Source organism: Petromyzon marinus, chromosome 54 (assembly GCF_048934315.1).
Source record: "Petromyzon marinus isolate PM22_M1 ecotype Great Lakes invasive population chromosome 54, UKy_Petmar_22M1.pri1.0, whole genome shotgun sequence".
NCBI classification, from domain to species: domain Eukaryota; kingdom Metazoa; phylum Chordata; class Hyperoartia; order Petromyzontiformes; family Petromyzontidae; genus Petromyzon; species Petromyzon marinus.
Window position 1 is genome coordinate 4389589 of NC_133720.1, and position 121896 is coordinate 4511484.

At 50.1% G+C, this 121896-nt stretch overlaps 2 protein-coding genes across 8 annotated transcripts; one reads left to right on the top strand and one right to left on the bottom strand.

Moving 5' to 3' along the window:
• Nucleotides 1-4035: 4035 nt before the first annotated feature.
• LOC116954052 (uncharacterized) lies at nucleotides 4036-48372 on the bottom strand. 4 transcript variants are annotated; one of them, XM_076052094.1, is made up of 4 exons: nucleotides 37014-37280; nucleotides 34729-34801; nucleotides 16153-18260; nucleotides 4036-4207 (listed from the first exon to the last, which is right to left on the bottom strand). In XM_076052094.1, exon 3 carries the CDS (start codon nucleotides 18031-18033, stop codon nucleotides 16174-16176), a length of 1860 nt encoding a protein of 619 aa, XP_075908209.1. In that variant the 5' UTR covers nucleotides 18034-18260; nucleotides 34729-34801; nucleotides 37014-37280; the 3' UTR covers nucleotides 4036-4207; nucleotides 16153-16173. The 4 variants fall into 4 exon arrangements, 3 of the variants coding, with proteins under 3 accessions (XP_075908209.1, XP_075908210.1, XP_032830352.2); XR_012929606.1 differs by lacking the exon at nucleotides 34729-34801 and having other exon boundaries at nucleotides 18142-18260; nucleotides 37014-37275; XM_076052095.1 differs by lacking the exons at nucleotides 34729-34801; nucleotides 37014-37280 and adding an exon at nucleotides 47957-48372.
• A 5866-nt stretch (nucleotides 48373-54238) lies between these two features.
• VAC14 (VAC14 component of PIKFYVE complex) lies at nucleotides 54239-116568 on the top strand. 4 transcript variants are annotated; one of them, XM_076052097.1, is made up of 20 exons: nucleotides 54239-55438; nucleotides 55525-55653; nucleotides 66972-67122; nucleotides 67488-67655; nucleotides 68653-68715; nucleotides 70041-70148; nucleotides 70602-70711; nucleotides 73651-73757; nucleotides 74518-74655; nucleotides 76608-76757; nucleotides 77777-77837; nucleotides 78791-78920; nucleotides 80221-80286; nucleotides 81070-81247; nucleotides 86649-86790; nucleotides 92986-93160; nucleotides 94754-94872; nucleotides 111680-111759; nucleotides 114005-114155; nucleotides 115288-116568. In XM_076052097.1, exons 2-20 carry the CDS (start codon nucleotides 55550-55552, stop codon nucleotides 115418-115420), a joined length of 2334 nt encoding a protein of 777 aa, XP_075908212.1. In that variant the 5' UTR covers nucleotides 54239-55438; nucleotides 55525-55549; the 3' UTR covers nucleotides 115421-116568. The 4 variants fall into 4 exon arrangements, with proteins under 4 accessions (XP_075908212.1, XP_075908211.1, XP_032830756.2 ...); XM_076052096.1 differs by having other exon boundaries at nucleotides 54240-54385; nucleotides 54466-55653; XM_032974865.2 differs by having other exon boundaries at nucleotides 54240-55653.
• The last annotated feature ends 5328 nt before the right edge of the window (nucleotides 116569-121896 follow it).

Consider the following 121896-nt stretch of genomic DNA (forward strand, 5'->3'; position numbering starts at 1 on the left):
ACACACACTATAGACACACACACTATAGACACATACTACAGACACACTATAGACACACACACTATAGACACACACTATAGACACACACACTATAGACACACACACTATAGACACACACACACACTATAGACACACTATAGACACACACACTATAGACACACACTATAGACACACACACTATAGACATACACTACAGACACACTATAGACACACACACACTATAGACACACACACTATAGACACACACTACAGACACACACTAAAGACACACTATAGACACACTACAGACACACTATAGACACACACACTATAGACACACACTACAGACACACACTATAGACACACACACTACAGACACACACTATAGACACACACTACAGACACACTATAGACACACACACTATAGACACACACTACAGACACACTATAGACACACACACACTATAGACACACACTATAGACACACACTATAGACACACACACACACACTATAGACACACACACACTATAGACACACACACTACAGACACACTACAGACACACACTATAGACACACACTACAGACACACACTATAGACACACACTATAGACACACACTATAGACACACACTACAGACACACTATAGACACACACACACACACTATAGACACACACACTATAGACACACACTACAGACACACACTATAGACACACACACTATAGACACACACACACTATAGACACACACACACTATAGACACACACACTACAGACACACTACAGACACACACTATAGACACACACTATAGACACACACACTATAGACACACACTATAGACACACACACTATAGACACACACTACAGACACACACTATAGACACACACTATAGACACACACTACAGACACACACTATAGACACACACACAATAGACACACACTACAGACACACTATAGACACACACACTATAGACACACACTACAGACACACTATAGACACACACACTATAGACACACACACACTATAGACACACTATAGACACACACTATAGACACACACACTATAGACACACACACTATAGACACACACACTATAGACACACACACTATAGACACATACTACAGACACACTATAGACACACACACTATAGACACACACTATAGACACACACACTATAGACACACACACTATAGACACACACACACACTATAGACACACTATAGACACACACACTATAGACACACACTATAGACACACACACTATAGACATACACTACAGACACACTATAGACACACACACACTATAGACACACACACTATAGACACACACTACAGACACACACTAAAGACACACTATAGACACACTACAGACACACTATAGACACACACACTATAGACACACACTACAGACACACACTATAGACACACACTACAGACACACTATAGACACACACACTATAGACACACACTACAGACACACTATAGACACACACACACTATAGACACACACTATAGACACACACTATAGACACACACACACACACTATAGACACACACACACTATAGACACACACACTACAGACACACTACAGACACACACTATAGACACACACTACAGACACACACTATAGACACACACTATAGACACACACTATAGACACACACTACAGACACACTATAGACACACACACACACACTATAGACACACACACTATAGACACACACTATAGACGCACACACTATAGACACACACACACACTACAGACACACACACTATAGACACACACTATAGACACACACACTATAGACACACACACACACTATAGACACACACTACAGACACACTATAGACACACACACTATAGACACACACTACAGACACACTATAGACATACACACTATAGACACACACACTATAGACACACACACTATAGACACACACACTATAGACACACACACACTATAGACACACTACACACACACTACAGACACACACTATAGACACACAGACACTATAGACACACTACAGACTCACACACACTCTAGTCTCAGTCTGTGGTGTTCATGTAGTCTTGTCCTAGTCGACTAAAGAAGTCAAATGCGAAGTCCGCTCTTAGTTACGTAAATGTTTGTGTTTGGAAGCGCGCAAATTGTATCCCCTACAATATTGAGGTCAGCCAAAAATATAAAAATAAAGTATGCACGTAAATATCCAATCACCATTTTTGGTCTTCTTCAGCGGACTGCAGTCCCTAACTAAAGTCACGACATTACCCGAGTCTGCATCGTCATTCAGATATGTTGATTGCACTCGTCTGTTGAACTTATTTCGCACCGTACGTGGCCAACCGTGATAATCGGAGGTGCAGTGCTGAGTCTATGGGCAGTGTTGAGTTTATGGGTAGTGTTGTCTATGGGTAGTGTTGAGTCTATGGGTAGTGTTGAGTCTATGGGCAGTGTTGAGTCTATGGGCAGTGTTGAGTCTATGGGCAGTGCTGAGTCTATGGGCAGCGTTTAGTTTCTGGGCAGTGTTATTCTATGGGCAGTGTTATTCTATGGGCAGTGTTAGTCTATGGGCAGTGTTAGTCTATGGGCAGTATGTATGTTGAACTTCTTTCGTACCGTACGTAGCCAACCGTGCTAATCGGAGGAGCGGGGGAAGGGTGACCAACTGAGCTGCCCGCGTCACGTCGGAAGACTTTACTTCATGAAACTACATCCCCGCAACACTCTGGGCACAACCAATATTTTTATTGTTGTTAATTATCAAGCTGACGTAACTCTCTAAAATCCCACCATACATTATCAGCAACTACAATTACAAAAAGTTTTGCTGTCTTGGCTGGCTGGCTGGCGTGCGGCGGTGCAAGTGGAGCGTGCGTGGTGGTGGCGGTGGTGGCGATGTGCCACAAACGGGCAGCTGTGCCCGACCCGAAACGAGGACAATTGGGAGCCGCCTGTGAAACACAAACCTCAAGCTGATCAGCGTCTAATGAGTGCCTTCTGGAAAAATGACCGTGCAATTATGGGCCGGTGTAAGACGTACAACACGAAAAAAACGATTCGCGTCAGCTTGACACAGCAGCTGTCCCGAGGCGGCGGGCTCGCTGTGCCGTGAAGAGCCTCCCCCTTTGGCACGGCCGGCTGCGCGAGCGTAACTAGCATAACTAGCATAACTAGCGTAACTAGCGTTAGTAGCGTAACTAGCGTTAGTAGCGTGAGTAGCGTTAGTAGCGTAACTAGCGTTAGCATCGTAACTAGCGTTAGTAGCGCAACTAGCGTTAGTAGCATTAGTAGCGTAACTAGCGTAACTAGCGTTAATAGTGTAACTAGCGTTAGTAACGTAACTAGCGTTAGTAGCGTTAGTAGCATAACTAGCGTTAGTAGCGTTAGTAGCGTAACTAGCATAACTAGCGTAACTAGCGTTAGTAGCGTAACAGGCGTTAGTAGCATAACTAGCGTTAGTAGCGTTAATAGCGTTACTAGCGTTAGTAGCGTAACTAGCGTTAGTAGCGTTAGTAGCGTTAGTAGCGTAACTAGCGTTAGTAGCGTTACAAGCGTAACTAGCGTTAGTAGCGTAACTAGTGTTAGTAGCGTTACGAGCCTAACTAGCGTTATGAGCCTAACTAGCGTTACGAATGTAACTAGCATTACTAAGCGTAACTAGCGTTACGAGTGTTACTAGCGTTACGAGTGTTACTAGCGTTACGAGTGTTACTAGCGTTACGAGTGTTACTAGCGTTACGAGTGTTACTAGCGTTACGAGTGTTACGAGCTATTGGCGAGCACCTAAGAAGTCCGGCATTGCGCACGAGGGAGTGCGTGGCCAGCACCGAGCCCCATGTGTCTTCCCTGGCGATGTTGGGACCCACCACACTCATTTGGGGCAACATCGAACGAGGAGAGGCGGTGTCCAGGACCATTCACAGATAACCGTCGCTGGCGTCGGCCGTGAGCGGGAGCGGAACTCGGGTCGCCGGGTTCGTGGCACAGCGCGCCAACCCGCCAGGCCACCGCTCCGTACGCGCGCACGCACACACGCACACACACACGGGTTTCAAGAGTCCACAAATAATTTATTGGGTTCCTTAAGTAAGTTTTCTCATTCGGACGAGAGTCCGAACGCAGCAGCACGCGTCCCTGTCCACGCTCTCGCGAGCGAGCGGTCCCCGAGCGCGACCGGGCTCAGTCGAGGGTTGGGTGGGAGACGCCGCTTGGCCGGGGTTCCTGCAAACAGCGGAGAGAAGGGCAAGGCTCTGGGTTATGTCGTCACAGAGAAAAAGGATCAGGATCAATCCGATGAGCTATACAGCTCTTTTTCACTGATCTCCAGTTGGGGGCAGTTCAGAAAGGTACAACAACGAGTGCAAAAAAACGCGATAGGAGTGTGAAGTCAAGGAAAGTTGAACACATCACTGCTCCCGACGCTGTTACATCGCTTGACCACCTGGGAGCTCATGGGTTCTGATTCCGACCCGGGCGCCTGCTGTATATTTAGTGTGTGTGTGTGTGTGTGTTTTCTCTCTCTCTCTCCCCGTGGTCGCGTGGATTTTTCTCCGGGTCCTCCGGTGTCTCCCTCCACATTTAGAATGAACATCGCGCTTTCAGAGAATTTGACTGCTATGAATTTCCACGCGATAAGCCGCTTTGTTGAGCGATAATTTGTGACGGCCAGGTCAAATTTTGAAAAGAGCTATGTAGCTCAGTGTACCTTAACCTGGTAACATAAAAATATTTAAATTAGTTTAACCTGCGGCAACGAGCCGATTTAATCGTTCCATCTCCCCGGCGGACGACTTTTCCCGTCGTTCCACCCCTCTCGCGGCTGCTACTTCATCACCACCGTCCGTGATCCCTTCTGTGACCGTGACTCACGCCGCCTGCCTAAACCACCGCCTGCCTAAGCCCCCGCCTCCTCCCCCCCCCCACTGAACAGTTTTAATCAGCGACTTCACCTTTTATCATTGTGGGACTGGCGATTATGCGTGGTATCTTGGTGTGGTCTGGGACTATCTTGATTTGAAGCTTTCGTGACTGCAGGAACCCAGCGGACCACGCTTTCCCACCTGGTGACGGACGCTTGTGTCGCGCCCGAAACGTCGTGATTTATTTTATTTCATACCTACGTGACTTGACCTAAAGAACCAAAGAGCATGGTCTGGGATTGTTTTGCTGTTGTTATATTTTTGCCGTCTTGGCCCGAGCTCGATAAATTGGACGCTTATAAGCAACTTAATTCATATTTAGTGACTTTTTTGCCTTTTTCTCCACTTTGCACCCCTATCGGTTTTTGCTGTTGTATTGTTTGTTGCTGTAACTCGCCGACACGTCCCGACTGGAGACTTCAGCTTCGTCAGCTCATCGGATTCCTCCTCCTGCAGTCGAAATAAAAGATTATTATCCTGAACCCGGCGTGCGCATAGCAACGACAGATTTTACAAATGAACTGCAACTATGCATGGTTACTGAAAGTTAATTTGCCCAAGCCAACTTTCTTGACGGGCTAATAAAGTTTATTTGGCATTGATTTTAGGTTTGTGCAGTTTACGATTTCTTCTATAAGGCCGGTTTGTCTTTCATACAATTTATGTTTGGCTCCGTTGCTCGTGTGTGTGTGTCTGTCTGCGTGTGTCTGTGGGGAGCGGGAGTGTGTAGCGGTTAGCGCGCTGCGCTACGAACCCAGTGACCCGAGTTCGATTCGCGCTCACGGCCAATATCAGCGACGATTATCTGAACCGGTCCTGGGCCTCCCCTAGGTCGACTCAGCCTCAAATGAGTAGCTCGTGCGGTGCGTAAAAACGTCGCCACTAGGGAGAAAAAGGCGGCCGGGCGTGGTGCTGGCCACCCACCCCCTTCGTCTGCCGTTCTGGCCTCCACAGGTGCTACTTGCTAACGGCACTTGCCCCAACAGTCTGTTAAGGTTATACGGGGGATCTTTGTCTTTGTCTGTGGCCTCACCTCCGAAATCAGAACGTGAATGGCTCGTTTTCTTATGCCGTTGCCTTCCGCTAATTTATTTTTTCCAACGGCTGATTTACAAAAAAAAAACTACAGCACCCGTTTTTTTAAATTGTCATGAACAAACCCAATAGTTGGCGTTTTAAGGCCATCTTCACAAACCCACACACAGAGAGAACCTCTCAGTGCAGATTCTGGCACGGTTGAAGTTTGGATGGAGTGGGGGAGGGGGGCACGCATGGAGCGCAACGCACCCCCCCCACCCTGCCCAAACTAGACACCTTTATTAATTTACTTTCAGTAGTGTACAATTAAGATGAAACATACATTCATTCATTCGATGCACCCGCGATTCATGTGAGGGACGAAGCGAACCCCTGCCGCCACCCCGCCCCCCCAAAAAAGTCAAACGCCGCCGATGGGATTCTGGAGTGGGAGATGGCAGCATTCACGAAGCGGCCCAACTCTGTTTGGGTGAAAAATCACGATGGGTGCCCATCGGCGCGGTGATCCACCCCCCTCGAACATCGATCATCGATCGATCTCCCCGCTCTACGGAACGACGACGACAACGCACGCGGTACAGATAAAAAAAAACACAAACTCGGACCACTCTCTGAGCTCCGCGGCCGAGAAGAAAACAAAAACAAAGATCCCCCCGTGTAGCCTTAACAGACTGTTGGGGCAAGTGCTGTTAGCGAGCACCTATGAAGGCCGGCACGGCACGCGAGGGGGTGGGTGGCCAACGCCACGCCCGGCCGCCTTTGTCTCCCCAGTGGCGATGTTTACACACCACACCAGGTACTCATTTAAGGCCGAGTCGACCTAGGGGAGGCCCATGGCCGGTCCAGATAATCGTCATTGGGTGTCTGGCCGTGAGCAAGAATCGAATCCGGGTCGTTGGGTTCGTAGCGCTAACTGCTACACCACCGCTCCCCACAGCGAAGAAAACACACAAACACAGTGTGCACACACACACACACACTCCAATTCACCCCCCCACCACCACCACCCCCCCCCACAAGAAAGATGCCCACCCACTTCTGCCAGGGGCCACCTGAACAGGTTCTGGGCCGAATGAGGTCATTTTCTCTCTCTCTTCAAAAAGTTATTTCGTGAGCAAGTCCGACTCCGGGTACCCGGCACTGAGAGGATACGGAAGGAGGCTGCCACACGCACAGACGCACTGTGGATTGCAGCGCGATGGAGACGCGTCTAAACCGCGCGTTTCAATAAACTCTCCAAGCCCCTTGCGTCTTCCTAAGCTCCGATACCCCTGGAGGAAAAAACAAGGGAGGGGGGTGGGTGAGTGGGGGGGGGGGGTAGTGCCTAAATGCCCTCATGAATGCCCTTGAGAATGAATGCCCACTGGAGGAGGATGTAGGGAAGGGGGTTCCACGTTTGGTGGTCAGCTTCCTCCCTGCACCCTTTAGTTGTGTGACTCGGGTGCTGTGAACGAGGCCGTTTAAAATGAGGAAGCCAAATAAGCCACCAGAGCCAGAGGGAATGCAGTCAACACAAAGGGGGGGGGCACCCCCCTCCCTCCTTCACCCCACACCCCCCAGGGCTAAACCAAAGCACAATTTGTGAAGCGGTGTAAAACGAGAGTTTGACGTATCGAGCTCGCAACTAAAACGGATCAAATGCCCAGCAAGGGAGTGGCTGGCTGTACCAGGGTGGCCCGCAATGTCTTTCTTTGTGTGTCACCATCACGTTTCAGTCTCTCATCCCTAATTATTATTTTCTTTAAAGTAAAGGTTTTATTTCAAACAGGCCAATGAATATGCAAAGGAGAAAAATCATCTTAGGGGTCGATTAATTGGTGGGGGGGGGGGGGGTCACAAGACATCTGGATCACTCTGGATATCAATGAAGTCCACCAGGCGTCTATGCCATGCTCAGAGCAACGTATGGATATTATTATTCACGTCGGCTTTAAAGCATTGCTGAGTGACAATATGTTTTCAGTTTGTTTCAGATGCATCGAGATGTTTGACCAATTTCAATCCATGCAGTGGCTTGCACGGTGGGAGGGAAACCAAAGTGCCTGCGGACCAAAGCTCCCCCGTATAGCCTTAACAGACTGTAGGGGCAAGTGCTGTTAGCGAGCACCTTTGAAGGGCCGGCACGACACACGAGGGGGTGGGGGTGGCCAGCACCACGCCCGGCCGCCTTTGTCTCCCCAGTGGCGATGAGTTTACACACCCCACCAGGTTATTATCATTTGAGGCCGAGTCGACCTAGCAGAGGCCCAGGACGGTTCGGATAATCGTCACCGGGTGTTTGGCCTTGAGTAGCGCAGCGCGCTAACCGCTACACCACCGCTCCCCACCGGAGAACACACGCACACGTACGTACGTGGGGACAACCCTTGAATGGCAACACAGAGGGGACATTCAAGTGAACGGAAGGAGGAAGAGGAAAAGCAAAACTCCCTCTCTCTCCTGAAGCCCTCTCCATCGTGGCCAACAGGCCTTTAACTCCTGAACTGTATCGCCATCACACCGAGGACTAAAACGTACAGGCGACATCGGCTTCTCACGGTTGGACGAATGCTTTGGCCAGCCCCAGCTGCACCAGCCCCTCACTCTGCAGGGTAGACAAGCAGACAATCCTTCATACAATTCCAACAAATCTTTTTTTCAATAGCGGATCTCTCGACTACTTTTGTCCTCGTCCTTAAAAACCTTCACCATCCTCCCCCTTCCCATTCCCATTGCTAACCTCGCCCTCCCATCCCCTACCATCACCCTCCCTTGCTATCCCTTCCCCTCCCAAACACTCAAATCCCATCCCTTTTCCCCACGAGCCAATACTAATGTACCATTCATAATTCTTGGAAAAGCGCTTTGACAAAAAAAAAAAACCCTAGATAGAATTCTAGATAAGATAAGAAATCAAAGTATTTTGTACACAACCCATCAGCCCAACGGCCTTCTGGGAATGCACAATTTCCACAGCATTGATTCGGCACAGGCAGACTCTGGACCGTTTTCGACATTTTCTGCGTCTCATCTCTCTGCAAAGGTCAACTGCTACTACTCATTTTTATTTTACCAGGTAAGGCCCACGGAGCAATGCAGCTCTTTTTCAGAAGCGATCCGGCCACAAATTATAACTCAACGACGTGGCTTATCGCGTGGAAACGTACAGCGGCCAAAAACTATAAACGCGTGATGTTGATTTAAAACGCGGAGGGGAAACCGGAGGACCCGGAGAAAAATCCACGCGACCACGGGGAGAGAGAGAGAGACACGCAGACTCAAAATATACAACAGGCGTCGGGATCGAACCCACGAACTCCTGCATACCTGGCGAAGTAGTTAACATCTCGCCACCGTGGCGCCCCAAACAATAAGCGCAAGGCCTAACCCCTCCACGTTGCAGTAGGCGCTACTACTAATTTGCGGCGACCCGAGTTTCCATTCCAACGGAAGCGGCCGCCGATATCGGAACCGCTCCTGGCCGCCGCCCGGCAGCCCACCAACCCCGCCCCGCGCTCAACCAGCGTGGGGGAAGTATGGTCAAACGTGAGCGGAGCTCGGCGGCTTCCGCTTCATGGGGGGGGGGGCCCGGTGGACGGAAGAGGAACGGCGAGCGGGCGTGCGACAACCCGTGTAAAGAACGGCAACGTCTCGGGGAGAGAGCGAGAGAGCGAGAGAGTGAGACCAACGATGTGTGCGACCCTACTAAACGAAATAAAAAAGTACAAATTCCCCCCCCCCCCCAAAAAAAAACCCGTTGAAAGCCCTATTTGCAATCGCGCACAAACTGCACGTCGGGAATAAATTAAAGGAGGGCCGCTGGCAGGGGGCGCGCGCTGGATGATGTCGCTTTAATAGATTCACAACGGGGCCAGTGTAACATTCACAGTGATTGACATTGGGGGGGCGGGGGGGGTAACCGCACGGCCGTACACAGTGCAAGATGTGGCTGGTGGTGGTGATGAGGGATTTGCCTGCTCCCTCCCCCACCGACCCTCATCACCCCCCCCCCCCCCCCCAGTTTCACCGCAAATTTTACGATTCCTCCCCGAATGCAATCAGCCCCACGCTTCCATCACCACGGGCCAGGCTAGCCCTCCTGCGAGACTCTGACTACGTGGGGGGGGGGGGGGGGGGGAGTTTGTCATTTGCATTTGAGCGGCGGTGAAAGCGTTGGAACGAGCGAGAGGCGAGGGCCTGCAGCTCGCACACAGGGCCAACATCTCAGGACAAAGATCCCGCGAGCAGCCTTAACAGACTGTTGTGGGGCAAGCGCTGTTAGCGAGGAGCACCTACAAAGGCCAGAATGGCACACGAGGGGGTGGGTGGTCAGCACCACGCCTGGCCGCCTTCGTCTCCCCGGTGGCGATGTTTTTACACACCGCACCAGGTACTCATTTGAGGCTGAGACGACCTAGGGGAGGCCCAGGACCAGTTCAGATAATCGTCGCTGATATTGGCCGTGAGCGGGAATCGAACTCGGGTCGCCAGGTTCGTAGCGGAGCGTAGCGCTAACCGCTACACGACCGCACACACACACACGAGTTGGGTCTTGCAGAATGACTCGTGTGACATGAGCCAACAAATCACCGTGAATGTGCCCGCGGACGATCGATGCTAAAGACGTGTTCTCCCATACGTTACAAAACAGATCTCTGCATACCATTTTTTTTTCTTTCTATTCCATCATCTCGAATCAAATTACCCGCGCAGTAATTACAACCCCCCATCAATCGTAAAACGAGTTCGGTCATTCCGCGGTCAACCAGCTGTGCCATGCAACGGGCACCCAGTTAAACGCGAAACATTGCGACAACGTTGGCCCAAAGGGTCCTGCCGCATTCCCGACGTTGGTCCAACGTTTGCCCAACGTTGGGCCAACGTTTGGCAAACGTCGGACCAACGTTGGTCCAACAGTGACACGTTCACTCTCACTGGGACGTCCCTCCGCCGACCCGGCATTCTCACGGCCACCGCCGCACCGAGGGTGCTACTTGGAACGCACCGACTTGAATTTTGAACGCTCTGCTGCGATTTACTGGCTTTGCATTCGAATCGCAGCAGACAATTCTTGTGCCGTTCACCCACAACGTCGCCTCCCATTAGCAACGCGCCGCTCGCTGCGGGCTGCGTGAATTGCAACGCGAATTGCAACGCGAATTGCCACGGAGCTACAAAACAAATCACGACAACAGCGAAGGAGGAGACATTCCATTCTGCTTCCGTGGCCGCTGGTTATCACGGCCATCTGTTGACTGGATTAAGCTTCACAGGTAGGCATTATACAAAAAGCTGTTCCGCAGCTCTGCAACCTGATGGCTCATTGTGCGTCCGCGCCACTGGGTAACAGCCAGCGTTTGTCACGGAACGATGCAACTCATTTAAAACGTGTACACGCGGATTTATACAACAGATACCTGCCGAGGATGGAATGCGGACCGTGCCTAAGCACAAGCGTTAGTGGGCCACTTGCGTTCCACGTATTCGACTTACCGACGTGTCGAGTACATTGTCGGTTTAGTTTCGCCGGGCTAAAAAAAATAACTACTAAATACGAAACCGTTCAGCCGTGGCGACACCACGGAAAGGGGAGGGAGGTGGGGTCAAGGACGGCAACGATTGGGGAGAAGAGAACGGAGCGGGGCAGGGAAGGGGAGTGAGGCCGGGACAGAAGTTTCCCCAAGATGGACAAAGAGGGGCCCACGGCTCAAGATGAGCAGCAGGAAGAGAGAAGTGGGGGGGGGGGGGGGGGGCGGGGGCACCGGGCAGGATGGGGAGGAGGGGGAGAAGGAACGACCGGGTCAAGGTGTCGGGGGTGATAGGGCGATGATCATGATGATGATCATGATGATGATCATGATGATGAGAGGGGAGACGGTAAAAGAGGAAAAGAGAACGAATGAGCTGTGAGCTGCACGAAGCAGCGTCTGTTTTCGCAGGGGGCGGGGTGGTGGAGGTATTCAGACTGGGAGTGGCCAGGCACACAGGTCACATGGTTTACAGTAAGCTTGAGGCGATTTATTTATTTATTATACTGCTTTTCTATTCAATCTGGAATTCACTCTTGTAGGTTTCCCTTAAAAGAAACGTATATACAAAGTTAAACCTTGGATTGCGAGTAACTTGGTCTGCGAGTGTTTTGCAAGACGAGCAGCAATTTTAAATATTAATTTGATAAACGAGCGAGGTCTTGCAATGCGAGTAGTACGTATACGCTTTGTCTGCCGAGCGTCACGTGATCACAACTGATATACGAGTGCTTTGATATACGAGTGCTTTGGATTACAAACACGTTTCCGGAACGAATTATGCTCGCAACCCAAGGTTTTACTGTATTTATATATATTTTTTAAAAATTTTGACTTAAAACTTTCGTGACTGCAGGAATTCATATTCTTGTTTCTTTCGGTAAAGTCACGTAGACAGAAAATAAAAATTAAATATCAATTAAAATAAATTTAATTTAATTTTTATTTAAATTAATTTACTTTTTATTTTCTATCTCCGTGACTTTACCGAAATAACAAAGTATATATATTTTTAGGTGATATGTTTACCATTCCTATAATTTGCACTCCTATCCTGTTTTTTTTCACATCGTTTGTTGTTGTAACGTTCTACTGGGCATCCGTGAAAAATAACTTTATATAGCTCATCGATATTCCTCCAGTGTAAATAGTTGTTCCAATAGTGCTCACTTGCGGTCTCCAAGGGGCTCTCACCTGGCTCTGCATCAAGATTTCACTCACCACGTATATGCTCGTGGCTTCAACGGTTTTTGGCCACGATGACATCTTGATCTTGACTTATTTCCCCGATCAATGAAATCACATTACGCGGAGATCTGTTTTATAATTCCCCAGCAGACGAGAGGTGCACTGCTCACCATTAGGGTTGGGATGGATAGATTCTTAGTCTCATAACACGATGGTCGATAGCTCAAATAGAATACAACCGAGAGAGAGAAATGGAAAATATATATATATATAATATGTAGACGTTTTAAAGGCGATTTAGCGTTGGCACGCGAGTCATCATCACCAGACGTGATCGATCCACTGCTGGATGAAGGCCTCCAAGGTCACCGTCGCTCACAACCCTGCGATTAACTAATCTGCCGAGCGGCTGCACACAAGCGGATTTCGTCGCTCCATCTCATCGACAGTCGCGTTCCCTTGGGACGTAAATGTCGTCAGAGTTATATTCAGCTCCATTCAATATCGAGGGCCTGGAGCCAGGGCCAAGATTGGTTCGGGCTCGAACCCACGCGCCCTCCTGCTGACGGTAAGAAGCCGGAGTTCCGGGCAGTGGCACTTCTCCATACGCACATAAATACATACGCGCTCAATTACGCATTTTCTTTCAAGGCCACACAGTGTTGTTGACTGTTTAAAAAATATATATTTTGAATCGCGTGCGCACGGATGGGTGGGGGGGGAGTGGTGGCGCCACTGGGGAGACAAAGACGGCCTGGCGCGTGGTGTTGGCCTACACCCACCCCCGTCGTGTGTGCCGTGCAGGGCCTTCCTAGGCCACTACAGAAGAACCCCACTTAACGAGCAACCAGGTTCACGACTAATCGCTTAACGACGGGCCTCCAGCACTTGCCCCGAAAAGTCTGTTAAAGCTGTACGGGGGGGGGGGGGCGGGGGATATCTTTGTTGGTGGCGGGCGGTAGTTAATAGCCGCATGGCTCGTTGGCTCTACAAGTCGCTTTTCGTTCCCCCTCCCGCTTGTGGAATGCCACCGATAGTCCCGGAGGGGGTCACTACTTGGCCGTCGGCAGCCGCGCTTCAAAAGCTGCCGCTGGGAATGGGGAAAGGCGGCAGGACGCGTCCGCTCGAGTTTAATTTGCCGTCGCCGTAAACATTTTTTTTTTTGCAACAAGAATAAAAAAAATAAAAACTCGCATTGCGGGCACGGTCGTTTGCAACAACAACAACGACGAAAACGACGAAAAAAGAGAGTCCAACAAATCTCTGGAGGCGCGCTGTTGAAGTCGCAGTTAAGCGTGCCGACGTCCTCCGCACGTTAATAACGTCGCCAGAGGCAATGCCTGACTGTTTGGGTTGAGGGGGGGGGTGCTTTGCTCGGCACGGCGAGATTTTTTTTTTTAAACTTTAAACGCCTCCGTTAATTATTCAGTAGCGCACCTGCCGAAGAGCGCCCGCGGGAGTTCGGCGCCGCGAGCCGACCGTCGCCGACATTCGAGACATTCGCAACTATTCAAACTATTTTGATAAAGTGAACCATTTCTTTATTTCACAGGGGAAGGCCCCACCGAGCTATGTATAGGTAATTTTCAGGAGCGACCTGGCTATCACAAACAATCGCTCAACCAAGTGGCTTCACGCGCGGAAATCTTTAGTCTGCAAGCACTCTTATAAGGCGCCTTGATTCTAAAATTCGAACGGAGAAACCGGAGGGGCCCGGAGAAAAATCCACGCGACCGCTGGGAAAAAGGGTCGGGATCGAACCCACGAACTCCTGCATACCGGGCGAGATAGTTTATTATTTGCTATTCAGGGATAATAGGGGCACGAATGACAGATGGAGACACTTGAAAACGTGGGAAAATGCACGTCCTCTGTTTAATTAGGCGTGAGCCGTCTCCCCCTCCCCCGCCTGAGAATTAATGAACTCGTTCTTGAAAAAGGGACACGGGGAAAAACGTAGTTATTACGTCGAGTTTGCGGCCGTGGTTTAATTTTATGCATCGGCGTATGACGTTAGAAGACAATGGCCTTATCGTGCGAGTGAATGACATCGAAGGAAGAATGTATCGGCATAACCTTCCGGCGGATGGCGGGGTTACTCGCCTCTGCACCGTCAACTCTGGGAGAAATTTTTCTAACAAACTGAAATTACAAGGTCTGCTCCCACGTTTCTGTTGTTGTTGTTATTGTTGCGTTCTTCAAAGCAAATTCCTCTCTCGAATTGCTTTTGGCGTTTGGTTTCTAATGGGGGGGGGGCGTTTGTTGGGTCAGATCGCGTAAATATAAATGGTGTCTCGTTCGTGCACCAACACCACTCCCACCACCTCCCCCCCCCCCCACTACCAACGGCGGCTGCTGCAGCCCTCACCAAATAATTTAAACAAATTCAAGCGGTGAACTTCTGTGTACGACGTTCACCGTTGAAACGTGATAGACCCGCACCTCCGATTCGCGCGGCTGGCTATGTGGGGTGCGAAAGAAATTCAACATACATACATACATCCGGCTCGCTTCCGCCTTCAGAGACACGCACGTATACACACGAGAAAACGCGAGGATAGTGAATGTAAACGTGCCTTTTAATCTCTCATGCTGGCTCCAACGTACAGGTAAAAGAACGTTTCAAATATATACTGGCATTGACCACTCGCGCCGAGAGAAACAAAAGCGACGCAGGATGTCACCCACACAGCTCATTTGCGCCCCAACCTGCCCGGGGCCCGACTTCCACAAAACAACATCCCGTACGTTTCACGTCAAAAATTCATTCTCGCCGTCTCTCAACTCGCACTTCTGCAGCCACGACATCCAAAACGACGAGCGGCACACTGCGGGGGGGGGGGGGGGGGGGGCGGGAACGAGCGGCTTTGCTCACTGCGGCGGTGAGCGGCGGCTGCCGCTGCTTTTGCCGCTCACCCTGTCACAGCGTCTCTCCCCTGCTCGCCGCGCCGTGTGGCAGCGTTTTCGGCTCCGTCCGGTGGCTCCGAGCCAATCGCGGAAGCCTCCTCGTCGCCTGAGCGCCGCGGCTCCCGCTTCCTCTCTCCTCCGCGGCACGACCCTCGACACCCTCCCCCCACGCCCCCACGCCCCCACACCCCCACGCCGAGTCGCCGCTTGCAACGACATCTCTGACAGTCAAACGTTTGCGACAGTTTTGATTTTAAGTCTCGCTGCTGCTGCTGCTGCTGCTCTCCCGATGACCCAGGGCCGGGTTCAGCGAGCCATGCCTCCACCCGCACCGGATCGTCACGTGACTTTCCCCCACACGTCCTGCATCATTGGTGCGCGCGGACATTTTTTTTATTTTTTTTCCTAACTCGATTTGTTCACAGCTGCTGCGCGGTCTCAACGTCGCTCCTCCTCCTCCTCCTCCTCCGGCGAAACCACCGCACAGGTCCGAAAAAACCCCGCCGGAGCCGTCGCGCTCGTGCGCGCCGCGATGGCCTTGCGCCACGCGGCTCGACCCGCACGCACGTTGAGCGGGGGGGGGGGGGGGGGGGGGGCGTGACGCTACCTTGAGCGGTGGCGGCGCCGTTCAGTAGTGCTTCTCCTGCAGGTAGTCCTTCATCTTGTTGGGCAGCGGCAGGCTGCGGACGAGGTCGATGCGCGTGCTCTGGCGGATGACGAAGCGGCACAGGTACTGCAGCGAGCGCACGTGCATGAAGCGCGACACGGGCGTCGTCAGCCGCACGGGGTACGTGGCCGAGCCGGGGAAGCGCGAGCGCGAGTAGCAGAAGGCGCCGATCTCCGAGTCGCGCACCGAGCTCTCGACGAGCTGCACCACCGAAGCGTGGCCCTCCAGCTCGGGCTGCTCGTAGAAGCTGAAGCGCCCGTTGGAGTGCTCGACGCGCGTGTGCAGCGTGCGCCCGCGCGACCGGAAGCTCAGGCTCAGCAGGTAGCGCTCGTCCGAGCTGTCGCGCACCAGGAAGGCGCCGTCGGGCAGCGCCGCCAGCTTCTCCTCCGCCTCCTGCCGCGTCACGGGCCCCCAGTACCAGCCGTGCCGCGCCAGCTTCTTCAGCTCCTCCGTGAGGCTGGTGGCCGCCGCCCTGCCGGCGCCCTCGTACAGGCGGCAAGCGCCCGGCGGCACGGCCCCCGTGTCCAGCGGCGCCGCTCCCGCGCCCGGCCCGGCGCGGCGCTCGCCCGGGGAGCGTCCCGCGCCCGGACGCCGCGTCCCCGTGCCGTCACCGACGCCGCCGTCGCACGGCGCGACGCGCGGCCCCGCCAAGGGGCAGCCGCGCGGCCCCGGCCGCGCGGCGCCGCCGGGCAGATTCACGTTCCGGTCGCGGCGCGCGTCGACGTGCGAGCGGTCCGCGCCGTTGGCACACGCCGCTCCCGTACCGCGGCGCGAGTCTGCCTCCTCCGGCGGTGGCACGGCATCCTCGGTGCCCGTGCCGCCGGCCGACACGTCGCGGTATTCGTCCGGCGCGTGCGTGGGAGGCAAATTGTCGTTCGCCTTGCACAGCGTGCCCCGGTCCTCCAGGTCGGACTCGGACTGCAGCATTGCACAGGACGACGGCGAGCTGCGCTCCTCCTCCTCCTCCTCTTCCTCCTCCTCCTCCTCCATGTCCTCGACGTCGGCCTTGCGCGCCTCGGAAAAGTCCCCCGGGCCCGCGTCGGCCCCGGGGACACACGGCCCCGTCGGGTTGTCGTTGCAGTCGAGGCCGTTTGCCGTCGGCGAGCCGGGCAGCCTCAGCTCCAGGCGGAGGCCGCCACCGCCGCACTCCATCCTGGCGTGCATAGACTCGGGAAAAGGCACTCCGGCGGCGGCGGCGGCGGTTCCGTCGTCCGTCGGCACGTTCTCGTTCAGCCCGTCGCACCGGCGGCCCTCGGAGCGGGCGTGCGGTCGGGGCGCGACATCCGCGCCCGCGGCAGGAGCCCGTGCCGCCAAGCGGCCCGCCTCCCCGGCCCGCCTCGAGCCGTTCGCCTCCGGCGGGGACGCGGAGAAGGGGGGGGACGCGGCGGGGTCGCTGCGGCTGCCCGTCGACAGCGACAGCGACGACGACGCCGACGCCGACGACGCGGGAGACCAGCGGGCCCGGGGCGGCCGCTCGCCGTTGGTCGGCGGCGCGGGGACGGGCGAGGGGACGCCGGCCCACGTGACGGCGGCCGCCCCCGCCGCGGGGGGGGAGGGGGCCGCTCGGTCGCCGTCCTTCCCGCGGCCCCTCTGCCTGGAGGAGAGGCGCCTCCGCAGGGTGCCCATGAAGCCCTCGCCGCCCTTCGCTCGGCCCTTCGCGTCGTCCTCGTCGCCGTCCGCCCCTCCGTCGCCACGGACGACGACGCCAGTCGCGGCCTCCCGCCCCTCGTGCTCGTGGCAGGCTCCCGGCGCCGTCTCCTCCTCCTCTCGGCTCCTCTTCAGGCGGAAGGACTTTCGCAAGGACCGGCTAATTTTTTTCATAACTCGATTTTTTACGCGGTTGTTCGACCCCCGCCCGCCCGCCACCCCCCCCCCCCGCCCCGCCTTAATTTTTTTTATTGCCGGGCGGGGAACGCGCAAGGCATGAACCTTATTGTCGTGAATTAGGTCGGGGCTTTCTCTCTCTCCCTCTCTCTTCTCTTCTCTTCTCGCTATCGGTCATGGAGATCTTGCCGGGGCCATCGCGAGCTTGGGGAGCGCTCGATATCCTGCGAGGGAAACAAAAAGCAAACGGGGGTTGAGCACAGCTTTAAAACGTGCAATTCAGCGTTCAATACGAACGGCTCTCAATCAAGACTCGGGTGCTGAGCAGACCGGACATGCCAGCGTCCATATTCTGTCCGAGACCAATACGCTCAATCTTGAGTTGTTCGCTGTATGAACAGGTTCGGCGGGGGGGGGGGGGGGGGGGGGGGGGGAGTGGTGGCGCAGCGGTTGGCGTACGATGCTACGGGCGCCCTTTCACAAACCTGCATCGACCAGCGTGGCGAAGTATGATCAAGCAGGCCCCACTACCGACACAGCATTGGGAGGCCTTCATCCAGCAGTGGATTGCGACAAACGGCTGCAAGGTCGCAATTTATTATTTTAAAGCACTACAAGCACCGGCATTGCCGAGCGTGTAAATAACACAGCTCGAACACTCACAATATTATTCATGCGGGAAACATTTTATTCCTGGCTGGTGGGCAAAACAATTCTCCCACGGCACACGCGAGCAAGAAACACCAATTCCTCCGACATGTTTATTAACGCGCCGGAACGTTTCGGCACCATGTGCGGACGCTGCCCAAGTGCCGCGGTTTAAAAAGAGACGTTTTACGTCCCCCTTTGTGAATCCACCGCTGGATGAAAGCCTCTCCCCACGCTCTGTCGGTCGTGCAGGCCGCGTGACCATACCTTGACCCACCAAGCCTGGGCCACTTGCCGGTTGGTCGAGGGTGGGGTGGCGGTGGGGTCGTGGGAGGGGGGCCCTGGAGCGGTTGAGAGATCACTCGCCGCTGATGTTATCCGTGCAGGAAAAGCCACGGCCACCTCCGATGGTCCCTTTGGTTTAACGGTCCATCGAGGTGATAGGCCATCAACCCCCTCGGCCCTGACGGCTTGAGGTGAATACCAAAAAATGTCCCCGACACCACCGGGCAAAAGGAGACCTGGGAGAGCCGAGACCGCCTGGCGGAAGACGGTGAAGGACGGAGCTGGTGGCAGCGATCAGCCTCTCTTGGGGCGAGGCTCAACACGTCGCCAAGGACAGGAAGAAGTGGGAGGGAGCTCATTGCGGCCTCATGTTCCATAGGGGCTGAACTAACTAACTGGGTGTCTCAGGCACGCGGCTATCTCATCACTGTTTTTATCCGTGCAAAAAAATAAAGCAATCGAGCGCAGTTAGTCAAGTGCAAAAGTGCTAAGCACTGCGCCCAAAATCATCGGGTGACATTGCCGTCAAAGCACAACGACGAGACGCCCCACGCGGAGGCTGGATCCTGCTCTCGCGTCCGGCAATGCAGAGTTCGTTCCGATTCAAATCAACGGCGGCTTTAAGGCGACGCGAAAAAACACGAACAACGTGTGACAGGTGGGGCGACCGCGAGAAGACAACCGACTCCCACCCCCCCCACATGGGAGATAAACGTTCTCTCTCTATATCTATTTATACGCAGTAGACTCTCGATTATCCGCGCCGATGATGGGGAGGACAGCCGCATGATAATTCAAAATCGCGGATAATCCAAAAATATAAATTTCCACGGATTTCCATGCCAAAAGCTAACGGTCGACCGGTCGATGATGCGCGTGCCTGCTCAGTGATAACACTTTCCTGGCTCCCACCGAGCAGAAGACTCCCGCCCGCAGAGTGGATGATAGCAGAGCCACGCCAATGAACATCAATCAAACTCCGCCCCACTATTGTAAAGATATGCAACTCCTGTACTGTAGATATGCAACTCCTGTACTGTAGAGGCATTTAGGTGGATTTCGGATGAATCGGAGCAACATATGTGTTCAGTTTAAACACTTGATTTGTATTAAACATTTCCAAGAATAACAATGTACAACTGTTTGAATAAACATGAATTTGGGCTCAAGAAAAAAAAAATCCACTAATTATAAATTTAGGTCAAAATCTCAGGTGCGCAATTAATCTGATTTGCGGCAATAACCGCACGCCTGAGATCATGCGAGAGCCCACCATGGTTACACCTGTCAAAAGCTCATGACGAGGTTGTATACAAACCGAAAATAGAACAAACCCCGTCGCCGGGCACGGTCAGCCACGTGTGCAACAGCGGTGCTCCGCCAGCGAGGCCGGAGGCCGACCGTCGGAAACGAGGGGGGGTTTGATGGCCCATCTCCTCGATAGAACTGTTAAACCAAAGGGCCATCATACATGGCAATGGCTTAGGGAGGCCTTCATCCAGCAGTGGATTCATCATAGCCGCTGCTGCTGCTGCTGATGATGATGCTGCTGGTGATGACGGATTCAATCTAGAGTGTTCTTGTACTCTACTCCGAACGGATGACACCGCTGAAAGATAACGATCATCGTCATTCGCAGCCACGGTCAATCCACAGAAGTGACCTGGCTATCGCAAATGATAGCTCAACAACAAGGTGGCTTATGGTGTGGAAATGCGCAGCAGCCAAATACTCTGAAGGCGTGACGTAGATTCTAAATGTGGAGGGGAAAACCGGAGCGGGAGCTCGGAGAAACATGCACGCGACCATGGGGAGAGAGGATGACACCGCAAACTCGGTAACATCTCGCCACCGCGACAGCCATCCGGCAACTGCCAGCTATTGCGGACGTATATCTGCGCGAATCCTACACAATGGAAGCAAACAAGTGTCCATTGTTTACTGCCGATTATAAAGTTATGGCCACTATTCAAAACAACATTGCTGTTGTTCTACACTGGTATCGTTGAGACACTCGCACACCCTGAGCGCACGTAAGCCGCACTTTCCTAAGACGAATCACTGCAGGATGTGTTCCCCCCGCACCTCCGATTAGCACAGACGGCTATGTACGGTGCGGAAGAAATTCAACAGACGCACATGCATATGATGGTTGGCTGTGTACGGTGCGAAAGAAGTTTAACATACATACATTTACATGGTTAGCTACGTACAGTGGAAAAGAAGTTCAACATACATACACAAGCATAGCACGGTTGGCTACGTACGGTGCGAAAGAAGACCAACGTACGTACATACGTCCGATGGCCAGAAGCGCAATGATTATATCACAATCCACGCTCTTGACAGCCAGCCAGCCAGCCTGCCTGCCGCAACAATGGAAAATGAAACGAACGGGAGGCCTCAAACCCACACAAGCGAGCGCGGCGTCCCCCAAGCGACAGAAGATACAGCACTCGCACACCCCGCCTCCCGACGTTACGGAAACAAACAAATAACCCTAACGATGCACCGTGCGGACGCAGCGCAATCAATAAAAAAACCTTCAACTTGCTGCTCCCACCCATCCGCACTGGTCACCGAGAACCCCTAAAATGAAATTGGCGAGCGGTTATAACGGCTGCCATTGAAGGCCTATGAAATAATTCTGATTTATAAGCCTCGCGTGGCAGGCCATTGTTTTTGTGGACACCAATAAAGCAGAAATTGGCCGAGTGGGTCAGTGGTTGAAGCAGTGACTCTCAATCTTTATTGTACGGCTACCCAGCCTTCTACCCCCCCACCACCGCACCTCCGCTCAGGACGCTACGGTCACGCACGGCACGCGCGAAAGACGTTCACACGTACGTGCATCGACTCGCACAGAGACCCATCGACTCGCACAGAGACCCATAGCTTGATGGTGTCCTTCCCCCGCGCCTCCGATCGGCACAGCACGGCTACGTACGGCGTGCGAAATAATTTCAACATTCTGGATATACATCTCTAGTTTGTACGAGTCGATTAATATTTATTACGTGTTTATAATGTTGTTAGTATCTTTACGTGTTAATATCCAATGTTCACATTTATTTGGGTGAAGAAGGGTAATATTTGATGCTATCAGAACGAATAAAGTCTTTAACATGCATTTCCTATACTCGCTTAACGAACAAATCACCTAACAACTGGCTACGGGGAACCAATTACCATCGTTATGAGGGTGTTCTCCTGTATGATTTCTATTAACGTGCACCATCTCGCTGGGTTTTTTTTCGTTCTTGACGCGTTAAGGCTTTGGCCCGTTTTCCGTAGCAAACGACCATCAACACAAAATGGGGAAATCTACCGGAGCGACATCACAAGCCAGCCACCCTCGATGCCCACTTCATCGCACGGGATTTAGTAGCGCTAATAATGCAAGCGCGGGCTGTCAGTATACAGTGTACCCGACTTATGAACACCCGACTTACGAACACCCCGCACTTACAAACACCCACACTTACGAACACCCCACACTTACGAAGCAACTTCCATGAAATATTTGCTTAGTGACATCGACTTAAAACGCAAACTCTCACTTGCAAATTAAACCGCGGAACTATTTTGTCCTCCGCAAGATGTGATGATCTTGATTTGAAGCTTTCGTGACTGCAGGAATTCATACTCTGTGGTTCTTTCGGTAAAGTCAACGTAGGTAGAAAAATAATATATCACGACGTTTCGATCGCAACACAAGCAATCATCATCAGGTGGGACAACCACAGCAAAAACTGCTGAAGTACTGCTGAAAAAAACCGCTGAAAACTTCAGCAGTTTTTTTCTTGCTGTGGGTTGTCCCACCTGATGACGGTTGCTTGTGTTGCGATCGAAACGTCGTGATCTATTATGTTTCTACCTACGTGACTTTACCGAAAGAACCAAAGAGTATGGATGTGATGAGTCGGCCTCGTGCTGGGAGTGAGTGTTTGTGTGTGTGGGCATATAAGGGCAGCGGAAGTGTAGCGGTTAGCGCGCTACGCTATGAACCAGACCTTTGTCGTTTTTGTGGGCATTTAAATACGGTGCATTATTGTGTTCCGACTTACGAACCGTTCCCCGCGGAACGGTTCGTGCTCGTAAGTCGAGGACCGTCCGTATGCGCGCAAAACTCGGCAGGAACGCGGTGGGACTTTGAAGAGATGGGGGGGGGGGAAAAGGTAGCGCCGGGGATGAGAGACACGGTTTGGAAAAACGACTCAAAGCAACAACAAAAAGCGCCGCATGCTGAAGAAAACTAAAGCCCGATAAGGATCCACGGTCGAAATTAACGGGGGGGGGGGAGGAGGGGAGAATAAATAAATAATGTCAGCGGTATAATTTCCATTTTCACGGTTTCCTTGATCAAGCGGCTCAGATGCGGCAGGGGGGGGGGGGGGTTAATGGTGGAAGAACGGAGAGGGAGGGGGGGGCGGCGGGGTGACTACATTGAAACAGCTGGTTGCCACAGACGCCTCATAACTCAAGGTCAGGTCACACGGAATGCTGCTTCAGGAGTGCTGTTGCGACGCTGTCGCGACGCTGTCGCCGCCCTCGCCTCTCGACAAGCGATGCGCCGAGGATGAGCGCCGACAATCGACGGCGATGCGTTGCCCTATCCCCACGTCGCCGTCGCATATACACGCGTGCGGCGGAGACATTCGGAACAGAAACGTCGTTTCATTTACGTGCAACCAACGAGGCAAACCGCACCATCTGCCGGTTTTCGCTCTGCACCGTTTGCACGGGGGAGCTCCCAGCGCAGGCATGCAAAGCGCTCGTGCACTTACATTCGTACATTTCAATTACTCTTAAACCAGCGGGTAAACAGAGGCTGCGTTAAGGCAACCCAGCGGAGATTTCACGTAGCAAATAGTCGTCAAGTGAGACCGATTCCGCTTACAGGGGTCCAAGAAAATGTTCTCACTTTTATATGTCCCTTTGCCATCGGGAGTTATCGGCGTAATGCACGACACTCCACTGGAGTTGGGAGATATTCCTGTCCATAATAATCCTATATTATTGCACCCTCTATAACCGTACCCTATATCCTTAGGGAGGGAGGGAATGGATCCGCGCAAAAAACAATTCCGCGAACGGCGTTCTGGTATCGTTCTGGCTGAAATAAAGCACTGCACATGCTCCCCTTACTCGTGGCTAGATGAAAAAAAAAAATGCCTTAACGTGTGCGCGGATTTGACAAGCGGACTTGCGGTTCATCGGCATTAACAAACAAACAAATGATACGAAACGGCGCCGCCTAAAAGCTCGACCCGTCATTCCTACTCGGTGGCCCGAGCATATAACGGAGCCCAAGCCTTCATAATCGCTCATTGCCTGCTCTTCCGATAAGATTGCGGTGGGTGGGTAGGGGGGGGGGGAGATTACAGGCAGGCAGTAACCCGACCTCGACCTTGCAACCTTCGCTCTGTTGTTTCCAACCGCCGCCCCTGAACTTCAACGCTCAGAACACGTGGGACGACCAAATCGTGGCGCCCTTGAAACGCTTTAATTTTCCGACGCCCTCCCGGCGACCGACAGCGTTCACCCTCTCCTCGTCGAACGAAAACCGCGCCCGAGTGTCGTGCGCTTTTTTTTTTTTCCCGCGCTCCAAAGTCTCCCGTCCCCCCGCCGGCGTCCCCTTCGAAACGGGCCGAAGACCGCTGCCAAAAGCGTGCCGAGATCCTGGCGTCGCCGAGATCCTGGCGTCGCCGAGATCCCGGGTTTTGGGACGTGGGTCCGGCCACCCGTTGTTGGGCCAGCATTGTCGAGCGTTCGCCAGGAGTTTGATGGTCAAGAGGCCGGTTGCAAACGAGTCCACAAAAAAATTGCCCCGCCATGGTAAAATAAAATTATTAACTCCACACCACTGGAAGGGAACCAAACTGTCGTTAGAAATGTAGGAGGTGACAACCCAGCTCCACGCAGACAGATTCAAAATCATGCCACCGCTGTACTGCCATTGCCGCTTACGTGCTACAAATAGACGATACATTATGCCCACCATTTCTGTACATCGTCTTAGGAGGCCGCTATATTCAGAAGCTACGTAAATAGACGCGATTGTATAGGCTCACGCAGACAGGGATAGACTCACAGAGAGACCAATCGACTCACACAGGGACCAATAATACACTCCAGGAGAGAGACCCATCGACTGTCTGCTCCTGTTCAAGTCCACGAAACGAACCCTTCCCTTTCTTTACCCGACCGAATGTACCTTTCTCTCTAAAAAAAGACATAGAACCCATCGGTTCTGTAAAGCATCTTGAGATGCAGTTGCACCTAGCTGCTGTACAACCCCAACATTGTCTCGTCGCGAGCTACGTCAGACAGAGGAATGGAGGAGGAGACGGAACCACGAAATCCGGTCTCGCGTGCCAGCACTCGCCGTATTATTACAACGCATGCTCGCGAGAGGTGACAGCAGCTTGGGGAGGGCGTTGTGGGGGAGGGAAGAGGGGGGGGGGCGGCGGTGGGAGTGGTGGTGCAGTGGCGGTTCGTGCGTTGCACGATGAACCGAGTTCGATTACCGGCCGTGGCTAAGGTCAGTGTGCCAGCAAAATCGGAATCGGTCCTGGGCAACCAGCCCATTCGCCAAACCGCACCGACCTGCGTGGTGAAGTATGGTCACAGAATCCCCACAGCTGACATACTACGGGGACGAAGGCCTTCAGGCGTTAGTGGATTTAGAATGGCTGGATTTTTTTTCTTCAAATCCCACGATCAACGATGGGGGGGGGAGGGGCGGGTAGTGGGAGGGGTTGGCCTTCATCCAGCAGTGGATCGAATGCGGCTGAAAGAAGACGATTACGGCGGTGACAATTAAGCGGTCTGGTAATTTGAATGCGGCTCTCATTGTCTTTGTCCCTTTGCGAGCGCCGCTGCCTGCCGCTCGCTCGCTACGACTTGCGCTGCCTTTCACCCGGGCCTCGTCACCGCCATCTGGGCTCTCCCGCGCCAGCAGGGGCTTCGAACAAACTAAACTATAAAACTATTTTTTGTTTTAAGCAAGTTAAGGCCCCTACTGAGCTGCTATATACATCTATTTTTCAGAAGCGACCTGGCTTTTACGAATTACAATTTATAGCGGCAGCCAAATACGCTCTAAAACGCGCGACGTTGATTCTTAACCGTGGAGGGGGGAAAACCGGGGGGGGGGACCCGGAGGAAAATCCACGCATTGGGACTACTGGGGGCGTCACGGTGGCGAGGAAACATTCTCTCCCTCGCCTGGTATGCGTGCGGTCGTGGATCGATGCTGACCCTTCTGATGCACGTTGTATATTGGGAGTCCGCGTGTATTCTCTCTCCCCGTGGTGGTCGCGTGAATTGTTCTCCGGGTCCTCCGGTTTTTGCCCTCCACATTTGGAAACGACGTGCGTTTAGGGTCATTCGGCTGCTACAAGAAAATGTTCCCACGTGTGACAATGATATAAGCCACTTTTTTTTTTACTAGCTATCGTCTTGGGTGGCCAGGTCACCTCTGAAAAAAGGGCTCATGGCTCGGTGGGATTTACCTGGTAAGTCAAATTGTAAAAGCACTAAATCTTGACTTAAAGCTTTCATGACTGCAGGAATTCATATGTTTTGGGTCTTTCGGTAAAGCCACGCAGATAGAAAAAATAACAAAAATCAAAATCACGACGTTTCGTTCGCCTGAAGACGATTGCCTGTGTTGCGATCGAAACGTCGTGCTTTAGATTTTTGTTATTTTTTTTTCTATCTACGTGGCTTTACCGAAAGACCCAAAGAATATGTAAAAGCACTCTTCCATACGGGCTGGACATCTCGGAAGAGTGGTTGTACCCGCGTACACATGCGGCCCTTTTGTCAATCCGCCGCTGGACGATGGCCTCCCTACACCTGGCAGGTTGGGGGGGGCTATTCGACCAGACCGAAGGCGAAAGAACACCGATGCGGAAGCACTGAAGAGTTCAGTACAACGGTGGATATTTTAACGCACTGCCCTCTCCTTGCCCACCAGTAGCCCCACCAGCACTATGACAACCTGTTTGGTCAGCTGCCCAAGCACCGGCCAGCATCTCAAATATCTGCGTGACGTTACTGTACGGTCCACACTCTTTGCACATTTACATGCCCATGAATGTCATGTAATTTCCATTCATTTATTTTTTTTTCTCTCCCGCTCCTCAAAAATGACCGAAACATTTCACGGCACGTCTTACTTTCCCGCCGCGTCCCTTTTAATTCTCGAGAAAAACGGCACGACGCGTCCTCCGCTCCGGCTGTTATCACCGCTTTACCGCACGTGCTCGTCACGCGTATTCTCTGGCTCGCAAGGAACGGATAGCCGCAGATCGCCGCTCGCTGCGGGGCTGTGGCACGAGCATCTGCACGGGCTACAAAAGTCTCGCGGAAAAATTGCACTCGGAGCGCCGAGCCGAGGCTCCCAGCACAAAAAGATTGCTGTTTGGCCGCTCCGTGTGAAAGGCTATTTGCCGTACAAGGCCTGGCACGGCGATGCACCGTCGCGTATCAAAGGCTTGCTTCTAGGAGTGCAATCAGTTCATCGTTCCCTTTCCCCGTGCCACATTCAGCAAATAGTCACTGGTCAAGGCCGCGATTCGATTCACCAGCGACTCTTTTGCCTCTGGTTGTCTATTATTATTATTATTATGCAGTCGACTCTCGATTATCCGAGCTAGTGACGAAGAGGACGGTCGCGGATAATTCAAAATCGCGGATAATCCAAAAACATCCATTTCCCCCGGATCTCTACGCCAAAAACCACTAATATCGATCGAACCAATCGATTTTCGTGCTGAGTGATAATAACACGTTCCTGTTCCCGCGCAGAAGACTCCCGCCCACTAAGTGGATGATAGCAGAGCCATGCCAATCAGCGTCAATCCAACTCCGGCCACTGTTGTAAAGATATGCAACTACTGTACTGTAGAGGGGAGTCACGTGGATTTTGGATTAACTGGAAATGTTTACTTGTCGTAAACATTTCTAAGAATGACAATGTGGAACTGTTTTTAGATGACAAATTTTGGCTTGCGGGAATATTTATGAGTTATTAATTTACGTAAAAAACTCAGGTACGCAGTTAATCCGCCAAATGGATAAACCGCATGTGGATAATTGAGAGCCTATTGTAGTTATATTTGTATATTTATTGTGCTTATAAAATGACCCTGCTTGAATAATATGCAGCCCCTGTAAACCCTCCCTTCCCATGTAACGTGCAAGCTACCATCACATCAGCCGCTGTATGCATGCCCCTGTAAACCCTCGCTTCCAATGTAACGTACTGGCTACCGTCATACCAGGCGCTCTAAACAGCCCCTGTAAACCCTTCCAATGTAACGTGCTGGCTACCGTCATACCAGGCGCCCTATACAGCCCCTGTAAACCCTTCCCATGTAACGTGCTGGCTACTGTCATACCAGGCGCTCTAAACAGCCCCTGTAAACCCTTCCAATGTGACGTGCTGGCTACCGTCATACCAGGCGCCCTATACAGCCCCTGTAAACCCTTCCAATGTAACGTGCTGGCTACCGTCATACCAGGCGCTCTAAACAGCCCCTGTAAACCCTTCCCATGTAACGTGCTGGCTACCGTCATACCAAGTGCTTTGTACAGCCCATGTAGAGCCTTCCCTTACCATTTAACCTGCTTGCCCAAAGTAGACCGTCTCAATTCTCTGCTAGCCTTGATTTAACGTCAGCAATATCCACTTTGCATACATACTAAATAATGGATTGTCACAAGCTCGAATTGGGCATGTATTGCGAGCAGCATGACAACCAATTCTGATTGACCGACGGATAAATGAATAATTCTGCATCTGGTTTGCTGTAGGGCAAACAACCAAACAGACACACGAGGCCAGAGGAGCATCATCAATTTGCAGCTCTTTCATCAGAATAACTTGCAAAGAGGCTTTTACTCTTAGCTTACTGCTGCGAAAACATCAAACAGTTTTCCATTCGGGCTTAAGAGGCATCAGGAACACTGCCATTGTGTGAATGGAGCAAAGTCACACCTATGCACAAAGTTGAACATCACGTTGGTGATATAAACCCACCGCTTTGTCCTTCATCCACGTTCATTTTCGCTGCTCGTGCACTGACGGATGCGGGCAAAAAGTGCAATACTCGCGAAGCCTACGACTGTGAACATGAGATTAGGCAATTGCCGGAGGAAGCACGCGTCCCACGCGAGTGCGAACAAAATAAAACGCGGCGGTTCACCGCCACCCTAAACACGTGGTCTAAACAGAAAGCAAATCGAAGGGAAAATAATCCGGGAGCACCACTGTTGCCGACATGGGACAAATGGGACGATAAAAAACGAGTGTAACAAATACGACAAGAAACAGCACTGTGTAGGAACTGCCGAGTGTTTTGGGGGGGGTGGGGGGGGGGGTTTAGTGGATGCACCATGGGAAATCTTCTACTGGACACCTTGGAAAAAGAGCTTTACGGCTCATCGGATTCCTCCAGTGTGTATAAAAAAATTACAACTGGAAGGGAGTGGGAACACGAGCTGTGTTGTGTGTGTGTGTGCGATCGGCTCAAGCTCCGTTGCGTGTGTGTGATCGATTCAAGCTCCGTGCCAAGACCATGCACCGAACAGAGTGGGAACACCAGCTCCGTTGTGTGTGTGTGTGTGCCTGATCGGCTCAAGCTCCGTGCCGAGACCGTACACAGAACCACTTGTCGTCCTTTGTCAATATTTCTTACCGAGGTCTCTAGCAGCTCACGCGTGTCGAGATCTCACCCGGGGCTGAAAGTAATCCACCCCCCGCTCGTGCGCGCCGCAATTTCACCGGCATTTTGCCAACACGTGGAAGCCATTGGCTATGGCACGACCCGTGTGCTACAATCGTAGGAATGAATCAACTTAATCCAATGGGCCAAGGCACAGGCGACTGTGTGCTAACTGCGCCCATACGTTTAAATTACAGCATCCGTGTTTAGTGCACGCGCCGTACAACGTGTTTGAATCGACCGGAGCAAAGACGGACTCGCGCACAAATCGACTTACGAACAGACCTCTGGAAACCAACTGGTTCTTAAGTAGAGGAGTCCTTCTAATGCACACAAATGCCCGTTTCCGCTTCACGACTGGATCAAAGCCTCGCCGTGCCGTGCCACTCAAACGGGGTCGCATGAGGATACTTCACCACACTGGTCAGCGCAGGTTTAGCGAAGGGCGCACCCCAGACCGGTTCAGATATGACCGACCATCGACGTCGGCTACGGCCAAGGAGTCAAAGTTAAATTAAACGAATTTGAACGCGTGTCAATCAGGTTCAGAATCCATAATACAGGTTTTTTTGGTGGGTTAGATCGAGTAAATATGTTTCGTTAAACCCGCCACCACCCGACACAGCCAATTAGTAAGGGTCGTCACGTAAACAGAACGTGGCCAAATTCGTTACTGGTACAGCACACCGGTGCGTTGGAGAGTAAATCCACAACACTTACAATCCGAGTACGATGTTTCGCCAAAAATTACAACCAGCTTCATGAGGCGACAGCCAGATCTGTGGTTCAGAATTGCAGGGCGCCAACTCCACTGCACCGCCACAACCCCATCCACCACCCCCAAGTAGCAAACGGCTGCTCATTTAAAACCGCTCGCCGCTTACTTCCTCATTGCTATCTCTCGGCTCAAGGCAATAATAGGTTCGGCGCTGACAAAAGGGAAGCACCTCTCACGCCGGCAAAACGGGGGCTCGCTCAGCTCCTCGCCCAAATGAGCCCTTTTTGAGTCGTCCTCATTAACCGAAGCCGACGAGTTTTAATTGCTGAGCAAAATTAATTAACGCCGGAGGTTACGCCACTATCCCTGTGAAGCATCTGAAGGGAGCTTTTCGGAAAACTTTAACTCTGAACGAAGCCGGGTGTAAAAGCAAGGCTCGCAGCAGAGCGGCGAGGCCTCGCTTTGCGTTTTAACGCTTCGCCAATTTCCATCACACGTTTCGCACTGCGTTGCCCGCCGGTGCCTTTTTACATTTTTAAGACATCCGAAGTGTCGCTTCTAGGGAGACTGTTAAATAACAACATAAAGACGTCAGAAATGCTATTCCACCCATGTGTCGCAAACTTAAACTTAAGCAAAAAGGCTTCAGAACCCCCGCCCCCCCACCGATGTATGAATATGGATGAACAAATGTCAGCTCTAATTGATATCCTCAAGACTGTAACTAACCAAAAATAAATGCATTTTTGTTTAAATCTCTGCTCCCCATCTTCTTCTCTGTATCTCTTGTATATATCTCTTGTATATATCTCTCGTATATATCTCAACACATTCGTCTCTCTTATCGATTTCTCATTTTACCACAATTCTGTCTGTGCGTCGCCTTTCTCTCATCTCGTCACATCTCTACGCCTTGTTTATATCTTTTCTTTCACCTGACTAGGACATTCTAAATCACAAAGAGGGGGGGGGGCAGATGGGAGTGAAAATTATTTCTGTATCGTATCCCCCAATGGTCCAACACCACCGTTCATTCCATCATCAACGCTATGACGAAGGTGCCATATGCCCGAAACGTCACCTACGACCTATTTTTTTTTCCTCCACATGGCACTGGTAGTACTGTGGTTGAGTTGAGCTTCTGTTTATTTGTGCTCGAGCGCCACTGCCAACGCAGCACCGGCACAAAAAAAATGTTTGTCCGGTTTAATCAGTGCTGATGTATAGTCAATTGGCTGTGCTAGGCTCGTGTTAATCGCTGGAGTTTCCAGTACAGTATGCCCTTTGTGTAATAAATGCTGTACGTGTAATGTGTTTTTTTTTCAAGGCAAACTCTGCCGTGCTGAAGCCCCGATGTTAGTGATTGTGATGACACTCAACTCCGTCACGGTCCCTGTGATGGCATTCCCTGCGATGGTGCAATAAAGGTTGATGGGAATCTCGTGGGGCCGCGACGCCAAACTTTACATTGATTTTACTTTTCGTCAATTTGGCGACCCAGGTCCCGCGCTTTGGAAACTATCGCCCGGTCTCCCGAGTTCTCGCCCTGTTGAACAAAATCAACTTGACCTATCGTGGACAGGAGCGTCTGCCGGATTTTGTCACTTTTCCAAAGTTTTTTTTCTCTATAACTTTATCCAATAATTTTTTTTTTATTCACTCTCATCTATTACAACTTTTGTAATGCTGGGCACTGGCTATTTTTGGGTCTGGACTCAAAAATCGTGATTAAATGTTTCTCTCTCACATAAATGCCACAGGGGGGCTGAGCTTAACTAGCCAATAATTTAAGTCACGGATTACTCAATTTCTGCTCCCATGGTGCGACGTTTCAGGCAATGGTCCTAATTCTTCATAGCCCATATATCAATACTAATTTAGAATGTCTCACTCACAAAGCATGAACCTTGCATGCGGCATAATATACGAGTATGTAAACGAGTTGAATTTCAATAATAAAGAAGAGTGAACTCTTAACACTACAGAGTGAGCGCCAGACACTGATCATTAAACACGACAGAGTAAAGGCGTTGCACCTCTCCCGAGGGCATTCGACTGCACACAGTGAACGTCGCAGAGCGTGGTGACGAACGGCTTACACTTAACACGTGCACGGCTTACGGTTAACACTGCAATCCACTGCCGGATCACAGGCTCAGCACGTGCCCATACCGCGAGTCTTGGGGGGCTGCTTAACCAAACTTCACCACGCCGACCAGTGCGGGTTGGTGAAGGTGGCCCAGTGGAGACATGGAAGTTCGATACAACAATGGTCGTGACGGTTCAACACAACAACAAAAAAATCTGGCCGTCGCCTGATGAAGCTCGTTTTTAATGACAGGCGAAACGTCGCACTCAAAATTGTAAATGTTGTGGCTTTGCTCTCTAACACACCCGGTGTTGCTGTACTCGTAACGAATTGGCACGTTCTGTTTACGTGACAAACCTTACTAATTTGCCGTGTCGGGTGGTGGCGGGTTTAAGAACAACAACAAAAAGTCTATTATGGACAATGGTCTTTGCTTCACTCCGATGTCCATCCACAACGTGGTGGTGGTCATCCATCCAAGCACTAGCCAGGCTGAACGTCACCTTAGCTTCCGAGATCGAGCTTTGATCGCAGGCTGCCAAATTAACTCTAAAATACTGCAGACGGAGCAGTACCCACGTGTCGAATACACACTTCATTATTGTCGTCCATGATAAGTCCACTGCTGGATGACGGCTTCCCCGAGCCGTTGCCATACACAGACATAAGTATATACGCACAGTATAGCGTGGATATACAAAAACATTAATCAAACCGTCATTAAACACGAAAGGCTACGGAAGAGTTGCCCCTCGGGAAGTCCTAGTGGCCTGACCCACAACTGAGCTCCTTTCCACTCCACAGCCAATGTTCCTGCTAAACACAAATGTTTACACACACACGTGATTGCGCAAACACACTCGTCGACACACTAAATACACAGACTAAGCAATTTACATACAGAGCACGTGACGAATGTTTGTAAGCCAGAAGATTTTTTTTACCAAGCAATGGCCTGCCCTCACTCCCATCATCAATTCCTCCCTTTCCCCAGTTGCTCAGATCCAGCAGTGGCCACCAAACACCTTTGATTTCGTCTCGCCAATATAAGAATTCTACAGCCGATATAAAACCGTAGTCTATACATTATGTATGACAGACTAAAGAATAAGAATTCCACGGCACACTCTGGAGCTTGCTTGATCTTCGCGGCACACACAACCAGAAAATCACCGCAGGTGGGTGGCTGGCTGGGTTTGTAGCTCAAGATAATTCACGATCTCCCACCCCCCCTCCACGGATCCTATCGAGAGCAAGGGCACCATGCGGCGGCGCTGCCAAAATCCGTGACGAGAATTTTCCCGACCGCGCGAGTCTCGTCGTGACTGCGCGTCTCGTTGTCTGTGTGTGCTTCTGCCTGTGTCTCCGTGTCTGTGTCACCGTGTCTCTGTATGTGCCTCCGCCTGTGTCTCTGTGTCACCATGTCCTCGTGCGTACGTGTCTCTGCGTGTGTCTCTGTATGTACCTCCACCTGTGTCTGTGTCATCATGTCCTCGTGCTTCCGTCCGTGTCTCTGCGTGTGTCACCGTGTCTCTGCGTGTGTCTCCGTATGTGCCGCCGCCTGTGTCTCTGTGTCACATTGTCCTCGTGCGTCCTGTGTCTCTGCGTGTGTCTCTGTATGTGTCTCCGCCTGTGTCTCTGTGTCACCGTGTCCTCGTGCGTCCGTGTCTCTGCGTGTGTCACCGTGTCTCTGCGTGTGTCTCTGTATGTGCCGCCGCCTGTGTCTCTGTGTCACCGTGTCCTCGTGCGTCCGTGTCTCTGCGTGTGTCACCGTGTGTCTCCGTGTTTGTGTTACCGTGTCTCTGTATGTGCCTCTGCCTGTGTCTCTTGTGTCACCGTGTCCTCGTTCGTCCGTGTCTCTGCGTGTGTCTCCATGTCTCTGTATGTGCCTCTGCGTGTGCCACTGTCCTCGCGTGTCCGTGCCTCTGCGTGCGTCTCCCCGTGCCTCTGCGTGTGTCTCCGTGTCTATATCACCGTGCGTGTCCGCGTCTGTATCGCCGTGTGTCTCCCGTGTTTCGTCTCTGCATGTGTCTCTGTCTCCATGTCCGTCTGCCCAACTGTACGATTTCGAGAGTCGAGATGCCCGGTGTTGGGATGGGCCACCGACGGCTGCCCGCTGCCATCGTGCGCCACGAACCAATTAAGAGGGGACGGGCGGGAGGTGGTGGGGGAAGAGATGAAGATTTGAGGTTCTTCCAAAAAACACCACGGCCCACCTGGGACATTTCCGCGGTCACACAGCGACGTGCTGCATCGGTGTTCCTGAGCACTGCTGGTTGGCAGCACCGCCTGTCGGAGGCACGACTCTCACATGCACAGCCAATGTTATCCCCACTACGCGTGTTTACTTGCACGCTAAAATACACGGAAGAATCACTCCACATTAGACACTACACGACGAATAGCTACTAAATCCTGAATATTAAAACACTAACAATGGAAGGCTACGGTGGGACAGGACTGTCTCTCTCTAGATAGCCACGCACACTAAACACAGACAAATAGCTGCATGTTAAACACTGCGCGTAGCCTAGATACTACATATTACACAACACGAGACTGGGAACGACAGTGGGATAGACATCCACAATCGTCACGCATCCCCCCGGGGTACACGCATCTAGAGAAAAAAAGCTACGCGGTTAATGTTTAATGAATCAGAATATATTTTTTTTACACTGGAGAAATCCGAAGAGCTATAAAGCTATTTTTCATAGATGTCCAGTAGGGGCGGGTCATAATGTTACAAAAACAAACAATACAAAAACACAATAGGAAAAGTAAAACAAACCACTTATTATATACAAATGCAACTAAACCATTTTTATATTACAAGGTAAGACCCACTGAGCTATTAGGCTAGTTTCCAGAAGCGACCAGGTCACAAATGTATCGCGGCAAAATAATCTGAATAATCTAAACGCATGTTCGTAATGAAAAACCAGAAGACGCGAAGAAAAAAATCATGTTACGGAGTAGTCTTCGACTTGCAAACACAATTAGTTCCTGAGACCCCCGTTCGTAAGTCCAACGTTTCATGTATTTAAATGCCCAAAACACACAAACACTCACTCCTGGAGCGAGGCGGACTTAAAAGTGCAAGCTTTAAGTCAATGTTAAAACCAAATATTTCACGGAAGCCGGTTCCCAAGTGCGGGCTATGTTCGTAAGTCGATGACTGCCCGTACTATCACACACGTGTTCACACACTCGAATATCGACTACTCACTCACTCATACACTAAAGGCTATACAATCAACACGGATACTAATCACTCAAATAGGCTTCGCTTCGTCACCTCCACAAGCCACCGTTACCACACACACAGCTTTTCGTGTCCACACACGAAACGCGTCGGATAATCACTCCACATTGAATCATTCACAACACACGGACTAGTCACTGCACACTGAAGGATACTCTCTACACGAGACACGAACGAATGCACATTAAATAATACACAACACACACACACACGAATCGACGCACATTAAATAATACAACACAATTATCACTATACATTGCATAATACAGGGACTAATCACTGCACATTAAATAACACACACGGCAATCACGATACATTGGATACATCATTCGCAGACTAAATCACTGCACGCCGAAGAACACACAACGACTAATCACTGCGAACCAACTAACAAAACGACTAATCACTGCACATTAAATAATACAGAACACCCACACAGACTAATGACTGTGCACTAAAGACTGTTAACGCTTCACACACAGACTACATCCCACGTGCTCACTAAACCGGAAGACTGACTCAACACTGATTTATTGTAATATACAACACACACCCGTGTACTAAAAGCTATTTTTATATAAAGGACTGGACACTTCACACACTCAACCCACACACACTACCACCAAAGACAAAGATCCCCCGTATAGCCTCAACAGAGTGTTGGGGCAAAGTGCTCTTAGCGAGTAGCGCCTAATGAAGGCCGGCAAGGCACACGAGGGGGTGGGAGGCCACCACCACCACCACCACCACGCCCGGCCGCCTTTGTCTCCCTAGTGGCGACGTTCACACATCGCACCGGGTGCTCATTCGAGAGTTGGAGTCGACCGAGGGGAGGTCCCCGGGAACCCCGGTCCAGATATAATCCTCACCCGATGGCCGTGAGCTGGGGATCGAACTCGGCCCGCCGGGTTTCGCACACACAGCAGGACCCCCCCCTACCCCCTACCCCCACGCCGTCCCCACGCACGGACATCGCCCGCCTTAGCCGCCTCGCTCGCACCTTGTTCACCATTCACCACCGCTAAGCGCGCAATGATAACCCTGCCCGCCACGACCGAGACACCGACAGTGGCGCCCGGCGCTGAGAGCGGCGAGGCCCCCCACCACCACCACCTCCTCCACCCCCACCACCTCCTCCACCACCACCACCTCCACCACCACCACCACCTCCACCACCACCACCTCCACCACCACCACCACCTCCTCCTCCTCCTCCTGCCGCCGCTGGCGTCTCACCGCGTGGAGGCGGATGAGGGGGGGGGGGACTCCTCCTCGTCCTGCTGCTGCTTCTCCTCGTCGTCCTCGTCGGCCGTCCGTTCCTTCTCCCCCCGCTTCGTCTCCCGCTCTCTCTCTCTCTGCTGCTTCTCTCCTACGGGAGATGCCCCGGGCAGCAGCGGCAGCGGCGGCGGCGGCGAGAGGCGGCAGCGGGCGCCGCGCGGGCAGCACCAGTGAGGGCCACCCCAGCAGCGGTGGCGGCGGTGCGCGGGGCATGCCGGGACACGGTCATGTGGCCACGCCCCCCCCCTCTTCCACCCCCCCCCTCTTCCACCCCCCCTCTTCCATCCACCCCCCCCTCTTCCATCCACCCCCCCCTCTTCCATCCACCCCCCCCTCTTCCATCCACTCCCCCCTCTTCCATCCACTCCCCCCCTCTTCCATCCACAATTCCACCTTACTCCATCCACCCCCCTCAAACCACCCCCTCCATCCATCCACCCCCCCTCTTCCACCCCCCCCTTTTCCATCCACAATTCCACCCCCTCTCAATCCACCCCCCTTCCACCCCCCCATCCACCCCCCCCATCCATCCACCCCCCCCTCCATCCACCCCCCCATCCACCCCCCCCCATCCATCCACCCCCCTCCATCCACCCCCCATCCACCCCCCCCTCCATCCACCCCCCCATCCACCCCCCCCATCCACCCCCCCATCCATCCACCCCCCCTCCATCCACCCCCCCCATCCACCCCCTCCATCCCCCCTCCCCCCCATCCACCCTTTCTCCCCCCCCCCCGGGGAGGGACTCCTATGGGGGGAGCCGGACTGGGGAGGAGCGATTGGGGAGGGGGTAGAGACTGGAGGGGAGGGTGGAGATGGATGGGGGTGGGGGGCGACTTGGGGGGAGGAGGGATGGTGGGGAGAGGACCGGGGTGGTGGGGAGAGGGACGTGGGTGGGGGTGACTGGGAGGGGAGGGACTGGGGGGGTTGGGACAAGAGGTGGGGAGAGGGACGTGGGGGGGGGGGGGTCTGGGGGGGGGGGTCTGGGGGGGTTGGGACAAGAGGTAGGGGGAGGGACGTGGGGATTGGAGGTGCGACTGGGGGGGGGGTCTGGGGGGGGGTAGTTTGGTTGGGGGAGAGACGGGAGGGAGGGGGAGGGTAGGGATGGAAGGAGGTACAGTATGTACAGTATGTTGAACTTCTTTCGCACCGTACGTAGAGAACCGTGCTAATCGGAGTGCGAGGTGGAATGCGGGGGGGGAGAACTGGGGGGGGGGATTTGGGGGGTGGAGGGAGTAAATGAATGTATTAATTAAAAAAGTTTAATTTCGTTTTTTTAACATAGTTTTTTTGAGCCGCAGGCCAAAACGTCAAACGACCGGCAGCAAAGCAGCACTAACTATCGACGTGTAACAGATACAATAATGTTGTTGTTGTAACACGTCGTTTCTGCAAAATTGAGCAAGGTTATTCTCAATCAGAGCGTGGGAATAGAGACGACCCACAAGGGGGGAGGTGATTCCAATGCTGCGCAACGCGAGCTTAGAAATGTGAACGCAATCAGAACATTTCACGGATTGCGATGGTTCCTACTATTACTGGTAGGAACCTCCTGGTTACACCACCAGCCCACAGGGGGTTATTGTGTCCGCCCGTGGTGCATCCAAAAATGTGAGGGGTGGGGCTGGGTGGAGAGGGGAGGGTGGGGAGGGGCTGGGTGGGGAGGGGTGGGGCTGGGTGGGGAGGGGCTGGTCACCCCGTGGTGCCCTTATAAAACTCAACGTTTAACCTACTCACGCCGGCTTGTGCCCGCCCTCACAGTCGGGCATATTTGCGGAATACACCACGTGGTGCCGCCGTTGACCCTGGCCATTGACCGAGCAACCCAACGTTCCTACCAGCTCCCTCCGCAGGAGAATGTGTTAATTACTTCGCTTGCCAATCCGAGAAAGCGCCGCTCACTCTCGACCCTTTTTCGAGAGCCTCCCTGCCAAGCCGCCACAGTTCGGGTGACTTTGCTACGCGCATGCCAATCAATACATTTGCGAGTACTTTTAATATTTTATTTTTTTCAAGCGTTGCAAAATCTCGGTCCTTCCGACGTCGGCACACAATCCATCGATTTTTTTTCTCTGTCTCCGACCGATCGACGTTACACTGGAATCTTTCACGTCCTCCGTGATCCATAATGTACTGCGCCCATATAAAGGGATGTTGAACCCAGTCGTATTAATCAGGACTCGAACCACGAAGCCGTTGCAAGTCACCGTGTTTAATAAAGCCTCGCGAATTTAAGAGCGCGCTTATTAAACACATATATTGTCACGTAGAATGAGAATAAAATAATAAAATAATATTATTTTATTCTCATTCTACGTGACATTGACGAAAGAACCAAAGAAGATGAATCCTTGCAGTCACGAAAGCTTTCAATCGAAACATATATTGATTAATTACGAGTTATGCAAAATGTCGTGTTAACGCTCCCAGGTCGTTCTTGCACCCACAGAATAAGTAATACAGTATTTAACAAAAAAAACTTAGGCTTTCACCTAATTTCGGCGTTCTAACGATAACATCTACATTGCATCTGTGCCAGACACGGTGCATACCCACGTTGGGTCTCCATGCACCGCTCCTCCTGAGACCTCCGCTTGGTCGGCACCGGCTGAGGCCGTTTCCATTGAGACATCGCCAAATGTTACCAACGATTGTGACACTCATAAGTAATATATATTAAACAACTTTTTTTTAAACACGCTTTTATGAAATGTACTAGTAATGGAAGAACTCCACGACTCCAGGAAGTGCCCCCCGAAGCTTGCCACAACGTAAGGGGACCGTGGGCCAATTACTGCCAACGTCAGTTGACCGTGGACAATTAGACCCAAGCCGAAATATATAACATATAAAAAAGAATGTTTAAAAATATATCTTAATTTTTTTTATGATAGAATATAGTATTGTCATCAGCATGACATAAGGATACCAAGTTTGCAGTCGATACCACATTGGGAAGTGGGTTAAAATTGAGTTACAAGATCTGAGGATACAACAACAACGACAACAACAGAGTGAGTTAAAAGAAAGCGTGTAATAATAAAAAATAAAGTAGGCAATGCTGTATCGTGTGTCTCCCTCAATGGGTTTAATTCATCCACTGGTTTCGCATTTGGAAGAATTGAAAATGCAATTGTTCTAAACGTAACAATGAGACGCAAGTATATCGATTTTTTTTTAAATGATCATATCGTGACAATTCATCGAATAGCGGGATGGGGTGGGGGGCGCGGCTGTAAATGCTTAGAAGCTTACGTGGCACATCAACTTCATCAGCGGTCTCGCTCTGTCCACTGCCGTTTTCCATTCGTGCGCTGCGAAAGATTCTTTCGAGCAGTGGTTCTTAACCTTTACTGCCGCCTGGCAGCCCCTTGGTCGTCAATCGTTTAAAAAATGTCAATAAATACACAGGGTTTGATGAAACAAAGTAACTTCTACTTACGTACCCGTGCTTAATTTGTGTTTTCGATGATTTAGCTTCTAAAAATAAATCAGGCCATGTCTCGCACCCCCACAGAAAGGGCATCTCGCACCCCCCAGGGGGTGTAGTATGCACCCCCAGGGGGTGTAGTATGCACCCCGCGCTAATAACCACTGCTTTAGATGCAAACGCACCCTTTAATCCCGCGTGAGACCACAGCAACCTGCCATATTCAATACCTTATTGCCAGAATCATAGTATGAAAAATAATAATAATTGCTGTTACCCTTACTGGCAATAAAACAGGTGTTAAGATGTTCAAACACCAAATAGAAATTTTTTGCAAGGAATCAAGCACGTGTGGTTAATGCAGACTTGATTCCTTGCAATTTTTTTCTATTTGGCGTTTGCACATCTTAACACCTGCTGTTGTATTGCCAGAAAGAGTAAAACCAGATTCTTATTCTACATACTCAACACATTCGTAAATAACAATGCGGCCTTAAAATAAATACAAATACAACATGCGATTATGAGACCTCCTTTGCCAGTAACAAGATATAGAAATAGGTAAAACCTAGGTAAAACCTTTTTCTATATCTTGTTACTGGCAAAGGAGGTCTCATAATGTAAATGGTCACCCCGAGCCCTCAATACTCTGATAGTGCGCTGTTTTTGAGTTGTACGCCTTTTGGCGTCTTCTGGTCCAACACCAGTGGAGACTAGGCTCTAAGAAAAGCCGTCTCGGGTGTGGACTAATCAAATTCAAGGACAGTGCCAATATTATTATCAGAGTTGTCTCTTTTGTTTGCATTTTGACTGCTTGTGTTGTGGTTATTGCAAACATGATGCCTTGAATAAAGGTGTCAGTTCTTGTGCCAGTTAAAAGGGTAAAACCTATTTCTATAATATGCGATGTTTCGGGAAATGGTCCTTCCTCATTGTCAAGCCAATTTTATGTTTGTGCTATGTATTCCACAGAGTGATGGAGTCAATACGAGTTGGAGACTGCACTTAATACCATGGAGCCTGATGATAATTTCATTTCTTAAATGCTGTCTGATGACCATATGAATGGTCACACTATTAGTATCTATTGATTAACAGACAAGCAAATAAAACTACTCTATTTGTGACTCATGACCGGAGCCGTTCCCTAGGGTGTGTGGCGATCTCGGGGAGACCGCCCCGGGACCCGCGCTTTGGGGGGCCCTTATGGATGGCCCTGCTTGTGGTTATAATTTGAGATCGTGGAGTGAGCGATTTGGCTTCACCTTGGGCAGACCACGGTGATGAACATCATGTAAGCTAAATGATTTTTTTATTTTACAAGGTAAGGCCCATTGAGCTGTACAGCTTTTTTTTTCAGGAGCGACTTGGCCACAAATGATAGCTCAACGAAGTGGCTTATCATGTGGAAATGTAGAGCAGCAGCAGCAGCCAAATATTCGAAGCGCACGTTGAATCTAAATGTGGAGGGAAAACCCGGAGGACCCGGAGAAAATCCACGCGACCACAGCCAGAGAGACACGCAGACTCCAAATATACATGCTTCAGGGTCAGGATAGAACCCACGACCTCCTGCATACCAGGCGAGGCAGATAATATCTCACCACGTGGTACACATGCAACCGGGCTGAGATTACTAACACGCTACACTGGAGAGGCTGGGTTGTTAACCCGTGGCTGAAACCTGGATGAGAACCAAGGTTCTGACCTCCTGAGCCACCCGGTGACCTCACGTGATCTTTCAGGGAAATCCGTTTTGGGGTGGAGCGGTGGTTACAACGCTTATAACTCTCTGCGCTTTGAATCAGGCGATCGAAGTTGAATTCCAGGACGCGACTAACGCCGGTGACGACATCCGAACGTGTCCCGGAGCGAAGATGAGATACGCCTGCGTGCGGTGAAAGGTCACAGCTTGGCGATGAAGGTGCCATGAGGTCAGAAGGTCGGATCGATGAAAGAAGGATCAATGGAGAGAATGAGGCTGGGGGAGATGTGACATTGTTTGATGTCGAGTAAAATGGCCTTAAAGAAAATTTAATATTTTCCTAGATTTTTGTTTCGCTGCAATCTGCCGTGCGCCAACAGCAATCTGTAAATGAGTAAGCGCGCGCCGGGCGTGAAGCATTCCAACGGGAGCTAAACATTTACTCGGCTGACCTTGGAAATGAATGCAATAACAGCGGGGGCCATGGATCGGGACGTTGGAGGAGTTGAAAAAAGAGGTGGGGGGGGGAGCGGAGGGTGGGTGCTAGTTCGTGTAAATTAAGAGGTGGTTAAATAACAGAGGAGGCTGGTGACGGCGGTCGCCAGGCAATCGCTATTCCTGCAGGAGGTCGCTAGTTCATCGTCAATATATGCCACCGCGTAAACTAGTACACATATGCCCGCACCATTCCTCCGATTAGCACGGTTGGTTACGTAGAGTGCGGAATAAGTTAAACATGCATGCAACTTCGCCCCCCCCCCCACCCCAGGGACAAAGCTGCGCGTATAATGATGCCGTAGTGCAAGTACACTATTATGCAGTATGACTGAAGTTCTGTTGCCCATTCAAATGGGTACCGCTGCACGCGCGTGTGTCAGCAGAAAGCCACGTTTTGACTCGTGTCGCTGCACGCTTCAAAACTCCGCGGTTCGTGGAATACTTTTTGGCTACCCATCGAACAAAGGCAGCGCTAATAAAGTATTAAAGCTTTCGTGACTGCATAAAATTACTCATTGTTTTTTTTTTCGGTAAAGTCACGTATGTAGAAATACAATAAAAGTACATTAAAACAAAAAAAACAATCACGACGTTTCGATCACAACGCAAGCGATCTTCATCAGGTGTCAAGAACAAATCACGGAGGTAAATACAACAAAAAGATGAGAGACGAGAATTCAACAAACCTGAAAAAAACATTACGTGAAGCACATCCAGTCAGGCCAACAACACAATTATACACTTCCTGGCGGACCCGGAATTTCAGAAGAGTGTTAAATTTCGTGTTCAACCTTTGGATTGCACATACCAGCATAGATAGAATGAAAAATGCGAGGTACACGGTCAGTAGAAATACATATACAAGTCCACCCTGTCCGTCTTTCCTCCCTCCTTACCTCTTGGTGGTTCTTGACACCTGTTGAAGATCGCTTGCGTTGTGATCGAAACGTCGTGATTGTTTTTTTGTTTTAATATAATTTTATTGTATTTCTACATACGTGACTTTACCGAAAAAAAAGACAATGAGTAAAGGCAGCGCTCACCGCATGGTCGCGCGGCGCTTTCAGACGCGCTTCTACGACCCGTCTGGAATGCTCCTTCCTTCCGATATTAGGAAGTCACTGGAGCTACGCACTTTTTAATCATCTAGAATGAAAACTAATTTCTTTAGAATTGCTTTGTGTGTTGAGTTTGTTGTCCTTCCCCCCCCCCTCGCCGCGCACCTCCGATGAGCGTGGTGGGCCACGTGGCTACGTACGGTGCGAAAGAAGCTCAACATACAGTGCATAACACATACACAGAGCAGATTAATGCGCAAACTCGAGTCCTGGCTACCCAGCGTGGGTTTTACAGGGCCAAGCAGTGGCGGCGTGTCAATATAAAATGCCCCACTTTGGTGTCTGGAGTGCTGTCCAAGTGAATATTTTAAAAAGGTTGTTCGAAATCAGCTGCTGAGTCTTGAGCAGGAAGCAGCGCACGCCGGTCAGACCGCTTTGTTCAACCCGAAGCGCGCTTGCAGAGAGGGGAGCTCGAGGCGGGTGCGTGGTCGTGCTTTTTGGGTGTTTTTCGAACAGCCCGAAAACTCCGCGCGAAGAGTCTCCTGGGAAAATGTCCACGATCGACCATCGTCCCCCTCTTCCCAACTCCGCGTAAATAGTCACCTGGCAATCACCTTGCGTGGTAGGCGGTTCCCGATTATCTCACCCACAATCAGCCGGTCGTAATGCGATTGGCATGAATGTCATCTATGCGTTATGCGCACCTCTCCCCCCCCCCCTACCTCTCTGTGAGTTATTCACAAGCCCCGGGGATCGGACCGGTGCGCACCACTGACAGTGTCGTCGGCCGGCGCTTGTGTACCGAGCAAAGGGGTCGTCCATAAATGACGTCACGCGATTTTGGACGATTTTTGACCCCCCCCCCCCATCGTCACAAAAAGTCAGACCCCCCCCCACCCTCAAATATGACGTCACAAAGCTCTGCCCCCCCCCCCGTCTAAAAATAAAACATGCTTCAAATCGCTTTAAACTATTGTCATGGTAGTGCGTATTTAATGTGGCGCTGCACTCTGATGTTGGAGAAAACATTTATTAAAAAATATATTTAATTAAGTAGAACGTGTTGTCTGTATTTATTTAAAGTTGCGCATTTTGATGTGACGTCACATTTCTCCCCCCCCCCGTCACAGGTGCGTGACGTCATTTATGGACGGCCCAAAACCCCTTGTGAAGGAGAGACCCGGTGATTCAGGCAGTTTACCACTGAGTGTCCCCCAATGGGTGGAGTTTGCGGTGGGGGCACGCTGGATGTGGGGGGGGGGGCAGGCCCCTCCCAAACTCACAGCTGTCAACCCGGACGGTTCACCCCGTACTCTTGTGCAGGGACATTGAGTTTTTCAGGTCCGTATGGCGTACAGTCGTTTCAATACGGGCCACATTTCTTGTTGTTGTTGTTGTCTGTTTGTTTGTGTTTTTCACTTGTGATGGAACGTTGTAGGATGTACATTGTGATTTTAAAAGGCACGGGGTAACCAATAGTGTCTGCATTGGTTTGTAATAAGGTCGGCATTGATGAGGCGTTGACAGGTTTGCAAACTGGGCACCTTTATTAATTTACTTTCAGTAGTTTATAATTAAGGAACAAAATATTGTTTTTATTAATTATATGCACCCGCGATTCCTTATCTTATCTTAAAAGAATGTGCATTGCGCGCCTTATCCAAGGTGCTCCACACAGACTTAACGACGGCACAATGTATGGATGTAATCGTGGGTGACCACTTGAATGGAATAGATGAGAGGAAGCAATAGGGGGCGAATCTGTGACGATGTGTGAATTCGGTGAAATGAACGAACGGGTTTAATGAGTGAAAGCGACACAATGTGAATATGAAGAGGGAACATTTACGGTGGTGGTTATGAGGGTGAGATTCATGGAGAGGGGGGGGGATGGTGAGCTAGTGAACATTAAGTGAGTTTTGAGTGCGGAGCGGAAACTAGTTGATGAAGGTGACTGTTTAATGTGAAGGGGAAGTTTGTTCAAGTGAAGGGACAAAGCAAACCCCATGCCTCACCCCCCGTCCAAATATAGAAGTTAAACTCCGCCTATGGCCGTCACTCTGTGTGCGTGCATCCCGGGATGAGAGGTGAATTCCCAATATCCTTCTGGGAAGCGTTCCCCAAGTCCCCCCTACACACGCTTGAAGAGTCGCATTGTTAAAGTGGCCGGGTGGCTACTGGGGCTAGTTCTGTATGAGAGTGCCTGAGTCAGCCCCACTCACACCCTGGGCTACCGGGGCTAGTTCTGTATGAGAGTGCCTGAGTCAGCCCCACTCACACCCTGGGCTACTGGGGCTAGTTCTGTATGAGAGTGCCTGAGTCAGCACCACTCACACCCTGGACTACTGTGGCTAGTTCTGTATGAGAGTGCCTGAGTCAGCACCACTCACACCCTGGGCTACTGTGGCTAGTTCTGTATGAGAGTGCCTGAGTCAGCCCCACTCACACCCTGGGCTACTGTGGCTAGTTCTGTATGAGAGTGCCTGAGTCAGCCCCACTCACACCCTGGGCTACTGGGGCTAGTTCTGTATGAGAGTACTTGAGTCAGCCCCACTCACACCCTGGGCTACTGTGGCTAGTTCTGTATGAGAGTGCCTGAGTCAGCCCCACTCATACCCTGGGCTACTGTTGCTAGTTCTGTATGAGAGTGCCTGAGTCAGCCCCACACATACCCTGGGCTACTGTGACTAGTTCTGTATGAGAGTGCCTGAGTCAGCCCCACTCACACCCTGGGCTACCGGGGCTAGTTCTGTATGAAAGTGCCTGAGTCAGCCCCACTCACACCCTGGGCTACTGTGGCTAGTTCTGTATGAGAGTGCCTGAGTCAGCCCCACTCACACCCTGGGCTACCGGGGCTAGTTCTGTATGAGAGTGCCTGAGTCAGCACGACTCAGACCATGGGCTACTGGGGCTAGTTCTGTATGAGAGTGCCTGAGTCAGCCCCACTCACACCCTGGGCTACCGGGGCTAGTTCTGTATGAAAGTGCCTGAGTCAGCCCCACTCACACCCTGGGCTACTGTGGCTAGTTCTGTATGAGAGTGCCTGAGTCAGCCCCACTCACACCCTGGGCTACCGGGGCTAGTTCTGTATGAGAGTGCCTGAGTCAGCACCACTCACACCCTGGGCTACTGTGGCTAGTTCTGTATGAGAGTGCCTGAGTCAGCCCCACTCACACCCTGGGCTACTGGGGCTAGTTCTGTATGAGAGTACTTGAGTCAGCCCCACTCACACCCTGGGCTACTGTGGCTAGTTCTGTATGAGAGTGCCTGAGTCAGCCCCACTCACACCCTGGGCTACTGGGGCTAGTTCTGTATGAGAGTGCCTGAGTCAGCCCCACTCACACCCTGGGCTACCGGGGCTAGTTCTGTATGAGAGTGCCTGAGTCAGCCCCACTCACACCCTGGGCTACTGTGGCTAGTTCTGTATGAGAGTGCCTGAGTCAGCCCCACTCACACCCTGGGCTACTGGGGCTAGTTCTGTATGAGAGTGCCTGAGTCAGCACCACTCAGACCCTGGGTTTGAATGGAGGTTTCAGCCGCCTTGTGTTTCAACCGGATTCTCAAGTGTAGTGAGTTAAAGGGTCTTAGCCCAGTCGCACATTACTTCGCAACAACAACAATAAAAAAAAACAACAACCGTAACTTAGGCTTTCACCTAATTTCGACGTTCTAACGATAACATCTACATCGCATCTGTGCCAGACACGGTGCATACCCACGTTGGGTCTCCATGCACCGCTCCTCCTGAGACCTCCGCTTGGTCGGCACCGGCTGGGGCCGTTTCCATTGAGACATCGCCAAACGTCACCAACGATTGTGACACTCATAAGTAATTTAAAAAAACAACTTTATTTAAAAACACGCTTTAATGAAATGTACTAGTAATGGAAGAACTCCACGACTCCAGGAAGTGGCCCGGAAGCTTGCCACAACGTAAAGGAACGTGGCCAATTACAGCCAACGTCAGTTGACAGTGGACAATTAGACCCAAACCCAAACATAACGTATACAAAAGATTGTTTTAAAATATATATTTTATATTTCATGATAGAATATAGTACTGTCATCAGTATGACATAAGTATACCAAGTTTTCAGTCGATACCACATTGGGAAGTGGGTTAAAATTGAGTTACAAGATTTGAGGATACAAGAGTGAGTTAAAAGAAAGCGTGTAATAATAATAATAAAGGGTGTGCTGCCAAAATACCTTCTCACAGGCGACTCAGCACAGCAATCGAGAGAACGCGTCTTCTGTTTCACAGCTTCAAAATCAATTCACGCTGTAGCTCGTCGGCCGCCTGCGAGCTTTCTTTGGAACAAAGTTTTCCGGCAGGCGAACTCTGGTCCGGGTGTTTTTTTTTTGACGATCCGAGTCTCGTCGGCAGGGTTGACTATCGTGGTGCTGGGTGCTTAGGTTGTGTCTCCGGGCTGGGCCGCACGCACGACAAAAGTATTCTATCTAAGCAACGAAGATTTAAATTTAAGCGAAGAAGGGGGACCCGATTTGCCCCCTCCACCGCATGTATGTTGAACTTTCGCGACGAATGTTATTCATAGCAAAGGAGTGTTTTTAAAAATATATATTGGGTTACATCGCGTAACAAAATAAACGCATTTATATTTACGCGATCAAACCCCCAGAAAAAACATTACTGTTAACATTGTCATCCCGTGTATACGCTACGTGTATACGCGCCTGCAGTCCAACACTGTGAGATGCGAGGGTTGGTGGTGGATCGCAGACAGACGTTGTGAAGCTCCCTTCCTGTGGGCGTTGAGGAGGGCGCCTCACCCTGGCTCGCCAGGAGAAGGCGGTGCGGCAAAACGTGGACTCTCATCTGACTGGGATGGTGCGTTACAGCAAAACGTGGATTCTCATCTGACTGGGATGGAGCGTTACAGCAAAACGTGGACTCTCATCTGACTGGGATGGAGCGTTACAGCAAAACGTGGACTCTCATCTGACTGGGATGGAGCGTTACAGCAAAACGTGGATTCTCATCTGACTGGGATGGTGCGTTACAGCAAAACGTGGATTCCCATCTGACTGGGATGGTGCGTTACAGCAAAACGTGGATTCTCATCTGACTGGGATGGAGCGTTACAGCAAAATGTGGATTCTCATCTGACTGGGATGGAGCGTTACAACAAAACGTGGATTCTCATCTGACTGGGATGGAGCGTTACAGCAAAAGGTGGACTCCCATCTGACTGGGATGGAGCGTTACAGCAAAACGTGGACTCCCATCTGACTGGGATGGTGCGTTACAGCAAAAGGTGGACTCCCATCTGTATGGGATGGAGCGTTACAACAAAACGTGGATTCTCATCTGACTGGGATGGAGCGTTACAGCAAAAGGTGGACTCCCATCTGTAGGGGATGGAGAGTTACAACAAAACGTGGACTCCCATCTGACTGGGATGGAGAGTTACAGCAAAACGTGGACTCCCATCTGTATGCGATAGAGCGTTGCCCCCTCGCACACGTGGGTTTTATTCGGGTGTTCCAGTTTCCTCCGGCACGTAAACATATATAGAGGACCGCAGAGCTTTGGGGCAATTTTGCACTGGCTCACCACGTGGCTGCCGTTCGTGCTTGTCTGTGATTCCTTGTTCTACTGAGTCGTTCTCTCTTGTCGAGAGTGAGTGAATACTGCACAGCGCGTTATGGATTACAATAATTTACTGTAGAACCATAATGTTCGAGCAGAGAGAGGGGTAGCACAGTGGTTAGCACACTGCCAAGTCGGGCCTGCAATGAAGCATCGATGGAAATAGATTCTCGGCCTCAAAGTATGTTGAGCTTCTTTCACACCATACGTAGCCAACCGTGTTAATCGGAGGTGCGGGGCAAGGACAACAAACTAAACACAAAAAACAGTTCTAAAGAAATGAGTTTTCAATTTTAGATGCAAAAGTGCATTGCTCCAGTGGCTTCCTAATATCGGAAGGAAGAGCGTTCCAGACGGCCGCAGAAGTGCATCTGGCAGCGTGCGATGCGGTGACCGCCTTTGTTAGATGGTCAGCCAAACGCCGCTGGGAGGATTTTGGCCGTGGCCGGGAAAATCCAACTGAGGTTACTGGGTGCACAGCGCAGTGTGCAACCCGCTGTTCAAAAAACCAGCAAAGCAAGTGGCATAACAAATTAGGTATACTTGGGTCCAGATGCTGGGTCGTGTCGTTGCGGTGTTGTAGTGGTAAAGTCTGAAGATTTCCTTCATAGCTGATAAACCACTTTTCTGAATGGGGTTTTTTTTTAATGGGAGTGACACAGATATAGATAGCGTGATTCTGGAGGGGTGAATGCAGCTGCTGTGAGCTCGCCTGCGGTTTATCACAACCGCGTATAGTTGTGCACTCGGTAGCATTGGGGCCGTCTATAAATGACGTCACGCGATTTTGGACGATTTTTTACCCCCCCCCTCCGTCGTCACACGGCGTCACAAAAAAGTCAGACCCCCCTGAAATATGACGTCACAAAGCTCTGCTCCCCCCCCGCCCCCTCAAAAAACATATTTCCATTTTGAAAATAAAACATGCTTCAAATCGCTTTAAACTATTGTCATTGTAGTGCGTATTTAATGTGGCGCTGCACTCTGATGTTGTAGGAGAAATATTTTATACAAAAAGTCTATTTAATTAAGTAGAACGTGTTGTCTATATTTATCTAAAGTTGCGCATTTTGATGTGACGTCACATTTCTCAACCCTCCCCCCCTCCCCTCGTCACACATCGTCACAAAAGTCTGACCCCCACCCCCCTCCCCAGGTGCGTGACGTCATTTATGGACGGCCCCATATGGGAACCTAAGACACACTTTTGCAGGGCCACGGGTAGGCCAGCTGCGTTGCTTTATTATTTTCATTAAGATCAGGCGATGGTGATCAGATCGGAGCCTCCGCGTACAAGGAGGAGAGGGGTGGGAGGCACGTCCCCGGTTTAGATTTGGGCGAATTTCGGACTGAGGAATTTGCCTGCGCTGTTGCCACGCTGCGGGTATGCTCCGATCGCTCATTGCAGATGCAGTAAATGTTTGCCCGTTCTGAAGAGGGCCTTTTAAAATGAAGCGTTTGACGTCTCGCAAACCCGCGCACCCTACCTGGGTGTTCAGCATTTGTGGAGCCGCCCCCGCTTCTCCGGAGGACAGAACACAACTGTCTTTGGACTTTTCTATTTTTATTGTTGTTGTTATTGTTGTTGTTGTCTATTTAGCCGATCTCCCCCCCCTCCCCACCTCGAAAGGATTCAAACGACGGGAGGAGAGGAGACAGGGCAGAACCGCTACACCGTCATAAATAGATGACGTCATTTCGATTTAAAGCTTTCGTGACTGCAGGGATTCATCTTCTTGGTTCTTTCGGTAAAGTGACGTTGAAGGGAAATAATAAAATAAGAAAAATAAAACAATACAATTAAATAAAATTGTTCCCTTCTATGTGACTTTACCGAAAGAACCAAAAAGATGATTAAGTCATGTGAGATCCATAACGCCGGGTGGTAAGGAACAAACAATACATTTAAATTATCAGTTTAACACGTCGGCTTTCGCGACCAATATCATCCATAATATAAGTGTTTTTAGGTTAGATCGCGTAAATATATAAATGTGTCGTTAAACCCGCCCCCACCCGACACAGGCAACTAGAGTTGTCACGTGAACATATTATTCATTTCAAAGCAATACAAAAGTTACGTATACTCTGTTGCGCTGCTTACAATATTCTCCAGCAGCGAAATCGCATAATTAACACTCCAGTTTAAGAATACAAAAAAGAGGCAAGTTGATTAAAAAAAATATATGATACAGTATATTATTTGGGTCTTTCGGTAAAGTCACGTAGATAGGTTCAAAGAAAATAACAAAAATGTATTTTTAAAACTACGACGTTTCGATCGCAACGCAAGATATATGAATTCCTGCAGTCACGAAAGCTTTAAGCCAAGATTTAAAAATATAATATTTTCAGAAGTTTCCGAAAAGCTTTCTATGATGTTTTTTTTAAATTCCCGGCGCGTAATTATAATATATTGGGGGGGGGACACATCCCCCCAAGATTAAAATATGCTCAAAATGTCCCCCCCCCAATATATTGCTATAAAATAGATTTCTGTTTATATGATTGTGGTTATGGTTGTACTTTATTAATCTCTAACCTCTGACATTACATACAATGAAACACGAAAAGATAAAAAAAACCACAGCAATGTAATACAATACACTATTAGACATTATTGTAAAAAAATTATTAAAAGTCCTTCCTATATGTTAGTGAATTTTGTAATATTTTAGGCAGGAAATTCGTTTTCAAATTAAGATTTGTTCTGGGGGGGGGGGACCCCCAGACCCCATGGTAGATTTGGTCCCCCCCAATGTTGACTCCACGGCTTCGGCCTTGCTTGGAAGCCTATGGGCAACTCCTCCCGTACGAGTATATAGAAGGCGCGCGCGCTCCCAGCGACTTTGCTTTGTACACGCCGGGGCTGTCGGCAGTGAGATCGCAGAGCGAAGCCACGGACCCCCCCACCCACCACGTGAGACGATGTTTGCTCGCTGTTGGCTACGATAGCTGTGAGCTCATAGTCGGCGGTTCAACCACGGTGGTCCACTCTCGTCAATCCATGCATGTGTTATTGTGATTATATGCTACGTTAGTAATCCGTTAATTAGTATGTATTTCCCCTATAAGGAATTGTAATATGTATTATTTAATAATACGCTTCCAAGCCGCACTAACACACATTACAACTAATTACTAATCTACAACTCATTACTAATCATAATCATTGACTGATTACCAATCGATTATATAATTACAATACTCCCCCCTCCGGTTCAAATCACTGCACCTGAATGAGTTAAATGATGACGTCACCCTGCTGGTCTATTTAAGACCGGGAGCAAGTGAGGGCTTTACCATTCTGGCGAATTTCCCGATGATGCTGGATGTAATTGCCAGCGAAACGTCGTACTCAAATTTGTCCTTTGTAAACGTGATACATTTTTATTGTTTGGCCGTGTCGGGTGGTGGAGGGTTACGACACATTTATAAATAACGCGATCTAACCCAAAAACCTTTATTATGAACATTGATTATCCATTGATTAATCAAGGCCTCGTAAATTAGTCATTAAACAGTGACTAATCATTAATCAATTACTAACTTATGAATCGAGGCCTCGTTACGCCTCGTTCGCCAGTAGTTGGCTGTCCTATAGACGAGGCCTCCACTATTCCACTTGGATTGTTCATGTTTCAAATGTTGCGTGTGTAATAGAGGCGGATTGGCGCATCGATTGATGATCGATGAGTACCATAGATTGATATCGGGCTCAGTGATCGCGAATCGATCGAGTTTAGATTCGTAAAGAAGAATTACAATTAATCGATTGATAATCGATCTATCGATTAAGGGGCCGTCCATAAATAACGTCACGCACCTGGGGGGGGGGGGGGGGGGGGTGGTCAGATATTTGTGACGATGTGTAACGAGGGGGGGGGGGTGAGAAATGTGACGTCACGTCAAAATGCGCAACTTTAAATATAGAATTGTTATAACAACACTGATTTTGATTAATTTTCATTATTAACTATTTGATCATTTAAAATTACTAAGGTCACCTTTCATTTATTCCAAGAAGGAGCATTTTGCTTCTCCATGGGAGAATGGAGAAGCATACATTTTGAACATTTTTTGAATGATTGTTATTAAACATTTTGATTCTACTGATTCTACCAGGGCTGTTCATTCTGTGGAATGAATATGAAATTGTTATAATTGTACTCTCCATTTTTTTTAAATAGTTATAATTATATTATTGGTTCTTTCGGAAAAGTCACGTAGAAGGGAAACAATAAAATAAAAAATATAAAACAATAAAATTATAATTACGTTTAATATTATATAATTATAAGATAATTTCAATATAATAGTCTGAAGATCTGCAGTTTTAGTTAGAAGTTGAATATTTTCAAGTGAATTGCATGCTAAATGTAAGCTTTCCAACGCCTCCTTCTTAATAAATGTTTTCTCCTACAACATCAGAGTGCAGCGCCACATTAAATACGCACTACAATGACAATAGTTTAAAGCGATTTGAAGCGTTGTGTTTTTTTTTGGGGGGGGAGCAGAGCTTTGTGACGTCATATATGGGGGGGGTGTCTGACTTTTTGTGACGCCGCGTGACGAGTGGGGGGGGGTCAAAAATCGCGTGACGTCATTTATGGACGGCCCCGAACCAGCACCGGTCCGTGGATCGGATCGCGCGTAGTGGACGAGTTTAGATTCGTCAGCTTCCTCCTCAGATATGAATCGATTAACAATCGATCCATTTCATAAGCGCCCACCCCCCCCAAGCTCCGTAGATCGGATCGGTTCGCGCGTCGTGGACGAGTTTCGATTCGTACAGAATCGCTTCTCAGGTAAAGAATCTATAGACAATCGATTGCTCAATTTCATAAGGCCCCCCGCCCCTGCCACCAAGCTCCTAGGGATCGGATCGGATCGCCGAGTTTAGATTTCCGTGCGAATCGCTTTCTCGACCCGCTTCTCACGTGACCGCGTGGTGGCGGCGATCACGTGATCCCGCGGGCACCAGAGCGGGCTCGGCATGGCGGCTCAGTGAGGCGCAGAGAGAGGCCGTCAGGGAGAGAGTCGGGGAGAGAGCAGGGAGAGAGAGTCGGGGAGAGAGCAGGGAGAGAGTCAGGGAGAGAGAGAGGCCGGCAGGGAGAGAGAGTCAGGGAGAGAGAGTCAGGGAGAGAGTGCGGGAGAGAGAGTCGGGGAGAGAGTCGGGGAGAGAGTCAGGGAGAGAGAGTCAGGGAGAGAGAGTCAGGGAGAGAGAGTCAGGGAGAGAGAGTCAGGGAGAGAGAGTCAGGGAGAGAGTCAGGGAGAGAGAGCGGGGAGAGAGTCAGGGAGAGAGGGTTGGGGAGAGAGTCAGGGAGAGAGTCAGGGAGAGAGAGCGGGGAGAGAGCAGGGAGAGAGTCGGGGAGAGAGGGTCGGGGAGAGAGTCAGGGAGAGAGAGCGGGGAGAGAGTCAGGGAGAGGGTCAGGGAGAGAGTCAGGGAGAGAGAGTCGGGGAGAGAGTCAGGGAGAGAGTCAGGGAGAGAGAGCGGGGAGAGAGTCAGGGAGAGAGAGAGGCCGGCAGGGAGAGAGTCAGGGAGGGAGAGCGGCCGGCAGGGAGAGAGAGCGGGGAGAGAGTCGGGGAGAGTCAGGGAGGGAGCGGGGAGAGAGGGAGAGTGAGAGGCCGGCAAAAAGGGAGTCGGGGAGAGAGAGAGGCCGGCAGGGAGAGAGAGCGGGGAGAGCGTCAGGGAGAGAGGGGCCGGCAGGGAGAGAGAGAGCGAGGAGAGAGAGCGGTGAGAGGGTCGAGGAGAGCGGGGAGAGACTCAGGGAGAGAGTCGACGGCAGCGGTTACAGCCTTGCAACAACCACTCCTTGAATAGCAAGAGAGAAAGAGAGAGTCTCCTTCCTGTCCCTTACACAGAGAGAGAGAGAGGGGACACCGGGAGTGAGAGTCCAGGGGCGGTGGGGGAGACGTGGAGAGTCGAGCGGAGAGCGTTACAGCCTTGCAACAACCACTCCTTGGATAACGAGAGAGAGTCTCGTACACACAGAGAGAGAGAGAGAGTCTCGTACACACACACAGAGAGAGAGAGGGGACACCGGGAGTGAGAGTCCAGGCGGGAGAGAGTCGAGGTGGGTACAGCCTTGCAACAACCACTAACCCCCACCACCTCCTGCTGGAATAGCGACCGAGAGAGTTTCCTCACCTCCACACACAGCGAGCGAGTTGGAGGCTCCGTCGCCATGAACTCTGAGAAGGAGCTGGCTCCCCTCACGCCGGCCATCGTCCGCGCACTCAACGACAAACTCTACGAGAAGCGCAAAGTGGCGGCCCTGGAGATCGAGAAGTGAGTGATGGTGGTGGTGGTGGTGATGATGGTGGTGGTGATGGTGGTGGTGATGATGGTGGTGGTGGTGATGGTGGTGGTGAAGGTGGTGGTGGTGGTGGTGGTGGTGATGGTGGTGGTGTTGGTGGTGATGGTGGTGGTGATGGTGGTGGTGATGTCTCGCCTCCCGTTGGGGGTCGGGAGTGGTGCGGTGCGTGCTGATGTCTCACTAAGGTGCTGTGTCTCACTAAGGTGCTGATGTCTCACTAAGGTGCTGTGTCTCACTAAGGTGCTGTGTCTCACTAAGGTGCTGTGTCTCACTAAGGTGCTGATGTCTCACTAAGGTGCTGGTGTCTCACTAAGGTGCTGTGTCTCACTAAGGTGCTGTGTCTCACTAAGGTGCTGTGTCTCACTAAGGTGCTGTGTCTCACTAAGGTGCTGTGTCTCACTAAGGTGCTGGTGTCTCACTAAGGTGCTGGTGTCTCACTAAGGTGCTGTGTCTCACTAAGGTGCTGTGTCTCACTAAGGTGATGTGTATCACTAAGGTGCTGTGTCTCACTAAGGTGCTGTGTCTCACTAAGGTGCTGTGTCTCACTAAGGTGCTGTGTCTCACTAAGGTGCTGTGTCTCACTAAGGTGCTGATGTCTCACTAAAGTGCTGTGTCTCACTAAGGTGCTGATGTCTCACTAAGGTGCTGATGTCTCACTAAGGTGCTGTGTCTCACTAAGGTGCTGTGTCTCACTAAGAAGGTGCTGTGTCTCACTAAGGTGCTGTTGTCTCACTAAGGTGCTGATGTCTCACTAAGGTGCTGTGTCTCACTAAGGTGCTGTTGTCTCACTAAGGTACTGTGTCTGACTAAGGTGCTGTTGTCTGACTAAGGTGCTGATGTCTCACTAAGGTGCTGATGTCTCACTAAAGTGCTGTGTCTCACTAAGGTTCTGATGTCTCACTAAGGTGCTTTGTCTGACTAGGGGTCTGTCTCACTAAGGTGCTGATGTCTCACTAAGGTGCTGATGTCTCACAAAGGTGCTGTGTCTCACTAAGGTGCTGATGTCTCGCCGGGGTTGTCTGAATGAGATGTGTCACACCGGGGGTCTTGTCTGACTAGGGTCTGTCTCACTAGGGGTCTGTCTCAAGAGGTGTCTATCTCACGAGGTGTCTGTCTCACTAGGGGCTGTCTCACGAGGTGTCTGTCTCACGAGGTGTCTGTCTCAAGGGTGTCTGTCTCACGAGGTGTCTGTCTCAAGGGTGTCTGTCTCACGAGGTGTCTGTCTCACGAGGTGTTTGTCTCACGAGGGGTCTGTCTCACGAGGTGTCTGTGTCACGAGGTGTCTGTCTCACGAGGTGTCTGTCTCACGAGGTGTCTGTCTCACGAGGTGTCTGTCTCACGAGGGGTCTGTCTCACGAGGGGTGTCTGTCTCAAGGGTGTCTATCTCACGAGGTGTCTGTCTCACTAGGGGTCTGTCTCACGAGGTGTCTGTCTCACTTGGGGCTGTCTCACGAGGTGTCTGTCTCACGAGGTGTCTGTCTCACGAGGTGTCTGTCTCACGAGGTGTCTGTCTCACGAGGGGTCTGTCTCACGAGGGGTCTGTCTCACGAGGTGTCTGTCTCACGAGGGGTGTCTGTCTCAAGGGTGTCTATCTCACGAGGTGTCTGTCTCACGAGGTGTCTGTCTCACTAGGGGCTGTCTCACGAGGTGTCTATCTCACGAGGTGTCTGTCTCACGAGGTGTCAGTCTCACGAGGTGTCTGTCTCACGAGGTGTCTGTGTCACGAGGTGTCTGTGTCACGAGGTGTCTGTCTCACGAGGTGTCTGTCTCACGAGGTGTCTGTGTCACGAGGTGTCTGTGTCACGAGGTGTCTGTCTCACGAGGTGGCTGTCTTACTAGGGGCTGTCTCACGAGGTGGCTGTCTTACTAGGGGCTGTCTCACGAGGTGTCTGTCTCACGAGGTGTCTGTCTCACGAGGTGTCTGTGTCACGAGGTGTCTGTCTCACGAGGTGTCTGTCTCAAGGGTGTCTGTCTCACGAGGTGTCTGTCTCACGAGGGGTCTGTCTCACGGTGGATCTTGTCTCACGAGGTGTCTGTCTCACTAGGGGTCTGTCTCACTAGGGGTCTGTCTCACAAGGGGTCTGTCTCACGAGGTGTCTGTCTCACTAGGGGCTGTCTCACGAGGTGTCTATCTCACGAGGTGTCTGTCTCACGAGGTGTCTGTCTCACGAGGTGTCAGTCTCACGAGGTGTCTGTCTCACGAGGTGTCTGTGTCACGAGGTGTCTGTGTTACGAGGTGTCTGTCTCACGAGGTGTCTGTGTCACGAGGTGTCTGTCTCACGAGGTGGCTGTCTTACTAGGGGCTGTCTCACGAGGTGGCTGTCTTACTAGGGGCTGTCTCACGAGGTGTCTGTCTCACGAGGTGTCTGTCTCACGAGGTGTCTGTGTCACGAGGTGTCTGTCTCACGAGGTGTCTGTCTCAAGGGTGTCTGTCTCACGAGGTGTCTGTCTCACGAGGGGTCTGTCTCACGGTGGATCTTGTCTCACGAGGTGTCTGTCTCACTAGGGGTCTGTCTCACAAGGGGTCTGTCTCACGAGGGATATTGTCTAACTAGAGGCTGTCTCACGAAAGGGGTCTTGTCTCACGGGGGGGGGGGGGGGGTCTCAAGACATCTGGCCCATCATGTGCTCTGTTCAAAAGTCACCGTGGTCATATTAACCTGGTCATACAAGGGTGCAGGTCTCCTGATCTTCATCTATCAGACCTCTGACAATGGTCGAAAATCCAAATTGGTGTGATCGGGATGGGTTTGTCCCTATGAAGACAACCACCGTTGACTTCTCAGTGATGCATATTTATTTCTTTGAAAATCAAGTCGGCGCACGAATGCATACTTGTCAACCCATACGGTTTACCCTGTATTCTTATACAGGGAAATTGAATTTTCAGGTCCCTACGGCGTACAACCGTTTCAATACGGGCAACATTATTTTTGTCTTTGTGTTTCTCCCTTGTGATCTGGCTTTGAAGGAAGAAGAACATTGAGATTTATAAGGGCCACAGGGTGACCAATAAGGTTTTGAATTGGTCTGTAATAAGGTAGGCACTAATAAGGGGTTGCCAGGTATGTAGTAGTGTCGTGTCTAGTATCATACCTGTCAACCCATACGGTTTTCCCGTATTCTTGTACAGGGACATTGAGTTTTCAGGTCCATGCGGCGTACAAGCCGTTTCAATACGGGCAAAACTTTTTTGTCAATTGGTTTGTGTTTCTCCCTTGTGATGGGACTTTGTAGGATGAACGTTGAGATTTATAAGGGCATCGGGTGACCAATCTTGATTTGAAGCTTTCGTGACTGCAGGAATCCATCCATACTCTTTGGTTCTTTCGGTAAAGTCACGTGGGTAGAAATTAAATAAATGTGATTTTATGTTATTTCTACCTACGTGACTTTACCGAAAGAACCAAAGAGCACGGGGTGACCAATAATGTCCGAATTGGTCTGTAATAAGGTAGGGCACTGATAAGGGGTTGACAGGTATGTAGTAGTGTAGTGTATAGTAGTGTAGTATATAATGTATTTATATTGGAGTTTATATTTAGATAGATCCTTTATTGTCATTGTCACCAGTACAACGAAATTGAAAGTGTTCACCAGTCAGTGCATCATTCAGAAATTTAAATAAATAAAACGAGAAATAAAAATAAAATAGAAAATAATAAATAAATTTTATATATAAAAACTGTACAAGTATATCCACATACCCACATAAAGGTACATTTTGTCATTGCACATCCCTATTTTACAGTCAATTGTAAACAGTATTACTTAATAATTAATAAGCAGTATTGAGTGTGGTAATTGCTGTAGGATGAAAAGCTGTGTTTGAATCTGTTTGTCCTTGTTTTGACTGATCTGAGTCGTCTGCCTGATGGCAACAGCTCAAACAGAAAGTGTCCAGGGTGAGAAGAGTCCTTTATAATGTTCTGCGCTTTTTTGATGCAACGGGAGCTGTGTAATTTTTCCAGTGTGGGGAGAGGGCAGCCGGAAATTTTTTGGGCCGTGTTGATGACCCTCTGCAGCGCTTTCCTCTGAGCCACTGTGCAGCTGGTGTACCATACACAGATGCAGTATGTAAGAATGCTCTCGATGGAGGCTCGGTAGAAGGACACCAGCAGTTTCTGTGTGATGTTATTCTTCCAGAGTATTGTCAGGAAGTAAAGTCTCTGCTGGGCCTTTTTCAGTAGCTCAGAGGTGTTGGCGCTCCAGGTCAGGCCCTCCCCAATGTGGGACTCCCAGGAAGCGGAAGTCTGCCACCCTCTCCACACAGTCCCCGTTGATGGTTAGGGATGGAGTGTCCGTTTTCTTTCTCCTGTAGTCTATTATGAGCTCCTTGGTCTTTGCGGTGTTAAGGAGCAGGTTGTTGTCCCTGCACCATGTTGTCAGCCGCTCCACCTCGTCCCTGTAGGCAGACTCATCCCCCCCAGAGATGAGCCCCACCACTGTGGTGTCATCAGCAAACTTCACAATGGTGTTGCTATGGTGGACGGGAGCACAGTCATGTGTGTAGAGGGAGTAGAGCAGGGGGCTCAGTACACAGCCCTGGGGGGAGCCAGTACTCAGGCTCAGGTCCGTGGATGTATGACGGCCCACTCTGACCCTCTGTCTGCGGCCCAAGAGGAAGCTATGTATCCACATGCAGGTGGAATGTGGAAGCCCCAGGTCGCCCAGTTTTACCACCAGTTTGTGTGGGAGGATGGTGTTGAACGCAGAACTGTAATTCACGAAGAGCATCCGCACATAGCTCCCCCGCTGCTCCAGGTGTGACAGTGCAGCATGTAGTGCTGTGGCCCACGGCGTCCTCCGTGGATCGGTTCGCTCTGGAGGCAAACTGGTTGGGGTCAAGGCTTCGGGGGCAATGTTGCAATGATGTGACTCCGGACCAGTTTTTCAAAGCACTTCATCACCACTGGCGTCATCGCTACTGGCCGGTAGTCGTTGAGGCTGGAAATGTGGGGGTTTTTTTCGGCAGGGGGACTATGGTGGAGGACTTTAGGCAGGGTGGCACCGTGGACTGTTCCAGAGGCCGGTTGAAAATCCTTGCGAAGACTCCAAACAGCTCGTCAGCACAGTCCCTCGGCACACGTCCCGGGACGCCATCAGGTCCCGCAGCCTTCCTCGGGTTGACGGCCCGCAGCGTACGCCTCACCTCATGCTCCTCTACTGTGAGGTTCAAGCTGCTGTGGACCGTGGGGCTTGGTGATGCTGTCCCTGGTGGTGTCACCTCAAAGCGGGCAAAGAAGAGGTTCGACTCCTCTGCCAGAGCGGTGTCACCATCAGCAGCTCCGAGGTTGGCCCCGTAGTTGGTGAGGTGCTGGACTCCCTGCCACACCTGCCTGCTGTCGTTGCTGTCCAGGCGTTCCCTAATCCTCCTCCTGTAGTCTGCTTTGGCCTCACGGATGCCTCTCTTCAGGTTAGCTCGGGCTGTACTGTAGAGAGCTTTATCTTGGGATTTGAAGGTGTTGTTTCTCTCCTTCAGCAGCTGCTGGACCTCCTGGGTCATCCAGGGCTTCTGGTTGGGGTAGACCCGAATGCGTTTGTCCACAGTGAGTGTCTATGCAGTTTTTAATGTAGCACAATACACTATCTGTGAACACCTCTAGGTCCTGATGTTCGAAGACCCCCCAGTTGGTCCTGTCAAAGCAGTCCTGCAGCTGTTGAGTGGCACCCTCAGGCCAGGTGGCGACAGTTTTTGTGATGGTAGGAGCCGTTTTCTTGATGGGGGCGTATGCAGGGATCAAAAGCAGGGACAAATGGTCAGACTGGCCCTGGTGTGGTAGTGGTCTAGCCCTGTAGCCTAGTTTGATGTTGGTGTAGACCTTGTCCAGAGTCTTAGTTCCCCTAGTAGCACACTTAACATGCTGGTGGAATTTAGGCAGTGCTGCCTTTAAGTCTGCATGGTTGAAATCCCCTGCTATAATCTGCACAGCGTCAGGATACTTTCTCTGCTGAATGCTAATGCTGCCATGTAAAAGTCCAATAGCTGAGTTAGCATTAGTATCCGGTGGGATGTAAACAGCAGTTATCATGACCACAGTAAACTCTCTTGGGAGGTAAATGGGCCTGCATTTAACAGTCACATACTCCAGATCTGGTGAGCAGTGGCTGTCTACAGTCACTGTGTTAGTACACCAGCTGTTATTCACGTACACACAGAGCCCCCCTCCTGCTCTTACCGGAGTCTACTGTTCTGTCATGGCGCTGTGCTGTATAGCCTGCTAGCTCAATAGCAGAGTCCGGGATGGATGAATGAAGCCAGGTTTCTGTGAAGAGCAGAATGCAGCTGTCCTTCACTACATTGTTCGCTGTAGTCTGTAGCCTCAGTTCATCCATTTTGTTCGCGAGGGATCTGGCATTCGTGAGAAATAGGCTGGGCAGCGGTGGTTTGAGTGACTGCCTCCGTAGCCTGGCTAGCGCACCGGCCCTGCAGCCTCGCTTCTGCCTTCTATCTCTACGCCGCCTTTGCCTCTTCCCCGCCGGGATGATAATCCACGGAGAGCCGGGGCTCCTCGCTAACTCCACCGGAATCTTGTGAAGACGGAGAAACTCGCTTGTAACTCTCCGTTCGTAACGTAGTCCGATCTTAAGGAGATCGTGCCGGCTAAAGGTGTTACTCGCCCGACAAAATGTACACAAAACAAGACAATGCGTACATAAACAACCATACAAGGCACCGACCGGGTAGACACTGAGCTGCTGCAACTGTGCGCGTGCCGCCATCTTGCTTGCATAGCGTCGTGTGTAGGATGAACGTTGAGATCTATAAGGGTGCACGGTGTGACCAGTATGGTTTGAATTGGTCTGTAATATAAGGTAAGGCACCACCGATAAGGGGTTGACAGGTGTAACCGACCGTTAGATTGCGAGCCACGCGATCTCACCACGGCTCCGCCTCGCCGCCCTTCAACACGTTCACAACGGGACCACATGGCTCACGTTATGAGTAGCGTAATCATCACGAGCCATTATATCTGGTGGTTGCAAACAACGGGAGTTATTATCCTCAATCACATGGAGGGTGGAGGTCGCAGCTGTGAATAAGGCAGTTTGTGTCCAAAGGTTTACGATAAACGTTCAACGCTCCAAGAATGCGCAGGCTCTGTTTGGCTTCGAAGCGGAGTGTTCGTGTTAAGTCTCTTTTTTTTTCCTCCAGTGTTAATTCTACGAGGCTAGAATGCACGCATGGACCAGGGACTCGGTGTCTTCTTCAATAATAATAATAATGGTGACATTTATAACGCGCCAAATGTTGCAGACAGGTGAACAACTTGGAGGCACGGAGCAAAGCTCAGGGCTGCTCGAAAGCCCTGACCCAACACAGATGTTTTTTGAAAGTCAGAGTGAGTGCCATACCTGTCAACCCTTTATCAGTGCCTACCTCATTACAGACCAATTCAGACCTTATTGCTCACCCCGTGCCCTTGTACATCTCAGCGTTCATCCTACAAAGTCCCATCACAAGGGAGAAACACAAACAAATAGACAAAAACATATTTTGCCCGTATTGAAACGGCTGTACGCCGTATGGACCTGAACTCCATTTCTCTGTACAAGAATACGGGTAAACCGTGTGGGTTGGCAGCTATGGAGCGCATTATATGTTGCGGATGTGCAAAGGGGGCGAGAGTTCCACTCCGAGGTCGCGACAGCAGAGAACTTTAGTCTTGGACAGCGCAGCACAATAATTAGTACCTTATTTCTCGGGATTCCAAGATGCCCCGGGGTAAGACGCAACCCAGACTTGTGCCCGGTATCAATACAGTTATACAAATCTTGTCATGCGCACACACCTACCAGAATATAAGATGCAACCGAGAGTTTTGCCTTAAAATACAGGGGAAAAGAGAGCCTATATTTCGTAGAATACGGTATTTGGCGATATAAAGTCTGGCATGCTACTATAACAAAGGACGATTAAAGTCAACGAGCCGCATGACTGCAGGAAACACAGCCGCCAGTACAGTATACAAGATTCAGGAGATTTGTTACACCACTAAGACAAATGACAGAAGAGCGTGGTGCAGGATACCTACCATACATAGCGTTGGCTAAGATACGTGCACGGTGCAATGCATTGCCCCGTGTGTGTGTGCGTGTAGCACAGAATACAGAAGGATGTGTCCCAGCCACACCACTTTCGAGATAATTACGTAACGTCGCGGCACCATAGAGAGCAGTTTCGGCGCAGCACAAATCAATGCCCTCCAGCAACACAGTGCAGACTGAAATAGTTCACAAGTTAGGCCGCGAGCTCATGGCTCTGTCGTGCAGAATTTAGTGGTTTTTTTTTATCGAGTACATAATTAATTTGAATCTCCACTAATGCGTACGTTGTTGGCATCGTGTAACGCCGCCGCTGGCAGGAGTGTTCGGTGCCCGAGGCATTTTGTCCACCTAAGTGACTTTTAAAAAAATTATCGTTCATCAACGGAACAAACATGTTTTCCTCTCTTGCAGGATGGCAAACCGTTGGCCAACCTAAAAAAAATATCATACACATTCATACCTCGCGGAACAAGGCTGGCATCGTCAATTACAGGAATTCGAAAACTGACGACTCACAATCGACAAAGACGTTTAATTTCAGCTGAGAGAGCCCCAATTAGCTTTGACGCTCTTTTTTCCCCCCCTTCGTCCAGAGGTGCTCAGTCCAAAGCTGGCTGATCGGTAATGTCGGAAAATAAGAGAGGAAGTTGCAGAATGTGTTGGCGTACAATGTGGCTGTTGTAGAGTCGATGTTGCCTGTAGGGCTGCACACACACACGCACGTGCAGTTTTGTTGTGCCAGTCGCCTAAAGGCAGGTGCAGCGATTTAAAAAAAAAAACTGCGCTATTCGGGACTTAACCGTCCGACTCGTGTACGTTTGTATACGTTACGCCATGATGTGTTTGCAATGTATCGGCCGATTGAAAGCCTGGACACCCTTGCAAGCAAGATGTTCCATCTCAAGGGATTTTTTTTCTTTTCCCCAGGTAAATTATTTACTGGAGTTAATAAATGAATACCCATGGCTCCTGGCATCCAAAGCCAGAATCTATCCGCATGATCGCCTATATCGCCATCACTCTAATCAACATCATCATCATCATCTTCACGACCACCGCCATCATCAACTTCACGACCACCACCATCATTTTTGTTAATTCATCGTCTGCATCAACATCATCATCAATGCACCACTATTATCACCATCATCTTGTACGTATGTATGTTGAACTTCTTTCGCACCGTACGTAGCCAACCGTGATAATGGGGAGTGGTGCAGTGTTGAGTCTATCGGTGGTGTTAGTTTATGGGCAGTATGTTCGTGCTGTATGTTGAACTTCTTTCGCACCGTACGTAGCCAACCGTGCAGGGCTTTATTTCAACTGGAGCTGTCCTGGGTGGAGCTCTATAAAATATTTCCCTGGCCCCCCCCCCCCGCCTCACTGGGGGGAGGCGGGGGTGGGGGGAGATGGGATAGGTGGGGGTCCAGGTGATTGGGGTTGTGGATGTCTTCATGGCTACCCGAGTTCGATTCCTGCTCACGGCCAACACCAGTGACGATCTTTTGAATCGGTTGTGGGCCTCACCGAGGTTGACTCAGCCTCAAATCAGTACCTGGTGCGGTTTGCAAACATCGCCACTGAGGAGGCAAAGGCGGCCGAGTGTGGTGTTGGCCACCCACCCCCTCGTGTGCCATGCCGGCCTTCATAGGTGCTCGCAACAACACTTGCCCTAAAAGTCTGTTAAAGGCCACATACCTGTCAACCCGTTATCAGTGCCCGACCTTATTGCAGGCTAATTCAGATCTTATTGGTCACCCCGTGCTCTTATAAATTTCAACGTTTATCCTACAAAGTCCCATCACAAGGGAGAAACACAAACAAATACACAAACAAAAAAGTTCTGCTCTTATTGAAACGGCTGTACGCCGTATGGACCTGAACTACCGTACATTTTTCCGTACAAGAATTTCGGGTAAACCATATGGGTTGATAGGTATGTTTCATGTTAAATTAATCTCTGGGGTTGGTTGCATCGGACAACTTAGGCGAACGTTTCCCATAGTTTCCGTTATAAATCAATGTAAATTAAGGGAGCATATCCACTTAAGATGTTTTATGCAACAAGCCACCTGTCCATAATGGGTGTTGAGATGAGTCCTTGGGGTTTCCCCACTGCATCCTGCGGTGAGATTTGAATTTGTAGACCTGACACAAACACACTAAGACATAATCAGTAAATGTTAAAGCGAGAATAATTTTATTATACCGATTGATAATACAACCCTAGACAACGAAGCCAAGCTTAAATTAGCATACTTATATCACACTTGCATAACTTCATATAATTAATTGTATTATCCCGATTGATAATACGACCCTCGACAACGAGTTAGTCTAATTATCATAACGGCATGCATTAGCACAACTTAATATGATTACACCATCACAATTAACATAATTTATGCGCATAATTGCATAGATTACCATAATTTCGGATAATTACGCATTTTTTATTTTCATTTAATTATTATTATTTTTGTAAATCAAATTTTCAAGACCCGGCATAAACAACACCACCCCATGTACAAACCGTTCCCCTCGGCAGCGTCCCACAATGCTGTACATGAATTATATATTCGGACCGAATCCCATATCCAGAGACTCCTCTGCTTATGAACGAGTTGGGTTCCAGAGGTCTATTCGTAAGTCCAACTATACTCCGGTCGATTCCAAGCACGTTGTGCGGCATGTGCACTAAACACGGGGAATGGCTTTAACAGTTTTGTAATCTCTTGTAGATGTAAATGCCAATGGTGCTTCACGTTCTGCAGATGTAGATGCCACTGGTTCGTCATGTTCTGCTGATGTAGATGCCACCGGTGCTTCACGTCCTGTAGATATAGATGCCACCGGTTCTTCATGGTTCTGTAGATGTAGATGCCACCGGTTCTTCATGTTCTGCAGATGTAGATGCCACTGTTATTTCACGTGGCATCTGCATGACATACGGACAGGTTTGTTCGTATCTCTGAAAATCCGTAAGTCGAATGTTCGTAACTAGAGGAGTCCCTGAATGTAGTTGGCTACGCACGGTGTGAAAGAAGCCCAACACACACACACACTACCAAGTAAAAAGCACAAACAATAATAAAAAAAGTTATCAAAACAAAGCGATTAGTCCATTAGTTTGTCACACATCCCAGACCACATTCCACATTTTCCCAGCAGAGACAGGAAAACCCTTGCCACCCTTGGGAAGATTACTCGGGGTAACGTCGCGGGGATTTTTTCACCGCAGGCTGGTGCGAGATTACGTGCAGCAGAACAACACGGCGCAGATCAAGCACATCATCGCCATCCTCTCGCAGGAGTTTGCGCTCTCCCTGCACCCACACAGTCGCAAGGGCGGCCTCATCGGCCTCGCCGCCTGTGCTATTGCGCTGGGAAAGGTAACGCGCCGTTTGTATCCTCATAATAGCGTGCGTAGCGCTGCGTGTGGCGCCGTGTATAGCTGGGTGGGACGCTGTGTGTAGCGCTGTGTGTAGCTGGGTGGGACGCTGTGTGTAGCTGGGTGGGAAGCTGTGTGTAGTGCTGTGTGTAGCTGGGTGGGACGCTGTGTGTAGCTGGTTGGGACGCTGTGTGTAGTGCTGTGTGTAGCTGGGTGGGACGCTGTTTGTAGCACTGTGGAACTGGGTGTGACGCTGTTTGTAGCGCTGTGTATCCGCGTGTGACGCTGTTTACAGGGCCATGTGTAACTGCGTGTGACCCTGTTTTTGTAGCGCTACGTGTAACCCGCGTGCGACGCCGTGTGCAGGACTACGGCGTCTACCTCAAGGAGCTGATGGAGCCGGTGTTGACATGCTTTAACGACCCCGACAGCCGGCTGCGCTACTACGCCTGCGAGGCGCTCTACAACATCGTGAAGGTGGCGCGCGGCTCCGTGCTCCCCCACTTCTGCGAGCTCTTCGACGGACTCAGCAAGGTCAGAGGGCAGCCCCCCCCCCACCCGCCCCATGATGCTTGTGGCCAATCATCATCTGACTTTATGAACGTCGGTTTACGTCGGCGTAGAATGCTCGACTGCTCGCGTGATTCGGTTGTTTTTTTTTTGCTTCTGACTTTTCTGTTTGCTTCGTCTGCAATTCATGGTTTTGTCATATCGGTGATGCAAGGTTACAGTTGAAACTGTCCCTGATATCTCTTTGTTCCTCAGCTTGTTCAACTCAATTAAAGGTGGCAAGTGACGCGTCGTGTGATCCAAGGGCCACAGCACCTCGGTGCTCTGTTGTTATCGGTGGCAATTATGCACAAATTTAGAGCTTAGTGAGTCGTTTGACTATTAAAATTCGCACGTAACATTTTGCATGCTTCAAAATTAGTATTGTATTTATGGTAAATTAGCCATTCATTTTGCAAATTTATCAAATTGTGAGTCATGATGCCGGCACACAGTTTGGCCTGCTGTTTAACGTCCACTGTGAAGCAGACCGGTTCTAGTTTTTCTGGATAATACAACCCCCGGTATTAACCAGGGCTGCCTGCCGAATTCCAACTGCGGTTCTATGCAACAAAATAGCGAACGGCTCGGCCATTTCTCCACCATTGTTGCACCAAATATATAAATTTGTATAATATTGTGTACGCGATAATGGGACGGTGATAAAGCCTCGCGGTATTGCATTTGCCGTTTGTTGCAGGGGTTCATGGTTCAAATCCAGCGGGTCACCCTGAGTTACTGCTTGAGGTGTATGAACACCGAACCTACATTCTGTCAGCTTCGCACCAGATGTTAAAGATCCCGTGACGTCGTTGGCAAGAACAAGTGCCATTGTGTGTCGGCGTCATGGTCCAAAATTTTGCCAGATTTTGAATCACGACACCCACAAATTGGGATTTAGACACCCCGATTGTCCTGGGTAAACGAGCGGAATAATTTTTTTTAAATAATTCATGAGGTTTTTTTTTTTTTGTCTGTGCAGTTGGCTGCCGATCCAGATCCGAATGTGAAGAGTGGCTCTGAGTTGCTCGACAGGCTGCTAAAGGTGGGTGTGACGGTGCTGGGAGTTTTTCTTTTTTTTAACGAACTGCAAAATTGGCCTACCCCAAAGCACTGGAGGTTATGGCTATTAAATAAAATTATTATCTCACCAATAGTTTGTCCTGGACAGACTCGCCGGACAGCGCCACGGTGGCGAGATGTTAACTAGCTCGGCTGGAATGCTGGAGGTCGTAGGTTTGATCCCGACCCTGACGCCTGTATATTTGGCATTTGCGTGTTCTCCCCGGGTCGCGTGGATTTTTCTACGAGTCCTCCTGTTTTCCCTCCACATTTAAAATCAACGTGTGTTTCTAGTATTTGTCTGCCATAAATTTCACATGGCGATAAGCCGCTTCGTTAAGCGATCATTTATGGCCAGGTCGCTTATGAAAAAGAGCTGCATAGCTCAGCGGGCCTTACCTAGTTTAACAAAAATAAAATACTTCAGTTTTAAAACCCGATACTCCAGCAGCAACATTTATAGAGTGTGCATCGTTGCTATTTGGTGTAAAACAACGATGACCGCATCGGCGTGAGGTCTGCTTTGAGTCATTCTGTAGAGGGGAGCATGAGCTCGCCTGCCTGAGCAACGTGGGATCCTTCATAGGACTGTGAATTATGGTGGTGGCTTCGGGAGGCCACCATCCAGCAGTGGATTGATCGTGCTTGATGCTGATGATGATTGAGAATAGTGTTTGTTTAATATATATACTGAATGCAATGTCATTCGATCTCCATTGCCTGAACTTCCGGGCCACGCCCTGACGAGTCGCACACGCAGAGTGGCATGCAGTGACAAAAAGCTCATCGAAGTTTAACACCGATTATATTTATTGTTGTTATTACCACGATGGACTTTTTGCCACCGTTGAAAAAAAAAGTTGAGTATTTACTCTGCATGTGTTTTGTATGTTAAACTTTTTTTCGCACTGCATGTAGCCAACGACGCTTATCGGAGGTGAGTGGGGGAAGGACAACAACCTAAACACAAAAAGCAGTTCTAAAGAAAAGAGTGTTCAATCTAGATTTTAAAAGTGCACAGCTCCAGTGGTTTCCTACTATCGGAATGGAAGAGCATTCCAGGCGGCCGCAGAAGCGCACCTGAAAGAGCAGCAATGCGGTGACCCTCTTTGTTCGATGGCCAGCCAAAAGCCGCTGCTGCTGCGATGATGATGACCGGAGTCCACGTGGCGGTTTACTTAAACAACTACCGCACATAGGCCTGTGCACATTCTTTTCATCTTTCCATCAACGTAATGATGATTTGGGGGGGGGGGGGTGGGGGTGGGGCGACGTTTTGACAAAATTTGTTGGTTTGCACGTGCGCAGGACATCGTGACGGAAAGCAGCAAGTTCGACCTTGTGGCGTTCGTGCCGCTTTTGCGGGAGAGGATATACACGCAGAACCAGTACGGCCGCCAGTTCATCATCTCCTGGGTGAGCCGACACGCGCGCGCTTGGGCCAGCCCTTCCTGGGCACGCCGCTCGTCCAGGCAGCCGTGCCAGCGAATGCGCAAAGCCCGAGTCGGAATCTTTAGTTGTCCTTGAGAAATCCAGTGGGCTCGGAGAGGACTTTTTCTACAGATGTCCACTCATTAGGGGGCAGGTAAAAATTTGTTATGCACTCAACATTGTTTGTTCGAAAGCAAGAGTGGGACTCTCGTTCATTCCTCCTTTTGAAAGAGTGAAGATGGCAGTGGCGGGGTGTTTACGATGCGATCGATGGTTTGGGGATCCATGGCCGCACCACTCGCAGGCCGTCGAATCTTCGACGCGCCATTTGTGGCGTCGGGCGGCCGGCCGCATCGGCCACATGGCCCGCTCCTGATAGCTACTCAGCGTGGACGACGAGCGCGGCGTTGACGGACTCGGCGCCGCTCGCTCCCCCAGATCGCGGTGCTCGAGTCGGTGCCGGACATCAAGCTGCTGGGCTTCCTCCCGGAAATTCTCGACGGCCTCTTCGAGATCCTCGGTGACCAGAGCAAGGAGATCCGCCGCATGTGAGTGCACGCTCCCGCCCTCCCGCGCCGTCGCGCCGACAGCAACGCGCTCGCTCACTCGCCCGCTCGCCCGCTCGCCACGGAAGTTGCCATCCGCACTGCGCAGCAACACCCACCACAACGTTCTGCACTCCTCGCTCCGCGCAATTGGCACTCGTTGCACGGCGCCCATTGCAAACTTTGCAAACCGGTTCTCGTCCGTTTAACGCCTCGTAGGCTTTCGCGACCAATATTATTCATAGTCAAGGGTTTTTTTTTTGTGTGTGGGTTATATCGCATAAAAAAATTGCGCATTTATATTTACGCGATCTAACCAAAAAAAAATGCATTATTGTGAACATTCTCGTCCCGTGTATACATTACATGTATTCGCCTGCAGTCCAGTACTGTGGAGGCGAGGGTTGGTGAATCGCACACAGACGTTGTGAAACTTCCTTACCCTGGCTGCCAGGAAAAGGAGTGCGGCAAAGCGTGGACTCTGTATGGGGATAGAGCGTTTCCCCCTCGCGCGCACGTGGGTTTTGTCCGGGTGCTCCAATTTCCTCCGTGCACATAAACACTCTTGAATTGACCGTTGACGCCTCAATATGTAGAGGGCCGCAGAGCTTGGGGGCAATTTGGCACCGGCTCACCGCGTGGCTACTGTTCGTGCTTGTCTGTGGTTCCTTGTTGCTCTTAGTCGTTCTCTCTTGTTGATAGAGAGTGAATGCTGTGCAGCATGTTACGAATTTTAATTATTTACTGTAGAACCATAATTTTCCAGCAGAGGGAGTGGTAGCACAGTTGTTAGCACACTGCCAAGTCGGGCCTGCAATAAAGCATCGATGGAAATATATTCTCGACCTCAACGTATGTATGTTGAATTTCTTTCACACCATACGTAGCCAACCATGCTAAATTGGAGGTGCGGGAGCTCTCTGTCATCACAGGCACCATCATTTATCATTAACAGTTATTAACAATCATCAAAATCCCTCATAATGTTCATCATATTATTATCACCGTCACAGCCATAATCAATAATTCATCATCATGTCCATCATCAGCCTCAGCTTCATTACTCAACCATCATTCATCTTCATCATTGCCACACTTAATTATTGCGTGTATTAACTATACTTGCATCAGATGGCTAGCTCAACAATCCCATTGTTTTAAAAGTTAGCAAGTTGTACACATTTAATTTCCATCGCTTGCTATTAATGGCTTTGTAATCGGCAAATTAAATTACTTTAATCGGTGTATTTCTTTAGTAAAAACTCTCCCCCACTAAAGAGGGCATTGAAATACTTTGTCTAAATTTTATTGTTTTATATTTTTATTATTTTATTGTTTCCCTTCTACGTGACTTTACCGAAAGAACCAAGAATATAAATGAAGATAGTCCTGCTTACAAAATCAAGACGCACGTAAAAATATCAAAATTGGGAGATGGGCAGCATATTCTCCGTGCATGGCGAGAGTTCTTCACCTAATGGGAACTTTTTTGCCAGTAAAAAAGTACAAAAAAATAAGAATCGATTTTACCTTTCATGGCAATAAAACAGGTGTGAAGATTTTGATTTAAAGCTTTCGTGACTGCAGCGATTCATATTCTTGGTTCTTTCGGTAAAGTCACGTAGAAGGGAAAGAATAAAATATAAAAAAATAGACGTTTCGACTGCAACACAAGCAATCATCATCAGGTGATTGCTTGTGTTGCAGTCGAAACTTCGTGAGAATTTTGTTGTTTTATATCTTTATTATTTGATTGTTTCCCTTCTACGTGACTTTACCGAAAGAACCAATAATATAGGTGTTAAGATGTTCAAACACTGTATAGAAACCGTTTTGCAAGGAATCAATTCTGCATTAACCACACGTACTTGTGGTGAACATACAAACACACATGGTCTGATAATATATGGCATTACCTTTGAAACTGATTGGCCTACACCAGAGACAGCCTTCTTTAGGGCCTAGTCTCACCAGTGTCAGACCAAAGAACGCCAAAAGGCAAACAGTATAATGCTCTTACAAACCAAGGCATCATTGCAACAAATACATGATTACTTCTGGGACCAATTGGATGTCTCCCGATTAATAATTTATTCTTATGGAAATCTGCGGTGCGATTAACGCTGATTCTTCCATCCTTCTGCAATCTTGAGTACGTCACGTAAGAGCTGCTGTGGGTGAATGTGACACGATCAGTGCGGTTGGCTACGTACTGTGCGAAAGAAGTTCAACATTATACAGGGTGTTTCAAAAAGATGGACCCAATTTCAAAGCAGTATATTTCACGATGGCATCATGTTACAATTCCACAAAAAGTTACAAACGGTTTAATGAGCTATCAAGTTTTACCGACCATTTTATAAATGCTCTATGTGGCCTCCACCTGCTGTACGGACAACATCGAGACGATAGTTGAATTCGTCCCAAACGCCTCTCAAAATGTCTTCTCTTCCACTGAAGTCACCGCTGCCGTGATTCTGTTTTTGAGGTCATCCAGATTAGTCGCTAATGGTGGCACAAAAACACCACGGGTCTTTGACGTATCCCCACAAGAAAAAGTCTTGGGTGTGGTGATGTCTGGGGATCTTGGGGGCCAAGAGTGTAGTGCCAGCGCAATTACGGATTCAGTCTTGCCGAACTGCAGAACGCAAAACGCCCCTTGTGTTGCGGTGGCGCCATCTTGCGAATGACTGAGGCTAGGGGCTGTTTGTGCACTGGGGGAGGCATCTCGCGGTAATCATTTGAAACTCTATGCCCCGCCCTTTCAAGTGGTAAGAGTTTCATTCATGGGCGGTTCGTGGCTGCAGAGATATAGCGATTGCAAATCATGGTAGACCCTGCACGTCCCTCCACGATGCTGTGCTACGCATTGAAGGTGTCCCTTTTGATCTCTGCTGCTGCGTATTTCTCGCCAACCGCTGCGCTCTGCCGTGCGTGCGCAGGTGCGAGTGCGTGCTTGGAGAGTTCCTCAAGGATATAAAGAAGAACCCGGCCAACGTGAAGTACAGCAACATGGCCAACATTGTGCTCGTGCACTGCCAAGCCTCCGGTGAGTGAACTCATCGCAGCCGATGCCGTTTCAACACAATTCACACGTGACTTCTTCCCCAAACTTTGTACCCAGGCCCGACTAAAGTGCAGGTCAATTCCATCTGCTAGCGTGCAGCAAACACAGCCACTACTACTGGCCACTGCCACTGCAGCCGCCCCCCCCCCCCCCCCACCCCGCACATTTGATCGCACGCGTTACACACAGAGTGCTTGCCGCAAATCAACCACAGTACCTCGCGGATCCTCGTCAAGGCGCATGACCCATCGCCACGTGGACTCCGGTCATCCTTGCAGCAGCAGCAGCAGCAGCTTTTGGCTGGCCATCGAACAAAGACGGTCACCGCATTGCTGCTCTTTCAGATGCGCGTCTGCGGCCGTCTGGAACGCTCTTCCTTCCGATATTAGGAAGCCACTGGAGCTGTGCACTTTTAAATCTATATTGAAATCTAAAATGAAAACTTGTTTTAGTTTAGGACTGCTTTTTGTGTTCAGTTGTCCCTCCCCTGCACCTCGGAGGAGCCACGGTTGGCTACGTACGGTGCAAAAGAAGTTGAACATACATACAGTGTCTGCTTATTTATTTTCTCCACAACGACACTCGCGATGATTCTTTTGAGCCGCGTGCTAGCGCAGCAAGCGCTCTTCGCGCCGGCGCACGAGTCTGCGGGGCAAGCCACACACGGATGCTCCGGCCGGCCATAAAAGAAAATAAACGCGGCCACGGTGTTGCTTTTGTCCCCATCTCGCGTCCCGTCAAGACGAGCTCATCCAGCTGACGGCCATGACGTGGATCCGGGAGTTCGTGCAGCTCGCGGGCCGCCTCATGCTGCCCTTCGCTGCGGGAGTCCTCAACGCCGTGCTGCCCTGCCTGGGCAGTGATGACCCCAAGAGGAAGAGTATCCTCCTGCTGCCCCCCGTTTAACACTGACAGTTCGGCTACGGTTAATAATAATACTGATATCTGAAACTAAATTACAGGGAGTCCTCTACTTACGGACGGGTTGGGTTCCAGAGGTCTGTTCGTAAGTCGATTTGTTCGCAAGTCCAACTTTACTCCTGTCGATTCCAAACGTGTTGTACGGCATGTGCACTTAACACGGGGAATGGCTTTAAAATGTTGTATAATCTCCTGTAGATGTAGATGCCACTGGTTCTTCATGTTCTACAGATGTAGATGCCATCACCGCCATATATTGAACATACGACTCTCGGTCCGAACAGGCAACTGGACGTAAGGACAGGTTTGTTCGTGTCTCTGAAAGTTAATAAGTCGAATGTTCATAAGTAGAGGAGTCGCTGTAATGTCCTACCCCTCGGCTAAAGCTTCTTTTCCCCAAGAGACACCCCCCCCCCCCCCCCCAAACACACAGCATCATTTTTGCACAGGTCCCCTTAACTACAGCACTGTGTAAACAGCTACTACCTCCCCCGACCCACGAGGAGGAGAAAGTCTAAGGAGTACTTCAATTTTACTATTTGTATTTTACGAGGTAAAGCCCAGCGAGCTATACAGCTCTTTTTCAGAAGCGACCTGACGATCACAAATGATCGCTCAACTAAGTGACTTATCACGTGGAAATTTATGGCAGCCAAGTATGCACTAAGCGGGCGATGTTGATTCTAAATATGGAGGCAAAAAAACGGAGGACCCGGAGAAAAATCCACGTGACCAAGGGGAGATAGAACATGCAAACTCCAAACATACACAGCGTCAGGGCCGGGATAGAACCCACGACCTCCTGCACACCAGGCGAGGTGGTTAACATCTCGCCACCGTGGCATCCATAATAATCGTTATCATGTGTCGTGGCCCAGCTGCAGCGCCATTGGTCACTTGCTGCGGAGGTTTCCCAGTTCGGATCCGGCAGGCCGCCCTGGTGAATACTGTGGGCGCATGAACCGTGACATCGTTCGAAGAAGGCTAGACCACTGGTGTGCCGGTGTCGTGGTCCTAAGTTAAAAAAAAATGTACTTAATCAGGATTGCACATGACGGTCCTCATGTCCCTTGCTTCGAAAACTTGACAGGACGTCTGCTTGAAAAGGAGTCGTGAGGCGTTCCTGGGTTAGCAAGCACAGCAATCGTTATTTGGATTTATAAAGCCCCTTAAATACTGCAAGAATCCGAAGGTGCCACACAGGGAAATCGTTTACGCAAAATCGGCACGCGCGTGACGTGCGTAGGTAATGTTATGGATGCGTTGAGTTTGTAGGGTGCCGGTAAGACCGGTCGCCAGAGGTGGGGTTATAGTTGTTGCCATTTCATCTTATTCGCAGTGTGCTTGGGGTATGTAACTAAACCTCCAGCTTGTGGTTAAGCCAAGTCCATCTTCAATTGGAGCAGGCCATCCTACTTGGGCAATGACGTTGCTGTACTGCCATTTAAAAAATATATATATACGATATTTAATCACTCCGTTTTGTTTACCACATATAAACTATAATATAAACACCTCCAACCTGACCATTTACGTCAAAGGCCAAGATCCGACCAGACAGCAGACGTCATCATTGGAAGGTTGCGTAGCCAGTAGGCATGCAACGGTGGGTCAACCTTTTGCATCCTGTTGATGGAACCGTTGGCCCAACCTAGCTCACGCCGTCCATCACATTTTCGATACTTGTGGATCATAAAATAACGCGTTGGGCCAACGTTGGGCCAACGTACAGCCGATGTCGTCATTTTAAGGTTGCGTACCCAGTATGCATGCAACGTTGCGTCAACGTTGGCATCCTGTGGCTGGAACCGTTGGCACAACGTTGGCTCAACGTTGCCCGTCCACTGGATGTATGCCGCTCTTGTTTGTTGCATTCGCGCCAACCGTTCGGATTCCGAGCTCGTCCCCAAGACATTAAGGAGGCGGCGAGTGCGTGTAACCTGAGCCTCATGAGGCTGGTGCTGCCCGAGGATGACCTGGATGCCGTGCCACCCTCGCCCGTGTGCCCTTCGCTCGCGGCTCAAGCCGGCACCGGTGTCGCCCTTCAGCCGCAGCCTGAAGGTACGGTCGCGCGATGCCACACAGCGGCAGACCGACCCACCCCCCCTCTCTCTCGCTCTCTCTCTGATGTGGTTTTTTGCCTTTCTTTTGGTCCGGATTTATTTCCTAATCGTGCATTCGACGTCGTGGTCACACGAGTCCGTTAGAAACACTTTGTTGGACACAAAGTAGGAGCAGTCGGCTTTCACGAGCAATATTCCCTTTTTTTATGGGTTAGATCGCGTAAATATAAACGTGTCGTTGAACCCGCCACCACCCGACACGGCCAATAGGTAAGGTTTGTCACGTCAACAAAACGTGCCAATTAGTTACTACTTCAGCACACCGGTGTGTCGGAGAGTAAAACCCACAAGATTTACAATTAGAGTATGACGTTTTGCTGTTGATTACAACAGCCAGCTTCATGCGATAGGCAGAATTGTCAAGAAGTCTTCCTGTTTTCATCTTAAATTTGGGGATGCTCGTTTATTTGTAGAATGGCCCGTAGAAGTATAGTTTAAAGAACCGCTTCTGAAATTTTATCAAAACACGAAGCGGTAGGCACTTCCCATCGTGCATTGCTACAGAGAGTTATTATCGTCGCAGGCCCAACCGACACATTTTTTATTCTCCGAATCGGAACTTGGCCAAATGAGGTCGTATCTTAATCGCCACATTTGGTTGCGAGCATTGGCGAGTGGAAAAATAAAAAAATGTATCGGCGCTTGACAACGGTGGGTGGGTCTTGCCACGTAAACGTTGGCCAGATTAATTATTGCGTGGCCTCGCCGAGAAATAAATTCTGAATCGTTTTTTCGACACGTTTGGGGATGTGAGGGTGGGGGGGGCAAGCGATGGTCAAGTGGAGATTCTTTTTGTGTGACCGGGTGAGAACCCAAGAGGCCAGGAGGAGTCTCATTCGCAAGAGGTGACCTCGAGTCGCCAAAATTCTAAAAGCAAAACAAATGAACAAAAAATTAAGCAAGAGCATCGAAGCGCAATAGCTGTGACCCTGCTTACTGCCGTGTGCCCACCTCCAGCCAGCCTGGAGGAGTCCCAGCACGGCGCACCGGAGGCATCGACAGAGGTTGACATGGAATCGTGAGTACATTTCTTTTGCGTGCGTTTTTGTGTGTGTGCGTGTGTGTGTGTGTTTAGTTTGTCGTCCCCACCCCCCCCCCCCCCCCCCCCAGCCACGCACCTTCGATTAGCACCGTTGGCTACGTACGGTGCGAAAGAAATTCGGCTTACATGCAAGATGCCGCTGTGAGGGTGTTTGTGCTCGGACTCTTTTGCCCAGGATTACACAATGTCTCTGGGTTAAAGAAGTAATTATGGATTTATCGGGTCCATTAGAACAAGCGGCATTGCGGACAAGTCCTGCAGTGTGTTTTGCCATTAGATCATGGTACAGTATAGGGAATTGTGAAACCCTGGCAATGTTCGAGAAGAGACAATTTTGTGATTTTTTTTTCCAAATGTGAAAAATTGCAACCGCGAACTCCTGCGCAGCGGTGTGGCGCTTGATGTTCGAAGAGTAGGGGTGCAATGATTCATACCAATTATTTAAATTCTTGGCTGTGTTTCAATTCAAGAATCGGCTGTTTCATGTAAACAATTTTTTTTTACCGTCTCTAGTTGCAGTTTCTCTTTTGTTCGGTCTCCTTTTATTTGTACGTATATTGAACTTCTTTCGCACCGTATCTAGCCAACCGTGCTAATCGGAGGTGCGGGGGAAGGACAACAAACTGAACACAAAAAGCAGTTCTAAAGAAATCAGTTTTCAATCTAGATGATTTAAAAGTGCATAGCTCAGAAGTAAGGGCGTTCCAGCTGGCTCCAGAAGAGCATCCAAAAAGCGCGCGCAATGCGGTGACCGTCTTTGTTCGATGGCCAGCCAAAATCCGCCGCTGCGAGGATGACCGGAGTTCGCGTGGCAAATGCTATGAAACTGCATCGTATGAACCGAAAGCACGCGAGTTGATTCAACAAACGGTTGAGCCATATCCCCTCCGTGCGCTTTGACATACCCCCGCCGCCGCCCCCTCCGACAGCTTGGCCGTGAGGTTAGACCTGGACAGCATCGTCAACGTCCTGGCTCACCACCTCTCCCACGACTCCATGCTCACTCGCATCGCCGTCCTCAAGTGGATCTACAGCCTGTACACGAAAACGCCGAGGAAGGCAAGTAGCCCCACTGACGCACCGCTGGGTTCTCCCCGGCGGGCGGGGGAGAACAAACAGACTATCGTTGCGACGTTTGTGGTGTGTACGTTGTATGTACGTTGTGTGTACGTTGTGTGTACGTTGTATGTACGTTGAACATCTTTCGGACCGTGTATGTAGTCAACGGTGCTAAATGGAGGTGCGAGTCACGCTAGTATCCCAGCATGGGATATCGTCGCGTTCTTGAGCGGCGTCCCCTCCAAGAATCCGTTCCGTCACGAAAATCGTCGTCGTCAGCAATGAGACTGACGACCCGAAGCAGTCGCTCGTGTTTCCGTGGAGATGCCGAACCAATTGTCAAGGACCGGCAACTCCAGCTGCGGCCGGCAACGCCGTGTAACCCGAGGGAGAGCGTGTGCGAGCTGCTCGCATCAGTTCCGGGTAGAAGCACCCGGTACTCGGGGGCGAAATGTCGGACTTGGGTTCCGAAGAGTGCGCGGTACGACCCGAGAACGGATCGGAGAGGAGTATGGCACAACCGCGTGGCGGTGGCGCTCTCCGTTCAGAGAGTAAGGGTGCAATGATTCACCGGAATTATTTCATTTGGGTCCGTGCTTCGATTCAAGAATCGACTTTGTTTCTTTTTACTGTCCGCGTTTGCGTTGATTCTCATTTGTTTGCACCTCGTTTTGTCCCCTCCGTTAGCCGAAGGCGTGACGCGAGCGTAATGTGAACGTGTCGTTTGCATCAAACAAAAAGAGGATGTGCTCCATATTCTTGGTTCTTTCGGTAAAGTCACGTTGAAGGGAAACAATACGTTTTTTTTATTATTTTATTGTTTCCCTTCAACGTGACTTTACCGAAAGAACCAAGAATATGAATCACTGCGGTCACGAAAGGATGTGCTCCCTTACACGCGATTGGATGCACGGGTTCGTTGGCTTTAAGGTTCGTTATCGATTTATGAAGTCGACGCATCATCGTTACACCCCCACCAATAAATGAACTCTAGATTAAAAACGGGTATCAGCCCAACTTTTCTCACGATCGATGCAGCTATAACAAAGCATCGTCTGTGCCATGGCATTTCTCAGCTACGTGTACTTTGCACTTCATCTTTTTTTTGTACTGTTGTAACATTCTTACCCCGTGCCCCTACTGGACATCTGTGAAAGAGAGCTTTTACAGCTCATCGGATTCCTCCAGTAGGAGTAAATATTCTGATTCTGAACTCGTACGTAGCACACAGACTGTGCTCGGTTTTGGCGTCCTGTTGCCCCGTTGAGCGACGCGTCTCTGCGCTTCGAGGCGTGCGTAGATGTTCCGTCACACGGACCGACTCTTCCCGGTGTTGCTCAAGACGCTGTCGGACGACTCGGATGAGGTGAGCGAGCCTTCATGCATTGAATTGGTGGACTTCTTAACCTTCGAATGTGCAGACTAAGGTCAAGCGAATTTACGTTGCGATGTCGCCGCCGCCGCCCCTGCTGCTTCTTGGCGGTGGTGTGCACGACGCACGCCTATCGTGAAACTCGACGCGTTCGCCAGTAACGCCGTGCGTGTCTGTGGCCTTAAAAATAAAAGTATAGAATGGGCCGGGCATGGTGTTTGTCGTGTACCGTGCCGGCCTTCAACAACGTACTTATGTACGTACGTTGAACTTTTTTCGCACCGTACGTACCCAACCGTGCTAATCGGAGGTGTGGGGGAAGGGCAACACAGTTCTAAAGAAATTACTTGTCAATTGAGATTTAAAACTGCATAGCTCAAGTCGCTTCCTAATATCGGAAGGAAGAGCGTATGTACGTATGTATGTTATTTCCCTTCAAAACAACTTTTGTAAACTCCCCTCCCCCTCGTGTTAGGTGCTCTATCAGCACTTTATGCTAATTCCTTTGTCAAAGCGTTTGGTTTCCTCCCACACAGCTTAAAGGATGCGACCTGGCTTGACTTTCTTAATTCCTACGCTGTACAGCACGGTCCCTTCACCTGATGAAGGCCACTTGTGTTGTGGCCGAAACGTCGTGATTTTTGTTGTTTTATTATTTTTTTACCTACGTGACTTTACCGAATAGAACCAAAGAGTGCGTATGTATGTTGTCTGTGAAAGCACTCACGGGGATGGGGGGGGGGGTTTGCGGTACACCTTTGTCGCTGGCACGCACAGGTGATCCTCAAGGACCTGGAGGTGTTGGCAGAGATTGCCTCGTCTCCGGCCGGCCAGCTTGGCGAGGCCTTGTCTGGCGACGGCGATGGCGGCGGCGATGGCGGCAGCGCGACCTCGGGCACGGCGCCCGGCCTGCATGCACCACCTCCATTCAGCACCAGCCCGGGCAGCTCTGCAGGTAATGCGTCCCATTGATATTTCAAACAGTGCACGGTTGTGTCATGGGACCTCTTTTTTTTGTGCCAGTTATCAAAGTAAGACAAGTAAGTACCGTGCGTGGTTAATTCCGGGCTTGATTCCTTAACACCTGCTTTATTGCCAGAAAGGGTCAAACCTATTATTGTGTTTCGCAGTGTATGTTTGATCAAAAAAGGTTGTTGGTTTAACGCGATATGTAACTATGCATACACCAACTTAAAAATAGTTTAGGAGGGCCGGGCCGTTGCCCGAAACGTCACCTGTAATAAACAAATCCTTTTTAAGTATCGCACACGGTGTTATAAACGTGCGTTTTGTAATTTGTGAATTGTTAATGTATCGCTCGTTGCCTGCTCAGGGCATGCGGAGGCACGTTTACAATGCCTTTGCCAGCGCACGCATGAACGATCGTCAGTCCAGTGAGACGTGTGACTGCGTGAGACTGCACCGTGAGGGTATTCGTCACCGTGGGTAACGCAGAAGACCGTGGGTGATGCAAGAGTAACGATTGCATGGCAGTGATTGCCCTAAATTTGCCGTGTTCCATCAGGCTGCTGTGTACGTTGCATGCCAGCAGATGGCATAGTCAATTGCGGGATTCGAGCACGTCTTATTTACTGTGGGCACGTATGGTACGCAGGGGCTTTGTTGAAATGGCAGTTCTCTTCAAATGAAACTGTTTTCATCTCTCCACCACGTTGAGTTTCTAGAAAGTTAAACGAGAGTTCGTATGGATTTCCCAAGTCAGCCGTTTATTACTCCCTTTGCTTCTGGTTTAATTTGCAGCATTAGTCGGTCCTTCACAGTGCATTCTGAATTAAAAATCAAAGTTGCATTTTGTTTTATCAACGGAAACTAGCCGTGTCGTTAAGCGGCTACGGTAATCTGCTACGTTGTATCGACAGCGAAGTCATGTCTCCGGGTCTTTGTGGAGAGTTAAACCGATTGATTTCTGCAACCGCCATGGGAGCTGAGCTTCCACGACCCGTGCTGCAGGTTATTTTTTTTTTAAGCGGAGGAACAGATTTATATGCGAAGTTAACGCAGTATTTGCTCATTTTATTTGCTTAATTTATCGGTGCGTTGCGTTTTGGTACTGATATGCCGCTTTATGGCGAATCCCTGAAAGCGTTGATTTTGCGGTGTGGATTACGGGGGCCCATGGTGTTTTTTTTAGTGCCCGGTGAATGAGTAGGTCAATCCCGGTGGTTCTCAGCATTGCAGGACCACGCGGGCAACAAAATCGACCTTTCAGAAAATGTTCTCGATTCGCCGTGCGAGTATAAAGTCTGGCTCCGCTGATCACTTCCGTTGGCCTTGTGGACCAAAGGTGGTCCGTGGACCGCAGTTTGAGAACCACTTGCCTTGTTCCGAATTAAATTTAGAAGGCGCGAGCCACACCGATGCAGCCCTGCTACAGAAGCGAGCGATTGGATGTTTGGCACCAATTGATCTCTCTCCCCGTGGCTTCTCTCTCTGCCTGTGGGGCTCCCGACTTACTCAGGAGTGAGGATGAAGGTTCAGTTTCCAGATTGAATTTGTCTACGGCGGCGGGGGGGGGGGTTGGAGAGGGCGCCCTGGGATTTCTCTTGAGCTGTGTTGTTGTTTAAATGCTGTTTAAATACCTGCGAGGTACGTGGTTCGGGCACCACGTCGTCCGAAATGAATCTGTTTCGTGTATCACGATGCGGCAAAGGGGGACGGAGTCGTCAAACACCAATTTGGTGTTTGAACCAAGTTGGTGTTTTGCCAAATACCAATATAGCAACGTTTGGGTGGTTGTGCAGATGGCTTCAGAGGTTGCTGTCCTGAGGGGTAACGGCGAATGGGGGTGACCGCCCGGGTCCCCGCGCTTGGGGGGGGGGGGGGGGGCGGCCCCCCGAGCTTTGACTTCACGGTGTCAGATGGAATAGGTCCGGTTTAGTTTGAAGGCGCCTGTGGGGGGGGGGGGTCCCACACGGTGTGTTTCTCCCGGGCCCCACATCCCCCAACTATGGACGGCCCTGCTCTGATGCGTGTCTTTTTTTTTCTGGTCGTAGTACCACCGTGTGTTTTTAGGCAAGATGTCCCGACCATTCGCTGCATGTTCCGGGAGCAATTGTGTAGCTTTAAAAAATATATATTTAAATGCAACCTCGCTTGAATGTTGAACTCACGAATGCTTAAGGTTAGAGAGTATTTGAATATGCAGTCGGCAACGTTTAGAATCTTCAGTCGAGCGAGGCTTTTCTCAACAGAGATGCCAAAGGGTCAGTGTCAGCTGCTGGACCGGAGGAGGGGAGCAGTTCTTGTCCTCCACTAGGGCGGAGGGGAACGTCGCGCAGTCCGGCTCTCCATTTCGAAAGACCGCTGGCGGCACGGTCCTCGATGAACTTTGGAATCACACGACCCCTTTGTTTGTGGGCATTGTGTGTGGAGTTTTGTGCGTTCTCCCCCTGTTCTGCATGGGTTTCCTCCACCTTCTCCAATTTCCTCCCATAGCTAAAACAACAAAGACAAAAATCCCCCCCCCAGCATTTAACAGACTGTTGGGGCAAGTGCTGTTTGCGAGTTGCACCTACGAAGGTCGGCATGGCACACGAGGGGGTGGGATGGCCAGCACCACGCCCGGCCACTTTTTCTCCCGAGTGGCGATGTTTACACACCGCACCAGGTACTCATTTGAGGCCGAGTTGACCTGGGGGAGGCCCAGGACCTGTTCAGATAGTTGGCACTAATGTTGGTCATGAGCGGGAATCGATCTGGGGTCGCCGGGTTTGTAGCTCACCGTGTTAACCGCTGCACTCTTACGCTCTCACACACACACACACACGGCATAACACAGTGCATGCAGAGCAGCTTCCAGCAGACAGCCTCGCTTTGTTGATGGCTACGTGCAGGAGCTTGCCTGCGCATGCCAAGTCATCCTGGCAACGGCCTTCGCGTAAGAACACAAAGATCGCATGCAATGTTAATACCTTCGATATTGAATACTAGAGGCGCTTATTGCGAGATAATATGCCTCTCTCTGTGAACACGTGGCCCAAACGCCTTGGACCAAGTCACCGAATACGCCCCCAAACCCTGCCGGATCTCAGAGCCTGAGCAAGATCGAGCCTGGTGAGGACTTGCGTGACTGAGCCCACTAGGGCTTGCCAGGTGTTGTAGGTGTCAGGGCAGGGGGGGCTGTGAAGGAGCCCAGGAAAAAAGTGTGGGTTTTTTCCCGAATACCCCCCCAGGTTCAGTCCCACGCGGCCGGCGTTGGTGGCTATGCATGCAGCCTGTAGTCCAGCACTGTGCAGGCAAGGGTTGGTGGCTTATTGCACAGGTGTTGGTGAAACTCCTCTTCCGTGGGTGTCGAGAAGGTGCTTATATCCTTGCTCGACCAGGAGAAGGCAGTACAGCAAGTGGACTAATCGCCACCTGTTTCCATCTGTATAGGGCATAGAGCGTTGCCCCCTCCATAATGCATATGTAATAAACACGACTCGTCATTAATTGGCTGAAAAAAAAAAACATCTTAAGGTAAGAACCAAATTTAGTGAGACCCTTCGGAAAAAAGAGTCCCAAGGCTCAGTGTGACTGCTGGATAAATTAGAAATCATCTTTAATAATATTCTTTGGGTCTTTTCGGTAAAGTCACGTAGATAGAAGAAGAAAAAATAATAACAATAAAATAATAAAAATAAAGTGAATGAAAAATAATTCTAAAATACTTATCACGGCGTTTCGATGGCAACACAAGCAATCGTCATCAGGAGAAAAAAATGGGGTTTTTTCTCTTTTTTTCGCGATTGCTTGTGTTGCGATCGAAACGTCTTGATTTTTTTTATTCACTTCATTTGTATTTTATTGTTATTCTTTGAGTCTTTTGATAAAGCCACGTTGATATTTTTGTTATTGTTTCCCTTCTACGTGACTTTACCGAAAGAACCAAGAATGTGAATAGGACATAAACACTCATTGATAGACTTGGCCAAGCATCCCAGTGCAGCAGGGGTGGGGGGGGGGGCTGGGTGGCCCTCCTGAAGAAGCGTCCCGAGACCCAACAAGGCTCCTCTTTCTCAATAATTCTTGGCATTTTCATTCTTGTTTTCATTCCCGTTGGAACGGAAATGCTGCATTGGTGTCTCGACACGGCCAACACGTGCGTGTGGTTATTAAATAAATACTTGGAGGCACGCGTAGAGAGATTAAACGGCAAATCAGCCGGCAGCCTGCAGAGGGAGTACTTTGAAATGGAATTGTATTCTTTATCTACCCTCATTGTAGCAGGATATAATCTCGTCGCGAACAAGTTGTGTAACCGTGTCATACAACAGTAATGTTTATGTTTCTGCGTCGGTAGGGCTTTAATAACTTGTAAAAGCCATCGTGTTCAGCTCGTAAATGTGGTAAATGATTTATTATCTTGTCGTGATGTGGGCAGTCAAACTTTCTTTCAAGAGGCAACTAAAGGTAATGCAATCCATCGATGGTAATGTGCTAAACAGCAGTGGCGTTTAAAGTATAATATTTTAAGGTGTTTTTTTATTATTTTATTGTTTCCCTTCTACGTGACTTTACCGAAAGAACCAAGAATATTAATCCATGCAGTCGCGAAGGCTTTAAGTAAACATTTTAAGGTGTTGTTTCAGGAAAACAAAGTAGCCGTCGTGTGACATGGAATAAAAATTTAGATGCTGAAAGCGGCTTTTTTTTTTTCGTCAGAAGCCATTCGCAGGCGTTGAAATTCGCCTGCGAATTCACAGCCCCCGATCGATAAATGTTTACTTGGCAAGTAACAAGCCATTGTCAACACTGCGTATTGTTGTGCCCATTTCTTTGGCTGTCTTACATAAAATTATTTTTAAAAAGATTTGAGGTTTTTGGGCACCACGGTGGCTAGGAGATGTTAACTACCTCGCCTGGTATGCAGGAGGACGTGGGTTCGATACCGACCCTGATGCCTTTATATTTCCAGTTTGAATGTTCTCCCCGTGGTCGCGTGGAATTTTCTCCGGGTCCTTCTGTTTATCCCTCCACATTTAGAATCAACGTCACGCGTTTAGAGTATTCGGCTGCTATAAATTTCCACACAGTAAGCCACTTCGTTCAGCTATCATTTGTGGCCAGGTCGCTTCTGAAAAAAAGCTATATAGCTCAGCGGGCCTTACCTGGTGAAATAACTTTTTTTGTTAAGTTTTAACCATCATCTCCAAAGCGGCTGAATATTCTTCACTTCCCCGCGGCCGTTAAGCAATTGGCAACTGTCGCAAAGCTTTGTGGAACGCGCTTGCGAATGTTCACGCGCACGTTAACTTGTTGCGTCAACGATTCTGCGAAGCTTCGAATGCCAACGTGCGCCGCCCACTCTTCCCGCCCTCCGCCGACCCTCGGGTTTCCTTCCCCCACCGTCGCAGGCTCGGCAGCTTGGAAGGCCACAGACCGATCGCCGCTGTCTCCCTCCATGAACTCCTACTTCCATCGCTTCATGGTCAAGCTGCTCCAGTGCTTTGGCACCGAGCCTCGACTCCTGGAGCATCGTGGAGCCTTCATCATCCGGTACCTCCGTCGTGAGCACGCGGCGAAAATGCGTGCCCCTTCTGCGGCACAGCTGACAATGCAGACACTGGAGCGTATGCACTTTTGAAATCTAGATTTAAATCCTGATTGAAAACTAGTTTCTTTTGAACTGCTTTTTGTGTTTAGTTTGTGGTCTTTCCCCCGCACCTCCGATGAGCACGTTTGGTTATGTATGGTGAAAAAGAAGTTCAGCATGCGTGCACACGGCACAGCAGCCTCACAGCACGCGCAGCGAGACCGCACGCCCTGCTACCACACAGCCACCGTGGCCACACTCCAAATAATAAGACGCTCGCACGCGACTGACAATTTCACGACGATAAAACACTCCTTTCAGCATGGGGTGGTGAGGATTAGATAATAGAGACAGAGTTGAAGTAATTGACGAGGAAATCGGTGCATTTAGAGAAAGTCATAGCTGCACATGTCTAGCAGAGCGTGCTCTCGTCATCCCTTTGAAGTGACAAAGCAACGATGGCTTTATTAAATTGACAGTGGCAGAGATCTCTGTCGAGGGCGGCATGTCTCCTCAATGGTGGCATCTCTCCTGAACGCACTCACACCACGGTATTTATCCCGTTGGGTGGAACCCTGAAGACAGAAATACATGTATTTGCATCTGTGTTCATCCCAAAGTGAAGTACATGTGGTGATAAAGACAACTGTCGAATGTACGAATCAACATTATTTTCAATGGCCCTGATTTGATTCAGATTAACGTATTTATTTGGAGTCTTTGTGGGTGTAAAGGTGTAAAATGTAATCAGTTGGAGGTAGATTTTGCTTAATTATTTTCAAGCCACTGGAATACATTATTGCTATGGAGTTAAATGATATTTGTCCACGATGAATGTAATTTAAGTTTGTGACGGTTTTAGTCAAAAAGAATGTGGCCAAATAGCTGCTGTTGGGTTAAATTCTTAGCAAGGCAGAAGGAGGAGAAAAGGGACTACAATTTTCAATCCTAACCCTAACAAGAGACCGATTCCTCGTGAGCTGACAATGGTGGCACTACTTTTACCCTGTAAGCATGCAACGTTGGGCCAACGTTGGGATATGGTTGGAACCGTTGGACCAACGTTGGGCCAAAATTCCACGTTTACTGCGTTCCTGTGCGTCGCTGTTAACATTTACCCTCTAGCCCACGGGTGTGCTTGAAGTAGTACCAAAATCGGCACGTTCTGTTCCGCGTGACGAACCTCACTAATCGTCTGCGTCGAGTGAACGTGTGGCGGGTTATACGACACGTTTACGTTTTACGCTATCCAACCTCGAAATAAACCTCGTCGTCAAGAACATCGGTCCTGAAAAGCCTCACGCGTTGGATTCGTGCACTCGCCATTTGCTCTTTGTGGCCCTCTCGCCTCTTCCTCTCGGCGACCAATAACCGGCGCCGCCGCCGCCCTCCTCGTCGTCCCGACGTGTAGGGTTCCCCGGTAAAAATAAATCAAAGAACAAGGCCACTTTCGCCAACCCGCATCTCGATTGAGGATTATCTCGCCCCCCCCCCCCTCCTCCCCGTTGCTTCGTTACTCTGATTTATTGCGAGCCCACAGCAGGGGCTGCCGTGAGCGATGACCAGAGAGGACAGGGGCGTCTGGTTCCGCCCGCGGGCACCCCCCCCCCCCCCCCGCGTCACCTCCACGGTTTGCGTGCCACCCTTTGACGCTCTGCGACCGCGCCGCGGTTCTGGATACCCGTGACGTGATCGGATTAACGATTCCACGATTTGTGTCGGGCGGGATGGCGCTTGGACTGATCCAACCTAAGCATTTGACCAGCGCTTAACGCTGGCCAATTGAGGCTAACTGTTTTGACTCCCGCTTCTAATTTTTTGTTCGAGCGGTGCTGAGAACTGCTTTATGCTTTATACTTGAAACGACTTCGACGCTGTCTGTTCGCTCGGCTGAGAATGCTCGTACGCTGTGGTATTGTTTGCATTGAGGTTGGGCGGTGACGTACGTATGTACAGGCAATCCTCGCTTTACGCGCTTTTGGAATATCGCGCGCTTTGTATTGAGGCCTTTTATTGGCGTGCGCGAGGCAATTTTTGGATTGGCGTCGTCCACAACGCGACGCACGCCAACCCAACCCTGGCACCGCGACCCAATGGCGTTGCCAGTAGCCAGTGCGGTAAGATAACTAGCGTGCTATACTGGGCAGCATTTTAACATGTTGGCTTTCGCGGCGGGCGCCTGCTTCGCGAGGTGGAAGGTGGAGGCATGCGACCCCCAAAAGCACGACCGCGGCCACGAGTCGTAGAGTGTGGAAGCGCATCGCGTCCACCCTGCCCACCACAGATCTGTCAGGCGGGTGGGGGGGGGGGGGGGCAGGCCGCTGAGATGATCGCCAATCCTAGAACGTTCCCGTGAGATCGGCGTTTTCCCGTCGCGCGCTAGAAGATTGGACTCCGAAAGGTCGCGCGACGTGCGTCAGCGTTGACGTTTTCTGATTCTTACCTCGGTGGGCTTTGCCTCGTAAGATGGGGGGTGGTTTAGTTTAGTTGTATTTGTACGTGTTTGGGGCCATTTCTTTACCTTTCTTGTGCTTTGCACTCCTATCGTGTTTTTGCGCTATTTGGTGTTGAAGCATTCTTACCCGCCCCGACTGGACATCTGTGAAAAAGAGGCTTCATAGCTCATCGGATTCCTCCAGTATGAATAAATATTCCGATTCTGAATCGCAGTCCTGAACTGCAGACAATTCATGGAATAGTGGGGGGTGGGGGGAATCTGTGAACCATGAATCCTCTAATGGTCACTCGGTTTACGATATTTCTTCAAGTCACTTGTTAATTACATTTGTCAATGAGTTACCTGAGGGCCAACATTAAGGCCCCAGGGGGGTGATGTGACAAGTAGTCTTTGAAAATATATTCCTGGCTGTAGGTTTCAATAGAGCCTCATCGGTGGCTGCTTGGTTTGCGCAAGACTCTTGTAGCTTCGAAGCTGTGTCACTGCAGTCATTTAAACTTCAAATGAATGCCTGGCGGTAGTGGCTATGCAAAGTGGCCTCTAATCCAGCGCTGTGGAGGCAGGAGCGAGGGTTGATGGATCGCACAAATGTTGCAAAACTCCCTTCCCGTGGGTGTCGAGGAGGTACCACACTGTACGTAGCCAACTGAGCTGATCCGAGGTGCTCTACCCTGACTCACCAGGAGAAGGTTGGATGACGGCTAGTGTGGGCTCTATGTATGTTGAACTTCTTTCGCACCGTACGTAGCCATCCGTGCTAAATCGGAGGTGTCCTACCCTGGCTCGGCAGGAGAAGGTTGGGTTGCAGCAAGTGTGAGCTCCGCATGTTCAACCTGTAGTGGGATACAGCGTTGCTCCCTCGCATAAGTGTATTTTTTCCTCCGGGCGCTCCAGTTTCCTCCCAAGTGTAAACACGCATTCATTGGCAGATAACACCTTCATATATAGAGGACTGAAAATTTTTTGGGGGGGGGGGGGTGGGGAAATTTGGCACCAGCTCACTGCCTGGCTGCTGCCTTTGCCACTCATTTGTGGTTCCTCCCCACGCCTCTTCGTCGTCCCCTCCCTCTTCGAGAGCGAGCAGACACTGCGTACGTTTTAGCGAATTATTGTTATCAATAATGCGCACTACCAACTCATGCAATGCTTCTTACAAAACAGTCTTCGTGGGCCCTCCCGTGTTGCTTTGAGGCCACGCCCCGGGACTTGGGGGTGGGAATTATTCCATTGGCCGTGCGTTCCGCTGAACCAATTCTGGCCGCCTGAAATCGGCCTGGATCGCTCTTTTCCCTGGCTGGGAATCGGCGCTGCTTGGCCACGCTTCCGTCTATCTGAAGCGTGTAGCTAAGCTGGACTCGCAATATGATCGCGTTTTCAAACGCGATCCTCCTGATGGCAAAAATCCACGTCGGGAATCCCGTCCGAAAACGAACGGCGGAGTTTAACACGGAAATTAAACTCACTTTTTTTTTTTTTACACAAGAGTATGATCAAATATGATCTCAAATACTGAAAGTTAAATTATGGGTTTTTTTGTATTATTGCGACTGGGTCGCAACAATATATTCAAATTTTACTTCTCCGCTCAGGAATTTGACCTGCATTTAGGGATGCTTAATATGCAGCATATAAGCCGTACATAGTACAAGCTGTCAATGCCCGCTTAATCCGCAGTAATGCGTGTAATAACTTACTTGGCTAGCTCCAACGGTATTTCATAGCCTAACACGATTTAAAATTGACAGCCCTTGGTCCATCCACTGATGGATGTAGGTCTCCCCATGGGGAACTTGCATGGGCGCGGAGACCTTTAACCAGTTTGCTCGCATGTCTAAATTTAAATCACAGCTCGTTACATATGGTCAACCGCATCAGACGAAGCATCACACAAGCATACATTTGTAATAATTTAAACAAATTCCAGCCATTTTGTCAATCCATTGCCAGATGAAGACCTCCCCACGCCTATGTCAGTGATGGGTGCCCCTTGACCATACTTCACCACGCTGGTCAGCAGTACGGGTTGAAGGTTTGGTGGGCTCGGCACAAAGTCTGAATATCACTCGACTGATTAAAAACCCACCGTAATTATTCAAGACGTGATAATCATTGAAAGTATTTAACAGGGCCAGAGTTATGCGAATCAAAGCAGGCCCACGGTTGTTGTCTGACAATAGGGGGTTGGGGGGGGGGAGAAGGCTCGTGAAGGACACTGCTACCGGGCAGTTGGAGGCAGTCGCCCTCCATCAACAACAGAGGGCAGAGGAGTGATGGCTCACAACAACAAGCGGAGCATCGGGGTGGCTAAAGCGCAGAGCGTTGACACAGCGTTGACACAGCGTGAGACACAGCATGGGACGCAGTCGGTGCATCTGCCAGCCATCGCAGTTGGTCAACCCATGGCACCTGGGTCTGTTCCTGGACCTCTCGCCAGCAGCGAGCCTTCGACACCTCACGTGGCCTCAAGGTGCACCTAGCATGGCGCGAGCGCCACGGTCACATCACCGCCGCTTAGTGGCGGTTGTTGTTGTGTCATTGTGCGGAGCGGCGAGCGCACTGCTCCATGAACCCGGCGACCCGAGTTCGATTCCCGCTCGCGGCCAACACCGCGCGGTTGGTGAACGACGATTGGCGTTACGTTGTGCCAAGGGGAGAGATGTGAAGGGCGGCGGTGTAGTGGGGAGGAAGGCCCCTGTTTACCCGGCAGATGGGTCATGGCTCGGTTAAGGGGTGGGCGGGGGGGGGGGGGAGAAAAGTAGGTCACCCGGCAGCCCGCCGCGCCTGCGGGGAACGTCACCCCGATTCCCCCGGTGCGGGACGAGAGCTGTCGCTGTTGCCGTCGCCTTGGCGAGCCCTCCCCGAGTCGCCCCCTCCCCGAGTCGCCCCCTCCCCGAGTCGCCCCAAGTACACACGCGCGAGCGAAGCCTCCTCCCCGCGGCTCCTCTCCGCAGGCCCCCCCCCCCCCCCCCCGCCCGCTCCCTTGTGCCCCCCCCCCTCGCGCTCCCCTTTCGCCCACCCCACCACGGTGCCCCCGTTCGCTAATGGCGCGCGCCGAGCCAAAGTTTGAGTGCGCATTAAAATTTTAACGGCTTCACCTCAAACCGAGTTCACGGCGCCTATGTCTTGGCTGCTCTTGGAGTGATCTTATTCGCGGGAAGGAATGTATTGATGATCATGCTTTTGCTGTTCAAATGCGGTGAATGGGATCTTATCCTTGGTGATGTGGGGGGTGCTTGTCACGGATCCCATTATTCACATTTATCCACGACGAGATCATTTTTTTTAAGCAGGCAAGGCCCACTGAGCTATGTAGCTCTTTTTCAAGAAGCGACCTTCCCGGCCACATGATAGCTCAACGAAGTGGCTTTTCGTCATGGTGTGTAAATGTATAGCAGTCAAATAATATAAATAATCTAAACGCATGTTTCTAAATGTGGAGGGAAAACCCGGAGGAACGGGAGATAAAAAAAATCCACACGACCACGGGGAGAGAGACGTGCAAACTCCAAATATACAGCAGGCGTCAGGGTCGGAATCGAATCCATGACCTTGTATACCAGGCGAGGTAGTTAACATCTCGCCACCGTGGCGCCCTGACCTGCCCCTACTTGACATCTGTGAAAAAAAAAAAAAATCTACCTTTATAGCTCATCGGATTCCTCCGGTACAAATAAAGGTTCTGCTTCTGATTGCGAAACAGGCAGCTGTGCCTGCTGCTCAACGCGGAGAACATCTTCCAGGCCATGGCGGAGATCCTTCTGGCGGAGGGCGACCTGCGCTTTGCCTCCACCATGGTGCAGACGCTCAACTCCATCCTGCTCACGTCCACCGAGCTCTTCGAGCTACGAACCCAGCTCAAGGACCTGCACACCGCCGTGAGGCCTCGCTCACGCACGCTCGCAAACACCCCCCCCTCGCTTGACCAGCTTGTTAAAATTATTTAATGATTATTATTATGTACAGGGTGCTTGCATAAAAAAAAAAAACGTTTACACCTCTGAGGATTTGCAACAATACCGCAAGAAATGTGCTGCCGCCTCCGGGCTTTCGAGACCACCTGGAGATGATTCCAGGCACGTGTTGACAATTATGGCGAAACAAGTGGGAGACTCTTTGGAGCTATTAACATACATTTGTTATCATGTTAGAGTGTATTATCCCTCTTTCCATTAAAAACGATAGTCCCATGTAAGTGTTAACATTTTTTTAAGCACACTGTGTGTGTGTGTGTATATATTTATTTGTAGGAGCCCATTACAGAGTACGAACCACTACATAGGTGGTGGGGGGGGGGGGGGGGGTGGTACAGAAGCTCCATGGAAACAAGTCCCAAACTCTGCTATGCTCCAGAACTTGGGGGGGAGGGGGAGGAGATTGGGCTCCGCTGCCCCACCGTGTGGGGACCGCGCGTGGGGTGTGCGAAGTACTCGTCCGTGGGTAGGGGAAGGTAGGGGAACGGAGAGCTTCAGTAAGGGAGCGGTGGAGGGAAGAAGGGGGGAGCGGGGAATGGAAAAAGCAAAGGGAGGAGCACCTAGGAAGGAATAACTTACATACGCTTGGTGCTTCATCAATGAAGTTGTGTGCAACCTGTCATCGTCAATTAAGTTGTGTGCAACCTGTCATTGTCCCGTAGGGCGGTAATTAACTCGCGTCCATCCCCGGGGGACGGTGGAGGGGGGGGGGTGGCGGCATTCCTTGTGCTTATCCCCTCCTCCCCCCCCCTCTTGTGACTGGACTTACTCATTGTATCGGGCGGGTGGTTGATGGTGGTGGTGGCGACGGGAGGGAGGGAGGGAGCCGCGATTGCTTTAGGGTGGGAGCACGGTGCGTCGCGTTAGGTTAGTGGGGGGTGGGCGTTCGCGTTGCCCTGTGGTGGGGGTGGGGGGCTTCGTCTATTTCGTCGTCGCTTTGGGAGCTGCCCCGGTAGCAGAGAGCGCATCTCGAGTTGCGGGAGGGTCGAGGCCTGCCCCGCCCTTTCGTGAGTGACACATACGGGGGGGGGAGGGGGGGTTTATATTTTATTTTTTTGTGACGGATGTCGGCTCTCGCTTTGCTCTTGTTGAAGCGCGACGCACCGGCCGTCGCGCCGCGTAGCTCCCGCCGTGCGCACGGTGGCGAACAAAAACAAAGATCCCCCGTGTAGCCTGCAACTAACTGTTGGGTCAAGTGCTGTTAGCGAGCGCCTATGGAGGCCGTCACGGCAGACGGAGGGGGTGGGTGGTCAGCACCACGCCCGGCCGCCTTTGCCACCCCAGTGGCGATGTTTACTACACACCGCACCAGGTACCCAAATGAAGCCGAGTCGACCTTGGGGAGGCCCGGGACCGGCTCAAGATCGTCGTCACTGTTGTTGGTGACCCTAAGCGAGAATCGTACGCGGGTCGACCAGTCTTGTCAGAGGCTACGCGGGGGGCGGAACTGTGTCTGTTGAGATGACTGTGGTGTCGCCCCGCCCCCTTTGCCCACAGGAGAGCCGTGCCCTGTTCTGCTCGCTGTACCGCTCCTGGTGCCACAACCCCGTGGCGACCGTGTCTCTGTGCTTCCTCACCCAGAACTACAAGCATGCCTACCACCTCATCCAGAAGTTGTATCCTTGGGTCACGCCCTCACGCACGTTTGCCAACCTCGTCCACGGTGTCCGCGTCACCTTTGAACGACGATAACATTAATAACAGTAATAATAGTTTCAGCCTTGTAATGCGCCGCCGCACAGTTAATCCGAGGCGCGAGGGAGGCACCACGGACGAGCGGGAGAGACGGCTGCCACGCGGTGAGCCACTGGCGCCACCAATTGGCCAAGCACCCGGAGAAAACCCACACGTGTGCGAGGGGGCAACGCTTTATCCCGTACAGACTGGAAAATTGTGGGGTCCACACTTTCCCTGTGCTGTCCTTCTGGCAAGCCAGGTTATGGCAGCTTGACTACCACGGGAAGAGAGTTTCACAACGTACGTGCGATCCGCTAACCCCCACCGCTCCTGCCTCAAAAGTCACTTTTATTCCCCCAGCTCCAAACGACCCCGCAATCTCCCCCTTCCAACCACTACTGCCGTTCCTCTTCCCTCTTGGTAATCTCTCCCCATGCCTACTGCTAATTCCCCATCCCGCCCCCCCCTCTTCACATCTCGTTCATCTTGGACCTCGCACGTGAATGTGTCGCCCGGGCCCCGAGGTCTTCAGGCAGGGTCGTTTTTTGACCTGCTGGGCATTTGTTTAGGGACTGGCTTTCACCCCTCCCTCCCCCTCACCTCCCGGCGCTGTCACCCACTGCAAATGAAACGTAGAGAGAAGCATCCTGAAACTTGCCAAGGCTCAAGGCAGGGCGGGGCCAGCCACTCTTTCAACACGGAAACTAAAATCCCGGCCCATTGTCTCTTAATTGCACGCAACTTAATTGATGAAGCGATATATAATCGTTGGCTTCCTCTGCGGAGAATTCAAGTAACAGAATAAATGAGCGGGGAATTTGCCGCCTCCACGTAGTCGTACCTTCGATTAGCACGGTTGGCGAGGTACGGTGCAAAAGAATATCAACATACATACTACCCATAGACTCAACACTACCCATAGACTCAACACTGCCCATAGACTCAACACTGCCCATAGACTCAACACTGCCCATAGACTCAACACTGCCCATAGACTCAACACTGCCCATAGACTCAACACTGCCCATAGACTCAACACTACCCATAGACTCAACACTACCCATAGACTCAACACTACCCATAGACTCAACACTACCCATAGTCTCAACACTACCCATAGTCTCAACACTTCTCATAGACTCATCACTTCCCATAGACTCATCACTACGCATAGACTCATCACTATCCATAGACTCATCACTACCCATAGACTCATCACTACCCATAGACTCAACACTACCTATAGATTCAACACTGCCCATAGACTAACACTACCCATACATAGACTCAACACTGCCCATAGACTAACACTACCCATAGTCTCAACACTACCCATAGACTCATCATTTCCCATAGACTCATCACTACCCATAGACTCATCACTACCCATAGACTCATCACTACCTATAGACTCAACACTGCCCATAGACTCAACACTGCCCATAGACTCATCACTACCCATAGACTCATCACTACCCATAGACTCATCACTACCCATAGACTCATCACTACGCATAGACTCATCACTACCCATAGACTCATCACTACCCATAGACTCATCACTACCCATAGACTCAACACTACCTATAGATTCAACACTGCCCATAGACTAACACTACCCATACATAGAGTCAACACTGCCCATAGACTAACACTACCCATAGTCTCAACACTACCCATAGACTCATCATTTCCCATAGACTCATCACTACCCATAGACTCATCACTACCCATAGACTCATCACTACCTATAGACTCAACACTGCCCATAGACTCAACACTGCCCATAGACTCATCACTACCCATAGACTCATCACTACCCATAGACTAATCACTACCCATAGACTCATCACTGCCTATAGACTCAACACTGCCCATAGACTCAACACTGCCCATAGACTCAACACTGCCCATAGACTCAACACTACCCATAGACTCATCACTGCCCATAGACTCATCACTACCCATAGACTCATCACTACCCATAGACTCATCACTACCTATAGACTCAACACTGCCCATAGACTCAACACTACTCATAGACTCAACACTACCCATAGACTCAACACTACCCATAGACTCAACACTACCCATAGACTCAACACTACCCATAGTCTCAACACTTCCCATAGACGCATCACTTCCCATAGACTCATCACTACGCATAGACTCATCACTACCCATAGACTCATCACTACCCATAGACTCATCACTACCCATAGACTCATCACTACCCATAGACTCAACACTACCTATAGATTCAACACTGCCCATAGACTAACACTACCCATACATAGACTCAACACTGCCCATAGACTAACACTACCCATAGTCTCAACACTACCCATAGACTCATCATTTCCCATAGACTCATCACTACCCATAGACTCATCACTACCCATAGACTCATCACTACCTATAGACTCAACACTGCCCATAGACTCAACACTGCCCATAGACTCATCACTACCCATAGACTCATCACTACCCATAGACTCATCACTACCCATAGACTCATCACTACGCATAGACTCATCACTACCCATAGACTCATCACTACCCATAGACTCATCACTACCCATAGACTCAACACTACCTATAGATTCAACACTGCCCATAGACTAACACTACCCATACATAGACTCAACACTGCCCATAGACTAACACTACCCATAGACTCATCATTTCCCATAGACTCATCACTACCCATAGACTCATCACTACCCATAGACTCATCACTACCTATAGACTCAACACTGCCCATAGACTCAACACTGCCCATAGACTCATCACTACCCATAGACTCATCACTACCCATAGACTCATCACTACCTATAGACTCAACACTGCCCATAGACTCAACACTGCCCATAGACTCATCACTACCCATAGACTCATCACTACCCATAGACTCATCACTACCCATAGACTCATCACTGCCTATAGACTCAACACTGCCCATAGACTCAACACTGCCCATAGACTCAACACTGCCCATAGACTCAACACTACCCATAGACTCATCACTGCCCATAGACTCATCACTACCCATAGACTCATCACTACCCATAGACTCATCACTACGCATAGACTCATCACTACCCATAGACTCATCACTACCCATAGACTCATCACTACCCATAGACTCAACACTACCTATAGATTCAACACTGCCCATAGACTAACACTACCCATACATAGAGTCAACACTGCCCATAGACTAACACTACCCATAGTCTCAACACTACCCATAGACTCATCACTACCTATAGACTCAACACTGCCCATAGACTCAACACTGCCCATAGACTCATCACTACCCATAGACTCATCACTACCCATAGACTAATCACTACCCATAGACTCATCACTGCCTATAGACTCAACACTGCCCATAGACTCAACACTGCCCATAGACTCAACACTGCCCATAGACTCAACACTACCCATAGACTCATCACTGCCCATAGACTCATCACTACCCATAGACTCATCACTACCCATAGACTCATCACTACCTATAGACTCAACACTGCCCATAGACTCAACACTGCCCATAGACTCATCACTGCCCATAGACTCATCACTACCCATAGACTCATCACTACCCTTAGACTCATCACTACCTATAGACTCAACACTGCCCATAGACTCAACACTGCCCATAGACTCAACACTGTCCATAGACTCAACACTGCCCATAGACTCAACACTACCCATAGACTCAACACTACTCATAGACTCAACACTACCCATAGACTCAACACTACCCATAGTCTCAACACTTCCCATAGACGCATCACTTCCCATAGACTCATCACTACGCATAGACTCATCACTACCCATAGACTCATCACTACCCATAGACTCATCACTACCCATAGACTCAACACTACCTATAGATTCAACACTGCCCATAGACTAACACTACCCATACATAGACTCAACACTGCCCATAGACTAACACTACCCATAGTCTCAACACTACCCATAGACTCATCATTTCCCATAGACTCATCACTACCCATAGACTCATCACTACCCATAGACTCATCACTACCTATAGACTCAACACTGCCCATAGACTCAACACTGCCCATAGACTCATCACTACCCATAGACTCATCACTACCCATAGACTCATCACTACCCATAGACTCATCACTACGCATAGACTCATCACTACCCATAGACTCATCACTACCCATAGACTCATCACTACCCATAGACTCAACACTACCTATAGATTCAACACTGCCCATAGACTAACACTACCCATACATAGACTCAACACTGCCCATAGACTAACACTACCCATAGACTCATCATTTCCCATAGACTCATCACTACCCATAGACTCATCACTACCCATAGACTCATCACTACCTATAGACTCAACACTGCCCATAGACTCAACACTGCCCATAGACTCATCACTACCCATAGACTCATCACTACCCATAGACTCATCACTACCTATAGACTCAACACTGCCCATAGACTCAACACTGCCCATAGACTCATCACTACCCATAGACTCATCACTACCCATAGACTCATCACTACCCATAGACTCATCACTGCCTATAGACTCAACACTGCCCATAGACTCAACACTGCCCATAGACTCAACACTGCCCATAGACTCATCACTGCCCATAGACTCATCACTACCCATAGACTCATCACTACCCATAGACTCATCACTACCTATAGACTCAACACTGCCCATAGACTCAACACTGCCCATAGACTCATCACTGCCCATAGACTCATCACTACCCATAGACTCATCACTACCCTTAGACTCATCACTACCTATAGACTCAACACTGCCCATAGACTCAACACTGCCCATAGACTCAACACTGTCCATAGACTCAACACTGCCCATAGACTCAACACTACCCATAGACTCAACACTACTCATAGACTCAACACTACCCATAGACTCAACACTACCCATAGACTCAACACTACCCATAGACTCAACACTACCCATAGACTCAACACTACCCATAGTCTCAACACTTCCCATAGACGCATCACTTCCCATAGACTCATCACTACCCATAGACTCATCACTACCCATAGACTCATCACTACCCATAGACTCATCACTACCCATAGACTCAACACTACCTATAGATTCAACACTGCCCATAGACTAACACTACCCATACATAGACTCAACACTGCCCATAGACTAACACTACCCATAGTCTCAACACTACCCATAGACTCATCATTTCCCATAGACTCATCACTACCCATAGACTCATCACTACCCATAGACTCATCACTACCTATAGACTCAACACTGCCCATAGACTCAACACTGCCCATAGACTCATCACTACCCATAGACTCATCACTACCCATAGACTCATCACTACCCATAGACTCATCACTACGCATAGACTCATCACTACCCATAGACTCATCACTACCCATAGACTCATCACTACCCATAGACTCAACACTACCTATAGATTCAACACTGCCCATAGACTAACACTACCCATACATAGACTCAACACTGCCCATAGACTAACACTACCCATAGACTCATCATTTCCCATAGACTCATCACTACCCATAGACTCATCACTACCCATAGACTCATCACTACCTATAGACTCAACACTGCCCATAGACTCAACACTGCCCATAGACTCATCACTACCCATAGACTCATCACTACCCATAGACTCATCACTACCCATAGACTCATCACTGCCTATAGACTCAACACTGCCCATAGACTCAACACTGCCCATAGACTCAACACTGCCCATAGACTCAACACTACCCATAGACTCATCACTGCCCATAGACTCATCACTACCCATAGACTCATCACTACCCATAGACTCATCACTACCTATAGACTCAACACTGCCCATAGACTCAACACTGCCCATAGACTCATCACTGCCCATAGACTCATCACTACCCATAGACTCATCACTACCCTTAGACTCATCACTACCCTTAGACTCATCACTACCTATAGACTCAACACTGCCCATAGACTCAACACTGCCCATAGACTCAACACTGTCCATAGACTCAACACTGCCCATAGACTCAACACTACCCATAGACTCAACACTACTCATAGACTCAACACTACCCATAGACTCAACACCGCCCATACACTCATCACTACCCATAGACTCATCACTACCCATAGACTCAACACTACCTATAGACTCAACACAGCCCATAGACGAACACTACCCATAGACTCAACACTGCCCATAGACTCAACACTGCCCATAGACTCATCACTACCCATAGACTCATCACTACCCACAGACTCAATACTGCTCACAGACTCAACACTGCCCATAGACTCATCACTACCCACAGACTCAACACTGCCCATAGACTCATCACTACCCACAGACTCAACACTGCCCATAGACTCATCACTGCCCATAGACTCAACACTGCCCACAGACTCATCACTACCCACAGTCTCATCACTACCCATAGACTCATCACTACCCATAGACTCATCACTACCCATGGACTCAACACTGCCCATAGACTCATCACTACCCATGGACTCATCACTACCCATAGACTCAACACTACCTATAGACTCAACACTGCCCATAGACTAACACTATCCATAGACTCAACACTGCCCATAGACTCAACACTGCCCATAGACTAACACTACCCATAGACTCAACACTGCCCATAGACTCAACACTGCCCATACTCATCACTACCCATAGTCTCATCACTACCCATAGACTCATCACTACCCATAGACTCAACACTACCCATAGACTCAACACTACCCATAGACTCAACACTACCCATAGACTCAACACTGCCCATAGACTCAACACTGCCCATAGACTCAACACTACTCATAGACTCAACACTACCCATAGACTCAACACTGCCCATAGACTCAACACTACTCATAGACTCAACACTACCCATAGACTCAACACTGCCCATAGACTCAACACTACTCATAGACTCAACACTACCCATAGACTGAACACTGCCCATACACTCATCACTGCCCATACACTCATCACTACCCATAGACTCATCACTACTCATAGACTCAACACTACCTATAGACTCAAAACTGCCCATAGGCGAACACTACCCATAGACTCATCACTACCCATAGACTCAATACTGCCCACAGACTCAACACTGCCCATAGACTCATCACTGCCCATAGACTCATCACTGCCCATAGACTCATCACTGCCCATAGACTCATCACTGCCCATAGACTCATCACTACCCATACACTCATCACTACCGACAGACTCAACACTGCCCATAGACTCATCACTGCCCATAGACTCAACACTACCCATAGACTCAACACTGCCCATAGACTCAACACTGCCCATAGACTCAACACTACTCATAGACTCAACACTACCCATAGACTCAACACTGCCCATAGACTCAACACTGCCCATAGACTCAACACTGCCCATAGACTCAACACTGCCCATAGACTCAACACTACTCATAGACTCAACACTACCCATAGACTCAACACTGCCCATAGACTCAACACTACTCATAGACTTAACACTACTCATAGACTCAACACTACCCATAGACTCAACACTGCCCATACACTCATCACTACCCATAGACTCATCACTACCCATAGACTCATCACTACCCATAGACTCATCACTGCCTATAGACTCAACACTGCCCATAGACTCAACACTGCCCATAGACTCAACACTGCCCATAGACTCAACACTACCCATAGACTCATCACTGCCCATAGACTCATCACTACCCATAGACTCATCACTACCTATAGACTCAACACTGCCCATAGACTCAACACTGCCCATAGACTCATCACTGCCCATAGACTCATCACTACCCATAGACTCATCACTACCCTTAGACTCATCACTACCTATAGACTCAACACTGCCCATAGACTGAACACTGCCCATAGACTCAACACTGTCCATAGACTCAACACTGCCCATAGACTCAACACTACCCATAGACTCAACACTACTCATAGACTCAACACTACCCATAGACTCAACACCGCCCATACACTCATCACTACCCATAGACTCATCACTACCCATAGACTCAACACTACCTATAGACTCAACACAGCCCATAGACGAACACTACCCATAGACTCAACACTGCCCATAGACTCAACACTGCCCATAGACTCATCACTACCCATAGACTCATCACTACCCACAGACTCAATACTGCTCACAGACTCAACACTGCCCATAGACTCATCACTACCCACAGACTCAACACTGCCCATAGACTCATCACTGCCCATAGACTCAACACAGCCCACAGACTCATCACTACCCACAGTCTCATCACTACCCATAGACTCATCACTACCCATAGACTCATCACTACCCATGGACTCAACACTGCCCATAGACTCATCACTACCCATGGACTCATCACTACCCATAGACTCAACACTACCTATAGACTCAACACTGCCCATAGACTAACACTATCCATAGACTCAACACTATCCATAGACTCAACACTGCCCATAGACTCAACACTGCCCATAGACTAACACTACCCATAGACTCAACACTGCCCATAGACTCAACACTGCCCATACTCATCACTACCCATAGTCTCATCACTACCCATAGACTCATCACTACCCATAGACTCAACACTACCCATAGACTCAACACTACCCATAGACTCAACACTACCCATAGACTCAACACTGCCCATAGACTCAACACTGCCCATAGACTCAACACTACTCATAGACTCAACACTACCCATAGACTCAACACTGCCCATAGACTCAACACTGCCCATAGACTCAACACTGCCCATAGACTCAACACTACTCATAGACTCAACACTACCCATAGACTCAACACTGCCCATAGACTCAACACTACTCATAGACTCAACACTACCCATAGACTCAACACTGCCCATACACTCATCACTGCCCATACACTCATCACTACCCATAGACTCATCACTACCCATAGACTCAACACTACCTATAGACTCAACACTGCCCATAGGCGAACACTACCCATAGACTCATCACTACCCATAGACTCAATACTGCCCACAGACTCAACACTGCCCATAGACTCATCACTGCCCATAGACTCATCACTGCCCATAGACTCATCACTGCCCATAGACTCATCACTGCCCATAGACTCATCACTACCCATACACTCATCACTACCGACAGACTCAACACTGCCCATAGACTCATCACTGCCCATAGACTCAACACTACCCATAGACTCAACACTGCCCATAGACTAATCACTACCCATAGACTCATCACTACCTATAGACTCAACACTGCCCATAGACTCAACACTGCCCACAGACTCATCACTACCCATAGACTCATCACTACCCATAGACTCATCACTACCCATAGACTCATCACTACCCATAGACTCAATACTGCCCATAGACTCATCACTACCCATGGACTCATCACTACCCATAGACTCAACACTACTCATAGACTCAACACTACTCATAGACTCAACACTACTCTTAGACTCAACACTACCCATAGACTCAACACCGCCCATAGACTCAACACTGCCCATAGTCTCAACACTACCCATAGTCTCAACACTACCCATAGACTCAACACTGCCCATACACTCATCACTACCCATAGACTCATCACTACCCATAGACTCAACACTACCTATAGACTCAACACTGCCCATAGACTAACACTACCCATAGACTCAACACTGCCCATAGACTCAACACTGCCCATAGACTCATCACTACCCATAGATTCATCACTACCCACAGACTCAACACTGCCCACAGACTCAACACTGCCCATAGACTCATCACTGCCCATAGACTCATCACTACCCATAGACTCATCACTACCCACAGACTCAACACTGCGCATAGACTCATCACTGCCCATAGACTCATCACTGCCCATAGACTAATCACTGCCCATAGACTAATCACTGCCCATAGACTCATCACTACCCATAGACTCATCACTACCTATAGACTCAACACTGCCCATAGACTCAACACTGCCCACATAGTCATCACTACCCATAGACTCATCACTACCCATAGACTCAACACTACCTATAGACTCAACACTGCCCATAGGCGAACACTACCCATAGACTCATCACTACCCATAGACTCAATACTGCCCACAGACTCAACACTGCCCATAGACTCATCACTACCCACAGACTCAATACTGCTCACAGACTCAACACTGCCCATAGACTCAACACTGCCCATAGACTCATCACTACCCACAGACTCAACACTGCCCATAGACTCATCACTGCCCATAGACTCATCACTGCCCATAGACTCATCACTGCCCATAGACTCAACACTTCCCACAGACTCAACACTTCCCACAGACTCATCACTACCCACAGTCTCATCACTACCCATAGACTCATCACTACCCATAGACTCATCACTACCCATGGACTCAACACTGCCCATAGACTCATCACTACCCATGGACTCATCACTACCCATAGACTCAACACTACCTATAGACTCAACACTGCCCATAGACTAACACTATCCATAGACTCAACACTGCCCATAGACTCAACACTGCCCATAGACTAACACTACCCATAGACTCAACACTGCCCATAGACTCAACACTGCCCATACTCATCACTACCCATAGTCTCATCACTACCCATAGACTCATCACTACCCATAGACTCAACACTACCCATAGACTCAACACTACCCATAGACTCAACACTGCCCATAGACTCAACACTGCCCATAGACTCAACACTACTCATAGACTCAACACTACCCATAGACTCAACACTACCCATAGACTCAACACTGCCCATAGACTCAACACTGCCCATAGACTCAACACTACTCATAGACTCAACACTACCCATAGACTCAACACTGCCCATAGACTCAACACTACTCATAGACTTAAAACTACTCATAGACTCAACACTACCCATAGACTCAACACTGCCCATACACTCATCACTACCCATAGACTCATCACTACCCATAGACTCAACACTACCTATAGACTCAACACTGCCCATAGGCGAACACTACCCATAGACTCATCACTACCCATAGACTCAATACTGCCCACAGACTCAACACTGCCCATAGACTCATCACTGCCCATAGACTCATCACTGCCCATAGACTCATCACTGCCCATAGACTCATCACTGCCCATAGACTCATCACTACCCATACACTCATCACTACCGACAGACTCAACACTGCCCATAGACTCATCACTGCCCATAGACTCAACACTACCCATAGACTCAACACTGCCCATAGACTCAACACTGCCCATAGACTCAACACTACTCATAGACTCAACACTACCCATAGACTCAACACTGCCCATAGACTCAACACTGCCCATAGACTCAACACTGCCCATAGACTCAACACTACTCATAGACTCAACACTACCCATAGACTCAACACTGCCCATAGACTCAACACTACTCATAGACTTAACACTACTCATAGAAATATGAGTCACGAAAGCTTTAAATCAAAACTACTCATAGACTCAACACTACCCATAGACTCAACACTGCCCATACACTCATCACTACCCATAGACTCATCACTACCCATAGACTCAACACTACCTATAGACTCAACACTGCCCATAGGCGAACACTACCCATAGACTCATCACTACCCATAGACTCAATACTGCCCACAGACTCAACACTGCCCATAGACTCATCACTGCCCATAGACTCATCACTGCCCATAGACTCATCACTGCCCATAGACTCATCACTGCCCATAGACTCATCACTACCCACAGACTCATCACTACCCACAGACTCAACACTGCGCATAGACTCATCACTGCCCATAGACTCATCACTGCCCATAGACTAATCACTGCCCATAGACTCATCACTACCCATAGACTCATCACTACCTATAGACTCAACACTGCCCATAGACTCAACACTGCCCACATACTCATCACTACCCATAGTCTCATCACTACCCATAGACTCATCACTACCCATAGACTCATCACTACCCATAGACTCAACACTGCCCATAGACTCATCACTACCCATGGACTCATCACTACCCATAGACTCAACACTACTCATAGACTCAACACTACTCATAGACTCAACACTACTCATAGACTCAACACTACCCATAGACTCAACACCGCCCATAGACTCAACACTGCCCATAGTCTCAACACTACCCATAGTCTCAACACTAACCATAGACTCAACACTGCCCATACACTCATCACTACCCATAGACTCATCACTACCCATAGACTCAACACTACCTATAGACTCAACACTGCCCATAGACTAACACTACCCATAGACTCAACACTGCCCATAGACTCAACACTGCCCATAGACTCATCACTACCCATAGATTCATCACTACCCACAGACTCAACACTGCCCACAGACTCAACACTGCCCATAGACTCATCACTGCCCATAGACTCATCACTACCCATAGACTCAACACTGCGCATAGACTCAACACTGCGCATAGACTCAACACTGCCCATAGACTCATCACTGCCCATAGACTCATCACTGCCCATAGACTCAACACTGCCCATAGACTCATCACTACCCATGGACTCATCACTACCCATAGACTCAACACTACCCATAGACTCAACACTACCCATAGACTCATCACTACCCATAGACTCAACACTGCCCATAGACTCAACACTCCACCTCAGATTAGCACAGTTGGCTACGTACGGTTCGAAAGAATATCAACATATCTGTCCCTTGGATTTAATGTTTTTTATCCTCCGTATGAAGGGACAGATATGTGTGGGAGGTATATTTGCCCGCTCGTGCATTTTGCCACCTTTTCATTGCCACTGCTGGCAACAATGGTTTGCGATCCAATTGCCAATTTAACCATCGCCATGCGCTCGTATTCACGACCAGCCAAGTGGCTACCCTGTGGGGGGAGGGGAGGGGGGGGGGGGGCTTTTGTGCATCCGCGCCATCCATCGCAGCCGCCCCTGACTCTGCACGCTCGGAAGTAAAAGCCACGTTTAAACTAAAACAATTAAACGATTGTATTTTACCAGGTAAGGCACTACTGAGCTATACACCTCTTTTTCAGAAGCGACCTGGCTATCGCAAATGTTAGCTCAACCGAAGCGGCTTCATCACGTGGACATTTCTAGCAGCCAAATACTCTAAACGTACGTTTCTAAGACAAGAGGGAGCTTCACTGCATTGGTTTGTCCAGAATGAACAAAGCGGCTTACCACGTGGAAATGTATTGCAGCCAAATACTGTTAAGCGCGCGATGTTGATTCTAAATTAGAAGAACCGGAGGCCCCGGAGAAAAATCCACGTGACCACGTGGAGAGAGCGAGAGACGGCAAGCTTCAGGGTCGTTCCCACGACCTCCTGTATACCAAGCGAGGTAGTTAACATCTCCTAGACACCGTGGTGTTTTTGTTGCAAGTGCTGTGCCCCCGTAGTTTCTTTTCCAGGCCACCTACAAAAGAGTATTCATCCTGATCCGGCTATTACCGCACACGCTGACCGCCTCGGCGCACACACGCGCGCTCGCTCGCTCATTAGCGGCAAGTTGAACAATTGCCCCAAAGTGTGTGCCGCACACAAAACTTGCGGTTCCAGTGCTTCCAGGCATACACCCCGTACACTGTGGGCTGCCAAGTGCCTCTCTGGAAGGAAGGCCTGATGCCGACAGATTCAGCTGCGTTATGCAAGTGGGACAGCCGTATTTTTAAAACTTTTTTTTAATGTTTTATCTCGTTGCCTAAACGGTTTTGTTGGCCGTACACTTTCAGCTTCCGAGCTGGTGTTGGTGGTCTAGACGAGGCTGAGAGTGTTGTACGTGCAATGCGGTGGTCACGTGACGCGCACAAAAGGCATGGTGTGGGAGTCGTGCCTTCGCGCTGTTTGTGAGTGGCCACACCTTTGTGTGCTGTTAAATAAAATAAAAAACCCGGAGAAAAATCCACGCGACCACGGGGAGAACATGCGAACTCCGAATATACAGCAGGCTTCAGGGTCGGGATCGTTCCCACGACCTGCTGTATGTCAGGCGAGGTAGTTAACATCTCACCACCGTGGCACCCCCCCCATCGTCTTGTCACTGCTTCCTAGATGCTTGACTGGTCTCGCCCATTCCACCTGCTGTCCCTCCGTTGTGATGTTTTACCGACCTCTCCCTTCTCCTGCGACTCTCACAACTTGTTCCTGTGCATTCCTCTTTCTGTAACCATTCGCCCGCCCGTTCAAATTCTCTGCCGACTCGTGTAGCTCCTCACCGGAGCTGGCATTAGGGGGTTTTGTCGTCACGTTTCAAGTTCCAGTCGATTTGTTTTAACCAGGTGAGAACTCGAGAGACTTCGATGGAGCCTCATCTTTTCAAAGGGTCCACCCGGGTTTGCCAAAATGCCAAAAAAGCAAAACGGATCAAATAAAGTTCAGTGATGAAGCAAAATAGAAGTCGGGGGAAAAAAACAAACGGTGTCACATGAGACGTGGAGAATATTCCACGAACATAAATCGGCGTTCAGTAGTAATAGATTCCCTGCAGCGCAAGGCGACTCGGGCAGATTATTTTCAAGACCGATCGTGGCACAATTACAGATACAGGGTGACCGTTGCACCAGATTGTAGACAGATAAGAACACCCGAGCCGAACGCAATTGCAAGTGACGTTATCGTAAAACGGTCGACGGCATTTGGCAACGCAACAAAACACACACACACACACACGACTGAATTTTAGCCTCCGACCCCGACTCTCGCTCTCCTCCAGCTTCGTCCAGGATTCTCTTGTCATCGCCTCGGGGATGTCGCGAGCATTCCCATCTCAGGCCATTTAATAATAATCTACCCTACCTATCAACAGACCGAACTCTCTCAACACTTGTGCTTGTCGCGCACTGCTGCACTGCTGCACTGCTGCACTGCTGCACTGCTGCACTGCTGCACTGCTGCACTGCTGCACTGCTGCACTGCTGCACTGCTGCACTGCTGCATTGCTGCACACCTTGTTCTGTCGTGCACGGAGGCCACTCAACTCGCCAAAACGCCGTGTCGCCAGATTGCTTCAGCCGTCTCTTTCCTCTGCCGTCGCGCCGTCTTTGTCGTCACGGTTTTTTTTTGTTTTTGTTACATTGCCCGAGAAAGGGACGTCGTCCGCTACCCTTCGCTGTGGATGAAGTGTCACGTCCATAGGCCACCCGTGGGCCTGTGATTGTCAACAAGGGGCGATAACACAGGGCAGCTGATTGCAGTGACGTCCCACTGAAATTAGGCCTCGTTGTGTAGCATATCTCGCGGTGAACATTTACGCTTGCCGCATGAACCACAATGCCTTCTCTCGTCAAGGAGCGTAAACCACCATCATGCGAACTCTGATCATCCTCGCAGCGGCTTTTGGCTCGCCATCGAACAAAGGTGGTCATCGCATCGCGCGCTTTCAAATGCGCTTCTGCAGCCATCTGGAACGCTCTTCCTTCCAATGTTAGGAAGCCACCGAAGCTACGCACTTTTACATCTGAATTAAAAACTCATTTCTTGAGAACTGCTTTTTGCATTTAGTTTGTCCTTCGCCCACACCTCCGATTAGCACGGTTGGCTACGTACGGTGCGAATGAAGTTCAATGTGCATCTTTCGGTGCATCTTTGTCGCTGCTATCGAGGAACCGTTCTTGTTTAGTCGTCGTTTTACTGTCACATTTTCATCGCTGCGAAATGTATATTTTTCTATTTTAATAATCAAAATAATGTACTCCAACATAATCTGAAGCCTTTTGTGAATCGACGGCTGGCCTAGCTGACAGCCTCTCTATGCCGTGTCAGTCACGGGAGTTATTTAGACCTTCACCTCACCGGATCGTGTGAGTTGAATTCAAGGGGCAGTTTGAGCAGGACCAGTTCAGATACCGCTCACGACTGATGTTAGCTGCGGGTAGGAATTAAACTTGGGTTGCAACGATTGCAGTGGAGTGCATTAACCAGCACTCTTAAAATCCTCGAATTGTCAATTTTAATAACCGCCAAACCGCTCATTTCATTGAGGGAAAACACGAGTAACAGTGAACCTCTTTGTTACTACGACGCCATGATGTGCTACTTTTTTACTCAGGCTACTTGAAGAAAACTTATTCCTCTAAACCGTTTCATGACCCATTCCGGGGCCCACATGTTGTGTCCGCGGCTGGTAGAATGTTTCCTGGCCCCGAGGAGGGGGCGATGAGGTAATGGTGGCATTACAGTACGTGCTTTGAAATGAAATCAGGGCAAGTGAAAAGTAGGTCACGCTTCCCTGGTGCATTTGAGTGGAATTGCGATTGTGCTCGCTCGCTCGTTCGGTCGCTCGCCTGCCCTCTCGCCCGCTCTCCCGCTCGCTCACTCATCTGCTCTTGCAAATGCTCTTGCAAATGAGTCCATCCTTGGCCTCTTGAGTTCTCACCTGGTTGAACAAATAGACCAGTGGATCAGCAAAGGGCTCGAACATTAATTCGATGTTCACACATGAAGACTGCGTCGTAGTTCTGCGGAGTCAATGCGCGCTGTCTTCTCGTAGGTGTGGGCGAGCGTAGGGTGGTTGTTGGGGGCGAGTGGGGTGAGCCGCGTGGATCGAGGTGGATCGGCCGAATTTTTCCTTGATGCAGACGATCGTGCGGCCCAGCGCAGGACTGGAGGTGACGGTGGACTTCCTCACGGAGGTGGACAAGCTGGTGCAACTCATAGAGAGCCCCATCTTCACATGTGAGAGGCCCGCCCCAACGGGCAAAAACAAACCCCAAGTCACACCTGGTGACGATTCCACAACGGTGGATTCCCCAAAACTGCACCACAGCCTGCCACCAAACCTAAATATTTGTTTTATTTTACTAGGTAAGGCCGACAGAGCTCCTATTATGGCTCTTTTTCAGAAGCAACCTGGCCACAAATGATAGCTCGACTAAAGTGGATTGTCATCACGTGGAAATTTCTAGGGGCCAATTACTCTAAAACACGTGACATTGATTCTAAATGTGGAGGAGAAAACCGGGGGACCCGGAAAAAAAAATCCACGCTTCCACGGGGAGAGAGAGAGAGAGACACACACACAAACTCCAAATATAAGGCATCGCCATGGTCGGGTTTGAACCCATGACCTGCATACCAGGGGAGGTCGTTAACATCAGGAGAGGATTTGGTGGTCAGACAACTGAGTGCTATTATTGTAGTTTGTCCTCCTAGTTAAACTGGTGGCCAGCCATGGCAACGGCGAACAAGCCTCAGAAAATACCATATGATGGACCACGAGAATCTCAATCCTCTCTTGGAGCTTTGACAGCCTCATTTCCTTTCAAGCAGCTCACGAGTCAAATAAATAAAGCCCCCCCCCCCCCCCCCGCGCCGTATTGCCACTAAATCCGTTAAGCTCGGTCGCTGCGTTTTCGCCTATCTCCATATTTTTGGGCGCCACGCATTTTCTCGTCAACCGGTCCTGGGAGCCTCTCATTGGGTCCGCCGCTGAAGATTTCCACGGGGAAGCTCCCTTCGTTTTGGGCCGACAAGTTGTTCACCTCGCGTGCAGTCCCAAGTGTGCGACTTTTCTTTGTTAATTGATGTTGGCAAGTCCACCCTGGGGTCTGTATCACTCGTCCTGACGTCTCCCAAGGATCGTGGCTTATCAGGGCCAGCGAATCTCGCTGGCTTCATCCCACCCCTCCCCCCCCCCCCCCCCCGATTCCACACCTCATCCGTACTTTGCAAAAGGCAACTTTCCCGCTTGCACCACCGCTGGAGGGAAGGGGTCCTCCCACTAAAGAGCCGGAGCCCCCTCTATAGGTTGTTTTGGACGATTCTTCAAATCTCGCCCAGACCTCCTTCGAAAGAGGCTTTCGGGGGGGCACACTCCACACTTTACCCCACCACACACGGGCCGGGGCCAATCGACGAGAAATCCTGGCGGTGCGAACGCCCACCATCGGGGGGTTGTCCAACGGCCGGGGAGCGAGGTTGTGAATATTAACGCTCGCTTTTTTGTTGTTTTGTTTGTTACCGTTTCGTTTGTTGTGCCACAGCCAACTCGAGCCCATGCCACAGCCAACTCGGAGCCCATGGTCATTGTTGCATAGGGCGATGGAGTACTCATTCTCCTCACAGATGCCCGATTTCTTCTGAGCGCTCTCAAATGAATAGAAGCATCCTTCGTTTCACTTCATAATGGGAGGAGGAAGAAGAGAAAAAAAAAACCCCAGGGGTTGTGTGCTCTCCCATAAAAATTGCACAAACAAATGCTCATCTCTGCTGGGCAATAATTATCACGCCGGCGTTAACAGAGTGGGGGGGGCGGATCCTGGGGAATGCAATTAGTGGCGGACGTGGGGGGGGGCAGTCAGCAATTGTTTGCACCCCGAGTACCCCGGTCCCTTTTATTCCCCTCGCAACAATAACTTGCTGGATTGAATGACTTTCATTCATAACCTTGCAATTCATTCATGCTGTAACCAGCAAAAAAAATACACGTCGCAAATCCACTGCTGGGCTGATAGGCCTTGGCAGGGCGGGGGGGGGGGTAGTTATTTGATGACACTTGGCCCAACGTTGGTCAGTGCAGTGTCGGCTGAATGTTACTGACCAGCATCGACCAATGGAACTGAACTGAAGATCGAGAACCAGAGAGGAGGATGAGGTTGTTATTAGACAGCTGGTGGGGGTCTTCAGCAGCCGGCACTTAAAAGTCTCCCAACGACTGCGAGTTCCTGACCTCTCCAAGGGGGGGTGGGGGGCAGGGAATTCCAGAGCCTTGGCAACATACAGCCTCGGCGGTCGGCCGATGGCCGAAGCCTGGAGCGCAGTTATATTGAGTTACGGGGGGGGCAGGGAGGGGGGGGTCGGGCCGGGCATCATCGGTTGATCTCAGAGATGTTAAATAAATCCGAAGACAAACGCTTGTTGGGAATAAATTAATTACGGCCGCTTTTTTTTTCTTCTTTGTTCTCTCCGTCTTGAAAAACAGACCTCCGGCTTCAGCTGCTGGACGTGGAGAGCCACCCGTACCTCATCAAGGCCCTGTACGGCCTGCTGATGCTGCTGCCGCAGAGCAGCGCCTTCACCCTGCTGCGCCAGCGCCTGGCCTGTGTGCCGGACCCGCAGCTCATGGTCGCGGAGTGAGTAGCGCGCAGGCGCCCGCCGCGACCCAACGCGCGCTCGTGCACCGTCGCAGCCCCGTTCGCCAGCTTGCCCGAGGAGGGATCGCGGTTCGAGAAGTCCAAAAATATCACGCAAATATTCGTCCGTTCGTTCGTTGTTCGTTCGTCACGCCGAGTCAGCGAAGGACCCGTCGCGCCAAACACGTGACCCTCTTGCGACGGCATTCGCATAAACTGAAACGTCAATCGCGGTTAAATATTTAAAATTCCCCCGCAGCGTAAGTCTGCTCGGCGAGATTATTTTTAGACCGATGACATTACAATTACAATATTAAGTTGCAGGAACGTTCAACGGATATTGGGTGACCATTGCACAAGTGTGTAAACGGGCAAGGTGGTTTAAAGCCGTTGGCCAAAAATATTAAGGGTCTCTGAATACTCGTTGGTGACGGAGCGATGTCAGTGACACCATGGTAGTGAGATGTTAACTACCTCGCCTGGTATACAGGAGGTCGTGGGTTCGATCCCAATCCTGTGACACCTGTATATTTGGAGTCTTCATGTTCTCCCCGTGGTCGCTTGGATTTTTTTGTCGGGGTACGTAGGGTTTTTCCCTCCACATTTCGAAACATGCGTTTCTGAGTATGTGGCTGCTATAAATTCCCACGCGATTATCCACTTCGTTGAGCTATCCTTTGTGGCCAGGTCGTTTCTGAAAAAGAGTTGGAAAGTTCAGTGGGGCCTTACCTGGTAAAATAAAAAATAAAAATGTAGTTGACGGTGTAGTTTAACTTTGCGTGCGGCCACTGCGGCTCGCGAGGACGCGTCCCCGATACGCGCCGATGAGGCGCCCTTCAACGTCCGATGTTAGGAAGCTACTGGGGAGCTGTGTGCACTTTTACATCATCGAGATTGACAACGGATTTCTTCAGAACTGCCTTTTGTGTTTAGTTTGTTGTCCTTCCCCCGCACCTCTGATTAGCGCAGTTGGCTACGTACGGTGCGAAATAATTTCAACGTACATACTACGTTACACTATACTGAACACGCTATGCTATACACTACACGAGATTGACAACGCATTTATTCATAACCGCTTTTTGTGTTTTGTTTGTTGTCTTTCCCCCCCGTTCTCTCCCATCCGTAAAAGGCGCCGGGAGGGCATGGACGTGCAGAAGAATTCTACGGAGCACCAGGAGCTGCTGCGCAACTTCGAGCAGATGCAGGTCCGGCACCAGCAGGCCAAGCGGCAGCGGCAGGGCCCGGAGCAACGCTTCGCTTGAGCGGGGGGGGGGTGCCCCCCCCCGCCGCACGCGGAAATAAAATCTTTAAACGACGACGAGACTGGAAAACCGGCGAACGAAGCCACCACCATTCCATTAGTGACAGAGCGGACAGCGATCCCGTCTAGCGATTTAAGTATGCGGTGTAGAACAAACGTGCTACGTGTCCATACTATACCAAGAAACCGAATACCCTTGCTAGGATAAGGACATTATTACAACACAACTGCATTATCGCAGTGTTAAGTTGGTGTGTGTGTGCGTGCGTGCGTATATGGGGAGTGGTAGTCCCGCGGTTAGCGCACCGCGCTATGAACCCGGCTACCCAGGTTCGATTCCCGCTCGCGGTCCACATCGGTGACGATTATCTGAACCTGTCCTGGGCCTCCCCTAGGTCGACCCAGCCTCATATGAGTACCTGGTGCGGTGTGTAGTAAACATCGCCACTAAAGGAGACGAAAGCGGCCTGTCGTGGTGCTGGCCACCCACCCCCTCGTGTGCCGTACCGGCCTTCACAGGTGCTGCTCGCTAATAGCACTTGCCCCGACAGTCTGTTACGTGTTACGGGGGCAGGGTGGGGGGGGGGGAGATGTTTGTCTTTGTGTGTGCTAAGTTTGTTGATGCACCGCTGTGTTTCTGGCAATGCGGAGTGGGATTCTGCGCTACTGTAACTTGACACGGGTGGCACGGGAGCCAACCCCCACCGACCCCCTCCATATGTCATATGTGCCGTAAAGTTGCTCTGCCCGCGTGGGTATAAACGAATCTCGACGTGTGTACAAATGAAGCCATCCGCACACTTTAATGCACGTGACCTGCGCTAAGACCCGCGCTTTCGCGAGCAGGGCGGCGCGATGGGTCCGCGAGCGCGTCCCAAACGTGCGCGTGTAAATATTCTCTAAACGTGCGAAGTTTAACGGGGAGAGGGTAACAGCGTTAACGGGCGGGGGCTGACATGTACACGCGTGCAGGTCTCTGCAAGCCTGTGTTGTGTTATCACCGCGTCGCTACTCTTGCTCTGCGTGGGTGCAGAGATGGCGGCCGTGCGTGTCGTCGTCGTTCGTCATCGTCGCCGCCTTTTGAGACGGCATCTCGATTTGGACGAGGGTGTTTGTTGTAATTTAATAAATCGTTTTCCTGCTCTTTAAGGCCACACGGCATTCCTTGGACGAGTTCAAGTCGATTGTGGTGTGGTGAAAACGCGGGGCCCAGTTGCATTGAACATCACATGTGCTTTGTTTTCCCGTAACTTGCATTGCTGCAAGCGATAATTAGAGGTGAAATTTCACTTACGGCTTGTTATTTAGCCGAGCACCATTGTAATTTTTCCCTTCTTTCTAAACCCAGTGAGAGATGCTGGTTTTGATCAATCATAACATACCAACCACTGCCACAAAGCCACCTTTAATTGCACGCGGTCCAGGTTTAACCCATGGAAAGTGGTCTAAGGAAATATCAAAATTTGAAGACGACCCATATATCAGATTATTTTTCTTAAAGCCATGATGTTGCTTTAAAATACACGCGTGCCATATTCGGCGAAGTTGCTGAGTAGTCAGGAGACGTATTATGGGCTACAGGAAATGGCCTGTTTTAAATCTCATTATTTCTACTCTTTAATTGCTCCGTTAAGTCGGCCTGAATTAATTGTCAATTGTGATAACAGAAATCGGGTCTTGGCTCTAATCCTTACTCTCCAACAGTTCATGGAACCTCTGGTGGCGAGATGTTACTTACCTCGCCTGGTATACAGGAGGTCGTGGGTTCGATCCCGACCCTGATGCCTGTGTCTTTGGAGTGTGCGTATCTCTCCCTGTAGTGCCTTGAATTTTTTTCCTCCGGGTCCTCCGGTTTTTCCCCTCCACATTTAGAATCAACACGCTTCGAGTATGCTATGAATTTCCGCACGATGAGCCACTTCGTTGAGCTCCAGTTTGTCATAGCCAGGTCGCTTTTTGTAAAAGAGATTCATGGCTCAGTGGGGCCTTACCTGGTCAAATAAAATAATAGTGCACGAGCGGGCCACGGAGATGCATGTCTCCATCTCGTCCTCAACCCTCCTCCTTGACCACCACCACCACCTTCATCCAAGGAGTATAAACCATGGTCACGCAAACTCCGGTCATCCTCGCAGCAGCAGCGGATTGTGGCGAACCATCGGAACAAAGACGGGGGTTACTGCATCGCGCGCTTTTGAGATGCGCTTCTGCGGCCGTCTGGAACGGTCCTCCCGAAGCCCACTGGAGCTGCTTTTTGCGTTTAGTTTGCTGTCCATCACCCGCACCTCCAATTAGCGTGGTTGACAACGTACGGCGCGAAAGAAGTCCAACATGCCTTCTCCAAAAGCTGCAGAAGCAAGACTGCAACAACAACAACAACAAAAAGTTTTGGCACGACAACGCCGGTGGCGGATCTCGCTGCGATTTAATTGCCGTTGCCACGAGGACACTGGATGCAAATTTTCGGCCATGTGCGGATCAAACCCCGAACAAGTGGCGCAGCCCCCGTGAGGCGGTGATGGCCACGATTGGTGTCTGCGAAAAGTAAAGAGAGCGCGAGTTCGCGTGGTTTGAACGACAGATGTTGGTAGTTTTTTTTCTTTTTTTTACCCCCACGCATGGACAAACCGATGCCCCGAAGAGGTCGCGAGTGAGCGCCGTGGCAAGTTGCCATCTCCCGGCTGACTTTTCGTTGCTGGGATTTTTTTTTTGCGGGAGACGAAAAGTTGCCCTTTGGTTATCTCGCAAACGATGCCTGCGCCGGATGTGTGTGTCTGTGTATAAAGTAAACGGCAGCGCTATAACGGTATCAATAATTCACGTGGACAAGCGGCATTCCTTAACCTCGCTGGAGAGAGAGAGAGCTGCGTCCTTGCGACAAAACAAAAACTGGCCGAGTCAGCTCGTTTGTGTCCGAATGTGTGGATCGCTCTACATTTATGGACAGTGACGAAAGTGCGCCTTTGTATGCACGTATGTTGATCTTCTTTCGCACCGTACGTTGCCAACCGTGCTGTTATCAGAGGTGCGCACGGGGGTGGGGGGGTGGGGTCAACAAACTGAACCCACAATCGGTTATAAAGAAATGAATTTATCAATCTAGATCAGTGGTTCTTAACCTGGGGAGGTGGGGGGGGCATACACACCCTGGTAGTGTGAGATGCCCTTCCTGAGAACCAAAGTGGTGGGGAGGGGGGGGGTGCAGGCTGACTTAAAGGCGAAGATCCACTGATCTAGATGATTGATTTAAAAGTGCCATAGCTCCCAGCGGCTTCCGAATATCCGGAAGCGAGAGCGTTCCGGACGGGCCGCAATAATCGCACGTGACAGCGCTGGGATGCCGGTAGCCACCGCCTTTGTTCCGATGGCCGAGCCAAAATCGGCCGCCGCCACTGCTGCTGCCAATTAAGAGCCGAGTTTGCGTGGTGATGGTGGTTCCGGCTCCTTGCTCTGCCCACCGACATGAAACCCCTGTGCCGGAGAGATCTGCAACCAGGGTGTGGAAACCCCCACATCCATCCATTCATTCACTGGCGCAAATCGCATTTTGTTTTTCTTATCATGCCTCGATATCCTTGGGGGATCTGCAGATAAGTGAATAATGATTCGCCTGTCTCCCCCTCCCTGCCCCCCCCCCTCGTGGAAAGTACGATCCGGAGATTGGAGTGTGATGGATAAGACGGCCTCCGTTGCTTTATTGTTAAACAGACCTCGGTTACAAGTGAGGTACAGTTTCATTTGTGTTTACACGCAAACCCAACGCAATAACACTGTGTGTGTGGCCTTGCGAGGAATAAAATATATGATTATGTATTGTATTATAATAGGCGACGAGTGGGGCAAGAGTCATCAGCACGCCATTTATAGATTTCTGATTAAATAGTTAAATTGCAAATTAAAGTGCTGTTTTTCGTTAATTGAATTCCTGTATTTGCAAATTTACAGCATTTGAAAAACTATACATATAGCATGACAATCGGTGTTACATCTTTTTTTTTGTAACGAGTTCATTAAATGCACCTCAGCTCGTGTTAAAAAGTGATACGGTCAAATAATCGTCGGCAGTGTCCTATGCGCTGCTAGACGAAGCCCTCTCCACATCGTCATAATCCTCATCCCTTACGATCTTGCGATGGCACAATCCATCTCCGCCTAGGGTCGTTCCTCCTGGCGTGCTCCCCTTCCCAGGCTCTCATTCTGTCCCCAGTCGTGTCCATTGTCCTGCTGTCCAAGTCCACTTTACTCCTCTTAAGCCTTTCCCGTTCCGAGACGGCTGCCAGTTGCAGGGCGGGTGTCCCGCTCACCCCCGAATCTCGGAACGCGTGAGCGGTTCGGCGTTGGTTTCATTTCATTTCGAGAGGCCTAGTAGTGCCGCTGTTTTTAAAGACGTAGTGTACTCACCGCAGACAACTGTGGAGACGCGAGCGCAACAATAGCTGGCGCCAAACTGTGCCACACGCTCCCTCCCGCGTGGCCTTTTACTTTGTCGGAGCGTACACACGTACGTCATAGGACGTACGTGTACGTCATCGGAACGTACGTGTACGTCATCGGAACGTACGTATACGTCATCGGAACAGACGTGTACGTCATCAGATATGCAAATCTAGATATACAAACCTAGATATACAAACCTAGATTTACTAACCTAGATATTCTAAACCGTATTGGATTTTGCAGTTGAATCCCTCTGGCAATAATTTCCTTTTTGATTACTTGACTTTTGTTCCGATAGTTTGTCTTTTTTAACCCCAATGTGTCATGGTTTTTTTTGTTGTTAAACCCATCAATAATTTTACGTCGTTTATTGCCATTTGTTATTTTAACGGCGAATCTGAAATGGTTAATACTTTTAACATTTTATATATTTTTGCATTTGTGGCACAATCCTCTTGCCTGACTCATTTTTTTTATTTCCACTTCATTACTTCGTACAATAATAGGGTTTTTCCCATTTGTTCTGGCAACAAAACTGAAACCTTCTTACAAGGATTCATGTCTGCATTAACCACAATACCTGCAAGTCAAAATGCAAACAAAAAACATACTATGATAATATATGTGGCATTGTCCTTGAAACTGATTGGTCCACACCAAGGGACGGCTTTCTTTTGAGCCTCGACCCAATTGGTGCTCGACCAGATGACGCCTTTTGGCGTGCAATCTCATTGCAGCTGTTCCATCTTTATACACGGTTTGGATAATTTCTCGCAAATGTTTTATTATTATTAGGTGCTTTGGCGAGAGCTTAAATGTGATGGCAATATATATCAGTTTTCCCCCCGAGTCGAATTCCTATTCGAAGGGCCACAAATGTCAGGCACAATGCTACTTTGATATTCACTTGTCCTGTTGCGGAAGTCGATTGATGATGTTCGTTTCTCAGTCCGCTTGTTCTGGTGAGGGTCGCGGCGGCAGTATGTTGAGTAGGGCGGTCCACACCTTCCTTTCCCTGGCGATAGACACTAGCACAATACACTACACTATACACTACTATACACGACATAACTATACACTACAATACACTACTACACGATACACTACACTACTATACACAAGACTCTAGGTCTTCCTGGGGAATTCCCAGGCGTTCCTAGGCCAGCCGAGCAACCTCGTCCCGCCAGCAGCAGCAGCTGCGTGGTCCTGGGCCGGCCCCGGGGTCTTCGCCCAGTGGGAGTCTACCGGGGGGCATCCTTACCAGGGCGCCCTCTAAATGTAATATTAGTTTTTATATATACACACACACGCGTGATAATGTAACGTAGGGTGGTGAATTAGCTATCGAGGTCTATCCAAGAGCTCGTCCCGCAGCTGTCAGACTGATGATGGCTTTGATTGTTCCTCTCGGTCACCGCCACTGCCGTGAGTTGAAGGGCGGATCACGTGGCCCTCTTGTGCTGTGCTTGGCACAACTGTTGCTCCTCGCTACCTTGGCCAGATCACATCCAACCCATCCTCCTCACCGGCATGGAACGCTTCGGTAGTAAATCAGCCATCAACATCGCCGTCACCCAGGACGGCGCAACCACACATCGAGGTTGCATCGTTGCAGGGTGAATCGTCTCTCTCTCTCCGTGGCTGTATTTGTGTCACTTCGAGACGCCTGGCAGCAGCTTGAGTCGTTCTCAAGCCTGATGGGACTGGGGAGCGATGGTGCAGCGGTTGGCACCCGGCGACGCTGGTGACGATTATAATCTTAACCGGCCACGCGCCCTCGTATCGTCTTAACGGAGCTTTGGGGCAAGCGTGTTAAGCGCGCACTTATAAAGGCCACCGGCACGGCACACGAAGGGGTGGGGTGACCAGCACCACTCCGGACCGCCTTTGTCTCCCTAGTGGCTATGTTTACACACCGCACCAGGTACTCATTTGAGGCCGAATCGACCTTGGGAAGGACCAGGAGCGGTTCGGGTAATCGTCACCGGTGTTGGCCCTGAGCGGGAATCGAACTCGGGTCGTCGGGCTCGCAGCGCAGCG

Coding starts and splice junctions, on each gene's coding strand:
- LOC116954052 (XM_076052095.1), bottom strand. CDS start 18,033: ATGAAAAAAATTAGCCGGTCCTTGCGAAAGTCCTTCCGCCTGAAGAGG.
- VAC14 (XM_076052097.1), top strand. CDS start 55,550: ATGAACTCTGAGAAGGAGCTGGCTCCCCTCACGCCGGCCATCGTCCGC. Junction 76,758..77,776: donor CCTTCAGCCGCAGCCTGAAG/GTACGGTCGCGC, acceptor GCCCACCTCCAG/CCAGCCTGGAGGAGTCCCAG. Junction 80,287..81,069: donor TGTCGGACGACTCGGATGAG/GTGAGCGAGCCT, acceptor TGGCACGCACAG/GTGATCCTCAAGGACCTGGA.